Consider the following 144179-nt stretch of genomic DNA (forward strand, 5'->3'; position numbering starts at 1 on the left):
CGACTGTAAACTTCATGTGTACTGTCCAGGACAACGACTGTAAACAGCATGTGTACTGTCCAGGAACACCGACTGTAAACAGCATGTGTACTGTCCAGGAACACCGACTGTAAACAGCATGTGTACTGTCCAGGACAACGACTGTAAACTTCATGTGTACTGTACAGGACAACGACTGTAACCATCATGTGTACTGTCCAGGGACAACGACTTGTAAACATCATGTGTACTATCCCGGGACAACGACTGTAAACATCCATGTGTACTGTCCAGGAACACCGACTGTAAACAGCATGTGTACTGTCCATGGACAACGACTGTAAACTTCATGTGTACTGTCCAGGACAACGACTGTAAACTTCATGTGTACTGTCCAGGAACACCGACTGTAAACAGCATGTGTACTGTCCATGGACAACGACTGTAACCATCATGTGTACTGTACAGGGACAACGACTGTAACCATCATGTGTACTGTACGGGGACAACGACTGTAAACATCCATGTGTACTGTCCAGGAACACCGACTGTAAACAGCATGTGTACTGTCCAGGAACACCGACTGTAAACAGCATGTGTACTGTCCAGGAACACCGACTGTAAACAGCATGTGTACTGTCCATGGACAACGACTGTAAACAACATGTGTACTGTACAGGGACAACGACTGTAAACATCCATGTGTACTGTCCAGGAACACCGACTGTAAACAGCATGTGTACTGTCCATGGACAACGACTGTAAACAATCATGTGTACTGTACGGGGACAACGACTGTATACATCATGTGTACTGTTACGGGGACAACGACTGTAAACATTCATGTGTACTGTCCAGGTACAACGACTGTAAAAATCATGTGTACTGTCCAGGGACAACGACTGTATACATCATGTGTACTGTTACGGGGACAACGACAGTAAACATCATGTGTTACTGTACGGGGACAACGACTGCAAATATCTTGTATACTGTCCAGGGACAACGACTGTAAATATCATGTGTACTGTCAGGGACAACGACTGTTAAACATCATGTGTACTATCCCGGACAACGACTGTAAATATCATGTGTACTGTCCAGGTACAACGACTGTAAACACATGTGTACTGTCCAGGAACACCGACTGTAAACATCATGTTACTGTCCAGGGACAACGACTTGTAAACATCATGTGTTACTGTCCAGGACAACGACTGTAAACTCATGTGTACTGTACGGGGACAACGACTTGTAAACATCATGTGTACTATCCGGGACAACGACTGTAACATCATGTGTAACTGTCCAGGGACAACGAACTGTAAACATCATGTGTACTGTCCATGGACAACGACTGTAAATATCATGTGTACTGTCAGGGACAACGACTGTAAAAATCATGTGTACTGTACAGGGACAACGACTGTAAACATCATGTTGTACTGTACGGGGACAACGACTTGTAAACATCATGTGTTACTGTACAGGGACAACGACTGTAAACATTCATGTGTACTGTCCAGGTACAACGACTGTAAACAATCATGTGTACTGTCCATGGACAACGACTGTAAAACATCAATGTGTACTGTCCAGGTACAACGACTGTAAAAATCATGTGTACTGTCCAGGACAACGACTGTAACATCATGTGTACTGTACAGGGACAACGACTGTAAACCTCATGTGTACTGTACAGGACAACGACTGTAAACATTCATGTGTACTGTCCATGGACAACGACTGTAAAACATCATGTGTACTGTCCAGGACAACGACTGTAACATCATGTGTACTATCCCGGACAACGACTGTAAACTTCATGTGTACTGTCCAGGTACAACGACTGTAAACTTCATGTGTACTGTCCAGGACAACGACTGTAAACATCATGTAATTTACCTTAGGCTTCACAGATGAAAACTTCACTTTCAATATCCGACATGCCTCACACACAAACCAAATAGATACCATTTGAGAACTTCCCGAAGGGACCACGACTATAAACCTTGTATGCATTTCCAATAGATTTCGATCCACATATCATATGGACTTACCATGAGGACAGATGCAAACAACACGCAAGCGTACTTCCCAGGATGATATCTATACTTCTCCTGATTATCAGTATTACTTGAACATACATCAAGGACCGCTATTATTAAGAACGCATGGGCTTTTCCAGTTGACTGAGACTCCAAGCAGGTTGTGTATTCTTAGGGACAGTGCGTATAAACATCTTTTATATATATATATATATATATATATATATATATATATATATATATATATATATATATATATATATATATATATATATATATATATACTTTTTCTTTTCTTTCAAACTATTCGCCATTTCCCGCGTTAGCGAGGTAGCGTTAAGAACAGAGGACTGGGCCTTTAAGAGAAATCCTCACCTGGCCCCCTTCTCTGTTCCTTCTTTTTGGAAAAAAAAAAAACCGAGAGGGGAGGATTTCCAGCCCCCCCGCTCCCTCCCCTTTTAGTCGCTTTCTACGACACGCAGGGAATACGTAGGAAGTATTCTTTCTCCCCTATCCCCAGGGATAATATATATATATATATATATATATATATATATATATATATATATATATATATATATATATATATATATATATATATATATATATATATATATATTCTAGGTATTTAGAAAAGTACTTAGAAAAGCAAATGGATTTGTATGTAGCATTTATGGATCTGGAGAAGGCATATGATAGAGTTGATAGAGATGCTCTGTGGAAGGTATTAAGAATATATGGTGTGGGAGGAAAGTTGTTAGAAGCAATGAAAAGTTTTTATCGATGATGTAAGGCATGTGTACGTGTAGGAAGAGAGGAAAGTGATTGGTTCTCAGTGAATGTAGGTTTGCGGCAGGGGTGTGTGATGTCTCCATGGTTGTTTAATTTGTTTATGGATGAGGTTGTTAGGGAGGTGAATGCATGAGTTTTGGAAAGAGGGGCAAGTATGAAGTCTGTTGGGGATGAGAGAGCTTGGGAAGTGAGTCAGTTGTCGTTCGCTGATGATACAGCGCTGGTGGCTGATTCATGTGAGAAACTGCAGAAGCTGGTGACTGAGTTTGGTAAAGTGTGTGAAAGAAGAAAGTTAAGAGTAAATGTGAATAAGAGCAAGGTTATTAGGTACAGTAGGGTTGAGGGTCAAGTCAATAGGGAGGTAAGTTTGAATGGAGAAAAACTGGAGGAAGTAAAGTGTTTTAGATATCTGGGAGTGGATCTGGCAGCGGATGGAACCATGGAAGCGGAAGTGAATCATAGGGTGGGGGAGGGGGCGAAAATCCTGGGAGCCTTGAAGAATGTGTGGAAGTCGAGAACATTATCTCGGAAAGCAAAAATGGGTATGTTTGAGGGAATAGTGGTTCCAACAATGTTGTATGGTTGCGAGGCGTGGGCTATGGATAGAGTTGTGCGCAGGAGGGTGGATGTGCTGGAAATGAGATGTTTGAGGACAATGTGTGGTGTGAGGTGGTTTGATCGAGTAAGTAATGTAAGGGTAAGAGAGATGTGTGGAAATAAAAAGAGCGTGGTTGAGAGAGCAGAAGAGGGTGTTTTGAAATGGTTTGGGCACATGGAGGGAATGAGTGAGGAAAGATTGACCAAGAGGATATATGTGTCGGAGGTGGAGGGAACGAGGAGAAGTGGGAGACCAAATTGGAGATGGAAAGATGGAGTGAAAAAGATTTTGTGTGATCGGGGCCTGAACATGCAGGAGGGTGAAAGGAGGGCAAGGAATAGAGTGAATTGGATCGATGTGGTATACCGGGATTGACGTGCTGTCAGTGGATTTGAATCAGGGCATGTGAAGCGTCTGGGGTAAACTATGGAAAGTTGTGTGGGGCCTGGATGTGAAAAGGGAGCTGTGGTTTCGGGCATTATTGCATGACAGCTAGAGACTGAGTGTGAACGAATGGGGCCTTTGTTGTCTTTTCCTAGTGCTACCTCGCACACATGAGGGGGGAGGGGGATGGTATTCCATGTGTGGCGAGGTGGCGATGGGAATGAATAAAGGCAGACAGTGTGAATTGTGTGCATGGGTATATATGTATGTGTCTGTGTGTGTATATATATGTGTACATTGAGATGTATAGGTATGTATATTTGCTTGTGTGGATGTGTATGTATATACATTGTGTATGGGGTGGGTTGGGCCATTTCTTTCGTCTGTTTCCTTGCGCTACCTCGCAAACGCGGGAGACAGCGACAAAGCAAAATAAAAAAAAAGAAATAATATATATATATATATATATATATATATATATATATATATATATATATATATATATATATATATATATATATATATATATATATATATACAACTCAGGCAAATCAACTATAAACATATGCCACTCAGGCAAAACGACTGTAAACATATCAAATACAAATCGGAGAAAACGACTGTAAACATCATTTATACAAATCAGGGAAAACGACTGTAAACGATATATACAAATCAGGGAAAACGGCTGTAAACGATTTATAGAAATCAGGGAAAACGACTGTAAACGATATGTACAAATCAGGGAAAACGAATGCAAACATCATATCTACTCTCCAGGGACAAAGACTTTACTGTCAAGGCAAAACGACTGTAAATGTCAAATGTTCTCCCCGGAGGTAACGACTGTATTCCTATACGACAACGACTGTAAACATCTTATGTCCTCCTCAAGGACAACGACTATAAATGACGTAGATACTTTCCAGGGACAACTGCAAACATCATGTGTACTGTCCAGGGACAACGACTGTAAACATCATGTGTACTGCCCAGGAACACCGACTGTAAACATCATGTGTACTGTCCAGGTACAACGACTGTAAATATCATGTGTACTGTCCAAGGACAACGACTGTAAACATCATGTATACTGTCCAGGGACAAAGACTGTAAACATCATGTGTACTGTCCAGGGACAACGAGTGTAAACAGCATGTGTACTGTCCAGGGATAATGACTGTAAACATCATGTGTACTGTCCAGGGACAACGACTGTAAATATCATGTGTACTGTCCAAGGACAGCGACTGTAAACATCATGTGTACTGTCCAGGAACACCGACTGTAAACAGCATGTGTACTGTCCAGGAACACCGACTGTAAACATCATTTGTACTGTCCAGGGATAACGACTGTAAACATCATGTGTACTGTCCAGGTACAACGACTGTAAATATCATGTGTACTGTCCAGGGACAACGACTGCAAATATCTTGTATACTGTCCAGGGACAACGAGTGTGAGCATCATGTGTACTGTCCAGGGACAACGACTGTAAACATCATGTGAACTATCCCGGGACAACGACTGTAAACATCATGTGTACTGTCCAGGGACAACGACTGCAAATATCTTGTGTGCTGTACGGGGACAACGACTGTAAACATCATGTGTACTGTCCAGGGACAACGACTGTAAACATCATGTGAACTATCCCGGGACAACGACTGTAAACATCATGTGTACTGTCCAGGGACAACGACTGCAAATATCTTGTGTGCTGTACGGGGACAACGACTGTAAACATCATGAGTACTGTACAGGGACAACGACTGTAAACATCATGTGTACTGTGCAGGGACAACGACTGTAAACATCATGTGTACTGTCCAGGGACAACGACTGTAAACATCATGTGTACTGTCCAGGGACAACGACTGTAAATATCTTGTGTACTGTACGGGGACAACGACTGTAAACATCATGTGTACTATCCCGGGACAACGACTGTAAACATCATGTGTACTGTACAGGGACAACGACTGTAAACATCATGTGTACTGTACGGGGACAACGACTGTAAACATCATGTGTGCTGTGCTGGGACAACGACTGTAAACATCATGTGTACTGTACGGGGACAACGACTGTAAACATCATGTGTACTGTACGGGGACAAACGACTGTAAACATCATGTGTACTGTTCGGGGAACAACGGACTGTAAAACATCATGTGTACTGTACAGGGACAACGACTGTAAACATCATGTGTACTATTCCGGGACAACGCTGAATGTGTAATGTACCGGGACACGACTGTAAACCATCATGTGTACTGTTACCGGGGACAACGACTGTAAACTATCATGTGTACTGTCCCGAGGACAACGACTGTAAAAATCATGTGTACTATCCCGGGACAACGACTGTAAACATCATGTGTACTGTACGGGGACAACGACTGTAAACATCATGTGTACTGTACCGGTGACAACGACTGTAAACATCATGTGCACTAGTCCCGGGACAACGACTGTACATCATGTGCTACTAGTACCCGGACAACGACTCGTAAACATCAATGTGTACTGTACGGGACAACGACTGTAAACATCATGTGTACTGTCCCGGGACCAACGACTGTAAACATCATGTGTACTGTCCAGGGACAACGACTGTAAACTATCATGTGTACTGTCCAGGGGACAACGACTGTAAACATCATGTGTACTGTACGGGGACAACGACTGTAAAACATCATGTGTACTGTACGGGGACAACGACTGTAAACATCATGTGTACTATCCCGGGACAACGACTGTAAACATCATGTGTACTGTACGGGGACAACGACTGTAAACATCATGTGTACTATCCCGGGACAACGACTGTAAACATCATGTGTACTGTACGGGGACAACGACTGTAAACATCATGTGTACTGTACGGGGACAACGACTGTAAATATCATGTGTACTATCCCGGGACAACGACTGTAAACATCATGTGTACTGTACGGGGACAACGACTGCAAATATCTTGTGCACTATCCCGGGACAACGACTGTAAACATCATGTGTACTATCCCGGGACAACGACTGTAAACATCATGTGTACTGTACGGGGACAACGACTGTAAACATCATGTGTACTGTACGGGGACAACGACTGTAAATAATATGTGTACTATCCCGGGACAACGACTGTAAACATCATGTGTACTGTGCAGGGACAACGACTGTAAACATCATGTGTACTGTACAGGGACAACGACTGTAAACATCATGTGTACTGTACGGGGACAACGACTGCAAATATCTTGTGTACTGTACGGGGACAACGACTGTAAACATCATGTGTACTGTCCAGGGACAACGACTGTAAACATCATGTGTACTGTCCAGGGACAACGACTGTAAACATCATGTGTACTGTCCAGGGACAACGACTGTAAATATCTTGTGTACTGTACGGGGACAACGACTGTAAACATCATGTGTACTATCCCGGGACAACGACTGTAAACATCATGTGTACTGTACAGGGACAACGACTGTAAACATCATGTGTGCTGTGCTGGGACAACGACTGTAAACATCATGTGTATTGTACGGGGACAACGACTGTAAACATCATGTGTACTGTACGGGGACAACGACTGTAAACATCATGTGTACTGTACGAGGACAACGACTGTAAACATCATGTGTACTGTACGGGGACAACGACTGTAAAACATCATGTGTACTGTACAGGGACAACGACTGTAAACATCATGTGTACTGTACGGGGACAACGACTGTAAAACATCATGTGTACTGTACGGGGACAACGACTGTAAACATCATGTGTACTGTACAGGGACAACGACTATAAACATCATGTGTACTGTCCAGGGACAACGACTGTAAATAACTTGTGTACTGTACGGGGACAACGACTGTAAACATCGTGTGTACTGTACGGGGACAACGACTGTAAACATCATGTGTACTGTCCAGGGACAACGACTGTAAAACATCATGTGTACTGTACGGGGACAACGACTGTAAAACATCATGTGTACTGTACAGGGACAACGACTATAAACATCATGTGTACTGTCCAGGAACAACGGGTGTAAACATCATGTGTACTGTCCAAGGACATTTCCTTACATATCTATACAGGTTAAACTTGGTACAAAGTGGCACGTAAGGAGTGATCTATGAAACATTAGGTCACAGCCTAAGATATGGCACCCTGTACTGCTGATAGACAGGAGAAAACGTTACAGATGGAAACTTGCTACTGACTCCTCAAACCTTTCACTACGACAGTCTGGAGACTACATTCACCAAAGCAATGTCAAAATTTGCCGACAACGAGAAATCAGGAAATATAATTGACTGACTGACGATTGAAAGTGATCTAGACAATCTGGTCAGAGACATAATTAATGAATTTCACTGTCAACTAATGCAAAGTAAAGTTTTGCCATATAGATATCCATCATGATGTTCAGTGAGCTATTATTAGATGTCACAAAAGACAAAGACCTTAAGTTGGAGAGTCAGTCGTTACCTAAGATAACTGAATACGATAAAACTAATAACACGTCACGTTTTGCACTAAGGAATCTATATTACATAACGAAGAACTCAATATTTATTGTTTCTAATACCTTGAAATATGTTTTTTACCTATAATTACCATAATTGATCAAATATGAAGAAAACTAGAATGAATTCAAAACATTGGAAAAGTGATTCTATCACAGAGATGAACCGTCACAAGAAAGACTTAAAGACCTAAAATTGTTCTCTTTAAACAAGAACCAACTCCGAGGAGATGTAATACATATTTTCAAAATATCAAATGATTTCGAGAACATAAAATGTAAAATATTCTCATATTAGGGAGAGATTCAATAACCAAAAATAATGGTAAGACATTACAAGACAAAAAATATCAAGTTTTCTTAATTGAAGATGGAGACAGTCGCAAATTATCATAAATGATTTAATAGGTTGTTTCTACCTCAAAAGAGTATCAGGTCCCTTGTTATCTGTCCTTCCTATGTACTGTCCTCCAGCAAGTATACTCGTCATGAACCACCAGGTCTCGTGTTATCTGTCCTTCCCATGTACTGTCCTCCAGGAGATAGCCTCCTCATGAACCATAGGTCTTGTGTTTCTGTCCTTCCCATGTACTGTCCTCCAGGAGATAGCCTCCTCATGAACCATAGGTCTTGTGTTTCTGTCCTTCCATGTCCTGTCTTTCAGCAATGACCTCCTCATGAACTATAGGTCTTGTGTTTCTGTCCTTCCCATGTCCTGTCTCTCAGCAATGACCTCCTCATGAACCATAGGTCTTGTGTTTCTGTCCTTCCCATGTACTGTCTTACAGCAATGACCTCCTCATGAACTATAGGTCTTGTGTTTCTGTCCTTCCCATGTACTGTCCTGCAGCAGATAACCTCATCATGAACCATTAGGTCTCATGTTATCTGTTCTTGTCATTTACTGTCCTTCAGCCGATTTTTTTTCTTTTTTTTAATGTTGAAGGCTCCAGTCACGTTCAAGAGTCAACGTCAAGGCCGGGCCTTAATTAAGATATAGAGAATTATGAAATGAAAAGGGAATGAGTCTACTAATTTTTGAGAAAGAGAAAATCCTGTCTTTTGAAATGTGTGGCAGGTCATAGCTAATGGGAAAGACATGAGAAGGTAGAGAGTTCCAGAGCTTCAACGTGTAGGGAAAGACGAAGGTATCAAAACGGCCCACCCTTGAGTTGCCGATGGCCACATAATTATCATGTGACACAGCAGCTTCCCGAAAATTGCGTGGTCTAGCCGGTGGTGTGGGCACAGAAGCAGCCAGTTGCTATTCCTATAACATCAAGTATTTTCATTGAGTCAAAAGATGGAATTACAGAACCGTCAAAGGACAAACGAAAGTTGTAAGTAGTTTTCGATACAGAGATAGGTAGAAACTGGATCTTGGTAGCATTAAACTTGACAAGATTTTGTGTACCCTCTGAGATATCCTGTTCAACTCTGAGTTTATTGAGGAAGCTGTGTCATTATGAGATGCAGATCGAGTGAGAGAAGAGGGAGCAAAACTGAAGGATGTGGATGAATGCAGTATTGAGTCGTCAATGTACGAGTGCATTATCAAAGGCCATAATGGAGCACCTACCTCCCCCAGGGGACACTCCAGCTTCATCCAGTGTGCCGCTATACACGACACATACGTCATCACAGGTTCCAAAGACGCTACCATCAGGAAGTGGGACACATTGACCGCCAAGTGTGACTTTACTTACCAAGGTGAGTCCATCCCCAGTTTGACTTTGCTTGCCAAAGTGAGTCCAGCCCACAGTAAGACTTTACTTATCAAAGTGAGTCCATTTCAGTGCGATTTCACTTACTAAGATGAGTCCATCCCTAGTTTGACTTTACTTACAAAGGCAAGTCGATTCCCAGCGCGACTTTACTTACCAAGGTGAGTCAATCCCCAAGTGTGACTTTTCTTACCAAGGTGAGTCCATCCCCTGTGTTAATTTACTTACCAAGGTGAGTTTATCTCCTGTGTGACTTTACTTACCAAGATGAGTCCATCCCCCAAGTGTGACTTTACATACCAAGGCGAGTCCATCCCCCAGTGCGACTTTACTTACCAGGGTGAGTTCATCCCCCAGTGTGACTTTACTTACCAAGGTGAATCCATCCCCCAGTGTGACTTTACTTACCAAGGTGAATCCATCCCCCAGTGTGACTTTACTTACCAAGGTGAGTCCATCCCCTCTCCCGAGTGCAATTTTACCTACCAAAGTGAAAAAGTCCAGACCCTAAGTGTGACTGTACTTACTAAGGTGAGTGAATGCGTCTGCTAAGTATGACTGCACCTACCTAGGTTGGTGAGTCCGTCCTTACAGTGTGACTTTACTTTGCAAGGTGGCTTAGTCTACCCCCATTGTGACCACGGTGAATGAACCTTCTTAGTGTGAAATTACTTAGCCAGGTTGACATGATGGCAGGGGGTTGTAGATTAGCTAGGAGTGGTAAGATTGTGGGAGGTAGATTAGCTAGGGGGTTGTAGATTAGCTAGGAGTGGTAAGATTGTGGGAGGTAGATTAGCTAGGGGGTTGTAGATTAGCTAGGAGTGGTAAGATTGTGGAAGGTAGATTAGCTAGGGGGTTGTAGATTAGCTAGGAGTGGTAAGATTGTGGGAGGTAGATTAGCTAGGGGGTTGTAGATTAGCTAGGAGTGGTAAGATTGTGGAAGGTAGATTAGCTAGGGGGTTGTAGATTAGCTAGGAGTGGTAAGATTGTGGGAGGTAGATTAGCTAGGGGGTTGTAGATTAGCTAGGAGTGGTAAGATTGTGGAAGGTAGATTAGCTAGGGGGTTGTAGATTAGCTAGGAGTGGTAAGATTGTGGGAGGTAGATTAGCTAGGGGGTTGTAGATTAGCTAGGAGTGGTAAGATTGTGGAAGGTAGATTAGCTAGGGGGTTGTAGATTAGCTAGGAGTGGTAAGATTGTGGGAGGTAGATTAGCTAGGGGGTTGTAGATTAGCTAGGAGTGGTAAGATTGTGGAAGGTAGATTAGCTAGGGGGTTGTAGATTAGCTAGGAGTGGTAAGAATGTGGAAGGTAGATTAGCTAGGAGGTTGCAGATTAGGTAGGAGTGGTAAGATTGTGGAAGGTAGAATAGCTAGGGGGTTGTAGATTAGCTAGGAGTGGTAAGAATGTGAAGGTAGATTAGCTAGGGGGTTGTAGATTAGCTAGGAGTGGTAAGATTGTGGAAGGTAGATTAGCTAGGGGGTTGTAGATTAGCTAGGAGTGGTAAGATTGTGGAAGGTAGATTAGCTAGGGGGTTGTAGATTAGCTAGGAGTGGTAAGAATGTGGAAGGTAGATTAGCTAGGGGGTTGTAGATTAGCTAGGAGTGGTAAGAATGTGAAAGGTAGATTAGCTAGGGGGTTGTAGATTAGCTAGGCGTGATAAGATTGTGGGAGGTAGATTAGCTAGGGGGTTGTAGATTAGCTAGGAGTGGTAAGATTGTGGGAGGTAGATTAGCTAGGGGTTGTAGATTAGCTAGGAGTGGTAAGATTGTGGAAGGTAGATTAGCTAGGGGGTTGTAGATTAGCTAGGAGTGGTAAGAATGTGGAAGGTAGATTAGCTAGGAGGTTGCAGATTAGCTAGGAGTTGTAAGATTGTGGAAGGTAGATTAGCTAGGGGGTTGTAGATTAGCTAGGAGTGGTAAGAATGTGGAAGGTAGATTAGTTAGGGGGTTGTAGATTAGCTAGGAGTGGTAAGATTGTGGAAGGTAGATTAGCTAGGGGGTTGTAGATTAGCTAGGAGTGGTAAGAATGTGGAAGGTAGATTAGCTAGGGGGTTGTAGATTAGCTAGGAGTGGTAAGAATGTGGAAGGTAGATTAGCTAGGGTGTTGTAGATTAGCTAGGAGTGGTAAGAAAGTGGAAGGTAGATTAGCTAGGGGGTTGTAGATTAGCTAGGAGTGGTAAGATTGTGGAAGGTAGATTAGCTAGGGGGTTGTAGATTAGCTAGGAGTGGTAAGATTGTGGAAGGTAGATTAGCTAGGAGTGGTAAGAATGTGGAAGGTAGATTAGCTAGGGGGTTGTAGATTAGCTAGGAGTGGTAAGATTGTGGAAGGTAGATTAGCTAGGGGGTTGTAGATTAGCTAGGAGTGGTAAGATTGTGGGAGGTAGATTAGCTAGGGGGTTGTAGATTAGCTAGGAGTGGTAAGATTGTGGAAGGTAGATTAGCTAGGGGGTTGTAGATTAGCTAGGAGTGGTAAGATTGTGGAAGGTATTTTAGAAGAGCACTCTGGCTGCAGGTCACGAGGCGAGGATCAACTGTATCATCTGTACAGGAGAGTTTATCTTCAGCACATCCCACGACAGGACGGCCAAAGCCTGGCTCTTTGACATGCAGGATGTGCCACAGCGACCTGATGATGATGCAAGCATTCGTTCCTTCCAGGTACCTCTGCTCTCTCTCTCTCTCTCTCTCTCTCTCTCTCTCTCTCTCTCTCTCTCTCTCTCTCTCTCTCTCTCTCTCTCACACACATACACACACACACATATATACATATATATATATATATATATATATATATATATATATATATATATATATATATATATATATATATATATATATATATATATATATATATATATATATATATATATATATATATTATATATATATATATATATATATATATATATATATATATATATATATATATATATATATATATATATATATATATGTATATATATATATATATATATATATATATATATATATATATATATATATATATTTTTTTTTTTTTTTTTTGCTTTGTCGCCGTCTCCCACGTTTGCGAGGTAGCGCAAGGAAACAGACGAAAGAAATGGCCCAACCCACCCCCATACACATGTATATACATACGTCCACACACGCAAATATACATACCTACACAGCTTTCCATGGTTTACCCCAGACGCTTCACATGCCCCGATTCAATCCACTGACAGCACGTCAACCCCGGTATACCACATCGCTCCAATTCACTCTATTCCTTGCCCTCCTTTCACCCTCCTGCATGTTCAGGCCCCGATCACACAAAATCTTTTTCACTCCATCTTTCTACCTCCAATTTGGTCTCCCTCTTCTCCTCGTTCCCTCCACCTCTGACACATATATCCTCTTGGTCAATCTTTCCTTACTCATTCTCTCCATGTGCCCAAACCATTTCAAAACACCCTCTTCTGCTCTCTCAACCACGCTCTTTTTATTTCCACACATCTCTCTTACCCTTACGTTACTTACTCGATCAAACCACCTCACACCACACATTGTCCTCAAACATCTCATTTCCAGCACATCCATCTCCTGCGCACAACTCTATCCATAGCCCACGCCTCGCAACCATACAACATTGTTGGAACCACTATTCCTTCAAACATACCCATTTTTGCTTTCCGAGATAATGTTCTCGACTTCCACACATTCTTCAAGGCTCCCAGAATTTTCGCCCCCTCCCCCACCCTATGATCCACTTCCGCTTCCATGGTTCCATCCGCTGCCAGATCCACTCCCAGATATCTAAAACACTTCACTTCCTCCAGTTTTTCTCCATTCAAACTCACCTCCCAATTGACTTGACCCTCAACCCTACTGTACCTAATAACCTTGCTCTTATTCACATTTACTCTTAACTTTCTTCTTTCACACACTTTACCAAACTCAGTCACCAGCTTCTGCAGTTTCTCACATGAATCAGCCACCAGCGCTGTATCATCAGCGAACAACAACTGACTCACTTCCCAAGCTCTCTCATCCCCAACAGACTTCATACTTGCCCCTCTTTCCAAAACTCTTGCATTCACCTCCCTAACAACCCCATCCATAAACAAATTAAACAACCATGGAGACATCACACACCCCTGCCGCAAACCTACATTCACTGAGAACCAATCACTTTCCTCTCTTCCTACACGTACACATGCCTTACATCGTCGATAAAAACTTTTCACTGCTTCTAACAACTTGCCTCCCACACCATATATTCTTAATACCTTCCACAGAGCATCTCTATCAACTCTATCATATGCCTTCTCCAGATCCATAAATGCTACATACAAATCCATATGCTTTTCTAAGTATTTCTCACATACATTCTTCAAAGCAAACACCTGATCCACACACATCCTCTACCACTTCTGAAACCACACTGCTCTTCCCCATATATATATATATATATATATATATATATATATATATATATATATATATATATATATATATATATATTATATCTATTCATATTTATATTTTGTCGCTGTCTCCCGCGTTAGCGAGGTAGCGCAAGGAAACAGACGAAAGAATGGCCCAACCCCACCCACATACATGTGCATATACATACACTTCCACACACGCACATATACATACCTATACATCTCAACGTATACATATATATATATATATATATATATATATATATATATATATATATATATATATATATATATATTTTTATTTTGCTTTGTCGCTGTCTCCCGCGTTTGCGAGATAGCGCAAGGAAACAGACGAAAGAAATGGCCCAACCCACCCCCATACACATGTATATACATACACGTCCACACACGCAAATATACATACCTATACATCCCAAATGTACACATATATATACACTCACAGACACATGCATATATACCCATGCACACAATTCACACTGTCTGCCTTTATTCATTCCCATCGCCACCTCGCCACACATGGAATACCATCCCCCTCCCCCCTCATGTGTGAGAGGTAGCGCTAGGAAAAGACAACAAAGGCCCCATTCGTTCACACTGTCTCTAGCTGTCACGCAATAATGCCCGAAACTACAGCTCCCTTTCCACATCCAGGCCCCACACAACTTTCCATGTTTTACCCCAGACGCTTCACATGCCCTGATTCAATCCACTGACAGCACGTCAACCCCGGTATACCACATCGATCCAGTTCACTCTATTCCTTGCCCGCCTTTCACCCTCCTGCATGTTGAGGCCCCGATCACTCAAAATCTTTTTCACTCCATCCTTCCACCTCCAATTTGGTCTCTCACTTCTCCTCGTTCCCTCCACCTCCGACACATATATCCTCTCGGTCAATCTTTCCTCACTCATTCTCTCCATGTGCCCAAACCGTTTCAAAACACCCTCTTCTGCTCTCTCAACCACGCTCTTTTTATTTCCACACATCTCTCTTACCCTTACATTACTTACTCGATCAAACCACCTCACACCACACATTGTCCTCAAACATCTCATTTCCAGCACATCCACCCCCATGCGCACAACTCTATCCATAGCCCACGCCTCGCAACCATACAACATTGTTGGAACCACTATTCCTTCAAACATACCCATTTTTGCCTTCTGAGATAATGTTCTCGCCTTCCACACATTTTTCTACGCTTCCAGGACTTTTGCCCCCTCCACCCACCCTATGATTCACTTCCGCTTCTATGGCTCCATCCGCTGCCAGATCCACTCCCAGATATCTAAAACACTTCACTTCCTCCAGTTTTTCTCCATTTAAACGTATCTCACAATTGACTTGTCCCTCAACCCTACTGTACCTAATAACCTTGCTCTTATTCACATTTACTCTCAGCTTTCTTCTTTCACACACTTTACCAAACTCAGTCACCAGCTTCTGCAATTTCTCCCCCGAATCAGCCACCAGCGCTGTATCATCAGCGAACAACAACTGACTCACTTCCCAAGCTCTCTCATCCACAACAGACTGCATACTTGCCCCTTTCACCTCCCGAACAACCCAATCCATAAACAAATGAAACAACCATGGACACATCACGCACCCCTGCCGCAAACCGACATTCACTGGGAACCACTTACTTTCCTCTCTTCCTACACGTACACATGCTTTACATCATCGATAAAATCTTTTCACTGCTTCTAGCAACTTACCTCCCACACCATATACTCATAATACCTTCCACAGAGCATCTCTATCAATATCATATGCTTTCTCCAGATCCATAAATGCTAAGTACAGATCCATTTGTTTTCCTAATTATTTCTCACATACATTCTTCAAAGCAAACACCGAGTCCACACATCCTTTACCACTTCTGAAACCACACTGCTCTTCCCCAATCTGATGTTCTGTACATGCCTTCAACCTCTCACTCAATAGCCTCCCATATAATTTCCCAGGAATACTCAACAAGCTTATATATATGCGTGTGCACATACAGGTACAGTTGGCCATGTAGTGACGACATATTTTGCAGAATGTTTCGGACACGAAATGCGGTATCTGGCAACTACCTCCACCTCTTGCATCCCCAGGATGTCTTTGTCTTTGCAGAGTTTTTCTTATTAAAAAGCAATTCATAAGTCCATATTTCAAATTTTGTTTGATTTATAGGCATGAATGCATCTGGCTGTCCACCAATAAGTGTTAAGCAACTTGCTTCCTGTGGTCAATCGAGGTGGATGTGCTAACAGGCGCTGCTGCCTGTAATTGCCACATTGCCGAAACTTTTATAACCCTAGAGTTACAGAGTGTCCCGCTCATTTTAGATGCTTCAAAAAACACTAGCAAAATGTTACGTTATTCTGCAAAGAAGAAAAATATACACAGTTTACAAATTTGTTGTGACCGACCTCCAGGTTAGAGGAGTATGGAGTGAGGGGGTAGGCGGGAGGGAATGGCAAGCGATGCCATATCTGCCACAATAATTTCATATCAATTGGTCAACTGCAGATTGATTGTATGTTGTATAACCCTCTCTTTAAAACACATATGCACATTGTATAACCCTCTTTTTAAAACACATATGCACATTGTATAACCCTCTTTTTAAAACACCTATGTACATTGTATAACCCTCTCTTTAAAACACATATGCACATTGTATAACCCTCTTTTTAAAACACATATGTACATTGTATAACCCTCTTTTTAAAACACATATGTACATTGTATATCCCTCTTTTTAAAACACATATGTACATTGTATATCCCTCTTTTTAAAACACATATGTACATTGTATATCCCTCTTTTTAAAACACATATACACATTGTATAACCCTCTTTTTAAAACACATATACACATTGTATATCCCTCTTTTTAAAACACATATACACATTGTATATCCCTCTTTTTAAAACACATATGCACATTGTATATCCCTCTTTTTAAAACACATATGTACATTGTATAACCCTCTCTTTAAAACACATATGCACATTGTATATCCCTCTTTTTAAAACACATATGCACATTGTATATCCCTCTTTTTAAAACACATATGCACATTGTATATCCCTCTTTTTAAAACACATATGCACATTGTATATCCCTCTTTTTAAAACACATATGTACATTGTATAACCCTCTTTTTAAAACACATATGTACATTGTATAACCCTCTTTTTAAAACACATATGCACATTGTATATCCCTCTTTTTAAAACACATATAGCACATTGTATATCCCTCTTTTTAAAACACATATTACACTTGTATATCCCTCTTTTTAAAACACATATACACATTGTATATCCCTCTTTTTAAAACACATATGCACATTGTATATCCCTCTTTTTAAAACACATATACACATTGTATAACCCTCTTTTTAAAACACATATACACATTGTATATCCCTCTTTTTAAAACACATATACACATTGTATATCCCTCTTTTTAAAACACATATACACATTGTATTTCCCTCTTTTTAAAACACATATACACATGTATATCCCTCTTTTAAAACTCATATACACAGGCATATCCCTCTTTTTAAAACACATATACACATTGTATATCCCTCATTTTAAAACACATATCCACATTGTATATCCCTCTTTTTAAAACACTTATACACATTGTATATCCCTCTTTTTAAAACACATATACACATTGTATATCCCTCTTTTTAAAACACATATACACATTGTATATCCCTCTTTTTAAAACACATATACACATTGTATATCCTTCTTTTAAAACACATATACACATTGTATATCCTCTTTTCAAAAACACATAACACATTGTTATAACCCTCTTTTAAAACACATATACACATTGTATATCCCTCTTTTTAAAACACATATACACATTGTATATCCCTCTTTTTAAAACACATATACACATTGTATATCCCTCTTTTTAAAACACATATACACATTGTATATCCCTCTTTTTAAAACACATATACGCATTGTATATCCCTCTCTTTAAAACACATATACACATTGTATATCCCTCTTTTTGAAGCACATATGTACATTGTATATCCCTCTTTTTAAAACACATATACACATTGTATATCCCTCTTTTTAAAACACATATACACATTGTATATCCCTCTTTTTAAAACACATATGCACATTGTATATCCCTCTTTTTAAAACACATATGCACATTGTATATCCCTCTTTTTAAAACACATATGTACATTGTATATCCCTCTTTTTAAAACACATATACACATTGTATATCCCTCTTCTTAAAACACATATGCACATTGTATATCCCTCTTTTTAAAACACATATACACATTGTATATCCTTCTTTTTAAAACACATATGTACGTTGTATATCCCTCTTTTTAAAACAGTAAAAACGATTAAAGACACCACCATGCATAATATCAATTATATGTCTAGTGGTATACATAATATCAGTTATATGTCTAGTGGTATACATATTATATGTCTAGTGGTATACATATTACTTTAATGTCAAGTGATATACATCATCATTTAGCTCAGAGAATCTTTCTTCGTCAATGTCTCCTAACTGCTGATTTAAACAGGTTTTTTGAATTTGTACATTGTATTTTATATGGTCATGAATTTATACATTGTTTTCAAATGGTAATGAATTCATACATTGTATTTTATATGGTTATAAATTCATACATCGTATTTATATGGTAATGAATTTATACATTGTGCTTTATTCGGTAATAGATTTATACATTGTATTTTATATGGTAATGAATCTATACATTCTATTTTATATGGTAATGAATTCCATTCTTTACTAGCTGTGTGATTGACGGTATGAGCTGCAGTTTCCTTGGCTATTTTTACACAAATTCAATCCATCTGTTCCTTATTGATTGATTATTTACTACCTTATGAACATTTTCTGTAAGATATGCAGGCCCTTCTGTAGTATATGTTAAAGACATTATTCAATTTTAGCACTTAACCCTATTCTCTACACTTAACATGTTTACTTTCTCCCTCTCTGCTTGGCCAATGCGAGCTCTGGATTCTATTCCTAGAATGACTCTAATAATTTTGTCTCGACGAATGTGTAGCTGCTTTATGAATTTACTGCTTACTCCAGAATACCAAGAAGGACATGCATGATTAAAGCAGAACATAAGGTTTTCTTAACTTTCTGATTCAAGCCATTTGCTTGTCTGTATAGAAATTTTAATTCTCCATATATTCTCTTGATTATGAACTGACAGTTTAACTCTGAGGCACATTGGTCCAAATAAACTCCCAGGTACTTCACTGCCTTTACTTCTTTTATTACCTTACCATCATATATATATATATATATATATATATATATATATATATATATATATATATATATATATATATATATATATATATATTTTTTTTTTTTTTTGTCGCTGTCTCCCGCGTTTGCGAGGTAGCGCAAGGAAACAGACGAAAGAAATGGCCCAACCCACCTCCATACACATGTATATACATACGTCCACACACGCAAATATACATACCTACACAGCTTTCCATGGTTTACCCCAGACGCTTCACATGCCCCGATTCAATCCACTGACAGCACGTCAACCCCGGTATACCACATCGCTCCAATTCACTCTATTCCTTGCCCTCCTTTCACCCTCCTGCATGTTCAGGCCCCGATCACACAAAATCTTTTTCACTCCATCTTTCCACCTCCAATTTGGTCTCCCTCTTCTCCTTGTTCCCTCCACCTCCGACACATATATCCTCTTGGTCAATCTTTCCTCACTCATTCTCTCCATGTGCCCAAACCATTTCAAAACACCCTCTTCTGCTCTCTCAACCACGCTCTTTTTATTTCGACACATCTCTCTTACCCTTACGTTACTTACTCGATCAAACCACCTCACACCACAAATTGTCCTCAAACATCTCATTTCCAGCACATCCATCCTCCTGCGCACAAATCTATCCATAGCCCACGCCTCGCAACCATACAACATTGTTGGAACCACTATTCCTTCAAACATACCCATTTTTGCTTTCCGAGATAATGTTCTCGACTTCCACACATTCTTCAAGGCTCCCAGAATTTTCGCCCCCTCCCCCACCCTATGATCCACTTCCGCTTCCATGGTTCCATCCGCTGCCAGATCCACTCCCAGATATCTAAAACACTTCACTTCCTCCAGTTTTTCTCCATTCAAACTCACCTCCCAATTGACTTGACCCTCAACCCTACTGTACCTAATAACCTTGCTCTTATTCACATTTACTCTTAACTTTCTTCTTTCACACACTTTACCAAACTCAGTCACCAGCTTCTGCAGTTTCTCACATGAATCAGCCACCAGCGCTGTATCATCAGCGAACAACAACTGACTCACTTCCTAAGCTCTCTCATCCCCAACAGACTTCATACTTGCCCCTCTTTCCAAAACTCTTGCATTCACCTCCCTAACAACCCCATCCATAAACAAATTAAACAACCATGGAGACATCACACACCCCTGCCGCAAACTCCTGACATTCACTGAGAACCAATCACTTTCCCCTCTTCCTACACGTACACATGCCCTACATCCTCGATAAAAACTTATATATATATATATATATATATATATATATATATATATAATATATATATAATATATATATTTTTTTTTTTTTTTTTTTTTTTTTTATACTTTGTCGCTGTCTCCCGCGTTTGCGAGGTAGCGCAAGGAAACAGACGAAAGAAATGGCCCCCCCCCCCCATACACATGTACATACACACGTCCACACACGCAAATATACATACCACACAGCTTTCCATGGTTTACCCCAGACGCTTCACATGCCTTGCTTCAATCCACTGACAGCACGTCAACCCCTGTATACCACATGACTCCAATTCACTCTATTTCTTGCCCTCCTTTCACCCTCCTGCATGTTCAGGCCCCGATCACACAAAATCTTTTTCACTCCATCTTTCCACCTCCAATTTGGTCTCCCTCTTCTCCTCGTTCCCTCCACCTCCGACACATATATCCTCTTGGTCAATCTCTCCTCACTCATTCTCTCCATGTGCCCAAACCATTTCAAAACACCCTCTTCTGCTCTCTCAACCACGCTCTTTCTATTTCCACACATCTCTCTTACCCTTACGTTACTTACTCGCTCAAACCACCTCACACCACACATTGTCCTCAAACATCTCATTTCCAGCACATCCATCCTCCTGCGCACATCTCTATCCATAGCCCACGCCTCGCAACCATACAGCATTGTTGGTACCACTATTCCCTCAAACATACCCATTTTTGCTTTCCGAGATAATGTTCTCGACTTCCACACATTTTTCAAGGCTCCCAAAATTTTCGCCCCCTCCCCCACCCTATGATCCACTTCCGCTTCCATGGTTCCATCCGCTGACAGATCCACTCCCAGATATCTAAAACACTTCACTTCCTCCAGTTTTTCTCCATTCAAACTCACCTCCCAATTGACTTGACCCTCACCCCTACTGTACCTAATAACCTTGCTCTTATTCACATTTACTCTCAACTTTCTTCTTCCACACACTTTACCAAACTCAGTCACCAGCTTCTGCAGTTTCTCACATGAATCAGCCACCAGCGCTGTATCATCAGCGAACAACAATTGACTCACTTCCCAAGCTCTCTCATCCCCAACAGACTTCATACTTGCCCCTCTTTCCAGGACTTTCACCTCCCGAACAACCAATCCATAAACAAATGAAACAACCATGGACACATCACGCACCCCTGCCGCAAACCGACATTCACTGGGAACCACTTACTTTCCTCTCTTCCTACACGTACACATGCTTTACTCATCGATAAAATCTTTTCACTGCTTCTAGCAACTTACCTCCCACACCATATGCTCATAATACCTTCCACAGAGCATCTCTATCAATATCATATGCTTTCTCCAGATCCATAAATGCTAAGTACAGATCCATTATGTTTTCCTAATATTTCTCACATACATTCTTCAAAGCAAACACCGAGTCCACACATCCTTTACCACTTCTGAAACCACACTGCTCTTCCCCAATCTGATGTTCTGTACATGCCTTCAACCTCTCACTCAATAGCCTCCCATATAATTTCCCAGGAATACTCAACAAACTTATATATATCGTGTGCACATACACGTACAGTTGGCCATGTAGTGACGACATATTTTGCAGAATGTTCGGACACAAAATGCGGTATCTGGCAACTACCTCCACCTCTTGCATCCCAGGATGTCTTTTGCTTTGCAGAGTTTTTCTTTTTAAAAAGCAATTCATAAGTCCATATTTCAAATTTTGTTTGATTTATAGGCATGAATGCATCTGGGTGTCCACCAATAAGTGTTAAGCAACTTGCTTCCTGTGGTCAATCGAGGTGGATGTGCTAACAGGCGCTGCTGCCTGTAATTGCCACATTGCCGAAACTTTTATAACCCTAGAGTTACAGAGTGTCCCGCTCATTTTAGATGCTTCAAAAAACACTAGCAAAATGTACGTTATTCTGCAAAGAAGAAAAATATACACAGTTTAACAAATTTGTTGTGACCGACCTCCAGGTTAGAGGAGTATGGAGTAAGGGGGTAGGCGGGAGGGAATGGCAAGCGATGCCATATCTGCCACAATAATTTCATATCAATTGGTCAACTGCAGATTGATTGTATGTTGTATAACCCTCTCTTTAAAACACATATGCACATTGTATAACCCTCTTTTTAAAACACATATGCACATTGTATAACCCTCTTTTTAAAACACATATGTACATTGTATAACCCTCTCTTTAAAACACATATGCACATTGTATAACCCTCTTTTTAAAACACATATGCACATTGTATAACCCTCTTTTTAAAACACATATGTACATTGTATAACCCTCTCTTTAAAACACATATGCACATTGTATAACCCTCTTTTTAAAACACATATGTACATTGTATAACCCTCTTTTTAAAACACATATGCACATTGTATAACCCTCTTTTTAAAACACATATGTACATTGTATAACCCTCTTTTTAAAACACATATGCACATTGTATATCCCTCTTTTTAAAACACATATGCACATTGTATATCCCTCTTTTTAAAACACATATGTACATTGTATAACCCTCTCTTTAAAACACATATGCACATTGTATATCCCTCTTTTTAAAACACATATGCACATTGTATATCCCTCTTTTTAAAACACATATGCACATTGTATATCCCTCTTTTTAAAACACATATGCACATTGTATATCCCTCTTTTTAAAACACATATGTACATTGTATAACCCTCTTTTTAAAACACATATGTACATTGTATAACCCTCTTTTTAAAACACATATGCACATTGTATATCCCTCTTTTTAAAACACATATGCACATTGTATAACCCTCTTTTTAAAACACATATGTACATTGTATATCCCTCTTTTTAAAACACATATATACATTGTATATCCCTCTTTTTAAAACACATATGCACATTGTATATCCCTCTTTTTAAAACACATATGCACATTGTATAACCCTCTTTTTAAAACACATATGTACATTGTATAACCCTCTTTTTAAAATACATATGCACATTGTATATCCCTCTTTTTAAAACACATATGCACATTGTATATCCCTCTTTTTAAAACACATATGCACATTGTATATCCCTCTTTTTAAAACACATATGTACATTGTATATCCCTCTTTTTAAAACACATATGTACATTGTATATCCCTCTTTTTAAAACACATATGTACATTGTATATCCCTCTTTTTTAAAACACATATGTACATTGTATATCCCTCTTTTATAAAAACACATATACACATTGTATATCCCTCTTTTTAAAACACATATACACATTGTATATCCCTCTTTTTAAAACACATATACACATTGTATATCCCTCTTTTTAAAACACATATGCACATTGTATATCACTCTTTTTAAAACACATATACACATTGTATAACCCTCTTTTTAAAACACATATACACATTGTATATCCTTCTTTTTAAAACACATATACACATTGTATATCCCTCTTTTTAAAACACATATACACATTGTATAACCCTCTTTTTAAAACACATATACACAGTGTATATCCCTCTTTTTAAAACACATATACACATTGTATATCCCTCTTTTTAAAACACATATACACATTGTATTTCCCTCTTTTTAAAACACATATACACATGGTATATCCCTCTCTTTAAAACACGTATACACATTGTATATCCCTCTTTTTAAAACACATATACACATTGTATATCCCTCTTTTTAAAACACATATCCACATTGCATATCCCTCTTTTTAAAACACTTATACACATTGTATATCCCTCTTTTTAAAACACATATACACATTGTATATCCCTCTTTTTAAAACACATATACACATTGTATATCCCTCTTTTTAAAACACATATACACATTGTATATCCTTCTTTTTAAAACACATATACACATTGTATAACCCTCTTTTCAAAACACATATACACATTGTATATCCCTCTTTTTAGAACACATATACACATTGTATATCCCTCTTTTTAAAACACATATACACATTGTATATCCCTCTTTTTAAAACACATATACACATTGTATATCCCTCTTTTTAAAACACATATACGCATTGTATATCCCTCTCTTTAAAACACATATACACATTGTATATCCCTCTTTTTAAAGCACATATGTACATTGTATATCCCTCTTTTTAAAACACATATACACATTGTATATCCCTCTTTTTAAAACACATATACACATTGTATATCCCTCTTTTTAAAACACATATGCACATTGTATATCCCTCTTTTTAAAACACATATGCACATTGTATATCCCTCTTTTTAAAACACATATGTACATTGTATATCCCTCTTTTTAAAACACATATACACATTGTATATCCCTCTTTTTAAAACACATATGCACATTGTATATCCCTCTTTTTAAAACACATATACACATTGTATATCCTTCTTTTTAAAACACATATGTACATTGTATATCCCTCTTTTTAAAACAGTAAAAACGATTAAAGACACCACCATGCATAATATCAATTATATGTCTAGTGGTATACATAATATCAGTTATATGTCTAGTGGTATACATATTATATGTCTAGTGGTATACATATTACTTTAATGTCAAGTGATATACATCATCATTTAGCTCAGAGAATCTTTCTTCGTCAATGTCTCCTAACTGCTGATTTAAACAGGTTTTTTGAATTTGTACATTGTATTTTATATGGTCATGAATTTATACATTGTTTTCATATGGTAATGAATTCATACATTGTATTTTATATGGTTATAAATTCATACATCGTATTTTATATGGTAATGAATTTATACATTGTGCTTTATTCGGTAATAGATTTATACATTGTATTTTATATGGTAATGAATCTATACATTCTATTTTATATGGTAATGAATTCCATTCTTTACTAGCTGTGTGATTGACGGTATGAGCTGCAGTTTCCTTGGCTATTTTTACACAAATTCAATCCATCTGTTCCTTATTGATTGATTATTTACTACCTTATGAACATTTTCTGTAAGATATGCAGGCCCTTCTGTAGTATATGTTAAAGACATTATTCAATTTTAGCACTTAACCCTATTCTCTACACTTAACATGTTTACTTTCTCCCTCTCTGCTTGGCCAATGCGAGCTCTGGATTCTATTCCTAGAATGACTCTAATAATTTTGTCTCGACGAATGTGTAGCTGCTTTATGAATTTACTGCTTACTCCAGAATACCAAGAAGGACATGCATGATTAAAGCAGAACATAAGGTTTTCTTAACTTTCTGATTAAAGCCATTTGCTTGTCTGTATAGAAATTTTAATTCTCCATATATTCTCTTGATTATGAACTGACAGTTTAACTCTGAGGCACATTGGTCCAAATAAACTCCCAGGTACTTCACTGCCTTTACTTCTTTTATTACCTTACCATCATATATATATATATATATATATATATATATATATATATATATATATATATATATATATATATATATATATATATATATATATATATTTTTTTTTTTGTCGCTGTCTCCCGCGTTTGCGAGGTAGCGCAAGGAAACAGACGAAAGAAATGGCCCAACCCACCCCCATACACATGTATATACATACGTCCACACACGCAAATATACATACCTACACAGCTTTCCGTGGTTTACCCCAGACGCTTCACATGCCCTGATTCAATCCATTGACAGCACGTCAACCTCGGTATACCACATCGATCCAATTCACTCTACTCCTTGCCCTCCTTTCACCCTCCTGCATGTTCAGGCCCCGATCACACAAAATCTTTTTCACTCCATCTTTCCACCTCCAATTTGGTCTCCCACTTCTCGTTCCCTCCACCTCCGACACATATATCCTCTTGGTCAATCTTTCCTCACTCATTCTCTCCATGTGCCCAAACTATTTCAAAACACCCTCTTCTGCTCTCTCAACCACGCTCTTTTTATTTCCACACATCTCTCTTACCCTTACGTTACTTACTCGATCAAACCACCTCACACCACACATTGTCCTCAAACATCTCATTTCCAGCACATCCATCCTCCTGCGCACAACTCTATCCATAGCCCACGCCTCGCAACCATACAACATTGTTGGAACCACTATTCCTTCAAACATACCCATTTTTGCTTTCCGAGATAATGTTCTCGACTTCCACACATTTTTCAAGGCTCCCAGGATTTTCGCCCCCTCCCCCACCCTATGATCCAGTTCCGCTTCCATGGTTCCATCCGCTGCCAGATCCATTCCCAGATATCTAAAACACTTTACTTCCTCCAGTTTTTCTCCATTCAAACTTACCTCCCAATTGACTTGACCCTCAACCCTACTGTACCTAATAACCTTGCTCTTATTCACATTTACTCTTAACTTTCTTCTTTCACACACTTTACCAAACTCAGTCACCAGCTTCTGCAGTTTCTCACATGAATCATCCACCAGCGCTGTATCATCAGCGAACAACAACTGACTCACTTCCCAAGCTCTCTCATCCCCAACAGACTTCATACTTGCCCCTCTTTCCAAAACTCTTGCATTTACCTCCCTAACAACCCCAACCATAAACAAATTAAACAACCATGGAGACATCACACACCCCTGCCGCAAACCTACATTCACTGTTATATATATATATATATATATATATATATATATATATATATATATATATATATATATATATATATATATATATATATATATATATATATATATATGTATAACATCATAATCTCAAACACCCAGGATTCGAACCCAGGACCTTTTGCGTGTTAGCTGGGAACACTAACTTTTAGGCTATGATCGCTCCTAATAGGGAAATGACTATTCGATTTCAAGTAATCGAATACCCTTCGTCTCACATCCATGAACAACGTGGCCTACACCGGTCAAATTCCATTAGAGTCACATTACAGCAGCTAGCATTATAAAGAACCTTTAGGTACAAACGCGCAGGTGTATGAACACAAATATAGTGCAAATGAACACGGGCTTTCATAGAACACATAATAACTAGGTTCGAATCCTGGTTGTTGGAGGCTATTGTCTCCCCGAGATAACGTATTCTCTTTCCACACATTTTTCATTGTTCCCAGAACCTTCGCCCCCTCCCCCACCTCATGACTCACTTCCCCTTACATGGTTCCATTCATTGCCCAGTCCACTCCCAGATATCTAAAACACTTCACTTCCTCCAATTTTTCCCGTTTAGAGTAACATTCCAAGTAAATTTCTCTAAACCAAGTTGAACGTAATAATCTTGATTTTATTCATATTCACTCCCAACTTTCTCATTTCACCAATTCTTCCAAACTCAGTCACCAGCTTCTGCAGTTTCTCACCCGAATCAGCCACCAGCGCTGTATCATCAGCGAACAACAACTGACTCACTTCCCAAGCTCTCTCATACACAACAGACTGCATACTTGCCCCTCGCTCTACACTGGTGTCCACCCTGGCCTGTAGGATCATGTGGACTGGGAGAACTACCCCCCCCCCCCCCCCCAGGTCCCCACTGGTGTCCCCTGTGACCGGTTGCATGATCGATCATCGGAACTGTTCGTTCCATAGCTGTGTATGTTCGGGGTGGAACAAGTAAGTATATCCTGTATCCCGTGTCCATCATTATGATCATCCTAGAGGAAGAAATTGTTGGCCTGTCTCCCTCTTCCCGCTATAGTAACTTTGCAACTCTCCCCCAGGGCCACACTGGGGTGGTCTCCCCCATCATCTTCATCCCAGGGTTGGAGACAGCTCCTCCAGACAAGTTAGGCTTCAACATTAACCCAGCCGACCTGGTTGTCACCGGAAGCTTTGACAACACTGCACGTGTCTGGTCTCTTGACTCAGGCCGCTGTCTCAAGGTGGGTGGTAATGGTAATGTTTCTTATGGTAATGGTGATGATGGTGGTAATGGTGGTTATGGTGGTGGTGGTGGCAGTGCTGATAGTGATGGTTATGGTAGTGGTGGTGCTGGTGGTGGTAGTGATGGTTATGGTAGTGGTTTTGGTGGTAGTGTTAATGATGGTTATGGTAGTGGTGGTGGTAGTGGTAGTGATGGTTATGGTAGTGGTAGTGGCCCATGGTGGTACTGATGGTTTTGGTTATGGTTGTGGTGTAGTGTTAATGATGGTTATGGTAGTGGTGGTGATTGTGGTAGTGATAGTTATGGTAGTGGTAGTGGTGATAGTGATGCATATGTTAGTGATGGTGGTAGTGGTGGTGGTGGTGGTGGCGTTGGTATTATTATAGTGGTGGTGGCGTTGGTATTATTATAGTGGTGGTGGCGTTGGTATTATTATAGTGGTGGTGGCGTTGGTATTATTATAGTGGTGGTGGCGTTGGTATTATTATAGTGGTGGTGGCGTTGGTATTATTATAGTGGTGGTGGCGTTGGTATTATTATAGTGGTGGTGGTGATAGCAGTAATGATGGTTATGGTAGTGGTAGTGGTGGTAGTGATGGTTATGGTAGTGGTGGTGGTAATGATGGTTATGGTGGTGGTGGTAGTTATGGTTATGGTAATGGTGTTGGTAGTAGTGATGGTTGTGGTTGTGGTGGTAGTGGTAACGATGGTGGTGGTAGTGATGGTTATGGTAGTGGTAGTGGTGGTGTTGATGGTGGTGTTGGTGGTGGTTGTGATGATTATGAGGGTGGTGATGGTGATAATTGTAGTGATAGTAGTGGTGGTAGTGGTGGTGGTAATGATGGTTGTGGTAGTGATGGAGGTAGTGATGGCAATGGTAGTGGTGGTGTTGGTAGTGGTAGTGATTCTTATAGCAGTGGTGGAGATGGTGGTAATGATGATTATGATGGTGGTGATAGTGGTAGTAGTGATGTTTATGGTAGTGGTGGTATTGATTGTTATGGTATTGGTGGAATTGATGGTTTTGGTAATGGTGGTATTGATGGTTATGGTAGTAGAGGTGGTGGTAGTGGTGATATAAGTGGTGGCTACGTCCATATCGTCTTCATTTAGGAAATCATCCCAGGTTTGCTTGTCAAGATCATTGGTACTGGTGAGGTTGGTTATACCAGTGAGGTGATGGGTACTGGTGAGGTTGGTTATACCAGTGAGGTGATGGGTACTGGTGAAGCTGGTTGTGGTGTGCATAGTTCGTCATGGTGAGGTGGAATTTGTAGTGAGGAACCTTGCAGTAAAATGGTGGTGAGTACCATGGTATTTGTGGGATAGATATTGGCTGGTAGTGATGATAGTGGTAATGTGCTGAGGGTAGTGGCAAGGTTAGTAGTGAGATTAGTGATAGTGAGGTTGGTAGTGGTGATAGGAGTGTTAAGTGTACTGGTGAGGTTGGTAGTGGTGATGAGAGTGTTGAGTGTACTGGTGAGGTTGGTAGTGGTGATGAGAGTGTTGAGTGTACTGGTGAGGTTGGTAGTGGTGATGAGAGTGTTAAGTGTAGTGGTGAGGTTGGTAGTGGTGATGAGAGTGTTAAGTGTAGTGGTGAGGTTGGTAGTGGTGATGAGAGTGTTAAGTGTAGTGGTGAGGTTGGTAGTGGTGATGAGAGTGTTAAGTGTAGTGGTGAGGTTGGTAGTGGTGATGAGAGTGTTAAGTGTAGTGGTGAGGTTGGTAGTGGTGATGAGAGTGTTAAGTGTAGTGGTGAGGTTGGTAGTGGTGATGAGAGTGTTAAGTGTAGTGGTGAGGTTGGTAGTGGTGATGAGAGTGTTAAGTGTAGTGGTGAGGTTAAGTGTAGTGGTGAGGTTGGTAGTGGTGATAGGAGTGTTAAGTGTAGTGGTGAGGTTGGTAGTGGTGATGAGAGTGTTAAGTGTAGTGGTGAGGTTGGTAGTGGTGATGAGAGTGTTAAGTGTAGTGGTGAGGTTGGTAGTGGTGATGAGAGTGTTAAGTGTAGTGGTGAGGTTGGTAGTGGTGATGAGAGTGTCAAGTGTAGTGGTGAGGTTGGTAGTAGTGATGAGAGTGTTAAGTGTAGTGGTGAGGTTGGTAGTGGTGATGAGAGTGTTAAGTGTAGTGGTGAGGTTGGTAGTGGTGATGAGAGTGTTAAGTGTAGTGGTGAGGTTGGTAGTGGTGATGAGAGTGTTAAGTGTAGTGGTGAGGTTGGTAGTGGTGATGAGAGTGTTAAGTGTAGTGGTGAGGTTGGTAGTGGTGATGAGAGTGTTAAGTGTAGTGGTGAGGTTGGCAGTGGTGATGAGAGTGTTGAGTGTACTGGTGAGGTTGGTAGTGGTGACGGGAGTGTTAAGTGTAGTGGTGAGGTTGGTAGTGGTGATGAGAGTGTTAAGTGTAGTGGTGAGGTTGGTAATGGTGATGAGAGTGTTAAGTGTAGTGGTGAGGTTGGTAGTGGTGATGAGAGTGTTAAGTGTAGTGGTGAGGTTGGTAGTGGTGATGAGAGTGTTAAGTGTAGTGGTGAGGTTGGTAATGGTGATGAGAGTGTTAAGTGTAGTGGTGAGGTTGGTAGTGGTGATGAGAGTGTTAAGTGTAGTGGTGAGGTTGGTAGTGGTGATGAGAGTGTTAAGTGTAGTGGTGAGGTTGGTAGTGGTGATGAGAGTGTTAAGTGTAGTGGTGAGGTTGGTAGTAGTGATGAGAGTGTTAAGTGTAGTGGTGAGGTTGGTAGTGGTGATGAGAGTGTTAAGTGTAGTGGTGAGGTTGGTAGTGGTGATGAGAGTGTTAAGTGTAGTGGTGAGGTTGGTAGTAGTGAAGTTGGTCGTAGTGAAGTTGGTAGTGGTGAGGCTGATAGTAGAGACGTATTGACGAGAGTAGTGGTGATGGTAGAGTTAAGGGTAGTAGTGAGTCTGGTAGTATTAGTGAAGAGTATAATTGTGTAGAAGGTATCAGTGAAGAGTATTATGGTGAGGAAGGTATTAATGGCAAGTATGATGAGTAGGATATTTGTGAAGAGTATGATGGTAAGGAGGGTATTAGTTTGATGATGAGAAGGGAATTAGTGATGAGTATGTTGGTATGGAGGGTATCAGTGAAGAGTATAATGGAGAGATAGATAGTAGAGGGATAATATGTATTGTAAGTTGAGAGTGATGACTTAATTAATGATTAAGATGTGTTCACTCCAGCAGCTACAGGTAATGTCTCTGTCATCAAACTGTTGAGTGTCTATATGGAACTTTTTATCATCAAATATAAAACTTTGATAAAGTACGTTGGTGAAGGATGAGAGTGTAGTAACACTGATCGTGAAGGAAACATGTAAAACCTTCCAGTGATGATAATCATGATGAGTGGCAATGTACCTGTGGCTTTGTGAGTGTACTTGTTTGTGTGTCTCTTACACTTCCTTTTAGAAGGTTTCCTTGATATATTACGTCAAGTTTTTGGTATCATTAAAACAGAGTAAGACTGACCCTCGTTCCTCACATTATGTCACTAGTAAACTATGACTTATTAAACGTATAGAAAATAAGAATGTGAATAGCTTTAATGATTGTAATGTAATTTTCAATTTATAGATGAACTTAAACTCTTGTTTTGGGTGAAGACCCTTAAAGGTCACAAGAATCCTATCATCTGTATGGATACCGACCCTAAGGGCAACATCTTGTACACTGCTGGTGAAGACAAGACGATAATTGCCTGGGACATTACCATGGGACGGATCATAAAGGTAAACTTCTTACATGGGACGGATCATGAAGGCAAACTTCTTACATGGGACGGATCATGAAGGTAAACTTCTTACATGGGACGGATCATGAAGGTAAACTTCTTACATGGGACGGATCATGAAGGTAAACTTCTTACATGGGACGGATCATGAAGGTAATCGCTGAACACCGTTGCTAGAGAGAAAACGGGAAGTTGTCATTGTAAGATATTGATAAGATTGTGATAGCATTTCCTGGTAGGTATACGAAGAACAACATACCAGCCACTGAGCCACAGCAGTTCCCTCCTGCTGCTGGCAGTTCATGTGTGTCAGCTGTAGTAGTACATGAGAGAAATTAGTTTCTGGTCCAAAAGATTCTTGTAGATACTATAGTCTTCCTTGTTCTGTAAACCGTTAGCTTTCCCTCTCCAGTGCTTGGCCTTAACCAGGGGAATGTTTTCTTGTGCAGAAGGTTGAAGATGCACACAGAGGGGCGGTCTTATATCTTCGCGTGGTGAACCGTCTTATGTACACCACCAGTACTGACCATACAGCCAAATGTTGGGTCAGGGAAGGACTGGAGAGCACACGCACCTACAAACATCACACCGACAGCGTCGTCTGCGCCAAGTTCCATGACGGCATCTGTAAGTTATGTTGTACAGGTTATCATATGACTGTAGGTGGCCAGTGTTATACAGGTATTATGTGATTGTAGGTGACCAGTGTTATACAGGTATTATGTGATTGTAGGCGACCAGTGTTATACAGGTATTATATGACTGTAGGTGGCCAGTGTTATACAGGTATTATGTGATTGTAGGTGACCAGTGTTATACAGGTATTATGTGATTGTAGGCGACCAGTGTTATACAGGTATTATATGATTGTAGGTGACCAGTGTTATACAGGTATTATATGACTGTAGGTGGCCAGTGTTATACAGATATTATATGATTGTAGGTGACCAATATTATACAGGTATCATATGACTGTAGGTGACCAGTGTTATACAGGTATTAAATGATTGTAGGTGACCAGTGTTATACAGGTATTATATGATTGTAGGTGACCAGTGTTATACAGGTATTATATGATTGTAGGTGACCAGTGTTATACAGGTATTATATGATTGTAGGTGACCAGTGTTATACAGGTATTATATGACTGTAGGTGGCCAGTGTTATACAGGTATTATATGATTGTAGGTGGCCAGTGTTATACAGGTATTATATGATTGTAGGTAACCAGTGTTATACAGGTATTATATGATTGCAGGTGACCAGTGTTATACAGGTATTATATGACAGTAGGTGACCAGTGTTATACAGGTATTATATGATTGTAGGTGACCAGTGTTATACAGGTATCATATGACTGTAGGTGACCAGTGTTATACAGGTATTATATGACTGTAGGTGACCAGTGTTATACAGATATTATATGATTGTAGGTGACCAATATTATACAGGTATCATATGACTGTAGGTGGCCAGTGTTATACAGGTATCACATGACTGTAGGTGACCAGTGTTATACAGGTATTATATGATTGTAGGTGACCAATATTATGCAGGTATCATATGACTGTAGGTGGCCAGTGTTATACAGGTATTATATGATTGTAGGTGGCCAGTGTTATACAGGTATTATATGATTGTAGGTGACCAGTGTTATACAGGTATTATATGATTGTAGGTGACCAGTGTTATACAGGTATTATATGATTGTAGGCGACCAGTGTTATACAGGTATTATATGATTGTAGGTGACCAATATTATACAGGTATCATATGACTGTAGGTGACCAGCGTTATACAGGTATTATATGATTGTAGGTGACCAATATTATACAGGTATCATATGACTGTAGGTGGCCAGTGTTATACAGGTATTATATGATTGTAGTTGACCAGTGTTATACAGGTATTATATGATTGTAGGTGACCAATATTATACAGGTATCATATGACTGTAGGTGCCAGTGTTATACAGGTATCATATGACTGTAGGTGACCAGTGTTATACAGGTTTTATATGATTGTTGGTGACCAGTGTTATACAGGTATCATATGATTGTAGGTGGCCAGTGTTATACAGGTATTATATTATTGTAGGTGACCAGTGTTATACAGGTATCATATGATTGCAGGTGACCAGTGTTATACAGGTATTATATGATTGTTGGTGACCAGTGTTATACAGGTATTATATGATTGTTGGTGACCAGTGTTATACAGGTTTTATATGGTTCTATGTGACCATTGGTATACAAGTTATATATGACCAAGTGACCAATGTTAAACATGTCTTATATTCTGTAGATTACCAGTGCTATATGATATTTTTTGACAGTAGGTTACCAGTGTTATACAAATCTTATGTGACTGTAATTGATATGTATTATACAGGTCCTTTCCTATAGGATGTAACTGTAAGTGACCAGTGTCATAGTTTTTTTTTTTTTTTTGAGAATGTAGGTGGCCAGTGTTCCACATGTCTCCTATCATATGATATGATTAGGTGACAAGTGTTAACAAGTGTTGTACTGTATGATGTGTCTGTAAGAGACAAATGTTACACAAGTGTTCTAGTGTATAATGTGACTGTAGGTGACAAATGTTATATAAGTGCTCTAGTGTAGGATATGACTGTATGAGACATGTGTTATATGTGTTCTATTGTAAGACGTGACTAGGTGACAAGTGTTATATAGGTGTTGTACTGTAGGATGTGACTGTAGGTGACAAGTTATAAAAGTGTTCTGCTGCAGGATGTGAATGTATGACAAGAGTTATATAGGTGTTCTACAGTGGGGTGTGAATGTGGGTGACAGGTGATACATAATGTTGTACTGTAGGATATGATTGTGATAAGTGTTATATAAGTGCTGTACTGTAGGATGTGACTATAGGTGAGAAGTATTATACAAGTCTTGTACTTGTATAATAATTGTCACCTATGGTACTGTAGGATGTGACCGTAGGTGAAAAGTGTTATACAAGTCTTGTACTGTAGGATGTGACTGTAGGTGACAAGTGTTATACAAGTGTTTTATGTAGGATGTGATTGTAAGTGATAAGTGTTATATAGTGTTCTAGTGTAGGATATGACTATAGGTGATAAGCGATATGCATGTCTTGTACTGTATTATGTGACTGAAGGTGAAAAATGTTTTACAAGTGTTCCAGTGTAGGGTGACTGTAGGCGACAAGTGTTATATAAGTGTTCTAGTGTAGGATGAGTCTAGGTAACAAACGTTATAAAGTCTTCTGCTGTAGGATGTGACTGTAGGTGACAAATGCTATAAAAGTGTTCTGGTGTAGGATGTGAATGTATGTGACAAGTGCTATATAAGTGTTCTACTGTAGGAAGTGACTGTAAGAGATAAGTGTTATAGAAGTAGTCTGTGTTCTAGTGTAGGAGGTGACAAGTGTTATACAAGTTTTCTGTTCTAGTGTGGGATGTGAATGTAGGTGACAAGTGTTATTCAAGTGTTCTAGAATAGGGTGTGAGTCTAGGTGACAAGTGTTATACAAGCATTTTGCTATAGGATGTGCCTGTAGGTGACAAATATTATACAAGTGTTCTACTGTAGGATGTGACTGTAGGTGAGAAATGTTATACAAGTGTTCTACTGTAGGATGTGACTGTAGGTGACAAGTGTTATACAAGTGCTCTAGTATAGGATGTGACTGTAGGTGACAAGTGTTATACAAGTGCTCTAGTATAGGATGTGACTGTAGGTGACAAGTGTTATACAAGTGCTCTAGTATAGGATGTGACTGTAGGTGACAAGTGTTATACACGTGCTCTAGTGTAGGATGTGACTGTAAGTAAGAAGAGTTATACAAGTGTTGTATAGTAGCATGTGACTGTAGGTGACAATTGTTTTGCAACTTTTCTAGCGTTGGATGTGACTGTAGGTGACAAGTGACATACAAGTGTTCTATTATAGGATGTGAATGGAGGTGACAAGTGTTATACAAGTGTACTGTAGGATGTGACCGTAGATCACAAGTATTAGATATGTGATTTACTGTAGGATGTGACTGTAGGTGACAAGCTTTATACAAATGTTGTACTGTAGGATGTGACTGTAGGTGACAAATGTTATACAAGTGTTCTACTGTAGAATGTGAATGTACGTGACACATTTTATACAATTGTTGTACTCTAGGATGTGACCCTGGGTGACAAGTGTTATACAATTGTTGTACAGTAGGATGTGACTGAAGGTGACAAGTAACGTGAGGGGAGTGGGTGAGGAATGTGATGTATTTTGGGAAGCATTAATGGCATGTGCAAAAGATGGATGTGGCATGAAAAAGGTGGGAGGTGGGCAGATTAGAAAGGGTAGTGAGTGGTGGAATGAAGAAGTAAAATTGTTAATGAAAGAGGAAAGAGAGGCGTTTAGACGATACTTACAAAGTATTGGTGCAAATAAATAGGAGATATATGAAAGAACGCGGCAGGAGGTCAAGAGGAAGGTGCAAGGGTTGACAAAGAGAATAAATGAGAGTTGGGGGAGAGAGTATCATTAAACTTTAGGGCGAATAAGATGTTTTGGAAGGAGGTTGATAACGTCTGAAAGACGAGTAAAAATGGGAACATCGGTAAAGGGAGCAAGGGGGGAAGTGATAACAGGTATTGATGAAGTGAAAAGGAGAGGGAGTGAGTATTTTGACAGTTTGTTGAATGTGTTTGATGACAGAGTGGCAGATATAGGGTATTTTGGTCGGGGAGGTGTGGGAATCTAGAGCGTCAGGGAGAATGGTTTAGTTAAGAGAGACGAGGTGTCTAAAGCTTTGTGGAAGATGAAATCCGGCCAGGCGGTGGTTTTGGGCGGTATTGTGTGGGATCTATTAAGAAAGGGGATGACTGTGTTGTTGATTGGTTGGTAAGAATATTCAATGTATGTATGAATCATGGTGAAGTGCCTGAGGATTGGCGGAATGCATGTATAGTGACAGTGTACAAACGCAAAGGGGATAAAGGTGAGTGTTCAAACTACAGAGGCTTAAGTTTGTTCAGTATTCTTGGTAAATTGTAAGGAAAGGTATTAACAGTGGGTGAAGGCATGTACATAGCCTGTAGAATGCAAGAGTTTTGGAGAGAAGGGCGAGTATGCAGTCTGTTTGGGATGAGAGGGCTTGGGATTTGAGTCAGTTGCTATTTGCAGATGATACAGCACTGGTGGCTGATTCAAGTGAGAAGCTGCAGAAGTTGGTGACTGAGTTTGGAAAAGCGTGTGAAAGGAGAGAGTTGAGAGTAAATTTGAATAAGAGCAATGTTATTAGGTTCAGCAAGGTTTAAGAACAATTTGATTGGTATGTAAGTTTGAATGGAGAAAAGTTGGAGGAAATGAAGTGTTTTAGATAGCTGGGAGTGGACTTAGCACCGGATGGAACCATAGAAGCGGAAGTGAGGGGAGGGGGCGAAGATTCTAGCGATGAAGAATGTTTAGAGAGAGTACGTCATCTCATGGAGCAAAAAGGGATATGTTTGAAGGAATAGTAGTTCCAACAATATCATATGGTTGCGAGGCATGAGCTATAGATAGGGTTGTACGGAGGAGGGTGGATGTGTTCGAAATAAAATGATTGAGGACAATATGTGGTGTGAGGTTGTTTGATCGAGTAAGTAGTGAAAGTGTAAGAGAGATGTGTGGTAATAAAAAGAGTGTGTTGGAGAGAGTAGAAGAGAAGTGTGTTGAGATGGTTAGGAGGTATGGAGAAAATGAGTGAGGAAAGGTTGACAAAGAGGATATATGTGTCAGAGGTGGAGGGAACTAGAAGAGGGAGACTAAATTGGAGGTGGAAGGAATGGAGTGAAAAAGATTTTGAGCGATCGGGGCCTGAATATACAGGAGGGTGAGACGCGTGCAAGGAATAGAGTGAATTGGAACGATGTGGTATACCGGGGTCGACTTGCTGTCAATGGACTAAACCAGAGCATGTGAAACGTCTGGGGTAAACCATGGAAAGTTCTGTAAGTTCTGGACGTGGATAGGGAGCTGTGGTTTCGGTACATTACACATGACAGCTAGAGAATGAGTGTGAACGAATGTGGACTTTTTTGCCTGTGTTTCTGGCGCTACCTCGCTGAAGCAGGGGATAGCGATGCTTTTTTTTTTTTGTGGGGCGGGGTAGCGCCAGGAATAGGTGAAGTCAAGCAAGTAAGAATATGTACATGTGTATGTATGTAATGTCTGCGTATGTGCGTGTATATGTATGTGTATGTTGATATGTATACGTATGTATATTTGCGTATGTGGGCGTTTATGTACATGCATATGCGTGTATGTGAGTGGATGGGCCATTCTTCGTCTGTTTCCTAGCGCTATCTCGCTGACGCGGGAAACAGCGATTATGTATTATAAGAAGCTTAGATTAAATATATATATATATATATATATATATATATATATATATATATATATATATATATATATATATATATATATATATATATATATATATATATATATCAGTAAATACCTTTCTTGATGAAGCCTGTTTGTGGACAGTATATACCGTGTGTAATGATGGCATTGTCCGTGCCTTCGATGCTAAGAGCGGCTCTTTGAAGCGCAAGTTTAAGGGTCACGAGTACGCTGTTACATGTGTGAGTGTGTGCGCAACTCACGACCAGGGGCAAGTACATACAAAGCTCTTCACTGGCGGTAACGACTCTACCATCAGATTATGGAAGGTCAGTGACCTCAGGTAAGACATCTACTCTACCATATCAATACATATATGATGCAAACAGTGAATATCTTTATTTAGAGATAATATGTAGAGATGATTTACTAGTTACCATAAAGAGATAATTGACTTCATCAGTAGTGTGTTCTGGCAGTACAGGTATATAATGTAGTGTGAACGGCTTACACTACTACACTTCTTACTACATCTTAAGTTATCCAGATCGAGGGTTGAGAAGGCCAGAAAACAGCGGGTCTTGGCCAGGCAACTAGTGACATGGAATGTCCGCTTCTTGTTCGTCTAATTATTCTTAAAATCACAATTCCAATGTCATAAGTAGCAGCATCTCCTCCATGGTTCATTTATTTGCATATTCAATGTTGGTTGGGTAGTTCAGCTTTAAGCTTAACAACAACCAGGCTAGGTCATTAAGGCCGTCAACCTGAGGTACATCCAACAACCGAAAACTCACGAACACCTTCTTCACTGAGGTATGATCTTAATGTGATAGACACTCACTATGTATGTGGCCCATGCATGATGAAGGTGAACTTATCATGCATATGGCCCATGCATGATGAAGGTGAACTTATCATGCATATGGCCCATGCATGATGAAGGTGAACTTATCATGCATGTGGCCCATGCATGATGAAGGTGAACTTATCATGCATGTGGCCCATGCATGATGAAGGTGAACTTATCATGCATGTGGCCCATGCATGATGAAGGTGAACTTATCATGCATGTGGCCCATGCATGATGAAGGTGAACTTATCATGCATGTGGCCCATGCATGATGAAGGTGAACTTATCATGCATGTGGCCCATGCATGATGAAGGTGAACTTATCATGCATGTGGCCCATGCATGATGAAGGTGAACTTATCATGCATGTGGCCCATGCATGATGAAGGTGAACTTATCATGCATGTGGCCCATGCATGATGAAGTTCACCTTCTTCACCGACGTGTTGATCACTGTATCATAGACACTTACTATGTATGTGGCTTTTCATAGATCTGAAATGTGATGATGCTTTTTGCTTTGTTAATTGTAATGTTTAAAGTGTAACAAGAAGTATGCCATTCCTGTTGTCTTGAAAATAAAGGCTATTGTTATTCCAAAATGTGAAGTAGAAGTATACTTGAAAGATCTTTTCACATTTTGTGCTCAATTCTCTTGAGCTGTCAGATTATTCCCCAAAATCTCACGAGGTTAGCAAAGAATCTGTGTGTGTCTTGTTTACCTTGTGGTCCTGTGTGTGTCTTGTTTACCTTGTGGTCCTGTGTGTGTCTTGTTTACCTTGTGGTCCTGTGTGTGTCTTGTTTACCTTGTGGTCCTGTGTGTGTCTTGCTTACCTTGTGGTGGCCATGTTGTTTGCTTGGCTCTGGTATATGACAGAAACCAACACACATCTTAGAGAACAGCTCAGTAATATGTGTCACCAAAACGTCCCAGGTTTTTCTTTGGAAACTTTGCCAAACGTCTTATGTCACTTCATCCCACAGTGGCAGTTCTGTGTTGGTAATCGTTCATTGAAGGTTTCCCACCATTATTATTTATCATGATAATATAAAAACATTACAATACCTACAGTAATGGTGAGCAGCACCAGGTAATGATGTTAGATGTTGTTATGCAGGTCAAGATGATGAATGTTCTACACACACACACTGGCTGGTGTGTTTCATTAAAAGTTATATTGAAAAGTTAGTAGTGAAGATACGTCAGTCACAGGCGGCTGCACCTTCTAAAAGTGTGTGTGTGTGTGTGTGTGTGTGTGTGTGTGCACGGGGGGGGGGGGGGGGGGGGGGGGGGGGGGGCTCACTGGAGCCAAAGCCAGTGACCCGAAGGTGAGGTTAGAGTACTATACTGCACGTCTATACAATTAAGTCTAAACAGAATGGGGGGGGGGGGAGCCCTGCTTTTCCAAGTGAGGATCTTCAACCGCCGCTGTGCCGCTGCCAGTGTTAGTGAAGAACAGATGTTGTTAGTGAGGGTGAGACTATTTCTGATGTTACTGTATTTTCCACGTTATGTCTCATAACTTGGTCACGTCTTATTTACCGTCTGGGTGATCATGTTTATCTGTAAAAATAGAATATGAAGCTTACTGTATATGGTTGTTCTCTTGTAATGTAAAGTGGTATCATGAATCACAACAGATGTTCTCCATACCATTCTGTTAACCTCCTTTACATATATCTCCCACAGTGAGGAAATTGGGACAGTTGTACCAGCCAGAGACCATGATGACGATGACAGCCACAACCGGCGTCTGGACGAGTTACACAGACATTTGCAGGAGTACGTGGGTCATGATGACACAACCTCTAACTCTTCTGCAACATCAACTGAAGGTGGAAGCAAGTATACTGTTACGGCTGAGAACTAGTACAGAAACCATGATGGATGATAACTAGCACAGAAACCATGATGGATGATGACGAGCACAGATAAACCATGCTGGATGACGACTAATACAGAAACCATGCTGGATGATGAAATAGCAGAGAAACCATGCTGGATGATGACTGGTACAGAAACCATGCTTGATGAAGAAATAGCAGAGAAACCATGCTGGATGATGAATGGCACAGAAACCATACTGGCAGACGGCTAGCAGAGAAACCATGCTGGATGATGACAAGTACAGAAACCACAAATACGATTTATGATTATAGTATCATTATACTTTGTCGCTGTCTCCCGCGTTAGCGAGGTAGAGCAAGGAAACAATCGAAAGAATGGCCCAGCCCACACACATATAAATGTATATACATAAACCCCCACACACGCACATACACATACCTATATATTTCAACGCATACATACATATACATACACAGACCTATAGATATATACACATGCACATATTTATACATGCTGCCTTCATCCATTCTCGCCGCCACCCCACCACACATGAAATGACACCCCACTCCCCCCGCGTGCGCGAGAGTTAGCGCTAGGAGGAGACAACACAGGCCACATTCGTCCACACTCAAGTCTCTAGCTGTCATGTGTAATGCACCGAAACCACAGTGCCCTTTCCACATCCAGGCCCAACAAAACTCTCCATGGTTTACCCCAGACACTTCACATGCCCTGCTTCAATCCATTGACAGCACGTCGACCCCAGTATACCACATCGTTCCAATTCACTCTATTCCTTGCACGCCTTTCACCCTCCTATATGTTCAGACCCCGATCGCTCAGAATCTTTTACACTCCATCCTTTCACCTCCAATTTGGTATCCCACTTCTCCTCGTTCCCACCACCTCTGACACATATATCCTCGCTCTTTCTCTCCATGTGACCAAACCATTTCAGTACACCCTCTTCTGCTCTCTCAACCATACTCTTTTATTACCACACATCTCTCTTACCCTTTTATTACTTACTCGATCAAACCACCTCACACCACATCTCATTTCCAACACATCCACCCTCCTCCGCACAACCCTATATATCGCCCATGTCTCACAACCATATGATATTGTTGGAACCACTTTTCCTTCAAACATGCCCATTTTTGCTCTCCAAGATAACGTTCTCGCCTTCCACACTTTCTTCAACGCTCCCAGAACCTTCGCCCCCTCCCCCACCCTTTGACTCACTTCCACTTCCACGGTTCCATCCTCTGCCAAATCCACTCCCAGATATCTAAAACACTTCACTTCCTCCAGTTTTTCTCCATTCAAACTTACTTTCCAATTTACTTGCCCCTTAACCCTACTGAACCTTATAACCTTGCTCTTATTCACATTTACTCTCAGCTTTCTTCTTTCACACTCTTTACCAAACTCAGTCACCAATTTCTGCAGTTTCTCACCCGAATCAGCCACCAGCGCTGTATCATCAGCGAACAACAATTGACTCACTTTCCAAACCCTTCCATCCCCAATAGACAGCATACTTGCCCCTCTCTCCAAAACTTTTGCATTCACCTCCCTAACAACTCCATCCATTAAACATATCAAACAATCATGGAGACATCATGCACCCCATGCCGCAAACCGACATTCACTGGGAACCAATCACTTTCCTCTCTTCCTACTCGTACACATGCCTTACATCCTTGACAAAAGCTTTTCACTGCTTGTAGCAACTCCCACACCATATACTCTTAATACCTTCCACAGAGCATCTCTATCAACTCTATCATATGCTTTCTGCAGTCCATAAATGCTACATACAAATCCATCTGCTTTTCTAAGTATTTCTCACATACATTCTTCAAAGCAAACACCTGAGCCACACATCCTCTATCACTTCTGAAACCACACTGCTACTCCCCAGTCTGATGCTCTGTACATGCCCTGACCCTCTCAATCAATACCCTCCCATATAATTTCCCAGGAATGCTTAAAAACATATACCTCTGTTATTTGAACACTCACCTTTATCCCCTTTGTCTTTGTACAATGGCACTGTACATGAATTCCGCCAATCCTCAAGCACTTCAACATGAACCATACATATATTGAATATCCTCACCAACCAGTCAGCAACACAGTCACAACTTTTTTTAATAAATTCCATTGCAATACCATCCAAACCCGCCGCCTTGCCGGCTTTCATCTTCCGCAAAGCTTACACTACCTCTTCTCTGTTTACCAAATCATTCTCCCTGACCCTCTCACTTCGCACACCACCTCGACCAAAACACCCTATATCTACCACTCTTATCATCAAACACATTCAACAAACCTTCAAAATAATCACTCCATCTCCCTCTCACTTCACCACTACTTGTTATTACCTCCCCATTAGCCCCCTTCACCGATGTTCCCATTTGTTCTCGTGTCTTACGCGTTTTATTTACCTCCTTCCAAAATATCTTTTTACTCTCCCTAAGATCTAATGATACTCTCTCACCCCAACTCTCATTTGCCCTCTTTTTCACCTCTTGCACCTTTCTCTTGACCTCTTGCCTCTTTCTTTTATACATCTTCCAGTCATTTGCACTATTTCCCTGCAAAAATCGTCCAAACGCCGCTCTCTTCTCTCACTAACAATCTTACTTCTTCATCCCACCACTCACTACCCTTTCTAATCTGACCACCTCCCACCTTTCTCATGCCACAGGCATCTTTTGCACAAGCCATCACTGCTTCCCTAAATACATTCCATTCCTCCCCCTCTCCCCTTACGTCATTTGCTCTCACCTTTTTCCCTTCAGCACTCAATCTCCTGGTACTTCCTCACATAAGTCTCCTTTCCAAGCTCACTTACTCTCACGACTCTCTTCACCCAACATTCTCTCTTCTTTTCTGAAAACCTCTACATATCTTCACCTTCGCCTTCACAAGATAATGATCAAACATCCCTCCAGTTGCCCCTCTCAGCGCATTAACATCCAGAAGTCTCTCTTTCACGCGCCTATCAATTAACACGTTATCCAATAACGCTCTCTGGCCATCTCTCCTACTTACATACGTATACTTGTGTATATCTCTCTTTTTAAACCAGGTATTCCCAATCACCATTCTTTTTTCAGCACACAAATCTATAAGCTCTTCACCATTTCCATGTACAACACTGAACACCCCATGTACACCAATTATACCCTCAACTACCACATTACTCACCTTTGTACTCATATATATTTATATTTATTTTTTTTTTTTTATACTTTGTCGCTGTCTCCCGCGTTTGCGAGGTAGCGCAAGGAAACAGACGAAAGAAATGCCCCCCCCCCCATACACATGTATATACATACGTCCACACACGCAAATATACATACCTACACAGCTTTCCATGGTTTACCCCAGACGCTTCACATGCCCTGCTTCAATCCACTGACAGCACGTCAACCCCGGTATACCACATCGCTCCAATTCACTCTATTCCTTGCCCTCCTTTCACCCTCCTGCATGTTCAGGCCCCGATCACACAAAATCTTTTTCACTCCATCTTTCCACCTCCAATTTGGTCTCCCTCTTCTCCTTGTTCCCTCCACCTCCGACACATATATCCTCTTGGTCAATCTTTCCTCACTCATCCTCTCCATGTGCCCAAACCACTTCAAAACACCCTCTTCTGCCCTCTCAACCACGCTCTTTTTATTTCCACACATCTCTCTCACCCTTACGTTACTCACTCGATCAAACCACCTCACACCACACATTGTCCTCAAACATCTCATTTCCAGCACATCCATCCTCCTGTGCACAACTCTATCCATAGCCCACGCCTCGCAACCATACAACATTGTTGGAACCACTATTCCTTCAAACATACCCATTTTTGCTTTCCGAAATAATGTTCTCGACTTCCACACATTCTTCAAGGCCCCCAGGATTTTCGCCCCCTCCCCCACCCTATGATCCACTTCCGCTTCCATGGTTCCATCCGCTGCCAGATCCACTCCCAGATATCTAAAACACTTCACTTCCTCCAGTTTTTCTCCATTCAAACTCACCTCCCAATTGACTTGACCCTCAACCCTACTGTACCTAATAACCTTGCTCTTATTCACATTTACTCTTAACTTTCTTCTTCCACACACTTTTCCAAACTCAGTCACCAGCTTCTGCAGTTTCTCACATGAATCAGCCACCAGCGCTGTATCATCAGCGAACAACAACTGACTCACTTCCCAAGCTCTCTCATCCCCAACAGACTGCATACTTGCCCCTCTTTCCAAAACTCTTGCATTTACCTCCCTAACAACCCCATCCATAAATAAATCAAACAACCATGGAGACATCACACACCCCTGCCGCAAACTTACATTCACTGAGAGCCAATCACTTTCCTCTCTTCCTACACGTACACATGCCTTACATCCTCGATAAAAACTTTTCACTGCTTCTAACAACTTGCCTCCCACACCATATATTCTTAGTACCTTCCACAGAGCATCTCTATCAACTCTATCATATGCCTTCTCCAGATCCATAAATGCTACATACAAATCCATTTGCTTTTCTAAGTATTTCTCACATACATTCTTCAAAGCAAACACCTGATCCACACATCCTCTACCACTTCTGAAACCACACTGCTCTTCCCCAATCTGATGCTCTGTACATGCCTTCACCCTCTCAATCAATACCCTCCCATATGATTTACCAGGAATACTCAACAAACTTATACCTCTGTAATTTGAGCACTGACTCTTATCCCCTTTGCCTTTGTACAAAGTTAAGAGTAAATGTGAATAAGAGTAATGTTATTAGGTACAGTAGGGTTGAGGGTCAAGTCAACTGGGAGGCAAGTTTGAATGGAGAAAAACTGGAGGAAGTAAAGTGTTTTAGATATCCGGGAGTGGATCTGGCAACGGATGGAACCATGGAAGCGGAAGTGAATCATAGGGTGGGGGAGGGTGCGAAAATCCTGGGAGCCTTGAAGAATGTTTAGAAGTCGAGAACATTATCTCGGAAAGCAAAAATGGGTATGTTTGAGGGAATAGTGGTTCCAACAATGTTGTATGATTTCGAGGCGTGGGCTATGGATAGAGTTGTGCGCAGGAGGGTGGATGTGCTGGAAATGAGATGTCTGAGGACAATATGTGGTGTGAGGTGGTTTGATCGAGTAAGTAATGTAAGGGTAAGAGAGATGTGTGGAAATAAAAAGAGCGTGGTTGAGCGAGCAGAAGAGGGTGTTTTAAAATGGTTTGAGCACATGGAGAGAATGAGTGAGGAAAGATTGGCCAAGAGGATATATGTGTCGAAGGTGGAGGGAACGAGGAGAAGTGGGAGACCAAATTGTAGGTGGAAAGACGCAGTGAAAAAGATTTTGAGTGATCGGGGCCTGAACATGCAGAAGGGTGAAAGGCGGGCAAGGAATAGAGTGAATTGGATCGATGTGGTATACCGTGGTCGACGTGGTGTCAATGGATTAATCAGGGCATGTGAAGCGTCTGGGGTAAACCATGGAAAGTTCTGTGGGACCTGGATGTGGAAAGGGAGCTGTGGTTTCGGGCATTATTATTACATGACAGCTAGAGACTGAGTGTGAACGAATGGGGCCTTTGTTGTCTTTTCTTAGCGCTACATCGCACACATGAAGGGGGGAGGGGGATGTTATTCCATGTGTGGCGAGGTGGCGATAGGAATATATAAGGCAGACAGTATGAATTATGTACATGTGTATATTAGTATATGTCTGTGTGTGTGTATATATATATATATATATATATATATATATATATATATATATATATATATATATATATATATATATATATATATATATATATATATATATATATATATATATATATATATATATATATATATATGTGTGTGTGTGTGTACATTGAGATGTATAGGTATGTATATTTGCGTGTGTGGACGTGTATGTATATACATGTGTATGTGGGTGGGTTGGGCCATTCTTTCATCTGTTTCCTTGCGCTACCTCGCTAACGCGGGAGACAGCGACAAAGCAAAATAGATATATGTATATATATATATATATATTCCTTCCTTCATTCCTTCATACTATTCGCCATTTCCCGCATTAGCGAGGTAGCGTTAAGAACAGAGGACTGGGCCTTAGAGGGAATATCCTCACCTGGCCCCCTTCTCTGTTCCTTCTTTTGGAAAATTAAAAAAAAAACGAGAGGGGAGGATTTCCAGCCACCCGCTCCCTCCCCTTTTAGTCGCCTTCTACGACACGCAGGGAATACGTGGGAAGTATTCTTTCTCCCCTATCCCCAGGGATAATATATATATATATATATATATATATATATATATATATATATATATATATATATATATATATATATATATATATATATATATATATATATATATATATATATATATATATATATATATATATATATATATAAATATATATATATATATATATATATATATATATATATATATATATATATATATATATATATATATATATATATATATATATATATATATATATATATATATATATATATATATATATATATATATATATATATATATATATATATATATATATATATATATATATATATATATATATATATATATATATATATATATATATATATATATATATTGGAAAGAATCACAATTTTGCGCGTGATCAAGTATATTTCTATGAGTCAACGGGGAAAATGAAACACAGTAAGTTCCCAAGTGCACTTTCCTGTAATAATCACATCATCAGGGGAGATACAAGAAAGAAATATAACAGTCAGTTGATATACAACGAAGAGACGTAGCTAGGGCGCCATTTGTTAAACAAGTGATTGTCTAAGACAGACAACGATCGTATCATAAACTTATTATGTGGGCAAGAAGGGGAATTGGTTACAAATTTTATCAACAATAAAGCTATCCAATTTGTATAGACCTTCACTAATATTAAGGATATAATTCTTTGTGTATTCAATGATAGAAAATTCAATGATAATTCTCTTGGCACTGGAGTTAGAGTTAATAACTGAGATGGCATTACTCCAGTTAATACAATGATCATAGTTATTAACGTGATTAAACAAGACATTTGATTCTTGTCCCGTTCTTATATCTATGTTGCTTACGTCTAACAGAAAGATCCTTACTAGTCTGGAGAAAAACTGGGGAAGTGAAACGTTTTACATATCTGGGAGTGGACTTAGCAGCGGATGGAACCATGGAAGCAGAAGTGAGTCACAGGGTGGGGGAGGGGACGAAAGTTCTGGGAGCGTTGAATAATGTGTGGAAGGCGAGAACGTTATCTCGGAGAGCAAAAATGGGTATGTTTGAAGGAATAGTGGTTTCAACAATGTTATATGGTTGTGAGGCGTGGGCTATAGATGGGGTTGTGCGGAGGAGGATGGATGTATTGGAAATGAGATGTTTGAGGACAATATGTGGTGTGAGGTGGTTTGATCGAGTAAGTAATGAAAGGGTAAGAGAGCTGTTTGGTAACAAAAAGAGTGTGGTTGAGAGAGCAGAAGAGGATGTATTGAAATGGTTTGGTCACATGGGGAAAATGAGTGAGGAAAGACTGACAAAGAGAATATATGTGTCAGAGGTAGAGGAAACAAGGATAAGTGGCAGACCAAATTAGAGACGAAAGGATGGAGTGAAAAAGATTCTGAGCGATCTGGGCCTGAACATACAGGAGGGTGAGAGGTGTGCAAGAAATAGCGTGAATTGAAACGATGTGGTATACCGGGGTCGCCGCGCTGTCAATGGATTGAAGCAGGGCATTTGAAGCATCTAGGGTAAACCATGGAAAGTTTTGTGGGGCCTGGATGTGGAAAGGGAACTGTGGTTTTGGTGCATTACACATAACAGCTGTCATGTACAATGCACCGAAACAACAGCTTCCATTCCACATCCAGGCCCCACAAAACTTTCCATGGTTTACCCCAGACGCACTGCATGCCCTGCTTCAATCCACTGACTGCACGTCGACCCCGGTATACCGCATCGTTTCCATTTCACTCTATTCCTGCACGCCTTTCACCCTCCTGCATGTTCAGGCCCCGATCGCGCAGAATCTTTTTCACTCCATCCTTCCATCTCTAATTTGGTCTCCCACTTCTCCTTGTTCCCTCTACCTCTGACACACATATCCTCTTGGTCAATCTTTGCTCACTCATTCTCTCCATGTGACCAAACCATTTCAAAACACCCTGTTCTGCTCTCTCAACCACACTCTTTTTATTACCACACATACCATTATTTTCATTTTCTACGGTAAATTTGATGGAAGGTACTGAATTGTTAAGTGAGGTGAGAAATATCTGTAAATTTTCATTTGTTGGCCAAACACAAAGAACATCATCTACATACCTAAACCAAAGTGCATTAGAAGGTAAGATATCCTTTATTAATTCGTTTCAAAAAATTCCATATAAAGATTGCTTAGTACAGGTGAAAGGGGGTTACCCATTGCCATACCAAATTTTTGAGCATAATAATCTCCATTGAATTAAAATACCATGTTACCATGATACACAGTGATCAGAGAGTTGTTAAAATGATACACAATGATCAGAGAGTTGTTACCATGATACACAATGATCAGAGAGTTGTTACCATGATACACAATGATCAGAGAGTTGTTACCATGATACACAATGATCAGAGAGTTGTTACCATGATACATAATGATCAGAGAGTTGTTACCATGATATACAATGATCAGAGAGTTGTTACCATGACATACCATGATCAGAGAGTTGTTACCATGATACACAATGATCAGAGAGTTGTTACCATGATATACAATGATCAGAGAGCTGTTACCTGGATACACAATGATCAGAGAGTTGTTACCATGATACATAATGATCAGAGAGTTGTTACCATGATACACAATGATCAGAGAGTTGTTACCATGATACACAATGATCAGAGAGTTGTTACCATGATATACAATGATCAGAGAGCTGTTACCTGGATACACAATGATCAGAGAGTTGTTACCATGATACATAATGATCAGAGAGTTGTTACCATGATACACAATGATCAGAGAGTTGTTACCATGATACACAATGATCAGAGAGTTGTTACCATGATACACAATGATCAGAGAGTTGTTACCATGATATACAATGATCAGAGAGCTGTTACCTGGATACACAATGATCAGAGAGTTGTTACCATGATACACAATGATCAGAGAGTTGTTACCATGATACACAATGATCAGAGAGTTGTTACCATGATACACAATGATCAGAGAGTTGTTACCATAATACACAATGATCAGAGAGTTGTTACCATGATACACAATGATCAGAGAGCTGTTACCTGGATACATAATGATCAGAGAGTTGTTACCATGATATACCATGATCAGAGAGTTGTTACCATGATACACAATGATCAGAGAGTTGTTACCATGATACACAATGATCAGAGAGTTGTTACCATGATACACAATGATCAGAGAGTTGTTACCATGATATACAATGATCAGAGAGTTGTTACCATGATACACAATGATCAGAGAGTTGTTACCATGATACACAATGATCAGAGAGTTGTTACCATGATACACAATGATCAGAGAGTTGTTACCATGATACACAATGATCAGAGAGTTGTTACCATGATATACAATGATCAGAGAGTTGTTACCATGATACACAATGATCAGAGAGCTGTTACCTGGATACATAATGATCAGAGAGTTGTTACCATGATATACCATGATCAGAGAGTTGTTACCATGATACACAATGATCAGAGAGTTGTTACCATGATACACAATGATCAGAGAGTTGTTACCATGATACACAATGATCAGAGAGTTGTTACCTGATACATAATGATCAGAGAGTTGTTACCATGATACACAATGATCAGAGAGTTGTTACCATGATACACAATGATCAGAGAGTTGTTACCATGATACACAATGATCAGAGAGTTGTTACCATGATACACAATGATCAGAGAGTTGTTACCATGATACACAATGATCAGAGAGTTGTTACCTGGATACATAATGATCAGAGAGCTGTTACCATGATACACAATGATCAGAGAGTTGTTACCATGATACACAATGATCAGAGAGTTGTTACCATGATACACAATGATCAGAGAGCTGTTACCTGGATACACAATGATCAGAGAGTTGTTACCATGATACACAATGATCAGAGAGTTGTTACCATGATACACAATGATCAGAGAGTTGTTACCATGATACACAATGATCAGAGAGCTGTTACCTGGATACACAATGATCAGAGAGTTGTTACCATGATACACAATGATCAGAGAGTTGTTACCATGATACACAATGATCAGAGAGTTGTTACCATGATACACAATGATCAGAGAGTTGTTACCATGATACACAATGATCAGAGAGCTGTTACCTGGATACATAATGATCAGAGAGTTGTTACCATGATACACAATGATCAGAGAGTTGTTACCATGATACACAATGATCAGAGAGTTGTTACCATGATACACAATGATCAGAGAGCTGTTACCTGGATACATAATGATCAGAGAGTTGTTACCATGATATACCATGATCAGAGAGTTGCTGTCATGATACACAATGATCAGAGAGTTGTTACCATGATATACCATGATCAGAGAGTTGCTGTCATGATACACAATGATCAGAGAGTTGTTACCATGATACACAATGATCAGAGAGTTGTTACCATGATACACAATGATCAGAGAGCTGTTACCTGGATACATAATGATCAGAGAGTTGTTACCATGATATACCATGATCAGAGAGTTGCTGTCATGATACACAATGATCAGAGAGCTGGTACCATGTTACACAATGATTGGAGAGCTGGTACCATGATACTCAATGATCAAAGAATTGTTATCATGATACAGAATGATCAGAGTTGTTACCATGATACACACTGATCAAAGAGTTGTTACCATGATACACACTGATCAAAAAGTGGTAACCATGATGCACATTGATCAGGGAATTGCTACCATAATATACACTGATCAGAGTTGCTCCTATGATACACACTGTTTTGAGAGTTGTTGCCATGATACACACTGAATAGAGAGTGGCTACCACAATACACACTGATCAGGGACTTTCTATAAAGATAATCATTGATTGGAGAGTTGCTATCATAATACATAGTGATCAGAGAGCTGCTACTTTGATACATAGTAATCAGAGATTTCCTCCCATAATAAACAACGATCAAAGAGATACTAGCATGATATCCACTTATAAGAGTGTTGCTATTATGATAAGCAACGATCCACGAGTTGCTGTCATAATACACATCGATCAGAGAGTTTATACCATGATAATCACTGATTCCTGAGTTGCCACTATGATAATCACTGATCAGAGAGCTTCGGCCACGATAGACACTGACCAGAGAGTTCTACCATGATACTGAACAGAGTTCTTACCATGATAACCTCTGATCAAAGAGGTCTTACCATGATAACCTCTGATCAAAGAGGTCTTACCATGATAACCTCTGATCAAAGAGGTCTTACCATGATAACCTCTGATCAAAGAGGTCTTACCATGATAACCTCTGATCAAAGAGGTCTTACCATGATACACAATGATCAGAGAGTTGTTACCATGATACACAGTGGACCCTTTGTGAAGTTTGACCCTGAGCCACCATGATGGCTAGTAGCGTGCAACACTAGACTGCTCACTTGCCTGACCACTTGGCCGGTCTGGTGTCAGTCAGGTAGAAGGTGTTGGGCTGCAGAGACCGCCACACCCGCCCGCCTGCCTGCCCGCCCGTTGTGACTACAACAAACTCCATGAAGGTGTAAGTACCGCCCTCTGGTGGATGTGAGTACTACCATCCTGTGCATGAGGCTGTGAGAACCATCCTGTGCATGAGGCTGTGAGAACCATCCTGTGCATGAGGCTGTGAGAACCATCCTGTGCATGAGGCTGTGAGAACCATCCTGTGCATGAGGCTGTGAGAACCATCCTGTGCATGAGGCTGTGAGAACCATCCTGTGCATGAGGCTGTGAGAACCATCCTGTGCATGAGGCTGTGAGAACCATCCTGTGCATGAGGCTGTGAGAACCATCCTGTGCATGAGGCTGTGAGAACCATCCTGTGCATGAGGCTGTGAGAGAGGCCGCCTTCAGTGCCAGGTAATGTTCATAATGGGTCTGATTTACAAGACGTGGACAGTGAGGAACCCACCACGTTGAAGACGTGGACAGTGAGGAACCCACCACGTTGAAGACGTGGACAGTGAGGAACCCACCACGTTGAAGACGTGGACAGTGAGGAACCCACCACGTTGAAGACGTGGACAGTGAGTAACCCACCACGTTGAAGACGTGGACAGTGGAGAACCCACCACGTTGAAGACGTGGACAGTGAGGAACCCACCACGTTGAAGACGTGGACAGTGAGGAACCCACCACGTTGAAGACGTGGACAGTGAGGAACCCACCACGTTGAAGACGTGGACAGTGAGGAACCCACCACGTTGAAGACGTGGACAGTGAGGAACCCACCACGTTGAAGACGTGGACAGTGAGTAACCCACCACGTTGAAGACGTGGACAGTGAGGAACCCACCACGTTGAAGACGTGGACAGTGAGGAACCCACCACGTTGAAGACGTGGACAGTGAGGAACCCATCACGTTGAAGACGTGGACAGTGAGGAACCCACCACGTTGAAGACGTGGACAGTGAGGAACCCACCACGTTGAAGACGTGGACAGTGAGGAACCCACCACGTTGAAGACGTGGACAGTGAGGAACCCATCACGTTGAAGACGTGGACAGTGATGAACCCACCACGTTGAAGACGTGGACAGTGAGGAACCCACCACGTTGAAGACGTGGACAGTGAGTAACCCACCACGTTGAAGACGTGGACAGTGAGGAACCCACCACGTTGAAGACGTGGACAGTGATGAACCCACCACGTTGAAGACGTGGACAGTGAGGAACCCACCACGTTGAAGACGTGGACAGTGATGAACCCACCACGTTGAAGACGTGGACAGTGATGAAACCACCACGTTGAAGACGTGGACAGTGAGGAACCCACCACGTTGAAGACGTGGACAGTGAGGAACCCACCACGTTGAAGACGTGGACAGTGAGGAACCCACCACGTTGAAGACGTGGACAGTGAGGAACCCACCACGTTGAAGACGTGGACAGTGGGGAACCCACCACGTTGAAGACGTGGACAGTGGGGAACCCACCACGTAAGAAGACGTGGACAGTGAGGAACCCACCACGTTGAAGACGTGGACAGTGAGGAACCCACCACGTAAGAAGACGTGGACAGTGAGGAACCCACCACGTTGAAGACGTGGACAGTGGGGAACCCACCACGTAAGAAGACGTGGACAGTGAGGAACCCACCACGTTGAAGACGTGGACAGTGGGGAACCCACCACGTAAGAAGACGTGGACAGTGGGGAACCCACCACGTAAGAAGACGACTGTGGGAGAAGTCAGACAAATACGAGGAGTTCCCAGAGCTGTCCTATACTGGATAAGGCAAAGGGCAGAGGCAGTCGGTGTGGACATGAACTAATTAATCAAATTTTCCTTGAAACAATGAGAAGCGCAGGAATACAAAGAAATACAAAAAAAAACAAAGGAATTACAACAGCAATGTTTGGAAGGCACATAAGATAAATCTAAAAGAAAGACCTGTAGACTGAGTGAGGAGGTGCAGATGATTTGATTCTTGGACTTCATCATGCTTACCATCTGTTCTTATAATTATCTATGGTACAGCTTTCAACCACTCTCTCTGGTAAATCATTTCATACATTTACACTCCTGTTGAAGGAACTATACACTACCACATTTAAGATAATACATTTGCCCACGAGTCTGCAAAAATTTGCTATGATTAATATCAGAAGAATCGTCTTGAATAGATCATCAAATAAAGCTAATCAAGGTCTTAAGAGGGACATAGTCAATGTAAATGTTACTATTGTCGATGATGAGCGTGTTGTTGATACAACAACATTGTTGTGGATACAACAGATTGCTGCCACAACAACATTGTTGTGGATACAACAGATTGCTGCCACAACAACATTGTTGTGGATACAACAGATTGCTGCCACAACAATATTGTTGTGGATACAACAGATTGCTGCCACAACAACATTGTTGTGGATACAACAGATTGCTGCCACAACAACATTGTTGTGGATACAACAGATTGCTGCCACAACAACATTGTTGTGGATACAACAGATTGCTGCCACAACAACATTGATCGCTTGTACTCACGTTGCTTGGCCGCCCGCCTCATGCCACTGACCCCTGCCAGACATCTCTAGTTGTTTGATTTTACTGTTGTCAACAACCCCCTACCTTACGTTACAGCCCCTACCTCACGTTACAACCCCCTACCTTACGTTACAACCCCTACCTCACGTTACAACCCCCTACCTTACGTTACAACCCCTACCTCACGTTACAACCCCCTACCTTACGTTACAACCCCTACCTCACGTTACAACCCCCTACCTTACGCTACAACCCCCTACCTTACGTGACAGCCCCCTATCTTACGTTACAACCCCCTACCTTACGTTACAGCCCCTACCTCACGTTACAACCCCCTACCTTACGTTACAACCCCTACCTCACGTTACAGCCCCCTACCTTACGTTACAACCCCCTACCTTACGTTACAGCCCCTACCTCACGTTACAACCCCCTACCTTACGTTACAACCCCTACCTCACGTTACAACCCCCTACCTTACGCTACAACCCACTACCTTACGTGACAGCCCCCTACCTTACGTTACAACCCCCTACCTTACGTTACAGCCCCCTACCTCACGTTACAACCCCCTACCTTACGTTACAACCCCTACCTCACGTTACAACCCCCTACCTTACGCTACAACCCACTACCTTACGTGACAGCCCCCTATCTTACGTTACAACCCCCTACCTTACGTTACAGCCCCCTACCTTACGTTACAACCCCTACCTCACGTTACAGCCCCCTACCTTACGCTACATCCCCCTACCTTACGTTACAGCCCCCTATCTTACGTTACAACCCCCTACCTTACGTTACAGCCCCCTACCTTACGTTACAACCCCTACCTCACGTTACAACACCCTACCTTACGCTACAACCCCCTACCTTACGTTACAGCCCCCTATCTTACGTTACAACCCCCTACCTTACGTTACAACCCCCTACCTTACGTTACAACCCCTACCTCACGTTACAACCCCCTACCTTACGCTACAGCCCCCTACCTTACGTTGCAACCCCCTATCTTACGTTACAACCCCCTACCTTACGTTACAACCCCTACCTCACGTTACAACCCCCTACCTTACGCTACAACCCCCTACCTTACGTTACAGCCCCCTACCTTACGTTACAACCCCCTACCTTACGTTACAACCCCCTACCTTACGTTACAACCCCTACCTCACGTTACAACCCCCTACCTTACGCTACAACCCCCTACCTTACGTTACAGCCCCCTATCTTACGTTACGACCCCCTACCTTAAGTTACAACCCCCTACCTTACGTTACAACCCCCTACCTTACATTACAACCCCCTACCTTACGTTACAACCCCTTACCTTACGTTACAACCCCCTACCTTACATTACAACCCCCTACCTTACCTTACAACCAACCCCTACCTCACTTACAGCCCCCTACCTTACATTACAACCCCTTACCTTACGTTACAACCCCCTACCTTACATTACAACCAACCCCTACCTCACTTACAACCCCCTACCTTACATTACAACCCCTTACCTTACGTTACAACCCCCTACCTTACATTACAACCCCCTACCTTACGTTACAACCAACCCCTACCTCACGTTACAACCCCCTACCTTACATTACAACCCCCTACCTTACGTTACAACCCCCTACCTTACATTACAACCAACCCCTACCTCACGTTACAACCCCCTACCTTACATTACAACCCCTTACCTTACGTTACAACCCCCTACCTTACATTACAACCAACCCCTACCTCACGTTACAACCCCCTACCTTACATTACAACCCCTTACCTTACGTTACAACCCCCTACCTTACATTACAACAAACCCCTACCTCACGTTACAACCCCCTACCTTACATTACAACCCCTTACCTTACGTTACAACCCCCTACCTTACATTACAACCCCCTACCTTACGTTACATCTCAAGATTCATAAAGAAATGCAAGACATCGTGTGTTGAACATTATTTGTTATGCTCGCCCAGACATTACGCACAACTGAGGCACTAAGCAAGGCCGTCTCATTAACGATATATTTGCATATTTATATATTATGATTGATCACCGTTTCCCGCGCCAGCGAGGTAGCGCCAGGAAACAGAAGAAGAATAGCCCATCCACTCAAACACACACACACACACACACACACACACACACACATGTATACGTGTATATATATATATATATATATATATATATATATATATATATATATATATATATATATATATATATATATATATATATATGTATATATATGTATATATAGAAGAAGAATAGCCCATCCACTCAAACACACACACACACACACACACACACACACACACACATGTATACGTGTATATATATATATATATATATATATATATATATATATATATATATATATATATATATATATATATATATATATATATATATATATTTTTTTTTTTTTTTTTTTTTTTTTTTTTTTTTTTTTTTTACTTTGTCGCTGTCTCCCGCGTTTGCGAGGTAGCGTAAGAACAGAGGACTGGACCTTTGAGGGAATATCCCCACCTGGCCCCCTTCTCTGTTCCTTCTTTTGGAGAATCAAAAAAAAAAAAAAACAAGAGGGGGAGGATTTCCAACCCCCCGCTCCCTTCCCTTTTAGTCGCCTTCTACGACACGCAGGGAATACGTGGGAAGTATTCTTTCTCCCCTATCCCCAGGGATACTATATATATATATATATATATATATATATATATATATATATATATATATATATATATATATATATATATATATATATATATATATATATATATATATATATATGCATATATATGCATATATATATGCATATATATATATATATATATATATATATATATATATATATATATATATATATGTATATATATATATATATATATATATATATATATATATATATATATATTTATGTATACACACACATAAACGCCCACACACACACATATACATACCTATACATTTCAACGTATACATACATATAAATACACAAACATATACATATATATACATGTACATATTCATACATGCTGCCTTCATCCATTTCCGCCGCCACCCCGACACACATGAAATGGCACCCCCTCCCCTGCGTGCTCCCGAGGTAGCGCTAGGAAAAGACAACACAGGCCACATTCGTTCACACTCAGTCTCTAGCTTTCATGTGTAATGCACCGAAACCACAGCTCCCTTTCCACATCCAGGCCCAACAAAACTTTCCATGGTTTACCCCAGACGCTTCACATGCCCCGGTATACCACATCCTTCCAATTCACTCTATTCCTTGCACGCCTCTCACCCTCCTGTATGTTCAGGCCTCGATCACTCAAAATCTTTTTCACTCCATCCTTTCACCTCCAATTTGGTCTCCCACTTCTCCTTGTTCCCTCCACCTCTGACACATGTATCCTCTTTGTCAATCTTTCCTCACTCATTCTCTCCATGTGACCAAACCATTTCAAAACACCCTCTTCTGCTCTCAACCACACTCTTTTTATTACCACACATCTCTCTTACCCTTTCATTACTTACTCGATCAAACCACCTCACACCACATATTGTCCTTAAACTTTTCATTTTCAACACATTCACCCTCCTCCGTACAACGCTATCTATAACCCATGCCTCGGAGCTATATGATATTGTTTGAACTACTATTCCTTCAAACATGCCCATTTTTGCTCTCCGAGATAATATTCTCTCCTTCCTCACAGTCTTCATCGCTCCCAGAACCTTCGCCTCCTCCCCCACCTTGTGACTCACTTCTGCTTCCATGGTTCCATTCGCTGCTAAGTCCACTCCCAGTTATCTAAAATATTTCACTTCCTCAAATTTTTCTCCGTTCAAACTTACCTCCCAGTTGACTTGTCCCTCAACCCTACTGTACCTTATAACCTTGTTCTTATTCACATTTACTCTCAACTTTCCTCTTTCACACACTTTACCAAACTTAGTTACAAACTTCTGTAGTTTTTCCCACTATTCAGCCCCCCAGAACTATATCATCGGCGAACAAAACTGATTCATTTCCCAGGCCCTCTCATCCACAACAGACTGCATACTCGCCCTTCTGACCAAAACAATTCTATTTGTCTGTTTAATTTATAAACAAATTAAACAACCATGGGGAAATCACACACCCCTGTCACAGACCGACATTAACTGGGAACCAATCACTCTCCTCTCTTCCTACTCGTACACATGCCTTACATCCTCGATAGAAACTTTTCACTGCTTCTAACAACTTGCCTCCCACACCATATATTCTTAATACCGTCCACAGAGCATCTCTATCAGCTCTATCATATGCCTTCTCCAGATTCATAAATGCTACGTACAGATCCATCTGTTTTTCAAAGTATTTCTCACATACATTCTTCAACGCAAACACATGATACACACATCCTCTACCACTTCTGAAACCACACTGCTCTTCCCCAATCTGATGCTCTGTACATGCCTTCATCCTCTCAATCAATACCCTCCCATATAATTTCCCAGGAATACTCAACAAACTTATTCCTCTGTAGTTTGAACACTAACCTTTATCCCCTTTACCTTTGTACAATGGCACTATGCAAGGATTCCGCCAATCCTCAGGCATTTCACCATGCATACATACATTGAATATCCTTACCAACCAATCAACAATACAGTTACCCCTTTCTTAATATATTCAACCGAAGGACTATCCAAACCCGCCGCCTTGCCGGATTTTATCTTCCGCAAAGCTTTCACAACCTCTTTTAACCAAAACATTCTCCCTAACCCTTTCGCTTCGCATCCACCCCAACCAAAGTACCCAACATCTGCCACTCTATCATCCAACATATTAAAAAAAACCTTCAAAATACTCACTCCATCACCTTCTCACTTCATCACTGCCTGTTATCACTCCCTCCCTTGCCCCCTTTACCGATGATTCCACTCCCCTCACGTCATTTGCTCTCTTCTTTTTTCATTCTACACTCAATCTTTCTTTGTACCTCCTCACACAAGTCTCCTTACCAAGCTTACTTACATTTCTCTCTCAGCACATCAATATCCAAAAGTCTCACTTTTACACGCCTGTCAGTTAACACGTAATCCAATAGTGCCCTTTGACCATCTCTCCTACTTACATACGTATACTTATGTTTATTCATCTTTTTAAACAGGTATTCCCAATCACCAGTCTTTTTTCAGCATACAAATCCATAAGCTCTTCACCATTTTCATTCACAACACTGAATACTCCACGTATACCAATTATACCCTCAACTGCCACATTACTCACCTTCGCATTTAAATCACCCATCACTAATACCCATTTCATACATCAACGCTGCTGACACACTCACTCAAGTGCTCCCAAAACACTTGCCTCTCATAATCTTTCTTCTCATGACCAGGTGCATAAGCACCAATACCCACCCATCTCTCTCCATCCACTTTCAGTTATACCCACATAAATCTAGAATTTACTTTCAAACACTCTATCACACACTCCCACAACTCCTGCTTCAGGAGTAGTGCTACTCCTTAGCCTAAGCCAAGTACCCATTTTATCTACCATTCCTGAAGGGTGAATGAAAAGCTGGTTTGCCTGTGGGCTGACTGCCACAACCAGAATTCGAACCTGCGCCGCTTGGATTAATACAGCCCCTAAAATGGATCAATATAGTCACCAGGCCTAGGTCTACATATTCCCAGGCCTAGGTCAATATAGCCCCAAGCGTGGATCCGTATGAACCCCAAATCCAGAGCATTGTAGCCCCAAGACTGGATCAATAGACCCCAGGTATGGCTCATGACAACCCCCAGGCTTGGATCACTTGAACCCCTAAGCCTACATCATTATGGCCCCAAGCCTGGATCCCAACAGCCCTCAGTTCTTGATCATTATAGTTCTCATGCCTAGATCACTATTGCCCCACTCCTAGATCATTATAACCCTCAAAACTAAATCGTTATAACCCCCAAGCCTGAATCACTATAAATCTCAAGGCTGGATCCTTATAGCTCCCAAGCCTGGATCACTATAGCTATCAAGTCTGTATCACTATAGCCCCATGCTTGAATCACCATAACCCCCCAAGCCTGGATCACTATATCCCCGAAATCTGGATCTATAGGACCAAGCTTTGATCACTATAGTCTTCAGGCATGGATTATCATACCCCCCAAGTCTGGATCACTATAGCCTCCGAGCATGGATCACTACATTCTCCAAACCTGGATCAGTGTGGCTCCCAAACCTGAATAAGTATAGCCCTCAATCCTGGATCACTATTGTCCCAAAGCCCCGATCACCATAGCTCCTACGTCTGGATGATTATATCCCCAAGCCTGGAACACTATAGTCTCTAAGCCTGATAGCATTATAGACCAAAGTCTAAATCAATATAGCCCCTAATAATGAATCATCATAGCCCTCAGTTCTAGAACACTATAGCCTCTAGGCCTGGATCACTACCACCCAAAAGCTCGGATCACTGTAGCCCCTTAGCCTAGATCATCATAGCCCCCAAGTCTGGATCATTATAGCCCCCAAGTCTGAAACACTATAGACTCTAAACCTGGATCACTATAGCCCTTAAGTTTGGATAACTATAGCCCCTAAGATTGGATAACTATAGCCCCCAAACCTGGATTGTTATAGCCTCTAAACATGGATCACTAAAGCCCCAATTCTGCATCATCATAGCCTCTCCCACAGGCTTAGATCACTATAGCCCCTAAGCCTAAGTCAATTTAGCCCTAAAGTGCTGGATCACTATTACCCTCCGCCCCCCCCCCCCAAACTGGATGATTATATCACCTAATCCTGGATCATTATAGCCCCCAAGCCTGGATCACTATAGCCCCTAAGCCTGAATCACCATAGCACCTAAGCCTGTATCACTACATCCTCCAAACCTGGAATATATCTAACAAGCCTAGACCAACAGAGTACCTCAAACTGGATCGCTATAACTTCAAAGCCAGATTATTATAACCTAACTTAACCTTGGATCACTTTAGTGCCCAACTTTGGATAATTAAAGCACTCAAGCATGGATCACTTAGTCCCTAAGCCTTGATCACTAAAATTCCCAACCTGGATCACTATAAGCCCCCCAAATTGCATCATTATAGCCCCAAACCCAAAGTCTGGATCACTATACCCTCCAGGTCCCGATCACTATAACCTCACGTTTGGATCCTTATAGCCCCAAGCATGGACCAATGTAGACCCATGTTGGGATCATAACCGACCTCAGTCCTGTATCATTATATTTCCCAAGCCTTATTACTATACAACGAAGCCTAGATCATTATATCCCCAAGTCTAGATCACTATAGACCCCAAGCCCGGATTATTATCGCCCCCATGTCTTGTTCACTATAGCCCTAAGTCTGGATCACTATAGCTCCTAAGCATGGGCCATTATAGTCCCCAACCTCTGATCACTACAGCCCCCAAGCCTGGATCATTATAGCCCCCAAACCTCGATCACTACAGCCCTCAATGATGGATCACAATAGCCCTCAGTCCTTGATCCCTATAGCCCCAAACCATGGATCATTATAGCCAGTGAGCCTTGATCACTATAGCTCCTAAGCCTGGATCATTATAGCCCCAAGCCTTGCTCACTATTGCCTCCAAGCCTGAATCTCTATAGCACTCAAGCCTGGATCACTATAGCCCCACGCTTGGATCACTAAGTCCCCAAGCCTGGATCACAATAGCCATTAAGTCCCGATCATTATAACCTCAAATCTGGATCATATAGCCCTCGAGTTTGGTTTGGTATAGCCCCCAAGCCTGAGTCACTATAGCCCCCCAGACCCGGATCACTATAGCCTCCAAGCTTGGATCATTATAGTTCCAAAGCTTAGATCAATATATCTCTCGAGCCTGGATCGCATTAAACTCCCAAGCTTGTACTACCATAATCTCCGTGTCTGGATCACTATAGCCCTCAAGCCTGGATTATTATCATCCTTGATTCAAGGTAGGATATCAACAATGGCTCTTTCCGCAGGATGAAGTAAGTTTAGCAGCAGCACGTCGACAGCAGATAGTGAGTGGTAATAGACAGACAGCAGTAGCAGATGGGCAGTGGCAGCAGCAGGAACAAAGAGCAGCGCCTCTTGCTGGAGACGCTGCACGAACACAAGGGAAGCATCAACTGTATGACTGTGTCCGAGGATGGTTCACTCCTGGTGACGGGTTCAGATGATCGGACAGCAAGGTTATGGAGCGCCTTGAGTGACCCGACAGAATACCTGGGAGTCCTACAGTGAGTTACCATCTTTATTCTACCATTCCCCCTACAGTAAATTACCATCTCTACTCTACCCACCCCTCCTACAGTAAGTTACCATCTTTACTCTATCCACCTCTCCTACACTGCGTTACCATCTCTACTCTACCACTCCCTCTACAGTGAGTTACCATCTTTACTTTACCCTTCCCTCCTACAGGTAGTTACAGTCTCTCCTCTACCCTTCCCTCCAGCAGTGAGTTACTATCATTACTCTACCCTTTACTCCTACAGAGTTACCATCTTTACCCTTCGCCCTTACATGAATTACCATCTTTACTTTACCCTTCCCTCTTACAGTGAGTTACCATCTCTACTCGATCCTCCCCAATGACAGTGAGTTACCATGTCTAATCTGCTTTCCCTTAATTCATTGAGTTACCACTTGTACTCTACCCTTCCCTGCTACAGTGAGTTACATTCACTACTCTACTTTCTTCTCCTACAGTGAGTTACCATCTTTACTCTACCCTTTCCCCTTACGATGAGGGACCATCTCTTCTTTATCCTTCACTTCTACAGTGAAATTACATCTCTACTCTCCCCTTTCCTCCGACAGTGAGTAACCATCTCTATTCTACTTCCATTCCTACATTGAGTAACCGTCTCTACTCTACACTCTCTTCCTACACTGAGTTCCTATCTCTACTCTACCCTTTCCTTCTACGGAGAGTTCCTATCTTTATTTCATCCTCCCCTATTACAGTGAGTTACAATTTCTACTCAACCTTCCCTTCCTACAGAGATCTTCATTACCATCCCCTACAGTGTGTTCCTATCTCTACACTAGCCTTCCCTCCTACAGTAACTTATCTTTACTCTCTCCTCTCTCCTACAGTGAGTTACCATCTTTACTCTATCCTCCCCTTCCAGAGTGAGTTACTATCTCTACTCTAGCCTTCCTATCTACAATGAGTTCCAATCTCTACTCTACCATTCCCGGATTGAGGGAGTTACCATTTCTGCGGTACCCTCCTCCCTTACAGTGAGTTACCATCCCTACACGAACGCACCTCTCCTCAAGGGCCATAGTAACTAGAACGCACTTCTCCGCGGCGACGCATCAAAACCCACATCTCCCTGGGGGGCATAGTAACTAGCACGCCCCTCTCTCCAGGGGAGATAGTAACCAGAGAGTATCTCTTCCTCACACAGAGGTTATCACACAGGAAGGATCACCTGTGTGGCCGTCAGCGGTACCAACGTCTTCACAGGTTCAGAAGATGCCACCATCAACAAGTGGGATATGTATACCTCAGAATGCCTCTATACATACACAGGCAAGTTATACCCGACCCTCCTCCTCATGGTACATTGTACACACACACACACACACACACACATATATATATATATATATATATATATATATATATATATATATATATATATATATATATTTTTTTTTTTTTTTTCATACTATTCGCCATTTCCCGCGGTAGCGAGGTAGCTTTAGGAACAGAGGACTGAGCCTTTGAGGGAAATCCCCACTTGGCCCCCGTCTCTGTTCCTTCTTTTGGAAAATCAAAAATGAGAGGGGAGGATTTCCAGCCCCCCGCTCCCTTCCCTTTTAGTCGCCTTTTACGACACGCAGGGAATACGTGGGAAGTATTCTTTCTCCCCAATCCCCAGGGATATATATATATATATTTTTTTTTTTTTTTTTTTTTTTTTTATACCTCGTCGCTGTCTCCCGCGTTTGCGAGGTAGCGCAAGGAAACAGACGAAAGAAATGGCCCAACCCCCCCCCCATACACATGTACATACATACGTCCACACACGCAAATATACATACCTATACAGCTTTCCATGGTTTACCCCGGACGCTTCACATGCCTTGATTCAATCCACTGACAGCACGTCAACCCCTGTATACCACATCGCTCCAATTCACTCCATTCCCCGCCCTCCTCCCACCCTCCTGCATGTTCAGGCCCCGATCACACAAAATCCTTTTCACTCCATCTTTCCACCTCCAATACATATATATATATATATATATATATATATATATATATATATATATATATATATATATATATATATATATATAATATATATATATATATAAATACATATATATATATATATATATATATATATATATATATATATATATATATATATATATATAAAATATATATATATATTTTTTTTTTTTTTTTTTTTTTTTTTATACTTTGTCGCCGTCTCCCGCGTCTGCGAGGTAGCGCAAGGAAACAGACGAAAGAAATGGCCCAACCCCCCCCCCCATACACATGTACATACACATGTCCACACACGAGTATACATACCTACACAGCTTTCCATGGTCACCCCAGACGCCTCACATGCCTTGATTCACTCCACTGACAGCACGTCAACCCCTGTATACCACATCGCTCCAATTCACTCTATTCCTTGCCCTCCTTTCACCCTCCTGCATGTTCAGGCCCCGATCACACAAAATCTTTTTCACTCCATCTTTCCACCTCCAATTTGGTCTCCCTCTTCTCCTCGTTCCCTCCACCTCCGACACATATATCCTCTTGGTCAATCTTTCCTCACTCATTCTCTCCATGTGCCCAAACCATTTCAAAACACCCTCTTCTGCTCTCTCAACCACGCTCTTTTTATTTCCACACATCTCTCTTACCCTTACGTTACTTACTCGATCAAACCACCTCACACCACACATTGTCCTCAAACATCTCATTTCCAGCACATCCATCCTCCTGCGCACAACTCTATCCATAGCCCATGCCTCGCAACCATACAACATTGTTGGAACCACTATTCCTTCAAACATACCCATTTTTGCTTTCCGAGATAATGTTCTCGACTTCCACACATTTTTCAAGGCTCCCAAAATTTTCGCCCCCTCCCCCACCCTATGATCCACTTCCGCTTCCATGGTTCCATCCGCTGACAGATCCACTCCCAGATATCTAAAACACTTCACTTCCTCCAGTTTCTCTCCATTCAAACCCACCTCCCAATTGACTTGACCCTCAACCCTACTGCACCCAATAACCCCGCTCCCACTCACATTTACTCTCAACTCTCTTCTTCCACACACTTTACCAAACTCAGTCACCAGCTTCTGCAGTTTCTCACATGAATCAGCCACCAGCGCTGTATCATCAGCGAACAACAACTGACTCACTTCCCAGGCTCTCTCATCCCCAACAGACTTCATACTTGCCCCTCTTTCCAGGACTCTTGCATTCACCTCCCTAACAACCCCATCCATATATATATATATATATATATATATATATATATATATATATATATATATATATATATATATATATATTCATTTATTTATTATTCATTATACTTTGTCGCTGTCTCCCGCGTTAGCGAGGTAGCGCTAGGAAACAGACGAAAGAATGGCCCAACCCACCTACATACACATGTATATACATACACATCCACACACGCACATATTCATACCTATACATTTCAACGTATACATATATATGCATACGCATACAGACATATACATATATAAACATGTACATAATTCATACTGCATTCATTTTCGTCGCCACCCCGCCACACATGAAATGACAACCCCCTTCCACCACATGCGCGCGAGGTAGCACTAGTAAAAGACAACAAAGGCCACATTCGTTCACACTCACTCTCTAGCTGTCATGCATAATGCACCGAAACCACAGCTCCCTTTCCACATCCAGGCCCCACAAAACTTTCCATGGTTTACCCTAGACGCTTCAAATGCCTGGTTCAATCCATTGACAGCACGTCGACCCCGGTATACCACATCGTTCCAATTCACTCTATTCCTTGCACGCCGTTCACCCTTCTGTATGTTCAGACCCCGATCGCTCAAAATCTTTTGCACTCCATCCTTCCACCCCCAACTTGGTCTCCCACTTCTCGTTCCCTCCACCTCTGACACATATATCCTCTTTGTCAATCTTTCCTCACTCATTCTCTCCATGTGACCAAACCATTTCAATACACCCTCTTCTGCTCTCTCAACCACACTCTTTATATTTCCACACATCTCTCTTACCCTTTCATTACTTACTCGATCAAATCACCTCAACCACATATTGTCCTCAAACATCTCTTCCGCCACATCCACCCTCCTTCGCACAACCCTATCTATAATCCATGCCTCGCAACCATATAACATTGTTGGAACCACTATTCCTTCAGACATACCCATTTTTTCTTTCCGAGATAATGTTCTCGCCTTCCACTCATTTTTCAACGCTCCCAGAACTTTCGCCCCCTCTCCCACCCTGTGATTCACTTCCGCTTCCATGGTTCCTTTCGCTGCCAAATCCACTCCCAGATATCTAAAACACTTCCCTTCCTCCAGTTTTTCTCCATTCAAACTTATCTCCCATTTGACTTGTCCCTCAACCCTACTGTACCTGATAACCTTGCTCTTATTCACATCTACTCTCAGCTTTCTTCTTTCACACACTTTACCAAACTCAGTCACCAGCTTCTGCAGTTTCTCACCGGATCAGCCACCAGCGCTGTATCGTCAGCGCACAACAACTGACTCACTTCCCAAGCTCTCTCATCCACAACAGACTGCATACTTGCCCCTCTCTCCAAAACTCTTGCATTCACCTCCCTAACAACCCCATCCATAAACAAGTGAAACAACCATGGAGACATCACGCACCCCTGCCGCAAACCGACATTCACTGAGAACCAATCACTTTCCTCTCTTTCTACTCATACACATGCTTTACATCCTCGATAAAAAATTTTCACTGTTTATAGCAACTTGCCTCCCACACCATATATTTTGTATACCTTCCAAAGAGCATCTCTATCAACTCTATCATATGCCTTCTCCACATCCATAAATGCTACATACAAATCCATTTGTTTTTCTAAATATTTCTCACATACATTCTTCAAAGCAAACACCTGATCCACGCATCCGCTACCACTTCTGAAACCACACTGCGCTTCCCCAATCTGATGCTCTGTACATGCCTTCATTCTCTCAATCAATAACCTCCCATATAATTTCCCAGGAATACTCAACAAACTTGTACCTCTGTAATTTGAACACTCATCGTTATCCCCTTTACCTTTGTACAATGGTACTATGCATGCATTCTGCCGATCCTCAGGCACTTCACCATGAGCCATACATTCACTGAATAACCTTACCAACCAGCCAACAACACAGTCACCCCCGTTTTTAATAAAGTCCACAGCAATACCATCCAAACATGCCGCCTTGCAGACTTTCATCATCTGCAAAGCTTTCACTACCACTTCTCTGTTTACCAAATCATTCTCCCTAACCCTCTCACTTCGCACACCACCTCGACCAAAACACCCTATATCTGCCACTCTATCATCTAACCCGATCACTTCCCAAGTGCACTTTCGTGTAATAATCACATCATTAGGGGAGACACAAGAGAGAAATATAACAGTCATTTGATATACAACGAAGAGACGCAGCTTGGACGCCATTTGGTAAACAAGTGACCGTCCAAGACAGATGGCATTACTCCAGTCAAGACAATGATGCCATCTCAGTTATGAACTCTAACTCCAGTACTACAAGAAATATATCATTGAATCTTCTATTATTGAATACACAGAAAATTATAACTTGATATTAGTGAAGGTCTATAGAAACTGGATAGCTTTATTGTTGATAAAACTTGAAAACAATTCCCCTTCTTGTCTACAAAATAAGTTTATGATACGCTCGTTGAAATTCAAATGTATGTATATGTGGGTGTGTGGGCGTTTATGTAAATATGTGGGTGTGTGGGCGTTTATGTAAATATGTGGGTGTGTGGGCGTTTATGTAAATATGTGGGTGTGTGGGCGTTTATGTAAATATGTGGGTGTGTGGGCGTTTATGTAAATATGTGGGTGTGTGGGCGTTTATGTAAATATGTGGGTGTGTGGGCGTTTATGTAAATATGTGGGTGTGTGGGCGTTTATGTAAATATGTGGGTGTGTGGGCGTTTATGTAAATATGTGGGTGTGTGGGCGTTTATGTAAATATGTGGGTGTGTGGGCGTTTATGTAAATATGTGGGTGTGTGGGCGTTTATGTAAATATGTGGGTGTGTGGGCGTTTATGTAAATATGTGGGTGTGTGGGCGTTTATGTAAATATGTGGGTGTGTGGGCGTTTATGTAAATATGTGGGTGTGTGGGCGTTTATGTAAATATGTGGGTGTGTGGGCGTTTATGTAAATATGTGGGTGTGTGGGCGTTTATGTAAATATGTGGGTGTGTGGGCGTTTATGTAAATATGTGGGTGTGTGGGCGTTTATGTAAATATGTGGGTGTGTGGGCGTTTATGTAAATATGTGGGTGTGTGGGCGTTTATGTAAATATGTGGGTGTGTGGGCGTTTATGTAAATATGTGGGTGTGTGGGCGTTTATGTAAATATGTGGGTGTGTGGGCGTTTATGTAATATGTGGGTGTGTGGGCGTTTATGTAAATATGTGGGTGTGTGGGCGTTTATGTAAATATGTGGGTGTGTGGGCGTTTATGTAAATATGTGGGTGTGTGGGCGTTTATGTAAATATGTGGGTGTGTGGGCGTTTATGTAAATATGTGGGTGTGTGGGCGTTTATGTAAATATGTGGGTGTGTGGGCGTTTATGTAAATATGTGGGTGTGTGGGCGTTTATGTAAATATGTGGGTGTGTGGGCGTTTATGTAAATATGTGGGTGTGTGGGCGTTTATGTAAATATGTGGGTGTGTGGGCGTTTATGTAAATATGTGGGTGTGTGGGCGTTTATGTAAATATGTGGGTGTGTGGGCGTTTATGTAAATATGTGGGTGTGTGGGCGTTTATGTAAATATGTGGGTGTGTGGGCGTTTATGTAAATATGTGGGTGTGTGGGCGTTTATGTAAATATGTGGGTGTGTGGGCGTTTATGTAAATATGTGGGTGTGTGGGCGTTTATGTAAATATGTGGGTGTGTGGGCGTTTATGTAAATATGTGGGTGTGTGGGCGTTTATGTAAATATGTGGGTGTGTGGGCGTTTATGTAAATATGTGGGTGTGTGGGCGTTTATGTAAATATGTGGGTGTGTGGGCGTTTATGTAAATACATTTGTATGTGGTAGGGTTGGGACATTCCTCGTCTGTTTCCTCGCTAACGCTTGAGACTGCGGTTAAGTATAATGAAGAAATATGAATATGTATATTATTATGGTAATGAATAGCTTGCTATATGAATGTAATATTGACTATATGCTGGAGGAATAGCCCATAACATAGGACAATTGTAGAAGGAAATTCTTACTTTAGATGAGTAATGTTTGCCAACGTTTCCCTGGCCAGGACACATGCAACAGATTCATAACATTATCTGTACTGATGACTTACTCTTGAGTACCTCGTACGACAAGACGGTCAAGGTCTGGCGGGTCGACGCTGATGCTGCAATGGACCAGGAGGAAGCGTGCGTACGAACTTTCCAGGTGAGAACATTACTGATCATAACACTTCCAGGTGAGAACATTACTGATCATAACACTTCCAGGTGAGAACATTACTGATCATGACACTTCCAAGTGAGAACATTACTGATCATAACACTTCCAGGTGAGAACATTACTGATCATGACACTTCCAAGTGAGAACATTACTGATCATAACACTTCCAGGTGAGAACATTACTGATCATGACACTTCCAGGTGAGAACATTACTGATCATAACACTTCCAGGTGAGAACATTACTGATCATAACACATCTAGGTGAGAACATTACTGATCATAACACTTCCAGGTGAGAACATTACTGATCATGACACTTCCAAGTGAGAACATTACTGATCATAACACTTCCAGGTGAGAACATTACTGATCATAACACTTCCAAGTGAGAACATTACTGATCATAACACTTCCAGGTGAGAACATTACTGATCATGACACTTCCAGGTGAGAACATTACTGATCATAACACTTCCAGGTGAGAACATTACTGATCATGACACTTCCAGGTGAGAACATTACTGATCATAACACTTCCAGGTGAGAACATTACTGATCATGACACTTCCAAGTGAGAACATTACTGATCATAACACTTCCAAGTGAGAACATTACTGATCATAACACTTCCAAGTGAGAACATTACTGATCATAACACTTCCAAGTGAGAACATTACTGATCATAACACTTCCAAGTGAGAACATTACTGATCATAACACTTCCAGGTGAGAACATTACTGATCATGACACTTCCAAGTGAGAACATTACTGATCATAACACTTCCAAGTGAGAACATTACTGATCATAACACTTCCAGGTGAGAACATTACTGATCATAACACTTCCAAGTGAGAACATTACTGATCATAACACTTCCAGGTGAGAACATTACTGATCATAACACATCTAGGTGAGAACATTACTGATCATAACACATCTAGGTGAGAACATTACTGATCATAACACATCTAGGTGAGAACATTACTGATCATAACACATCTAGGTGAGAACATTACTGATCATAACACATCTAGGTGAGAACATTACTGATCATAACACTTCCAGGTGAGAACATTACTGATCATGACACTTCCAGGTGAGAACATTACTGATCATAACACTTCCAGGTGAGAACATTACTGATCATGACACTTCCAGGTGAGAACATTACTGATCATGACACTTCCAAGTGAGAACATTACTGATCATAACACTTCCAAGTGAGAACATTACTGATCATAACACTTCCAGGTGAGAACATTACTGATCATGACACTTCCAGGTGAGAACATTACTGATCATAACACTTCCAAGTGAGAACATTACTGATCATAACACTTCCAAGTGAGAACATTACTGATCATAACACTTCCAAGTGAGAACATTACTGATCATAACACTTCCAGGTGAGAACATTACTGATCATAACACTTCCAGGTGAGAACATTACTGATCATGACACTTCCAGGTGAGAACATTACTGATCATGACACTTCCAAGTGAGAACATTACTGATCATAACACTTCCAAGTGAGAACATTACTGATGATAACACATCTAGGTGAGAACATTACTGATCATAACACATCCAGGTGAGAACATTACTGATCATAACACATCTAGGTGAGAACATTACTGATCATAACACATCCAGGTGAGAACATTACTGATCATGACACTTCTAGGTGAGAACATTACTGATCATAACACTTCCAGGTGAGAACATTACTGATCATAACACTTCCAAGTGAGAACATTACTGATCATAACACTTCCAGGTGAGAACATTACTGATCATGACACTTCCAAGTGAGAACATTACTGATCATAACACTTCCAAGTGAGAACATTACTGATCATAACACATCTAGGTGAGAACATTACTGATCATAACACATCCAGGTGAGAACATTACTGATCATGACACTTCTAGGTGAGAACATTACTGATAATGACACTTCTAGGTGAAAACATTATTGATCATAAAACTTTTCGTACCAAAACATTATTGATTTCAGTAACCTTTGTACTTTTTCTCTCAACGATTGTTCATTGAAGCGACCCGTTACGTTAAGAATTGTTAGGATAAACGAGGCTACCTTCCTGACGCACTCTCTTACACTGGGCTACCTTCCTGACGCACTCTCTTACACTGGGCTACCTTCCTGACGCACTCTCTTACACTGGGCTACCTTCTTGACGCACTCTCTTACACTGGGCTACCTTCCTGACGCACTCTCTTACACTGGGCTACCTTCCTCATACACTTTCCTACACTGAGCTACCTTCCTCATGGAGTACAGGAGGGAGTAATGCCAGTATGACTCAGGGTAATACCAGCATACCTCATATCATCGGACGAAGTAATGCCAGTATACCTCAGAGTACATGTTGGAGTAATGTCAGTATACCTCAGAGTACATGTTGGAGTAATGTCAGTATACCTCAGAGTACATGTTGGAGTAATGTCAGTATACATCATCACACAAGAGGGAGTAATACCACTATACTGAGAGTACACGAGGGAGGGAGTAATACCACTATACTGAGAGTACACGGGGGAGGGAGTAATACCACTATACTGAGAGTACACGGGGGAGAGAGTAATACCACTATACTGAGAGTACACCGGGGGAGGGAGTAATACCACTATACTGAGAGTACACCGGGGGAGGGAGTAATACCACTATACTGAGAGTACACGGGGGAGAGAGTAATACCACTATACTGAGAGTACACCGGGGGAGGGAGTAATACCACTATACTGAGAGTACACCGGGGGAGGGAGTAATACCACTATACTGAGAGTACACCGGGGGAGGGAGTAATACCACTATACTGAGAGTACACGGGGGAGAGAGTAATACCACTATACTGAGAGTACACCGGGGGAGGGAGTAATACCACTATACTGAGAGTACACGGGGGAGGGAGTAATACCACTATACTGAGAGTACACGGGGGAGGGAGTAATACCACTATACTGAGAGTACACCGGGGGAGGGAGTAATACCACTATACTGAGAGTACACGGGGGAGAGAGTAATACCACTATACTGAGAGTACACCGGGGGAGGGAGTAATACCACTATACTGAGAGTACACCGGGGGAGGGAGTAATACCACTATACTGAGAGTACACGGGGGAGAGAGTAATACCACTATACTGAGAGTACACCGGGGGAGGGAGTAATACCACTATACTGAGAGTACACGGGGGAGGGAGTAATACCACTATACTGAGAGTACACCGGGGGAGAGAGTAATACCACTATACTGAGAGTACACCGGGGGAGGGAGTAATACCACTATACTGAGAGTACACGGGGGAGAGAGTAATACCACTATACTGAGAGTACACCGGGGGAGGGAGTAATACCACTATACTGAGAGTACACGGGGGTAATATTTCCATTAAGTCTCTCTTGTACAGTATTCCTGGTGATGTGCATCAGACTACATACATCATAAGGTTCCAACTTAGATGTTTACCAGCAGGAGAAAATGATAAGTGGGGAACTCCTCCTTTACGCACCTTTCACTGTTTCCAGTAAATGACGACTCCTATATAGTATAATGTCCTGGTAACAGATGATTGATGTATAAACCAATCTGTTACTTGTCCTTCCCATGTACCGTCCTCCAGCAGATAACCTCGTCAGGTCTCCTGTTATCCGTCCTTCACATGTACGAAGTCATCTCTGCTGACGTGTGCACGGATTCCTTCCCTACAGGGTCATCATAAGGCCGTCTACCCTGTGATCTTCCTCGGAGGTCACAACACTGGGGACATGAAGGAAAAACGTCTGAACATCAATCCTGGTGACCTGGTCATCACGGGCAGCACAGACACCACCGCTCGCTCCTGGTCCCTGCACACAGGATGTTGTCTCCAGGTAGGTGAGTCAACACCACCCTCTCCTGATCACTAGATATGACCTGCTGTCTCCACGCTACACTATCACTGTGTTGTGACACACCTAGTGTTCCAAGGTACATCATCACTGTGTTGTGACACACATAGTGTTCCAAGGTACATCATCACTGTGTTGTGACACACCTAGTGTTCCAGGCTACATCATCACTGTGTTGTGACACACCTAGTGTTCCAAGGTACATCATCACTGTGTTGTGACACACCTAGTGTTCCAGGCTACATCATCACTGTGTTGTGACACACCTAGTGTTCCAGGCTACATCATCACTGTGTTGTGACACACCTAGTGTTCCAAGCTACATCATCACTGTGTTGTGACACACCTAGTGTTCCAAGGTACATCATCACTGTGTTGTGACACACCTAGTGTTCCAAGGTACATCATCACTGTGTTGTAACACACATAGTGTTCCAAGGTACATCATCACTGTGTTGTGACACACCTAGTGTTCCAGGCTACATCATCACTGTGTTGTGACACACCTAGTGTTCCAAGTGTTCCAGGCTAATTCACTGGTTGTCTGTTGACACACCTAGTGTTCCAGGCTACATCATCACTGGTGTCGTGACACACCTAGTGTTCCAGGCTACATCATCACTGTGTTGTGACACACATAGGTGTTCCAATGTACATCATCACTGTGTCGTTACACACCTAGTGTTCCAGCTACATCATCACTGTGTTTGTGACACACCTAGTGTTCCAAGGTACATCATCACTGTGTTGTGACACACCTAGTGTTCCAAGGTACATCATCACTGTGTTGGTGACACACCTAGTGTTCCAGGCTACATCATCACTGTGTTGTGACACACCTAGTGTTCCAAGGTACATCATCACTGTGTTGTGATAGACCTAGTGTTCCAAGCTACATCATCACTGTGTTGTGACACACCTAGTGTTCCAGGCTACATCATCACTGTGTCGTGACACACCTAGTGTTCCAAGGTACATCATCACTGTGTTGTGACACACCTAGTGTTCCAGGCTACATCATCACTGTGTTGTGATACACCTAGTGTTCCAGGCTACATCATCACTGTGTTGTGACACACCTAGTGTTCCAAGGTACATCATCACTGTGTTGTGACACACCTAGTGTTCCAGGCTACATCATCACTGTGTCGTGACACACCTAGTGTTCCAGGCTACATCATCACTGTGTCGTGACACACATAGTGTTCCAGGCTACATCATCACTGTGTCGTGACACACATAGTGTTCCAGGCTACATCATCACTGTGTCGTGACACACATAGTGTTCCAGGCTACATCATCACTGTGTCGTGACACACATAGTGTTCCAGGCTACATCATCACTGTGTTGTGACACACCTAGTGTTCCAAGGTACATCATCACTGTGTCGTGACACACCTAGTGTTCCAGGCTACATCATCACTGTGTCGTGACACACATAGTGTTCCAGGCTACATCATCACTGTGTCGTGACACACCTAGTGTTCCAGGCTACATCATCACTGTGTTGTGACACACATAGTGTTCCAAGGTACATCATCACTGTGTTGTGACACACATAGTGTTCCAAGCTACATCATCACAGTGTTGTGACACACCTAGTGTTCCAGGCTACACTATCACTGTGTTGTGACACACCTAGTGTTCCAAGGTACATCATCACTGTGTTGTGACACACCTAGTGTTCCAGGCTACATCATCACTGTGTTGTGATAGACCTAGTGTTCCAAAGTACACTATCACTGTGTTGTGACACACCTAGTGTTCCAGGCTACATCATCACTGTGTTGTGACACACCTAGTGTTCCAAGCTACATCATCACTGTGTTGTGACACACCTAGTGTTCCAAGCTACATCATCACTGTGTTGTGACACACCTAGTGTTCCAAGGTACATCATCACTGTGTTGTGACACACCTAGTGTTCCAAGCTACACTATCACTGTGTTGTGACACACCTAGTGTTCCAGGCTACATCATCACTGTGTTGTGATAGACCTAGTGTTCCAGGCTACATCATCACTGTGTTGTGATAGACCTAGTGTTCCAGGCTACATCATCACTGTGTTGTGATAGACCTAGTGTTCCAAGCTACACTATCACTGTGTTGTGACACACCTAGTGTTCCAGGCTACATCATCACTGTGTTGTGATAGACCTAGTGTTCCAGGCTACACTATCACTGTGTTGTGACACACCTAGTGTTCCAGGCTACATCATCACTGTGTTGTGATAGACCTAGTGTTCCAAGGTACATCATCACTGTGTTGTGACACACCTAGTGTTCCAAGCTACATCATCACTGTGTTGTGATAGACCTAGTGTTCCAAGCTACACTATCACTGTGTTGTGACACACCTAGTGTTCCAAGCTACATCATCACTGTGTTGTGACACACCTAGTGTTCCAGGCTACATCATCACTGTGTTGTGATAGACCTAGTGTTCCAAGGTACATCATCACTGCGTTGTGACACACCTAGTGTTCCAAGGTACATCATCACTGTGTTGTGACACACCTAGTGCTCCAGGCTACATCATCACTGTGTTGTGACACACCTAGTGTTCCAAGGTACATCATCACTGTGTTGTGACACACCTAGTGTTCCAGGCTACATCATCACTGTGTTGTGACACACCTAGTGTTCCAAGGTACATCATCACTGTGTTGTGACACACCTAGTGTTCCAAGCTACATCATCACTGTGTTGTGACACACCTAGTGTTCCAGGCTACATCATCACTGTGTTGTGACACACCTAGTGTTCCAAGGTACATCATCACTGTGTTGTGACACACCTAGTGTTCCAGGCTACATCATCACTGTGTTGTGACACACCTAGTGTTCCAGGCTACATCATCACTGTGTTGTGACACACCTAGTGTTCCAGGCTACATCATCACTGTGTTGTGACACACCTAGTGTTCCAGGCTACATCATTACTGTGTTGTGATAGACCTAGTGTTCCAGGCTACATCATCACTGTGTTGTGACACACCTAGTGTTCCAAGTTACATCATCACTGTGTTGTGACACACCTAGTGTTCCAAGGTACATCATCACTGTGTTGTGACACACCTAGTGTTCCAAGCTACATCATCACTGTGTTGTGACACACCTAGTGTTCCAGGCTACATCATCACTGTGTTGTGACACACCTAGTGTTCCAAGCTACATCATCACTGTGTTGTGACACACCTAGTGTTCCAAGCTACATCATTACTGCGTTATGACGGGTTAAAGTATTGGGAGGTTAGTGTTGGAGTTTGGAGTAGTGAAGTTGTGTTTCTCTGCAGATATTCAAGCAACACTCTGGGTCAGTCACGAGCCTGGAGGCAGATAATGAGCGAGTACTGCTGTATACAGGTAGCGCTGATGGTGTCATTAAGGTGTGGAGTATCAGCGGTGGTCGTTGTCTCAAGGTAAGCCTCCAACCCTCATCTTACCCCTGCCTGTTGACACATACCCTGTTGACACATACCCTGTTGACACATACCCTTTTGACACATACCCTGTTGACACATACCGTGTTGACACATACCCTGTTGACACATACCCTGTTGACACATACCCTTTTGACACATACCCTGTTGACACATACCGTGTTGACACATACCATGTTGACACAAACCGTGTTGACTCATACCCTGTTGACACATACCCTGTTGACACATACCATGTTGACACATACCGTGTTGACACATACCGTGTTGACACATACCCTGTTGACACATACCCTGTTGACACATACCGTGTTGACACATACCGTGTTGACTCATACCGTGTTGACACATACCGTGTTGACTCATACCGTGTTGACACATACCGTGTTGACACATACCGTGTTGACACATACCGTGTTGACTCATACCGTGTTGACACATACCTTGTTGACACATGCCGTGTTGACACATGCCGTGTTGACTCATACCGTGTTGACACATACCGTGTTGACACATACCGTGTTGACTCATGCCGTGTTGACACATACCGTGTTGACTCATACCGTGTTGACACATACCGTGTTGGTTCATACCGTGTTGACTCATACCGTGTTGACTCATACCGTGTTGACACAAACCGTCTTGACACGTACCGTGTTGATTCATACCGTGTTGACACATACCGTGTTGACTCATACCGTGTTGACACATACCGTCTTGACACATACCGTGTTGATTCATACAGTGTTGACACATACCGTGTTGACTCATGCCGTGTTGACACATACCGTGTTGACTCATGCCGTGTTGACACATACCGTGTTGACACATACCGTGTTGACTCATGCCGTGTTGACTCATGCCGTGTTGACACATACCGTGTTGACACATACCGTGTTGACTCATGCCGTGTTGACTCATGCCGTGTTGACACATACCGTGTTGACACATACCGTGTTGACTCATGCCGTGTTGACTCATGCCGTGTTGACTCTTACCGTGTTAACACATACCGTGTTGATTCATGCCGTGTTGACACATACCGTGTTGACTCTTACCATGTTGACACATACCGTGTTGACTCATGCCGTGTTGACACATATCGTGTTGACACATACCGTGTTGACACATACCGTGTTGACACATACCGTGTTGACACATACCGTGTTGACTCATGCCGTGTTGACACATATCGTGTTGACACATACCGTGTTGACACATACCGTGTTGACACATACCGTGTTGACACATACCGTGTTGACTCATGCCGTGTTGACACATATCGTGTTGACACATACCGTGTTGACTCATGCCGTGTTGACTCATACCGTGTTGACACATACCGTGTTGACACATACCGTGTTGACACATACCGTGCTTAACATTACTTGAGGATGTAACTAGTGACCTATTCTCTCAGACCCTGGAAGGTCACCAGGGCTCCATAACGTGCCTGAAGGTGGTCAAGAGACTTGTTTACAGTGGCAGTAACGATACCTCCGTCAAGTGTTGGGTACGACACTTTGGCGAGTGTACCCGCACTTACACACCCACCAACAGCCAAGGAAGCGTAATATGTCTTACTTTACATCATGGTATTTGTAAGTGTATACTGGTGCTACATAAAGTGCATGTAAGTGTACCCTGGGACAGTATAAAGTGCATGTAAGTGTACCCTAGGACAATATAAAGTGCATGTAAGTGTACCCTAGGACAGTATAAAGTGCATGTAAGTGTACCCTAGGACAATATAAAGTGCATGTAAGTGTACCCTGGGACAGTATAAAGTGCATGTAAGTGTACCCTAGGACAATATAAAGTGCATGTAAGTGTACCCTAGGACAGTATAAAGTGTATGTAAGTGTACCCTAGGACAGCATAAAGTGCATGTAAGTGTACCCTAGAACAGTATAAAGTGCATGTAAATGTACTCTAGGACAGTATAAAGTGCATGTAAGTGTACCCTAGGACAGTATAAAGTGCATGTAAGTGTACCCTAGGACAATATAAAGTGCATGTAAGTGTACCCTAGGACAGTATAAAGTGCATGTAAGTGTACCCTAGGACAGTATAAAGTGCATGTAAGTGTACCCTAGGAGAGTATAAAGTGCATGTAAGTGTACCCTAGGAGAGTATAAAGTGCATGTAAGTGTACCCTAGGACAGTATAAAGTGAATATAAGTGTACCCTAGGACAATATAAAGTGCATGTAAGTGTACCCTAGGACAGTATAAAGTGCATGTAAGTGTACCCTAGGACAGTATAAAGTGCATGTAAGTGTACCCTAGGACAGTATAAAGTGCGTGTAAGTGTACCCTAGGACAGCATAAAGTGCATGTAAGTGTACCCTAGAACAGTATAAAGTGCATGTAAGTGTACCCTAGGACAGTATAAAGTGCATGTAAGTGTACCCTAGGACAGTATAAAGTGCATGTAAGTGTACCCTAGGACAGTATAAAGTGCATGTAAGTGTACCCTAGGACAATATAACGTGCATATAAGTGTACCCTAGGACAGTATAAAGTGCATGTAAGTGTACCCTAGGACAGTATAAAGTGCATGTAAGTGTACTCTAGTGCTGTATGAAGTGCATGGAAGTGTATCCTGCTACTGTATAAAAAGCGTGTGTATAATGGTACTGTATAAAGAACATGTCTCCTGGTACTGTATAAAGAACATGTGTCTCCTGGTACTGTATAAAGTGCATATTAGTCCGGATACTGTATAAAGTGTATGTGTATCTTGGCAATGTACTGGTATTCTATAAGGTGTATGTGTGCTCTGCTTTGTAAAGTATATATGTATGAATGTGTGTTTCAGTACTGTATGCATGTGTGTTGGGACTGCATTTAAGTGCATGTGTGTTGGGACTGTATAAAGTGCATGTATGTTTCAGTACTGTATAAAGTGCATGTATGTTTCAGTACTGTATAAAGTGCATGTATGTTTCAGTACTGTATAAAGTGCATGTGTGTTGTTGTAATGTGTATATGCCATATGTGTTGTTGTATTGTGTATAGGCCATATGTGTTGTTGTAATGTGTATAGGCCATATGTGTTGTTGTACTACGTAAAAGATATGTGTGTCTTATCAGTATATAAGATTTAGATCAATTCGGTTTCAAAATCTCGAGAATACATAAGCGTATATGTAGAACGGTATATGTAATCTCTACTGGTGTAACTGGACTTTGCCTGCATAAGACAACAACATGAGTGCAGAGCAAACTTTGATGAGGCTCTTCACTTAGTATAGTCTCACCAAAGAATTGTTCACTCCAAAGTATTCTATATTTCGCTGGTATTGGAGCCTTGGGTTGCAGGAGGTTTTGGGTAACACTGGAATTCTTCTAGAAGTTCACCCTAGAGTAATTATGAATAGTTACATGTACTCCCTACATAACAAATTTCATATTTATGCCATTTCATCGACTTCCTCAGACATTCATCATAATTATATCATATCTTGTTGAAAATCAACATATAGATATATAATCTTGAATATAACTCAAATGCTCTATTATTATCAATTTTTTTTGTTATATCTTTAATAATTTTCGCAGATCATTATAAATTCTAATCCACTTTTTTTTTTTACTTGATCGCCGTTCCTGCGCTAACGAAGTAGCGTCAGGAACAGAGGAAAAAATGCCACATCCGCTCACACTCAGTCTCTAGCTGCCAATTTAATGCATCGAAACCACAGCTCCCTATCCTCATCCATGTCCTACAGACCTTTCCATAGTTTACCCCAGACGTTTCACATGCCCTGGTTCAATCCATTGACACCACGTCGACCCCGGTATACCACATCGTTCCTATTCACTCTATTCCTTGCACGCCTTTCACCCTCCTGTATGTTCAAGCCCCGATCGCTCGAAATCTTTTTTACTCCATCCTTCCACGTCTTCCCTCCACCTCTGACACATATATTCTCTTTGTCAATCTTTCCTCACTCATTCTCTCCATGTGACCAAAGCATTTCAACACGCCCTCTGCTCACTCAACCACATTCTTTTTATTACCACACATCTCTCTTACCCTTTCATTACTTACTCGATCAAACCACCTCACACCACATATTGTCCTCAAAAACTTCATTTCCAACACATCCACCCACCTCCGCGCAACCCGATCTATAGCCCACGCCTCGCAACCATATAACATTGTTGGAACCACTATTCCTTCAAACATACGCATTTTTGCTCTCCAAGATAACGTTCTCGCCTTCCACACATTCTTCATCGCTCCCACAACCTTCATCCCTTCCCCACCTCACTTCCGCTTCCATGGTTCTATTCGCTGCCAAATCCACTCCCAGATATCTAAAACACTTCACTTCCTCCAGGTTTTTCTCCTTTTAAACTCATACCTCAACTGATGTGTCCTTTAATCCCACTGAACCTAATAACCTTGCTTTTATTGACAATTTCTTTCAACTTCCTCCTTTCATGTGCTCTTCCAAACTCAGTCACCAGCTTCTGCAGTTTCTTACCCGAATCAGCAACCAGCGCTGTATCATCAGCGAACAACAGCTGACTCACTTCCCAGGCTCTCTCATCTCCCACGCATTGCATAGTCATCCTTCTCCCCAAGACTCTCGCATTCACCTTCCTCACCGCCATGGGTCGAAGTTTCGATCATTTTGGCTGGACCATTGTACGTACGTGGTCCACACAAAGATTTCTTACATGATATAACCCCTAGCTCCGGCACGGCCTTCCCACCCCTCACGGCCCTACCCTTGCATGGCCTTCCCCAGCCTCACCCCAAGACCCTGCATGGCCTTCCCTTTCTCGATCCCTGTCTCCTGCAATTCCCTCCCCTCTCACACCCTAGCATGACCACTTCCCACAAGAACGTCAACCCTTTCATGATCCTCCCTCCGTCGATCCTCGTCCCCTGGTTTGCTCTCCAGATCTCCACTCCTGCATGATCCTCTCTTTCTTCCTCAGTGTTTGTGGGCTACACCGATCATGTGGTGCGAGCCTTCGAGGTTAAGAGTGGTAGTATGAAACAGACTTACAGAGGTCATGCAGAGAGCGTTAACTGTCTGGCCATCTGTGGTAACCATCTCCACACCGCTAGTTCAGACGGTACTCTCAGAGTGTGGGATGTTTCCAGATTGAGGTAAGCCGAAGATTTCTTAGTTCTTGTTAGATCATGTGATGTGACACAGTCAGACCAACTCAGCTCAAGACTACCCATCCAGCTGGTGTGCATTAAGCAAGTACTTCAACAGTTGATATATGTCTTAATTCATTTGTAAGACTTTTATTTCATCCCATATGATATTAGTGATAGTGTTTCAATATGCAGATTATATTCAAGAGAAAAATAGTGACATAAGAAGCAGTTGCAAGTGAAGAATGAATGAAAAAAATGATGGAGCGAGCACATCATCCAGGTTGGTAAAGTGTAACAATTTTTTAGGTTAGGTTGATGTAGAGTGATGATATAATTGACCCCAGCCAGACCTATGTGCTACTTCTGACGTCATATCACCTGTGTGCTACTTCTGACGTCATACCATCTGTGTGCTACTTCTGACGTCATACCATCTGTGTGCTACTTCTGACGTCTTAGGTGAAAGTTTGTCCCCGCCAGACGTGTTATGACAACTGCCCCTCACTTCTCACGTGTATGGACAAACACATGATACCAACCTGGACACTCTCCTGTGCCATACTTTACCGTGTTGTTTGTGTGGGAAATATGGTTCATGTAACTGAGAGAAGTATACAAGAACAACAACAACAACACAATATTGGGTAAGGTATTGTAGGTGATGTAGACGATGAAGACTAAAGAGGGTAATAAAGTAAAATCTTATGGTAAGAACGAGAGGTCCAGTGAGTTAGAATTAGAATCTAGTCCTGTGATGCTGGTGAAGTTGCATGAGGTGAAGCTGTTACGTACATACTGGGCAGATAAGCAGACGCCAGCCCTTCATAGAAATCCTCTAAATTGATCTTTCCCAGCCGTAACAGACCTCCTCCAGTTCTGAGAGGACCTCTTCAGGTGTGACAGACCCTTTCCTAGCAGTGGCCGACCTCTCTCAGCTGCGGTGGTCCCTCTTCTGGCTGCGGCATGCCTCTCCCATCTGTGGTAAACACTTCTCCCAGCTGTGGCAGACCCTTTCCCAGCTGAGGTAGACCCTCTCCCAGCCGTGTTAGACCGTCTCTCATCTGTGGCAAACCCTCTCCTAGCAGTAGTAGACCCTTTCCCAGCTGTTGTTGATCCTCCCAGCTGTGGTAGATCCTCTCCCAGCTGTAGCAGACCTTCCTAGCTGTGGAAGACCTTCCCCATCCGTGACAGACTCTTCTTAGCTGTGCAGACCTTTTCCCATCAATGGCAAACCCTCTCCCAGTTGTAGTAGGCCTATTTTCCAGCAGTGGCAGACCTCTCTCAGCCGAGAAAGAACCTCTCCCAGCTGCAGCACACCCTCTTCCAGTTGTGGTAAACCCTCTCCTAGATGCGTAGACCTTCTCCAGTTGTGGAAGAGCCTCTCCCAGCTCTGGCAAATCTTCTTCTTGCTGTAATAGACCTTTTCCAGCTGTGGCAAACCCTCTTGCTGTTGTGGTTGACTGACTATAGCTATGGTAGACTCTTCCCGGTTGTAGAAGAAGACCCTCTCCCAGAATGGTAAGTCCGCTTCTGGCTGCTGTAGATTCTCTCCCAGCTGTAGTAGACATGTTCCCAGCTGTAGTAGACATGTTCCCAGCTGTAGTGGACATGTTCCCAGCTGTAGTGGACATGTTCCCAGCTGTAGTAGACATGTTCCCAGCTGTAGTAGACATGTTCCCAGCTGTAGTAGACATGTTCCCAGCTGTAGTAGACATGTTCCCAGCTGTAGTGGACATGTTCCCAGCTGTAGTAGACATGTTCCCAGCTGTAGTGGACATGTTCCCAACTGTAGTAGACATGTTCCCAGCTGTAGTAGACATGTTCCCAGCTGTAGTAGACATGTTCCCAGCTGTAGTAGACATGTTCCCAGCTGTAGTAGACATGTTCCCAGCTGTAGTAGACATGTTCCCAGCCGCAGTAGACCCTTTCCTTGCTGTGGTTACCCTCTACCAGCAGTGACAAACCTTTCCTCACTTGTGACAGACTCTCTCCCAGTTGCAGCAGACCTCTACCAGCTGTGTTAAACCCTCTTCCAGCTGTTGCAGACCCTCCTTCATTTCTTGCAAACCCTTTTTGACGTGCGGCAGATCCTCTTTAGTGTGGCCAGAATATATCGTACCAGTGTGGCTAGTATAGGTCGTGCCAGTGTAGCCAGTATAGGTCGTACTAGTGTGGCCAACAAATATCATCCCAATGTGGCCAGTATAGGTCATGCCAGTGTCGTCAGTATAGGTCGTACCAGTGTGGCCAGTAAATATAGTGCCAGTATGGACAGTTTAAGTCGTGCCAGTGTGGCCAGCATATATCGTGCCAGTGTGGCCAGTATATGTCACGCCAGTGTGGCCAGCATAGATGGTACCACTTTGTTAGCATAATTCACTGTGTGATTGGGTTGTTGGTCAGGCAAGATACATGTGTGAGTGGGTTCTTGATCAGGCAAGGTACATGGGAAGTCTTGTTGCTAGTGCTGTGGGTTAGCTACATAGTTCTAACTGCTATGATGATATGTATATATCAATCATCATATCTTCAATACCTTTGATTATAAGAGAAAATTGATTGTTCTTCCTTGATAGTATGTACGTCTTTAGTTTGCAGACAAATATGGCAGAGTGTAGAGTTGCGGAAGACCAAATGTATGAGTGTATTACACGCATCTTGTATGTTACAGTGGTGAAGTTGCGCATGACATCCACGATCCTGAGGTCAGGCAAACACCTGTTGACCTGGATCAGTATCTGGACGTGTACCTCGGCGATGACGTAGATCCAGCTAGCACACCTGAAGACACAACAGTAGATGAAATGACTTGTTTATCTCGACCAGTACCTGGACAGATAACGTAAACCCGGCAAGGGCAATATTCAGGACAATACTCCATGGTTCGTATGCTTCACAATACTGCAGCGCATAGGAAAAAAGTCAAGCTATCTGGCATATAGAGAATGACTGATCCAGAAGTACAGTTCTAAAACCTGTGAAAACTGGCAAGAGCCGAACACCTAATTTCATGCAAACTGAACCAAACGGAAGCAAAGAAACACAACTACAGCGGTTAAACACTCATAGGCGATATGCACAGGTATACGTAGGTAAGTAGGAAAGATGGTCAACGAGCAATATTAGATTATGTATTAACTGATAGGCGTGTAAAAGAGAGACTCTTGGATGTTAATGTGTTGAGATGGGCAGGTGGTGAGATGTCTGATCACTATCTTGTGGAGACGAAGGTGAAAATTTGTTGAGGTTTTCAAGAATGAAGAGAGAATGTTGGGGAGAAGAGAGTGGTGAGAGTAATTAAGCTTGAAAAGGAGACTTGTGTGAGGAAAAATCAGGAGAGATTGAGTGTAGAGTGGCTTAAGGTAAGAGCAAATGAAATGAGCGGAATGGGTGAGGAATGGGTGAGGATCTTTCTGTTAGACTTAAGCAACATAAATATAGTATAAGAACAGGACAAGAATCAAATGCCTTGTTTAATCACGTTAAAAACTATGATCATTGTATTTACTGAAGTAATGCCATTTTAGTTATCAACTCTAACTCCAGTACCACGAGAAATATCAGTGAATCTTCTATTATCAAATACACAGAGAATTGTAATCTTAATATTAGTGATGGTCTATACAAATTGGATAAATCTATTGTTGATAGAATTTGTAAACAATTCCCCTTCTTGTCCACATAAGTGTATGATACGCTCGTTGTCTGTCTTGAACAATCACATGTTTACCAAATGGCGTCCTAGCTACGTCTCTTCGTTGTATATCATCTGACTGTTATATTCTTCTCTGGTGTTGCCCCTGATGATGTGATTATTACACGGAAGTGCACTTGGGAACTCAGCGTGTTTCATTTTCCCCGTGCACTCATATGAATATACGTGATCACGCGCAAAATTGTGATCCTTTCCAATATATATATATATATATATATATATATATATATATATATATATATATATATATATATATATATATATATATTTCTTTTTTTTTTTTTATACTTTGTCGCTGTCTCCCGCGTTAGCGAGGTAGCGCAAGGAAACAGACGAAAGAAATGGCCCCCCCCCCCCCCCATACACATGTACATACACACGTCCACACACGCAAATATACATACCTACACAGCTTTCCATGGTTTACCCCAGACGCTTCACATGCCTTGATTCACTCCACTGACAGCACGTCAACCCCGGTATACCACATCGCTCCAATTCACTCTATTCCTTGCCCTCCTTTCACCCTCCTGCATGTTCAGGCCCCGATCACACAAAATCTTTTTCACTCCATCTTTCCACCTCCAATTTGGTCTCCCTCTTCTCCTCGTTCCCTCCACCTCCAACACATATATCCTCTTGGTCAATCTTTCCTCACTCATTCTCTCCATGTGCCCAAACCATTTCAAAACACCCTCTTCTGCTCTCTCAACCACGCTCTTTTTATTTCCACACATCTCTCTTACCCTTCCGTTACTTACTCGATCAAACCACCTCACACCACACATTGTCCTCAAACATCTCATTTCCAGCACATCCATCCTCCTGCGCACAACTCTATCCATAGCCCACGCCTCGCAACCATACAACATTGTTGGAACCACTATTCCTTCAAACATACCCATTTTTGCTTTCCGAGATAATGTTCTCGACTTCCACACATTTTTCAAGGCTCCCAAAATTTTCGCCCCCTCCCCCACCCTATGATCCACTTCCGCTTCCATGGTTCCATCCGCTGACAGATCCACTCCCAGATATCTAAAACACTTCACTTCCTCCAGTTTTTCTCCATTCAAACTCACCTCCCAATTGACTTGACCCTCAACCCTACTGTACCTAATAACCTTGCTCTTATTCACATTTACTCTTAACTTTCTTCTTCCACACACTTTACCAAACTCAGTCACCAGCTTCTGCAGTTTCTCACATGAATCAGCCACCAGCGCTGTATCATCAGCGAACAACAACTGACTCACTTCCCAAGCTCTCTCATCCCCAACAGACTTCATACTTGCCCCTCTTTCCAGGACTCTTGCATTTACCTCCCTAACAACCCCATCCATAAACAAATTAAACAACCATGGAGACATCACACACCCCTGCCGCAAACCTACATTCACTGAGAACCAATCACTTTCCTCTCTTCCTACACGTACACATGCCTTACATCCTCGATAAAAACTTTTCACTGCTTCTAACAACTTGCCTCCCACACCATATATTCTTAATACCTTCCACAGAGCATCTCTATCAACTCTATCATATGCCTTCTCCAGATCCATAAATGCTACATACAAATCCATTTGCTTTTCTAAGTATTTCTCACATACATTCTTCAAAGCAAACACCTGATCCACACATCCTCTACCACTCCTGAAACCGCACTGCTCTTCCCCAATCTGATGCTCTGTACATGTCTTCACCCTCTCAATCAATACCCTCCCATATAATTTACCAGGAATACTCAACAAACTTATACCTCTGTAATTTGAGCACTCACTCTTATCCCCTTTGCCTTTGTACAATGGCACTATGCACGCATTCCGCCAATCCTCAGGCACCTCACCATGAGTCATACATACATTAAATAACCTTACCAACCAGTCAACAATACAGTCACCCCCTTTTTTTTATAAATTCCACTGCAATACCATCCAAACCTGCTGCCTTGCCGGCTTTCATCCTCCGCAAAGCTTTTACTACCTCTTCTCTGTTTACCAAATCATTTTCCCTAACCCTCTCACTTTGCACACCACCTCGACCAAAACACCCTATATCTGCCACTCTGTCATCAGACACATTCAACAAACCTTCAAAATACTCATTCCATCTCCTTCTCACATCACCACTACTTGTTATCACCTCCCCATTTACGCCCTTCACTGAAGTTCCCATTTGCTCCCTTGTCTTACGCACCCTATTTACCTCCTTCCAGAACATCTTTTTATTCTCCCTAAAATTTACTGATAGTCTCTCACCCCAACTCTCATTTGCCCTTTTTTTCACCTCTTGCACCTTTCTCTTGACCTCCTGTCTCTTTCTTTTATACTTCTCCCACTCAATTGCATTTCTTCCCTGCAAAAATCGTCCAAATGCCTCTCTCTTCTCTTTCACTAATACTCTTACTTCTTCATCCCACCACTCACTACCCTTTCTAAACGGCCCACCTCCCACTCTTCTCATGCCACAAGCATCTTTTGCGCAATCCATCACTGATTCCCTAAATACATCCCATTCCTCCCCCACTCCCCTTACTTCCATTGTTCTCACCTTTTTCCATTCTGTACACAGTCTCTCCTGGTACTTCCCCACACAGGTCTCCTTCCCAAGCTCACTTACTCTCACCACCTTCTTCACCCCAACATTCACTCCTCTTTTCTGAAAACCCATACTAATCTTCACCTTAGCCTCCACAAGATAATGATCAGACATCCCTCCAGTTGCACCTCTCAGCACATTAACATCCAAAAGTCTCTCTTTCGCACGCCTGTCAATTAACACGTAATCCAATAACGCTCTCTGGCCATCTCTCCTACTTACATAAGTATACTTATGTATATATATATATATATATATATATATATATATATATATATATATATATATATATATATATATATATATATATATATATATATATATATATATATATATATATATATATATATATATATTACTATTCACTTATTATACATAATCACTGTTTCCTGTGTTAAGCGAGGTAACGCCAGGAAACAGATGAAGAATAACCCATCCACTCTTATACACATATATTTACATAAACGTCCATAAACGCACATATACATACATACACATATACATATCAACATACACACATAGACATACATAAACATACACATACACGTTCATATTCATGCCTGCCTGTCTTCATCCATTTCTGGCGCTACCCCACCCCAGAGAAAACAGCATCGCTACCCTCTGCTTCAGCGAGGTACTGCCAGGAAAACAGGCAAAAAAGGCCACATTCGTTCACAGTCTTTAGCTGTCATGTGTAATGTACCGAAACCACAGCTCCCTACCCACATCCAAGCCCCACAGACCCTTCCATGTCTTACCCCAGACGTTTCACACACCCTGATTCAGTCCATTGAGAGCACGTCGACCCCGTTATACCTCATTGTTCCAAGTCACTCTATTCCTTGCATGCTTCTCACCTTCCTGTTCAGGCCCCGATCCACCAGTGTTATGGTAACCGGCCTGAGCCACCAGTGTTATGGTAACCGGCCTGAGCCTCCAGTGTTATGGTAACCGGCCTGAGCCACCAGTGTTACGGTAACCGGCCTGAGCCACCAGTGTTATGGTAACCGGCCTGAGCCTCCAGTGTTATGGTAACCTGCTTAAACTGTCACAGCTACATTGATCGCACCGAGGTTAGCGACACACACACACACACACACACACACACACACACACACACACTACAGTTGTCTGTACCAGAAAGTATCATGTGGTGTGAGGGAGTGTTAACCACCCGCTGCTTCAACCAGGGAGATTGATGACAGTAGTTCCTTACTGCTACACTGGCGTCCGCACAGTGACTACCCTAGCCACAACACTGCTCTCCACTTGATCTCCACAACCACCAGACTGGTGACCACTTGATCTCCACAACCACCAGACTGGTGACCACTTGATCTCCACAACCACCAGACTGGTGACCACTTGATCTCCACAACCACTAGACTGGTGACCACTTGATCTCCACAACATAACGTTGGCAGGCACCAGCAACACATAGGTACTGACTGTGTGTGTTGTTGACCGGTGGTTCCTACTGTAGTGAAGCGGCCACACCGAACTGCAAGCTGATATTGCTCACCAGGTAAAGTTAACAATTATCTGCACCAAACAATGTTAACTTTAACTTCCACCAAGCTGATATTGCTCACCAGGTAAAGTTAACAATTATCTGCACCAAACAATGTTAACTTTAACTTCCACCAAGCTGATATTGCTCACCAGGTAAAGTTAACAATTATCTGCACCAAACAATGTTAACTTTAACTTCCACCAAGCTGATATTGCTCACCAGGTAAAGTTAACAATTATCTGCACCAAACAATGTTAACTTTAACTTCCACCAAGCTGATATTGCTCATCAGGTAAAGTTAACAATTATCTGCACCAAACAATGTTAACTTTAACTTCCACCAAGCTGATATTGCTCACCAGGTAAAGTTAACAATTATCTGCACCAAACAATGTTAACTTTAACTTCCACCAAGCTGATATTGCTCACCAGGTAAAGTTAACAATTATCTGCACCAAACAATGTTAACTTTAACTTCCACCAAGCTGATATTGCTCACCAGGTAAAGTTAACAATTATCTGCACCAAACAATGTTAACTTTAACTTCCACCAAGCTGATATTGCTCACCAGGTAAAGTTAACAATTATCTGCACCAAACAATGTTAACTTTAACTTCCACCAAGCTGATATTGCTCACCAGGTAAAGTTAACAATTATCTGCACCAAACAATGTTAACTTTAACTTCCACCAAGCTGATATTGCTCACCAGGTAAAGTTAACAATTATCTGCACCAAACAATGTTAACTTTAACTTCCACCAAGCTGATATTGCTCACCAGGTAAAGTTAACAATTATCTGCACCAAACAATGTTAACTTTAACTTCCACCAAGCTAATATTGCTCACCAGGTAAAGTTAACAATTATCTGCACCAAACAATGTTAACTTTAACTTCCACCAAGCTGATATTGCTCACCAGGTAAAGTTAACAATTATCTGCACCAAACAATGTTAACTTTAACTTCCACCAAGCTGATATTGCTCACCAGGTAAAGTTAACAATTATCTGCACCAAACAATGTTAACTTTAACTTCCACCAAGCTGATATTGCTCACCAGGTAAAGTTAACAATTATCTGCACCAAACAATGTTAACTTTAACTTCCACCAAGCTGATATTGCTCACCAGGTAAAGTTAACAATTATCTGCACCAAACAATGTTAACTTTAACTTCCACCAAGCTGATATTGCTCACCAGGTAAAGTTAACAATTATCTGCACCAAACAATGTTAACTTTAACTTCCACCAAGCTAATATTGCTCACCAGGTAAAGTTAACAATTATCTGCACCAAACAATGTTAACTTTAACTTCCACCAAGCTAATATTGCTCACCAGGTAAAGTTAACAATTATCTGCACCAAACAATGTTAACTTTAACTTCCACCAAGCTGATATTGCTCACCAGGTAAAGTTAACAATTATCTGCACCAAACAATGTTAACTTTAACTTCCACCAAGCTGATATTGCTCACCAGGTAAAGTTAACAATTATCTGCACCAAACAATGTTAACTTTAACTTCCACCAAGCTGATATTGCTCACCAGGTAAAGTTAACAATTATCTGCACCAAACAATGTTAACTTTAACTTCCACCAAGCTGATATTGCTCACCAGGTAAAGTTAACAATTATCTGCACCAAACAATGTTAACTTTAACTTCCACCAAGCTGATATTGCTCACCAGGTAAAGTTAACAATTATCTGCACCAAACAATGTTAACTTTAACTTCCACCAAGCTGATATTGCTCACCAGGTAAAGTTAACAATTATCTGCACCAAACAATGTTAACTTTAACTTCCACCAAGCTGATATTGCTCACCAGGTAAAGTTAACAATTATCTGCACCAAACAATGTTAACTTTAACTTCCACCAAGCTGATATTGCTCACCAGGTAAAGTTAACAATTATCTGCACCAAACAATGTTAACTTTAACTTCCACCAAGCTGATATTGCTCACCAGGTAAAGTTAACAATTATCTGCACCAAACAATGTTAACTTTAACTTCCACCAAGCTAATATTGCTCACCAGGTAAAGTTAACAATTATCTGCACCAAACAATGTTAACTTTAACTTCCACCAAGCTAATATTGCTCACCAGGTAAAGTTAACAATTATCTGCACCAAACAATGTTAACTTTAACTTCCACCAAGCTAATATTGCTCACCAGGTAAAGTTAACAATTATCTGCACCAAACAATGTTAACTTTAAACTTCCACCAAGCTGATATTGCTCACCAGGTAAAGTTAACAATTATCTGCACCAAACAATGTTAACTTTAACTTCCACCAAGCTGATATTGCTCACCAGGTAAAGTTAACAATTATCTGCACCAAACAATGTTAACTTTAACTTCCACCAAGCTGATATTGCTCACCAGGTAAAGTTAACAATTATCTGCACCAAACAATGTTAACTTTAACTTCCACCAAGCTGATATTGCTCACCAGGTAAAGTTAACAATTATCTGCACCAAACAATGTTAACTTTAACTTCCACCAAGCTGATATTGCTCACCAGGTAAAGTTAACAATTGTTTGCACTGATGATTTTAACTTTATCTTCCACTAAGATTTATTGATAGTTGAATGCACCATGTAGTGTTAATTCTGTCTTCCACTCAGATCTGTTAACACTTACCCGTACCATGTAGTGTTAACTTTGTTTTCCACTCAGATCTGTTAACATTTGACTGCACCATGTAGTGTTGAATTTGTCTTCCATCAAGACGTGTCGTCACCAGGTAACTATACATGCAGTTTGAACCCAAACATTCTTGAATGATATTATGTAAGACACCTTTCAACACGTCGTGTTAACCCCGTAGTCTTCATTGTTGCCTACGTTAGCTTATGTTTAATGTTGCTTCCGTTGGGCAATGTTAATCGTCCCCTCCGTTAAGTACTGTTACATGCTTGCATTAGGTACAGTTAACTGTTGCTCCGTTCCGCAATGTTCACCGTTGTCTCTATTAAGTGGTGTTTACTGTTGCCTTCATTATGTAGTTGTAATTGTGCTTGCATTAGGTTCAGTCATTTGTTAACTTCGCTAGGTAGTGCTAATCATTGCTTGTGTTAGGTTAGGTTAACTGTTACCTCCTGTTTGGTGGTGTTAACTGTTACCTCCTTTTTGGTGGTGTTAACTGTTATCTTCGTTTGGTGGTGTTAACTGTTACCTCCTGTTTGGTGGTGTTAACTGTTACCTCCTGTTTGGTGGTGTTAACTGTTATCTTCGTTTGGTGGTGTTAACTGTTACCTCCTGTTTGGTGGTGTTAACTGTTATCTTCGTTTGGTGGTGTTAACTGTTACCTCCTGTTTGGTGGTGTTAACTGATATCAAAGTAGCCATAGTCCACAAAATATTGAGACGTGATACAGAAGGTTGAAATGATGCAAACATAGATGACTACGTTCAGACTAATTATCATTATCATTATTATTATTATTATTATTATTATTATTATTATTATTATCATTATTATTATTATTATTATTATTATTATTATTATCATTATTATTATTATTATCATCATTGTTATTATCATTATTATCATTATTATTATTACATCAGTAAAATATCTTGATACATAATGCATGTCGTTACATAACTGATATCCTTCAACATAAAGCTCTTCCTGTCCCATACTTTTGTCTTCATACACGCACGCCCAGCTGTGTCCACATACACGCACGCCCAGCTGTGTCCACATACACGCACGCCCAGCTGTGTCCACATACACGCACGCCCAGCTGTGTCCACATACACGCACGCCCAGCTGTGTCCACATACACACACGCCCAGTTGTGTCCACATACACGCACGCCCAGTTGTGTCCACATACACACACGCCCAGCTGTGTCCACATACACGCACGCCCAGCTGTGTCCACATACACGCACGCCCAGTTGTGTCCACATACACACACGCCCAGTTGTGTCCACATACACGCACGCCCAGCTGTGTCCACATACACGCACGCCCAGTATTGTCCACATACACGCACGCCCAGCGGTGTCCACATACACACACGCCCAGCTGTGTCCACATACACGCACGCCCAGCTGTGTCCACATACACGCACGCCCAGCTGTCCACATACACGCACGCCCAGCTGTGTCCACATACACGCACGCCCAGCTGTGTCCACATACACGCACGCCCAGCTGTGTCCACATACACGCACGCCCAGCTGTGTCCACATACACACACGCCCAGCTGTGTCCACATACACGCACGCCCAGCTGTGTCCACATACACGGAATCTAGTGGAAGTGGACTTGCTTAACAGTGTTTGGTCTTGTATATGTGGCTCGTGTACTGAAAAGTTAGGGTTAATATCCTCATATACGAGACACATTGATGAACCTAAGCTAACTGTCAAGTTATGAACATGTATTAATAATATTTGTAATGGTAAGTGACAGTGGGGGTCGTCATGCATCTATCAGACCAAATTCTATGACAAAACTTGTGTTGATTGTATTTAACCCACTCTTGAGTTGTCTGGCTCAGTGTAACGTAAAGCCAATCTTGAGTTGTCTGTCTCAGTGTAACATAAACACAATCTTGAGTTGTCTGTCTCAGTGTAACATAAACACAATCTTGAGTTGTCTGTCTCAGTGTAACATAAACACAATCTTGAGTTGTCTGGCTCAGTGTAACGTAAAGCCAATCTTGAGTTGTCTGTCTCAGTGTAACATAAACACATAACATAAACACAATCTTGAGTTGTCTGTCTCAGTGTAACATAAACACAATCTTGAGTTGCCTGGCTCAGTGTAACATAAACACAATCTTGAGTTGTCTGGCTCAGTGTAACGTAAAGCCAATCTTGAGTTGTCTGTCTCAGTGTAACATAAACACAATCTTGAGTTGTCTGTCTCAGTGTAACATAAACACAATCTTGAGTTGTCTGTCTCAGTGTAACATAAACACAATCTTGAGTTGTCTGGCTCAGTGTAACGTAAAGCCAATCTTGAGTTGTCTGTCTCAGTGTAACATAAACACATAACATAAACACAATCTTGAGTTGTCTGTCTCAGTGTAGCATAAACACAATCTTGAGTTGTCTGTCTCAGTGTAACATAAACACAATCTTGAGTTGTCTGTCTCAGTGTAGCATAAACACAATCTTGAGTTGTCTGTCTCAGTGTAACGTAAAGGCAATCCTCCACGTGCATCCTGTGACCAGCAACAGTTGGTGTAACTGTGAGTTAACCCCCCCCCCCCCCGCCCCGCCCCCCCATCATCATCATCATACATGAAGCACCACGTCAACACTTCATCAAGCACTCTCCACCTCATAATGACTAGCACATCATTGTTGTTGTTGTTCACGAAAGATACAAACATGTAAACGTGATCTAGATTATTGTTGTGAACCTTGATGCCAGACACACACATAACCACTACATCATCAAGTCGCTCGCTTGCATCGGCTAGTAACTGGAAAGGTGAATTTAGTGTAGACAACCCTCGTGAAAACTTTTCCTAATGACGAAGAATTTAAAGATAATTTTGAGGCTTTACTGAACCATGAGTGGTCACAACCTAACCCTGCTCACCCTCACCACGAGCACCACTCATACTTCACCAACATGGAAAGCTAAAGCTTGGTGAAGTGTGTGGCCTTCCAGCAGGTGTGTCATCTTGGTCATAACAAGTGTGTGGCCTTCCTGCAGGTGTGTCATCTTGGTCATAACAAGTGTGTGGCCTTCCAGCAGGTGTGTCATCTTGGTCATAACAAGTGTGTGGCCTTCCTGCAGGTGTGTCATCTTGGTCATAACAAGTGTGTGGCCTTCCAGCAGGTGTGTCATCTTGGTCATAACAAGTGTGTGGCCTTCCTGCAGGTGTGTCATCTTGGTCATAACAAGTGAGGGGTCTCTGGTATACAACCTCATTCATGGATGAAGGAAAAGTCTTTAAAAAAGTGTTTACAATTTCTAATAATGGAGATAGACGAAACCCTAATGATTATAGAGGAATTAATGTAATTATAGAGAAATTTACGTAATTATAGAGGAATTAACGTAATTAACTGCATTGCGGAAGTGTACGATATGTGCACCATTAAGTGACTGGCTTAATGCGTCGGCCAGGAGAGAGGCCGGGGCACAGAAGAAGCATGGCTACATAGTGCTCCTCCTCCTCCTCCTCCTCCTCCTGACACAGCCGGGGGCACAGAAGAAGCATGGCTACATAGTGCTCCTCCTCCTCCTCCTCCACCTCCTCCTCCTGACACAGCCGGACGACAACGTGGGTGGAAACTATTGGTGAGTTTTCAGTTGTACAGAAGTTGTCATGTGGAGTGGTAACGATAACAGTCATAGTTGTGATGACCCTGGCCACGATGTGAGACAAGCCTCTCTACTGTTTGTTGTTGATCATAAAAGAAACATGTCAACAAGAAAAATGTTGACAATAGTTACATATCTTGATGGTTAATACTGTACTGGTCTCGATGAGCAGGAACAACATAGAAATAACTTATCAAGATTATGGTATGGTAATGATGTTTGTGATCAATAGTGAAGATGGGGACACAACCAATCAAACAGTGTTGATCCTACACCACATAGAGTTGACCATCACCTGTATCAGACAATGTTGACTGTCACCTACATTAGACAGTGTTGACCGTCACCTACACCAGATCGGATTGACCATCACCTACACCAGACAGTGTTGGCCGTCACTTACATCAAAGAATGTTGACCGTCACTTACACCAGTGTTGCTCTTCACCTACATGAGACAGTGTTGATCGTCACCTACACCAGACACTGTTGACCGTCACCTACATCGGACAGTGTTGGCCGTCACGTACGTCAATGTTGACTGTCATGTACATCAGACAGTGTTGACCGTCACTTACATTAGACATTGTTGATCGTCACGTTCATCAGAGTGTTGACCGTCACGTACATCACACAGTGCTGATCGTCACCTACACCAGGCAGTGTTGATCGTCACCTACATCAGACAGTGTTGACCGTCACGTTTATCAGTGTTGACTCATGTGCATCAGACAGTGTTGACCGTCACTTACATCAGACATTGTTGATCGTCACGTTCATCACACAGTGTTGATCGTCACCTACACCAGGCAGTGTTGATCGTCACCTACATCTGACAATGTTGACCTTCACGTTCATCAGTGTTGACCGTCACGTACATCAGACAGTGTTGACCGTCACCTACATCAGACAGTGTTGACCGTCACGTTCATCAGTGTTGACCATCACACACATCAACAGTGTTGATCGTCACCTACACCAGACAGTGTTGACCATCACGTACATCAGACAGCGTTGACCGTCATGTTCATCAGTGTTGACCGTCACGTACATCAGTGTTGACCGTTAAGTATGTCAGACAGTGTTGACCATCACGTTCATGAGAGAGTGTTGACCGTCAAGTACATCAGACAGTGTTGATCGTCACCTACACCAGACATTGTTGACCGTCACCTACACCAGACAGTTTTGATCGTCACCTACATCAGACAGTGTTGACCGTCACGTTCATCAGCGCTGACCGGCACGTACATCAGAAAATGTTGACCGTCACCTACATCAGTGTTGATCGTCACATACGACAGTGTTGACCATCACATACATCAGACAATGCTGACCGTCACCTACACCAGATAGTGTTGATCGTCACCTACATCAGACAGTGTTGACCGTCACGTTCATCAGTGTTGACGGTCACGTATATCAGACAGTGCTGACCGTCACCTACAAAAGTGTTGATCGTCACCTAAACCAAAGAGTGTTGACCATCGCATACATCAGAAAGTGTTGATCGTCACCTACACCAGTGTTGACCATCACATACATCAGACAGTGGTGATCGTCACCTGCATCACACATTGTTGACCATTACGTACATCAGACAGTGTTGATCGTCACCCACAGCAGTGTTGATCGTCACCTACTTCAGACAGTGTTGACCGTCACGTCCATCAGTGTTGACGGTCATGTATATCAGACAGTGCTGACCGTCACCTACAAAAGTGTTGATCGTCACCTAAACCAGACAGTGTTGACCATCACATACATCAGACAGTGGTGATCGCCACCTGCATCACACATTGTTGACCATTACGTACATCAGACAGTGTTGATCGTCACTCACAGCAGTGTTGATCGTCACCTACACCAGACAGTGATGAACCATCATATACATCAGACAGTGTTGATCGTCACCTACACCAGACAGTGTTGAACCATCACATACACCAGACAGTGTTGATCGTCACCTAAACCGGACATTGTTAACCATCACATACATCACACAGTGTCGATCGCCACCTACACCAGACAGTGTTGACCGTCAACCACATCAGACAGTGTTGACCGTCACCTACACCAGTGTTGATCGTCACCTACACCGGACAGTGATGAACCATCAAATAAATCAGACAGTGTAGATCGTCACCTACATTAGAGAGTGTTGACCGTCATCTACACCAGTGTTGATCGTCACTTACACTAGACAGTGTTGAACCATTACATCAGACAATGTTGATCGTCACCTACACCAGACAGTGTTGAACCATCAAATACATCAGTGTTGATCGTCACCTACACTAGACAGTGTTGACCGTCACGTACATCAGACAGTGTTGACCGTCACCTACACCAGTGTTGATCGTCACCTACATCAGACAGTGTTGAACCATCACATACATCAGACAGTGTTGATCGTCACCTACATCAGACAGTGTTGAACCATCACATACATCAGACAGTGTTGATCGTCACCTACATCAGTGTTGAACGTCACCTACACCAGACAGTGTTGAACACTCACCTACACCAGACAGTGTTGACCGTCACGTACATCAGACAGTGTTGACTGTCACCTACACCAGTGTTGATCGTCACCTACACCAGACAGCATTGAACCATCGCATACATCAGACAGTGTTGATCGTCACCTACACCAGACAGTGTAGGCCGTCACGTACATCAGACAGTGTTGACCGTCACCTACACCAGTGTTGATCATCACCTACACCAGACAGTGTTGAACCATTACATCCACCAGACAGTGTTGATCGTCAACTACACCAGACAGTGTTGACCATCACATACATCACACAGTGTCGATCGCCACCTACACTAGACAGTGTTAACCGTCAAGTACATCAGACAGTGTTGACCGTCACCTACACCAGTGTTGATCGTCACCTACACCAGACAGTGATGAACCATCAAGTAAATCAGACAGTATAGATCGTCACCTACATCAGAGAGTGTTGACTGTTACCTACACCAGTGTTGATCGTCACTCACACTTGACAGTATTGAACTATCACATACATCAGACAGTGTTGATCGGCACCTACACCAGACAATGCTGATCGTCACCTACACCAGACAGTGTTGAACCATCAAATACATCAGACACTGTTGATCGTCACCTGCACCAGACAGTGTTGACCATCTCGTACATCAGACGGTAATGACCGTCACCGACACCAGTGTTGATCGCCACCTACACCAGACAGTGTTGAACCATCACATACATCAGACAGTGTTGATCGTCACCTACACCAGATAGTGTTGACCGTCACGTACATCAGACAGTGTTGACCGTCACCTATACCAGTGTTGATCGTCACCTACGCCAGACAGTGTTGAACCATCACATATATCAGACACTGTTGATCGTCACCTACACCAGACAGTGTTGACCGTCACGCACATCAGACAGTGTTGACCGTCACCTACACCAGTGTTGATCGTCACCTACACCAGACAGCATTGAACCATCACATACATCAAACACTTGATCGTCACCTACACCAGACAGTGTTGACCGTCACGTACATCAGACTGTGTTGACCATCACATACATCAGACAGTGTTGACCGTCACCTACACCAGTGCTGATCGTCACCTACGCCAGTGTTGAACCATCACATACATCAGACAGTTTTGATCGTCACCTGCATCAGGCAGTGTTGATTGTCACCTACACCAGACAGTGTTGATCGTTACCTCCATCACACTGTTAACTTTCATTGTTCCAGGTAGTGTCTGCGTGATGGGTAGTGGTGGCAGCAGGGACGTGAGAAGGTTCCCACAGGAGACATTATGTGATCATGATGGCAGCATCAACTGTGTGGCCGCCTCAGACGACCAGTCCCTCCTGGTGACTGGTTCAGACGACCGTACCGTCAGGGTCTGGGATATCGTCAGCCCAGACGCGGAGTGTATCGGTATCCTGCGGTAAGGCGCCTCGCCCACTACCTCTCCTCTACCTGCTTTCCTCTGTCCTCCAGCTGCCTCTGTCCTCCAGCTGCCTCTGTCCTCCAGCTGCCTCTGTCCTCCAGCTGTCTGTGTCGTCCAGGTGCCAACGTCCTCCAGGTGTCTGTGTCCTTCAGGTGCCTGCGCCCCTGAGCTGTCTGTGTCCTCCAGGTGCCAGTGTCCTTCAGCTCTCTGTGTCCTCCAAGTGTCTCTGTCCTCCAGCTGTCTGTGTCCTCCAAGTGCCTTTGCCATCCAAGTGTCTGTGTCCAGTTGCATGTGTCCCACAGATGACTGTGTCCTCCAAATGACTGTGTCCTCCAGCTGTCTGTGTCCTCCAACTGTCTGTGTTCTCCAGCTGTCTGTGTCCTACAACTGTCTGTGTTCTCCAGCTGTCTGTGTTCTCCAGCTGTCTGTGTTCTCCAGCTGTCTGTGTTCTCCAGCTGTCTGTGTCCTCCAGCTGTCTGTGTTCTCCAGCTGTCTTTGTCCTCCAAGTGTCTGTCTCTTACAGATGACTGTGTCCTCCAGGTGTCGTATGTCCTTCAGTTGCCTGTGTTTTACAAGTGCCAGTATCTTCCAGGAACCCGTGTCTTCCAGATACCAGTATCTTCCAGGTACCCGTGTCTTCCAGATACCAGTATCTTCCAGGAACCAGTGTCTTCCAGATACCAGTATCTTCCAGGAACCCGTGTCCTCCAGATACCAGTATCTTCCAGGAACCCGTGTCTTCCAGATACCAGTATCTTCCAGGTACCCGTGTCTTCCAGATACCAGTATCTTCCAGGAACCCGTGTCTTCCAGATACCAGTATCTTCCAGGTACCCGTGTCTTCCAGATACCAGTATCTTCCAGGTACCTGGGTCTTCCAGATGCCAGTATCTTCCAGGTACCTGGGTCTTCCAGGTACCTGTTTCTTCCAGGTGCCAGTATCTTCCAGGTACCTGGGTCTTCCAGGTGCCAGTATCTTCCAGGTACCTGTTTCTTCCAGGTGCCAGTATCTTCCAGGTACCTGGGTCTTCCTGATACCTGTCTCCCTCTGGTGTGTGTGTGTCTTCGACATGATTATGTCTTGCAGGTACACATCAGTTACTTCACCTGTGTCTTCCCCCAGGGGCCACGTAAGCTAAATCACCTGTGTCTTCCCCCAGGGGTCACACCAGCTACATCACCTGTGTCTTCCCCCAGGGGCCACATCAGCTACATCACCTGTGTCTTCCCCCAGGGGTCACACCAGCTACATCACCTGTGTCTTCCCCCAGGGGTCACACCAGCTACATCACCTGTGTCTCGGTGGTCGACATCTATGTGCTCAGTGGGTCGGCGGACAACACAATCAGGAAGTGGGACATCACCTCATGTGACTGTGTCTATACATACAACGGTACAGTACAGTCTGCTTCTCCTCCTCCTCCTCCTGCCCACCATCCTTCCTCTCCCCTCCTTACCTCATGTATCACTCACCAGGCACGTCTTCCTTCCCCTCCTTACCTCATGTATCACTCACTAGGCACGTCTTCCTTCCCCTCCATACCTCATGTATCACTCACCAGGCACGTCTTCCTTCCCCTCCGTACATCATGTATCACTCACCAGGCACGTCTTCCTTCCCCTCCTTACCTCATGTATCACTCACCAGGCACGTCTTCCTTCCCCTCCATACCTCATGTATCACTCACCAGGCACGTCTTCCTTCCCCTCCGTACACCATGTATCACTCACCAGGCACGTCTTCCTTCCCCTCCGTACATCATGTATCACTCACCAGGCACGTCTTCCTTCCCCTCCGTAGGCTATATATCACTCACCAGGCACGTCTTTAAGTCCCTCTGTACCTCATGTATCACTCACCAGGCAGGTCTTCCTTCCTCTCCGTAGGCCATGTATCACGCATCAGCCGTGTCCTGTGCACCGGCGAGTATGTCTTGAGCACTTCTCATGACCACACGGCCAAGGCTTGGTATTTTCATGAGGAAGACTTGCCATGCAATGATGAAGATTCCAGCTGTATCTGCACCTTTGAGGTAATGACATTCCCACATAATTTTTTTCTAGCGTAAAACCCTAACACATTTCAGTCTATAGACAGATATTCTACAAAGATAAAAAAGAACTATGATAATAAAACTCACAAAACCTAACTTGGGGATTAAATTACAATGGTCTGCAAACACGTCAGTCACTACGAATAAGTATTGACCAACAGAAATCTATCAAAATTTAGAGTATTTGACATACTATATGTATCCTAAAATCAAATAATCATACTAAATGTACCACAAACAAGACTAGTGTTCATACTAAATGTCCCACAAACAAGACTAGTGTTCATACTAAATGTCCCACAAACAAGACTAGTGGTCATACTAAATGTCCCACAAACAAGACTAGTGGTCATACTAAATGTCCCACAAACAAGACTAGTGGTCATACTAAATGTCCCACAAACAAGACTAGTGGTCATACTAAATGTCCCACAAACAAGACTAGTGGTCATACTAAATGTCCCACAAACAAGACTAGTGGTCATACTAAATGTACCACAAACAAGACTAGTGGTCTTAATAAATGTACCACAAACAAGACTAGTGGTCATACTAAATGTACCAGAAAGAGATAGTCTAAAGTCATACCATTTTTGTGAATCTCATGACCTCAGTGTGGGTGTCAGGATCTCAGTGTGGGCGTCAGGACCTCAATGTGGGCGTCAGGATCTCAATGTCGGTGTCAGGACTTTGGTGTGGGTGTCAGGACCTCATGTGGATGTCAGGACCACAGTGTGGATGTCAGGACACAGTGTGGACGTCAGGACCCCAGTGTGGGTGTCAAAACCTCAGTGTGGGTGTCAGGACCTCAGTGTGGGTGTCAGGACCTCAGTGTGAGTGTCACGACCACAGTGTGGGTGTCAGAACCTCAGTGTGGGAGTCAGGACCTCAGTGTGGGTGTCAGAAACTCAGTGTGGACGTCAGGACCTCAGTGTGGGTGTCACGACCTCAGTGTGCATGTCAGGACCTCAATGTGGACGTCAGGACCTCAGTGTGGGTGTCAGAACCTCAGTGTGGGTGTCAGAACCTCAGTGTGGGTGTCAGTACTTCAGTGTCGGTGTCAGGACCACAGTGTGGGTGTCAGAACCTCAGTGTGGATGTCACGACCTCAGTGTGGGTGTCAGGACCTCAGTGTGGATGTCAGGACCTCAGTGTGGGTGTCAGGACCTTAGTGTCGGTGTCAGGACCACAGTCTGGGTAACAGGACCTCAGTGTGGGTGTTAGGACTTCAGTGTGGATGTCAGGACCACAGTGTGGGTGTTAGGATCTCATTGTGGGTGTCAGGACCTCAGTGTGGGTGTCGGAGCCTCAGTGTGGACGTCAGGACCTCAGTGTGGGTGTCAGGACCTCAGTGTGGATGTCAGGACCTCAATGTGGACGTCATGACCTCAGTGTGGGTGTCAGAACCTCAGTGTGGGTGTCAGTACTTCAGTGTGGGTGTCAGTACTTCAGTGTGGGTGTCAGGACCACAATGTGGGTGTCAGGACCTCAGTGTGGATGCCAGGACCTCAGTATGGGTGTCAGGACCTCAGTTTGGATGTCAGGACCACAGTGTGGGTGTTAGGATCTCATTGTGGGTGTCAGGACATCAGTGTGGGTGTCAGGACCTCAGTGTGAGTGTCACGACCTCAGTGTGGGTGTCAGAACCTCAGTGTGGGTGTCAGGACCTAAGTGTGGGTGTCAGGACTTCAGTGAGGGTATCAGGACCTCAGTGTGGGTGTCAGAAACTCAGTGTGGGTGTCAGGACCTCAGTGTCGGTGTCAGGACCTCAGTGTGGGTGTTAGACCTTCAGTGTGGTGTGTCAGAACCTCAGTGTGGGTGTCAGGACTTTAGTGTGGGATGTCAAGACCTCAGTGTTGGTGTCAGGACCTCATTGTGGATGTCAGGACCTCAGTGTGGGTGGCAGGACCTCAGTGTGGATGTCAGAACTTCAGTGTGGGTGTCAGGACCTGAGTGTCGGTGTAAGGACCACAGTCTAGGTATCAGGACCTCAGTGTGGGTGTCAGGACCTCAGTGTTGATGTCAGGACCACAGTGTGGGTGTTAAGATCTCATTGTGGGTGTCAGGACCTCAGTGACGGTGTCGGAGCCTCAGTGTGGACGTCAGGATCTCAGTGTGGGTGTCAGAACCTCAGTGTGGATGTCAGGACCTCAATGTAGACGTCAGGACCTCAGTGTAGGTGTCAGAACCTCAGTGTGGGTGTCAGGACCTCAGTGTTGGTGTCAGAACTTCAGTGTGGGTGTCAGGACCACAATGTGGGTGTCAGGACCTCAGTGTGGATGCCAGGACCTCAGTGTGGGTGTCAGGACCTCAGTTTGGATGTCAGGACCACAGTGTGGGTGTTAGGATCTCACTGTGGGTGTCAGGACCTCAGTGTGGGTGTCAGGACCTCAGTGTGAGTGTCAGGACCTCAGTGTGGGTGTCAGGACCTCAGTGTGGATGTCAGGACTTCAGTGAGGGTATCAGGAAGTCAGTGTGGGTGTCAGAACCTCAGTGTGGGTGTCAGGACCTCAGTGTGGGTGTCAGGACCTCAGTGTGGGTGTTAGACCTTCAGTGTGGGGTGTCAGAACCTCAGTGTATGTGTCAGGACTTTAGTGTAGGATGTCAAGTCCTCATTGTGGGTGTCAGGACCTCAGTGTAGGTTGTCAGGACCTCAGTGTGGGCGTCAGGACCTCAATGTGGGTGTCAGGACCTCAGTGTCGGTGTCAGGACCTCAGTGTCGGTGTCAGGACCTCAGTCTGGGTATCAGGACCTCAGTGTGGGTGTCAGGACCTCAGTGTGGATGTCGGGACTACAGTGTGGGTGTTAGGATCTCATTGTGGGTGTCAGGACCTCAGTGTGGGTGTCGGAACCTCAGTGTGGACGTCAGGACCTCAGTGTAGGTGTCAGGACCTCAGTGTGGATGTCAGGACCTCAATGTGGACGTCAGGACCTCGGTGTGGGTGTCAGAACCTCAGTGTGGATGTCAGGATCTCAGTGTGGGTGTCAGGACCTCAGTGTGGGTGTCAGGACCACAATGTGGGTGTCAGGACGTCAGTGTGGATGTCAGGACATCAGTGTGGGTGTCAGGACGTCAGTGTGGATGTCAGGACCACAGTGTGGGTGTTAGGATCTCATTGTGGGTGTCAGGACCTCAGTGTGGGTGTCAGGACCTCAGTGTGGGTTTCAGGACCTCAGTGTGGGTGTCAGGACCTCCGTGTTGGTGTCAGGACCTCAGTGAGGGTATCAGGACCTCAGTGTGGGTGTCAGAACCTCAGTGTGGGTGTCAGGACCTCAGTGTGGGGTGTCAGGACCTCAGTGGGGGTGTCAGGACTTCAGTGTGGGTGTCAGAACCTCAGTGTGGGTGTCAGGACTTCAGTGTGGGATGTCAAGACCTCATTGTGGGTGTCAGGACCTCAGTGTAGGTTGTCAGGACCCCAGTGTGGATGTCAGGACCTCCGTGTGGGTGTCAGGACCTCAGTGTGGGTATCAGGACATCTGTGTGGGTATCAGGACCTCAGTGTGGGTATCAGGACCTTAGTGTGGGTGTCAGACCTCAGTGCGGTTGTCAGGTGCTACGTGTGGGCGTCAGGACCTCTGTGTGGGCGTTGGGACCTGAGTGTGGAGTGTCAGGACCTGAGTGTGGGTGTCAGGACTTCAGTGTGGGTGTCAGGACCACAATGTGGATGTCAGGACCTCAGTGTCGGTGTCAGGACCTCAGTGTGGATGTCAGGACCACAGTGTGGGTGTTAGGATCTCATTGTGGGTATCAGGACCTCAGTGTGGATGTCAGGACCTCAGTGTGGGTGTCAGGACCTCAGTGTGGGTGTCAGGACTTCAGTGAGGGTATCAGAACCTCAGTGTGGGTGTCAGAACCTCAGTGTGGGTGTCAGGACCTCTGTGTGGGTGTCAGGACCTCAGTGTGGGGTGTCAGAACCTCATTGTGGGTGTCAGGACCTCAGTGTGGGATGTCAAGACCTCAGTGTGGGTGTCAGGACCTCAGTGTAGGTTGTCAGGCCCTGAGTGTGGGCGTCAGGACCTCAGTGTGGGTGTCAGGACCTCATTGTGGGTATCTGGACCTCAGTGTGGGTATCAGGACCTCAGTGTGGGTGTCAGACCTCAGTGCGGTTGTCAGGTGCTCAGTGTGGGCGTCAGGACCTCTGTGTGGGTGTTAGGACCTTAGTGTGTGGTCAGGACCTCAGTGTGGGTGTCAGGACCTCAGTGTGGGTGTCAGGACCTCAGTGTGGAGTGTCAGGACCTCAGTGTGGGTGTCAGGACCTCAGTGTGGGTGTCAGGATCTCAGTGTGGGTATCAGGACCTGAGTGTGGGTGTCAGGACCTGAGTGTGGGTGTCAGGACCTCAGTGTGGAGTGTCAGGACCTCAGTGTGGGTGCCAGGACCTCAGTGTGGGTGTCAGGATCTCAGTGTGGGTATCGGGACCTCATTGCGGGGTGTCAGAACCTCAGTGTTGGTGGTAGGACCTCAGTGTGGGTGTCATGTGCTCAGTGTAGGCGTCAGGACCTCAGTCTGGGTGTCAGGACCTCAGTGTGGGATCAGGACCTCAATATGTGTGTCAGGACCTCATTGTGGGGTGTCAGGACCTCAGTGTGGGTGTCAGAACATCAATGTGGGGTGTCAGGACTTCAGTGTGGGCGGCAGGACCACAGTGTGAGTGTCAGGACCTCAGTGTGGGGTGTCAGAACTTCAGTGTGGGCGTCAGGACCTGTGTGTGGGGTATCAGAACCTCAGTGTGGGTGTCAGGACCACAGTGTGGGGTGTCAGGACTTCAGTGTGGGCGTCAGGACCTCAGTGTGGGTGTCAGGACTTCATTGTGGGTGTCAGAACCACAGTGTGGGGTGTCAGGTACTCCGTGTGGGCGACAGGACTTCAGTGTGGGTGTCAGGACCTGTGTGTGGGCGTCCGGACCTCAGTGTGTGTGTGTGTTAGGACCTCATTGTGGGGTGTCAGGACCTCAATGTGGACGTCAGGACCACAGTGTGGGGTGTCAGAACTTCAGTGTGGGGTGTCAGAACCTCAGTGTGGGCGTCAGAACCTCAGTGTGGGGTGTCAGAAATTAATTGTGGGCGTCAGGACCTCAGTGTGGGTTGTCAGGATCTCAGTGTAGGCGTCAGGACCTCAGTGTGGGTGTCAGGCCCTCAGTGTGTGTGTCACGACCTCATTGTGGGGTGTCAGGACCTCAGTATGGGCGTCAGGACCTCAATATGGGCGTCAGACCTCAGTGTGGGGTGTCAGGACCTCAGTGTGGGCGGCAGGACCTCAGCGTGGGTGTCAGAACCTCAGTGTGGGGTGTCAGGTATTCAGTGTGGACGACAGGATCTCAGTATGGGTGTCAGGACCTCAGTGTGGACGTCAGGACCTCGGTGTGTGTACATCAGGACCTCATTGTGGGGTGTCAGGATCTCAATGTGGACGTCAGGACCTCATTGTGGGGTGTCAGGACCTCAGTGTGGAGTGTCAGGACCTCAGTGTGGGTGTCAGGAACTCAGTGCGGGCGTCAGGACCTCAGTGTGGGTGTCAGGACCTCAGTGTGGGGTGTCAGGACCTCAGTGTGGTTGTCAGGACTTCAGTAAGGGTATCAGGACCTCAGTGCGGTTGTCAGAACCTTAGTGTGGGTGTCAGGACCTCAGTGTCGGTGTCAGGACCTCAGTGTGGGTGTCAGGACCTCAGTGTGGGTGTCAGAACCTCAGTGTGAGTGTCAGGACTAAAGTGTGGATGTCAAGACCTCAGTGTGGGTGTCAGGACCTCAGTGTAGGTTGTCAGGTGCTCAGTGTGGGCGTCAGGACCTGAGTGTAGGTGTCAGGACCTCAGTCTGGGTATCAGGACCTCAGTGTGGGGTGTCAGAACCTCAGTGTGGGTTTCAGACCTCAGTGCGGTTGTCAGGTGCTCAGTGTGGGCGTCAGAACCTCAGTATGGTGTTAGGACCTCAGTGTGTGGTCAGGACCTGAGTGTGGGTGTCAGGACATCAGTGTGGGTGTCAGGACTTCAGTGTGGAGTGTCAGGACCTCAGTGTGGGTGTCAGGACTTCAGTGTAGATATCAGGACCTCAGTGTGGGTGTCAGGACCTCAGTGTGGATGTCAGGACCTCAGTGTGGGTATCAGGACCTCATTGTGGGGTGTCAGAACCTCAGTGTGGGTGTTAAGACCTCAGTGTGGGTGTCAGGTGCTCAGTGTGGGCGTCAGGACCTCATTTTGGGTGTCAGAACCTCAGTGTGGGGTCAGGATCTCAGTGTGTGTGTCAGGACCTCATTGTGGGGTGTCAGGACCTCAGTGTGTGTGTCAGAACATCAGTGTGGGGTGTCAGGACTTCAGTGTGGGCGGCAGGACCACAGTGTGAGTGTCAGGACCTCAGTGTGGGGTGTCAGAACCTCAGTGTGGGCGTCAGGACCTGTGTGTGGGGTATCAGAACCACGGTGTGGGCGTCAGGACCACAGTATGGGGTGTCAGGACTTCAGTGTGGGCGTCAGGACCTCAGTGTGGGTGTCAGGACTTCAGTGTGGGTGTCAGAACCTTAGTGTGGGGTGTCAGGTGCTCAGTGTGAGCGACAGAACCTCAGTGTTGGTGTCAGGACCTCAGCGTGGGCGTCAGGACCTCAGTGTGTGTGTGTGTCAGGACCTCATTGTGGGGTGACAGGACCTCAATGTGGACGTCAGGACCACAGTGTGGGGTGTCAGGACTTCAGTGTGGGGTGTCAGAACCTCAGTGTGGGTTTCAGAACCTCAGTGTGGGGTGTCAGAAATTAATTGTGGGCGTCAGGACATCAGTGTGGGGTGTCAGGATCTCAGTGGAGGCGTCAGGACCTCAGTATGGGCGTCAGGACCTCTGTGTGGGGTGTCAGGACTTCAGTGTTGGCGGCAGGACCTCAGCGTGGGTGTCAGGATCTCAGTGTGGGGTGCCCAGTGTGGGCGACAGGACCTCAGTGTGGGTGTCAGGACCTCAGTGTGGGCGTCAGGACCTCAGTGTGAGTATGTCAGGACCTCATTGTGGGGTGTCAGGATTTCAGTGTGGGGTGTCAGAACCTCAGTGTGGGTGTCAGGCCTCAGTGTGGGGTGTCAGAAATTCATGGTGGGCGTCAGGACCTCAGTGTGGGGTGTCAGGATCTCATTGTGGGTGTCAGAACCTCATTGTGGGTGTCAGAACCTCAGTGTGTGTGTCAGGACCCCATTTTGGGATGTCAGGACTTCAGTGTGGGCGGCAGGACCTCAGTGTGGGGTGTCAGGACCACAGTGTGGGGTGTCAGAACCTCAACGTGGGCGTCAGGACCTCAGCGTGGGGTGTCAGGATCTCAGTGTGGGTGTCAGGTGCTCATTGTGGGTGTCAGGACCTCAGTGTGGGTGTCTGGACCTCTGTGCGGGCGTCAGGACCTGAGTGTGGGGTGTCATAACCTCAGTGTGGGCGTCAGGACCTCAGTGTGGGTGTCAGGACCTCAGTGTGGATGTCAGGACCTCAGTGTGGGGTGTCACGACCTTAGTGTGGGTGTCAGGACCTGAGTGTGGGGTGTCAGAACCTCAGTGTGGGCGTCAGGACCTCAGTGTGGGTGTCAGGACTTCAGTGTTGGCGTCAGGACCTCAGTCTGGGTGTCAGGACCTCAGTGTGGGTGTCAGGACCTCAGTCTGGGTGTCAGGATCTCACTGTGGGCGTCAGGACTTCAGTGTGGGTGTCAGGACCACAGTGTGGGTGTCAGGACCTCAGTGTGGGCGTCAGGACCTCAGTGTGGGTGTCAGGACTTCAGTGTTGGCGTCAGGACCTCAGTGTGGATGTCAGGACCTCAGTGTGGGTGTCAGGACCTCAGTCTGGGTGTCAGGATCTCACTGTGGGCGTCAGGACTTCAGTGTGGGTGTCAGGACCACAGTTTGGGTGTCAGGACCTCAGTGTGGGTGTCAGGACCTGGACCTCAGTGTGGGTGTCAGGACCTCAGTGTGGGGTGTCAGGACTTCAGCATGGGGTGTCAGGACCTCAGTGTGGAGTGTCAGGACCTCAGTGTGGGCGTCAGGACCTCATTGTGGGTGTCAGGACTTCAGTGTGGGGTTTCAGGACCTCAGTGTGGGCGTCAGGACCTCAGTGTGGGGTGTTAGGACTTCAGTGTGGGCGTCAGGACCTCAGTGTGGGGTGTCAGGACTTCAGTGTGGGGTGTCAGGACCTTAGTGTGAGGTGTCAGGACCTCAGTGTGGGGTGTCAGGACCTCAGTGTGGGGTGTCAGGACTTCAGTGTGTGCGTCAGGACCTCAGTGTGGGCGTCAGGACCTCAGTGTGGGGTGTCAGGACGTCAGTGTGAGGTGTCAGGACCTCAGTGTGGGGTGTCAGGACCTCAGTGTGGGGTGTCAGGTATTCAGTGTGGGTGTCAGGACCTCAGTGTGGGGTGTCAGGACCTCAGTGTGGGGTGTCAGGACCTCAGTGTGGGCGTCAGGAGGAGCAGGAGTTATAGTTCCTGTTTGATGTTTACTGGGCAGGATGCTTAAAAGAACAAAGTCAATTTAGCTACACAAATTTTCGTCTAATCCAAGTTTACAGTTTTATTAAAGAATGTGTCGTATGAAACACCAGGAAATGTACACACCTAAACTATTTTATCATAAGTGAAAATGTTTGACATACATCATTGTGTGAGTGTTGGCAATTATACTTCTCCCATTCATTGATGATGGAAATCATTTAGTTAAGAACAAATTGACAAATGTTCTTCGAAAATTTGTTTTTAAGTTTCTGGTAAAATGAAGTATATAATAGCAGTGTATATCAAGATACATTAAAGTCCATTATATTTCTTTTAACAATCCTAATTCGGTCTTAATGATCGATCATCTTTATATTGGTTGTGGTAATATTCTATGATTATAAGCAATCATGACTTTATCTGTAAGGTCTATTGATCCTCTCTTTATTGTTAATGACAATTTGTGAAGGCCATGGAAAGGAATTTTAGTACATAGATCAGTTGATGATGTTCTACAGTCAGGTGCTGCACAATCAGGTGTTCTACAGTCAGGTGCTGCACAATTAGGTGTTCTACAGTCAGGTGCTGCACAATTAGGTGTTCTACAGTCAGGTGCTGCACAATTAGGTGTTCTACAGTCAGGTGCTGCACAATCAGGTGTTCTACAGTCAGGTGCTGCACAATCAGGTGTTCTACAGTCAGGTGCTGCACAATCAGGTGTTCTACAGTCAGGTGCTGCACAATTAGGTGTTCTACAGTCAGGTGCTGCACAATCAGGTGTTCTACAGTCAGGTGCTCCACAGGGTCACACGGGCGGCATCGTGTGTCAAGTGGTCATCCCAGGTCAGGAGGCTACAGATGTCCTAGGTGCTGGTGACCTGCTCATCACAGGCAGTCTAGACTATACTGCCCGGATCTGGTCCTTCACCTCACACACCTGTCTTAAGGTCAGCTGTTTTTCCACACTGTAGATAAGGTCAGGTCAGGTCAGCAGCTTCTCCAAATCAAACACTGTGGCACAATTGCAGTCCAAACACTTACAGATATCATCAACCACTCTTGGCTACCCAACAAATTTCTCAACATCTGGAACCTTTCCAACATAATAATGGCGAAACCCGTCTTCCAAGCCAGCCAACCTCTCTGTCTTCTTATCACACTACATCATTACCGTTGTCAGTGTCCAGACTCCTTGACACCTGTTGTGCAACAAAATCAGTGAGAGTATTCCCTTCCGTCTAAGACATAGGAACGTCGGTCGGTTCTCTGTATCACTACTAGACTATCTAAATATCCGAACTACACCATAACCAACTCCCAGCAGAAATAAAAAACTTGACTCACATTCCAAAAACTTTTATTGTAAATCTTACTAGCCCTAACAAACATAACAATGTCAAAACATATACACGCTAAATGACCAAATACAACACAACCTAACATAAACACCAACCCACTAGACATGCATTTACCTAAAACTTCGATCTTCACACATGTAAGAATCATCCTTTTTCTTCTACATTCTTCATACCACTAACTCTCCAACACTGCACTATTCAAGCACATGACAAGACCCATCATGTCTATACTACAAATTTCACTCTCTTAGTATGTACCTAACCCATAGATATATAGCTATCGGTGAAGGGGGCTAATGGGGAGGTGATAACAAGTAGTGGTGAAGTGAGGAGTTGAAGTGAGTATTTTGAAGGTTTGTTGAATGTATTTGATGATAGAGTGGCAGATATAGGGTGTTTTGGTCGAGGTGGTGTGCGAAGTGAGAGGGTTAGGGAGGATGATTCAGTAAACAGAGAAGAGGTAGTAAAAGCTTTGTGGAAGATTAAAGCCGGCAAGGTAGCGGGTTTGGATGGTATTGCAGTGGAATTTATTAAAAAAGGGGTGACTGTATTGTTGGCTGAGCGGTAAGGATATCTAATGTATATATGACTCATGGTGAGGTGCCTGAGGATTGGTGGAGTGCATGCATAGTGCCATTGTACAAAGGCAAAGGGGATAAAGGTGAGTGGTAGAGGATGTGTGAATCAGGTGTTTGCTTTGAAGAATGTATGTGAGAAATACTCAGAAAAGCAAATGGATTTGTATGTAGCATTTATGGATCTGGAGAAGGCATATGATAGAGCTGATAGAGATGCTCTGTGGAAGATATTAAGAATATATGGTGTGGGAGGCAAGTTGTTAGAATCAGTAAAAGATTAAAAATATGTGGTGTGGGAGGCAAGTTGTAAGAATCAGTAAAAAGTTTCTATCGAGGATGTAAGCATTTTTACGAATAGGAAGAGAGGAAAGTGATTGGTTTTCAGTGAATGTTGGTATACGCCAGGGGTGCGTGATGTCTCCATGGTTGTTTAATTTGTTTATGGATTGGGTTGTTAGGGAGGTGAATGCAAGAGTTTTGGAAAGAGGGGCAAGTATGCAGTCTGTTGTGGATGAGAGAGCTTGGGAAGTGAGTCAGTTGTTGTTCGCTGATGATACATCGCTGGTGGCTGATTCGGGTGAGAAATTGCAGGAGCTGGTGACTGAATTTGGTAAAGTGTGTGAAAGAAGAAAGCTGAGAGTAAATGTGAATAAGAGCAAGGTTATTAGGCACAGTAGGGTTGAGGGACAAGTCAACTGGGAGGTAAGTTTGAATGGAGAAAAAACTGGAGGAAGTGAAGTGTTTTAGATATCTTGGAGTGTATTTGGCAGCGGATGGAACCATGGAAGCGGAAGTGTCATAGGGTGGGGGAGGGGACGAAAGTTCTGGGAGCGTTGAACAATGTGTGGAAGGCAAGAACATTATCTCGGAAAGCAAAAATAGGTATGTTTAAAGGAGTAGTGGTTTCAACAATGCTATATGGTTGCGAGGCATGAGCTATAGATAGAGTTGTGCGGAGGAGGGTGGATGTGTTGGAAATAAGGTGTTTGAGGACAATAGTGGTGTGAGGTGGTTTGATCGAGTAATGAAAAGGTGAGAGAGATGTGTGGTAATTAAAAAGAGCGTGGTTGAGAGAGCAGAAGAGGGTGTTTTGAAATGGTTTGGTAACATGAAGAAAATGAGTGAGGAAAGATTGACAAAGAGGATATATGTGTCAGAGGTGGAGGGAACGAGAAGTGGGAGACCAAATTGGAGGTGGAAAGATGAAGTGAAAAAGATTTTGAGCGATCGGGGCCTGAACATGCAGGAGGGTGAAAGGCGTGCAAGGAATAGAGTGATTTAGAAGGATATGGTATACCGGGGTCGACTTGCTGTCAATGGATTGAACCAGGGTATGTGAAGCGTCTGGGGTAAACCAAGGAAAGTTTTGTGGGGCCTGGATGTGGAAAGGGAACTGTGGTTTTCTGTGTATTATACATGACAGCTAGAGACTTAGTGTGAACGAATGTGGCCTTTGTTGTCTTTTCCTAGGGTTACCTCGCGGGGGGAGGGGGTTGTCATTTCATGTGTGGAGGGGTGGCGACAGAAATGAATAAAGGCAGCAAGTATGAATTATGTACATGTATATATATATGTATATATACATATATATACGAGGAGAAGAGGGAGACCAAATTGGAGGTGGAAAGCTGGAGTGAAAAAGATTTTGTGTGATCGGGGCCTGAACATGCAGGAGGGTGAAAGGAGGGCAAGGAATAGAGTGAATTGGAGCGATGTGGTATACCGGGGTTGACGTGCTGTCAGTGGATTGAATCAAGGCATGTGAAGCGTCTGGGGTAAACCATGGAAAGCTGTGTAGGTATGTATATTTGCGTGTGTGGACGTATGTATATACATGTGTATGGGGGCGGGGGGGTTGGGCCATTTCTTTCGTCTGTTTCCTTGCGCTACCTCGCAAACGCGGGAGACAGCGGCAAAAAAAAAAAAAAAAAAAAAAAAATATATATATATATATATATATATATATATATATATATATATATATATATATATATATATATATATCTGGGGATATAAGTGAGCTTGGGAAGGAGACCTGTGTGAGGAAGTACCAGGAGAGACTGAGTACAGAATGGAAAAAGGTGAGAACAATGGAAGTAAGGGGAGTGGGGGAGGAATGGGATGTATTTAGGGAATCAGTGATGGATTGCGCAAAAGATGCTTGTGGCATGAGAAGAGTGGGAGGTGGGTTGATTAGAAAGGGTAGTGAGTGGTGGGATGAAGAAGTAAGAGTATTAGTGAAAGAGAAGAGAGAGGCATTTGGACGATTTTTGCAGGGAAAAAATGCAATTGAGTGGGAGATGTATAAAAGAAAGAGACAGGAGGTCAAGTGAAAGGTGCAAGAGGTGAAAAAAAGGGCAAATGAGAGTTGGGGTGAGAGAGTATCATTAAATTTTAGGGAGAATAAAAAGATGTTCTGGAAGGAGGTAAATAAAGTGCGTAAGACAAGGGAGCAAATGGGAACTTCAGTGAAGGGCGCAAATGGGGAGGTGATAACAAGTAGTGGTGATGTGAGAAGGAGATGGAGTGAGTATTTTGAAGGTTTGTTGAATGTGTTTGATGATAGAGTGGCAGATATAGGGTGTTTTGGTCGAGGTGGTGTGCAAAGTGGGAGGGTTAGGGAAAATGATTTGGTAAACAGAGAAGAGGTAGTGAAAGTTTTGCGGAAGATGAAAGCCGGCAAGGCAGCAGGTTTGGATGGTATTGCAGTGGAATTTATTAAAAAAGGTGGTGGCTGTATTGTTGACTGGTTGGTAAGGTTATTTAATGTATGTATGACTCATGGTGAGGTGCCTGAGGATTGGCGGAATGCGTGCATAGTGCCATTGTACAAAGGCAAAGGGGATAAGAGTGAGTGCTCAAATTACAGAGGTATAAGTTTGTTGAGTATTCCTGGTAAATTATATGGGAGGGTATTGATTGAGAGGGTGAAGGCATGTACAGAGCATCAGATTGGGGAAGAGCAGTGTGGTTTCAGAAGTGGTAGAGGATGTGTGGATCAGGTGTTTGCTTTGAAGAATGTACGTGAGAAATACTTAGAAAAGCAAATGGATTTGTATGTAGCATTTATGGATCTGGAGAAGGCATATGATAGAGTTGATAGAGATGCTCTGTGGAAGGTATTAAGAATATATGGTGTGGGAGGAAAGTTGTTAGACGCAGTGAAAAGTTTTTATCGAGGATGTAAGGCATGTGTACGTGTAGGAAGAGAGGAAAGTGATTGGTTCTCAGTGAATGTAGGTTTGCGGCAGGGGTGAGTGATGTCTCCATGGTTGTTTAATTTGTTTATGGATGGGGTTGTTAGGGAGGTAAATGCAAGAGTTTTGGAAAGAGGGGCAAGTATGAAGTCTGTTGGGGATGAGAGAGCTTGGGAAGTGAGTCAGTTGTTGTTCGCTGATGATACAGCGCTGGTGGCTGATTCATGTGAGAAACTGCAGAAGCTGGTGACTGAGTTTGGTAAAGTGTGTGGAAGAAGAAAGTTAAGAGTAAATGTGAATAAGAGCAAGGTTATTAGGTACAGTAGGGTTGAGGGTCAAGTCAATTGGGAGGTGAGTTTGAATGGAGAAAAACTGGAGGAAGTGAAGTGTTTTAGATATCTGGGAGTGGATCTGGCAGCGGATGGAGCCATGGAAGCGGAAGTGGATCATAGGGTGGGGGAGGGGGCGAAAATTCTGGGGGCCTTGAAGAATGTGTGGAAGTCGAGAACATTATCTCGGAAAGCAAAAATGGGTATGTTTGAAGGAATAATGGTTCCAACAATGTTGTATGGTTGCGAGGCGTGGGCTATGGATAGAGTTGTGCGCAGGAGGATGGATGTGCTGGAAATGAGATGTTTGAGGACAATGTGTGGTGTGAGGTGGTTTGATCGAGTGAGTAACGTAAGGGTAAGAGAGATGTGTGGAAATAAAAAGAGCGTGGTTGAGAGAGCAGAAGAGGGTGTTTTGAAGTGGTTTGGGCACATGGAGAGAATGAGTGAGGAAAGATTGACCAAGAGGATATATGTGTCGGAGGTGGAGGGAACGAGGAGAAGAGGGAGACCAAATTGGAGGTGGAAAGATGGAGTGAAAAGATTTTGTGTGATCGGGGCCTGAACATGCAGGAGGGTGAAAGGAGGGCAAGGAATAGAGTGAATTGGAGCGATGTGGTATACCGGGGTTGACGTGCTGTCAGTGGATTGAATCAAGGCATGTGAAGCGTCTGGGGTAAACCATGGAAAGCTGTGTAGGTATGTATATTTGCGTGTGTGGACGTATGTATATACATGTGTATGGGGGGGGGGGGGTTTGGGCCATTTCTTTCGTCTGTTTCTTTGCGCTACCTCGCAAACGCGGGAGACAGCGACAAAGTATAATGAAAAAATAATAATAATAAAATAAAAAAAGAAAAAAAAAAAAAAATATATATATATATATATATATATATATATATATATATATATATATATATATATATATATATATATATATATATATATATATGCGTGTGTGGACGTGTATGTACATACATATGTATATTGATGGGCTGGGCCATTCTTTCGTCTGTTTCCTTGCGCTACCTCGCTACCTCGCTATCAGTAATAAAGTTATCCAATTTGTATACACCTTCAATAATATTAAGATTATAATACTTTGTGTATTTAATGATAGAAGATTCAATGATATTTCTCGTTGTACTGGAGTTAGAGTTTATAACTAAGATGGCACTACCTCAGTCAGTACAATGAGCGTAGTTTTTAACGTGTTTGATTCTTGTCCTGTTCTTATACTATATTTATGTTGCTTAAGTCTAACAGAAAGATCCTTACAAGTCTGCCCAACATAAAACTTATCAATTTCTACATGGCACTTTATAGATGCATCCAGAAAAATTTTCTGGTGAGTTCCTGATTAAGATATGCTTTATTGTATTATTGTTACTGAAGATAGCATTTACATTAAAGGATTTAAGCAACATGGGAATTAAAGCAAAATCATCATTTAAAGGGAGAACTAAAAGATTCTTGGTGTCAGTGGGAGGTTTGGGTTCAACTCTATAGAATGATTTCTTTGCTAACTTAAGGGATTTACCAATGAAAGATCCAGGGTTCTTTAACTTAGATCTAATAGAATATATCGTTTCAAATTCAACATCAATAAACTCTGGACTACAAATACGTAATGCCCTAAGGAGCATAGATTGAAATGATGATAGTTTTATTCTGTCATGTTGAGATGAGTAATAATGGATATATGAACATGCACTGGTACGTTTTCTGTACATGCTAAATATAAACTTTTTTCCTTGCTTGTGGATCATGCAATCTAAAGATGGTAACATACCATTATTTTCATTTTCTACAATAAATTTGATGGAAGGTACTAAATTGTTAAGTAAGGGGGGAAATGTTTGTGAATTTTCATTTATTGGCCAAACACAAAGAACATCATCTACATACCTAAACCAAAGTGCATTAGAAGGTAAGATATCCTTTAGTAATTTCGTTTCAAAAAATTCCATATAAAGATTACTTAGTAGAGGTACATTGGTATGGCAATGGGAAAACCTCTTTCAACTGTACTAAGTAATCTTATGAGATTATTTAAAAGATCATTCATTTTAGATAAATAATTACTTTAGTCCATAATCACAAGTGTTAGCCTTATCTGCTTTAGTAATATAAATATCATTGTCTTTTTTTAAAGTGTTAATAGCTCTTATAAATCTTTTAGGGCAATAAGGTTCCACTGGTTTTGACAAACTGGCATACACTAAACCCTTACAGATATTAATTTCATCATTTGATAATTTACTATAATACTCTAAATTGCAAGAAGACTTTATGACATCAACGCAGCTGGCTTCCCTGTTAGAGCATACAAAACTTAATCCATAGCCTAAAGCGCACAAGGAATCCTTATCTAGTTTTTTTAATGGACAGGTTTACTTAACAATTTAGTACCTTCCATCAAATGTACTGTAGAAAATGAAAATTATGGTTATTTACTCATTTTCATTTATTTTGCTTTGTCGCTGTCTCCCGCGTTTGTGAGGTAGCGCAAGGAAACAAACGAAAGAATGGCCCAACCCACCCAGATACACATGTATATACATACACGTCCACACACGCAAATATACATACCTATATATCTCAACGTATACATATATATACACACACAGACATATACATATATACACATGTACATAATTCATACTGTCTGCCTTTATTTATTCCCATCGCCACCCCGCCACACATGAAATAGCGCTAGGAAAAGACACAAAGGCCACATTCGTTCACACTCAGTCTCTAGCTGTCATGTATAATGCACTGAAACCACAGCTCCCTTTCCACATCCAGGCCCCACAGAACTTTCCATGGTTTACCCCAGACGCTTCACACGCCCTGGTTCAATCCATTGACAGCACGTCGACCCCGGTATACCACATCGATCCAATTCACTCTATTCCTTGCACGCCTCTCACCCTCCTGTATGTTCAGGCCCCGATCACTCAAAATCTTTTTCACTCCATCTTTCCACCTCCAATTTGGTCTCCCACTTCTCCTCGTTCCCTCCATCTCTGACACATATATCCTTTTGGTCAATCTTTCTTCACTCATTCTCTCCATGTGACCAAACCATTTCAAAACACCCTTTTCTGCTCTCCCAGCCACACTCTTCATTACCACACATCTCTCTTACCCTATTATTACTTACTCGATCAAACCACCTCACACCACATATTGTCCTCAAACCTCATTTCCAGCACATCCACCATTTTAGATTGCATGATCCATATGCAAGGAAACAACTTTAAGTTTGGCGTATACAGAAAACCTACCAATGTATACTCATATATCCATTATTACTCATCTTGACAGTTAAATCATCATTTCAATCTATGTTCCTTAGGGCATTACGTATTTGCAGCCCAGAGTTTATTGATAATGAATTTGAGGAGATATATTCTATTGGATCTAAGTTAAAGTACCCTAGATCTATTACTGTTAAATCCCTTAAGTTAGCAAAGAAATCATTTTATAGAGTTGAACCCAAACCTCCCATTGACACCAAGAATCTATTAGTTCTCTCTTTTGATAATGAGTTTACTTTACTTCCCATGTTGCTTAAATCCTTTAATGTAAATGTTGTCTTCAGCAACAATAATACTATAAAAAATATCTTAATCAGGAACTCACCAGAAAATTCTCCTGAATGCATCTATAAAGTGCCATGTAGAAATTGTGATAAGTTTTATGTTGGGCAGACTGGTAAAGATCTTTCTGTTAGACTTAAGCAACATAAATATAGTATAAGAACAGGACAAGAATCAAATGCCTTGTTTAATCGCGTTAAAAACTACGCTCATTGTATTGACTGGAATAATGCCATATCAGTTATTAACTCTAACTCTATTACCACGAGAAATATCATTGAATCTTCTATTATCAAATACACAAAGAATTATAATCTTAATATTAGTAAAGGTCTGTACAAATTGGATAGCTTTATTGTTGATAAAATTTGTAAACAATTTCCCTTCTTGTTCACATAATAAGTTTATGATACGATCGTTGTCTTCCTTGGACAATCACGTGTTTACCAAATGGCGTCCTAGCTACGTTTCTTCGTTGTATATCAAGTGACTGTTATATTTCTCACTTGTGTCTCCCCTGATGATGTGATTATTACAAGAAAGTGCACTTGGGAACTTATTGTTTCATTTACCCGTTTGACTCATAGGAATATATATATATATATATATATATATATATATATATATATATATATATATATATATATATATATATATATATATATATATATATATATATATAGTGCATAGTGCCATTGTACAAAGGCAAAGGGGATAAGAGTGAGTGCTCAAATTACAGAGGTATAAGTTTGTTGAGTATTCCTGGTAAATTATATGGGAGGGTATTGATTGAGAGGGTGAAGGCATGTACAGAGCATCAGATTGGGGAAGAGCAGTGTGGTTTCAGAAGTGGTAGAGGATGTGTGGATCAGGTGTTTGCTTTGAAGAATGTATGTGAGAAATACTTAGAAAAGCAAATGGATTTGTATGTAGCATTTATGGATCTGGAGAAGGCATATGATAGAGTTGATAGAGATGCTCTGTGGAAGGTATTAAGAATATATGGTGTGGGAGGAAAGTTGTTAGAAGCAGTGAAAAGTTTTTATCGAGGATGTAAGGCATGTGTACGTGTAGGAAGAGAGGAAAGTGATTGGTTCTCAGTGAATGTAGGTTTGCGGCAGGGGTGTGTGATGTCTCCATGGTTGTTTAATTTGTTTATGGATGGGGTTGTTAGGGAGGTAAATGCAAGAGTTTTGGAAAGAGGGTCAAGTATGAAGTCTGCTGGGGATGAGAAAGCTTGGGAAGTGAGTCAGTTGTTGTTCGCTGATGATACAGCGCTGGTGGCTGATTCATGTGAGAAACTGCAGAAGCTGGTGACTGAGTTTGGAAAAGTGTGTGGAAGAAGAAAGTTAAGAGTAAATGTGAATAAGAGCAAGGTTATTAGGTACAGTAGGGTTGAGGGTCAAGTCAATTGGGAGGTGAGTTTGAATGGAGAAAAACTGGAGGAAGTGAAGTGTTTTAGATATCTGGGAGTGGATCTGGCAGCGGATGGAACCATGGAAGCGGAAGTGGATCATAGGGTGGGGGAGGGGGCGAAAATTCTGGGGGCCTTGAAGAATGTGTGGAAGTCGAGAACATTATCTCGGAAAGCAAAAATGGGTATGTTTGAAGGAATAGTGGTTCCAACAATGTTGTATGGTTGCGAGGCGTGGGCTATGGATAGAGTTGTGCGCAGGAGGATGGATGTGCTGGAAATGAGATGTTTGAGGACAATGTGTGGTGTGAGGTGGTTTGATCGAGTGAGTAACGTAAGGGTAAGAGAGATGTGTGGAAATAAAAAGAGCGTGGTTGAGAGAGCAGAAGAGGGTGTTTTGAAGTGGTTTGGGCACATGGAGAGGATGAGTGAGGAAAGATTGACCAAGAAGATATATGTGTCGGAGGTGGAGGGAACAAGGAGAAGAGGGAGACCAAATTGGAGGTGGAAAGATGGAGTGAAAAAGATTTTGTGTGATCGGGGCCTGAACATGCAGGAGGGTGAAAGGAGGGCAAGGAATAGAGTGAATTGGAGCGATGTGGTATACCGGGGTTGACGTGCTGTCAGTGGATTGAATCAAGGCATGTGAAGCGTCTGGAGTAAACCATGGAAAGCTGTGTAGGTATGTATATTTGCGTGTGTGGACGTATGTATATACATGTGTATGGGGGGGGGGCCATTTCTTTCGTCTGTTTCCTTGCGCTACCTCGCAAACGCGGGAGACAGCGACAAAGTATAAAAAAAAAGAAAAAAAAAAATATATATATATATATATATATATATATATATATATATATATATATATATATATATATATATATATATATATATATATGTATATATATATATATATATATATATATATATATATATATATATATATATATATATATATATATATATATATATATATATATTATAATTTATTAAAAAAGGGGGTGACTGTATTATTGACTGGTTGGTAAGGTTATTTAATGTATGTATGACTCATGGTGAGGTGCCTGAGGATTGGCGGAATGCGTGCATAGTGCCATTGTACAAAGGCAAAGGGGATAAGAGTGAGTGCTCAAATTACAGAGGTATAAGTTTGTTGAGTATTCCTGGTAAATTATATGGGAGGGTATTGATTGAGAGGGTGAAGGCATGTACAAAACATCAGATTGGGGAAGAGCAGTGTGGTTTCAGAAGTGGTAGAGGATGTGTGGATCAGGTGTTTGCTTTGAAGAATGTACGTGAGAAATACTTAGAAAAGCAAATGGATTTGTATGTAGCATTTATGGATCTGGAGAAGGCATATGATAGAGTTGATAGAGATGCTCTGTGGAAGGTATTAAGAATATATGGTGTGGGAGGCAAGTTGTTAGAAGCAGTGAAAAGTTTTCATCGAGGATGTAAGGCATGTGTACGTGTAGGAAGAGAGGAAAGTGATTGGTTCTCAGTGAATGTAGGTTTGCGGCAGGAGTGTGTGATGTCTCCATGGTTGTTTAATTTGTTTATGGATGGGGTTGTTAGGGAGGTGAATGCAAGAGTTTTGGAAAGAGGGGCAAGTATGAAGTCTGTTGGGGATGAGAGAGTTTGGAAAATGAGTCAGTTGTTGTTCGCTGATGATACAGCGCTGGTGGCTGATTCATGTGAGAAACTGCAGAGCTGGTGACTGGGTTTGGTAAAGTGTGTGAAAGAAGAAAGTTAAGAGTAAATGTGAATAAGAGCAAGGTAATTAGGTACAGTAGGGTTGAGGGTCAAGTCAATTGGGAGGTAAGTTTGAATGGAGAAAAACTGGAGGAAGTAAAGTGTTTTAGATATCTGGGATTGGATCTGGCAGCGGATGGAACCATGGAAGCGGAAGTGGATCATAGGGTGGGGGAGGGGGCGAAAATCCTGAGAGCCTTGAAGAATGTGTGGAAGTCGAGAACATTATCTCGGAAAGCAAAAATGGGTATGTTTGAAGGAATAGTGGTTCCAACAATGTTGTATGGTTGCGAGGCGTGGGCTATGGATAGAGTTGTGCGCAGGAGGATGGATGTGCTGGAAATGAGATGTTTGAGGACAATGTGTGGTGTGAGGTGGTTTGATCGAGTAAGTAACGTAAGGGTAAGAGAGATGTGTGGAAATAAAAAGAGCGTGGTTTAGAGAGCAGAAGAGGGTGTTTTGAAATAGTTTGGGCACATGGAGAGAATGAGTGAGGAAAGATTGACCAAGAGGTTATATGTGTCGGAGGTGGAGGGAACGAGGAGAAGTGGGAGACCAAATTGGAGGTGGAAAGATGGAGTGAAAAATATTTTGTGTGATCGGGGCCTGAACATGCAGGAGGGTGAAAGGAGGGCAAGGAATAGAGTGAATTGGATCGATGTGGTATACCTGGGTTGACGTGCTGTCAGTGGATTGAATCAAGGCATGTGAAGCGTCTTGGGTAAACCATGGAAAGCTGTGTAGGTATGTATATTTGCGTGTGTGGACGTATGTATATGCATGTGTATGGGGGTGGGTTGGGCCATTTCTTTCGTCTGTTTCCTTGCGCCACCTCGCAAACGCGGGAGACAGCGACAAAGCAAAAAAGAAAAAAAAAAAAAAGAAATATATATATATATATATATATATATATATATATATATATATATATATATATATATATATGTATATAAAAATATATATGTATATATATATATATATACATATATATATATATATATATATATATATATATATATATATATATATAAATATATATATATATATACCAATATATATATATGTATATATATATATATATATATATATATATATATATATATATATATATATATATATATATATATATATTTTTTTTTTTTTTTGTCGCTGTCTCCCGCGTTCGCGAGGTAGCGCAAGGAAACAGACGAAAGAAATGGCCCAACCCACCCCCATACACATGTATATACATACGTCCACACACGCAAATATACATACCTACACAGCTTTCCATGGTTTACCCCAGACGCTTCACATGCCTTGATTCAATCCACTGACAGCACGTCAACCCCAGTATACCACATCGATCCAATTCACTCTATTCCTTGCCCTCCTTTCACCCTCCTGCATGTTCAGGCCCCGATCACACAAAATATTTTTCACTCCATCTTTCCACCTCCAATTTGGTCTCCAACTTCTCGTTCCCTCCACCTCCGACACATATATCCTCTTGGTCAATCTTTCCTCACTCATTCTCTCCATGTGCCCAAAACCATTTCAAAACACCCTCTTCTGCTCTCTCAACCACGCTCTTTTTATTTCCACACATCTCTCTTACCCTTACGTTACTTACTCGATCAAACCACCTCACACCACACATTGTCCTCAAACATCTCATTTCCAGCACATCCATCCTCCTGCGCACAACTCTATCCATAGCCCACGCCTCGCAACCATACAACATTGTTGGAACCACTATTCCTTCAAACATACCCATTCTTGCTTTCCGAGATAATGTTCTCGACTTCCACACATTCTTCAAGGCTCTCAGGATTTTCGCCCTCTCCCCCACCCTATGATCCACTTCCGCTTCCATGGTTCCATCCGCTGCCAGATCCACTCCCAGATATCAAAAACACTTTACTTCCTCCAGTTTTTCTCCATTCAAACTTACCTCCCAATTGACTTGACCCTCAACCCTACTGTACCTAATAACCTTGCTCTTATTCACATTTACTCTTAACTTTCTTCTTTCACACACTTTACCAAACTCAGTCACCAGCTTCTGCAGTTTCTCACATGAATCAGCCACCAGCGCTGTATCATCAGCGAACAACAACTGACTCACTTCCCAAGCTCTCTCATCCCCAACAGACTTCATACTTGCCCCTCTTTCCAAAACTCTTGCATTCACCTCCCTAACAACCCCATCCATAAACAAATTAAACAACCATGGAGACATCACACACCCCTGCTGCAAACCTACATTCACTGAGAACCAATCACTTTCCTCTCTTCCTACACGTACACATGCCTTACATCCTCGATAAAAACTTTTCACTGCTTCTAACAACTTTCCTCCCACACCATATATTCTTAATACCTTCCACAGAGCATCTCTATCAACTCTATCATATGCCTTCTCCAGATCCACAAGTGCTACATACAAATTCATTTGCTTTTCTAAGTATTTCTCACATACATTCTTGAAAGCAAACACCTGATCCACACATCCTCTACCACTTCTGAAACCACACTGCTCTTCCCCAATCTGATGCTCTGTACATGCCTTCACCCTCCCAATCAACACCCTCCCATATAATTTACCAGGAATACTCAACAAACTTATACCTCTGTAATTTGAGCACTCACTCTTATCCCCTTTGCCTTTGTACAATGGCACTATGCACGCATTCCGCCAATCCTCAGGCACCTCACCATGAGTCATACATACATTAAATAACCTTACCAACCAGTCAATAATACAGTCACCCCCTTTTTTGATATATATATATATATATATATATATATATATATATATATATATATATATATATATATATATATATATATATATATATATATATATATATATATGGGAGCACACATGAGGGGGGAGGGGGATGGTATTCCATTTGTGGCGAGGTGGCGATGGAAATGAATAAAGGCAGACAGTGTGAATTGTGTGCATGGGTATATATGTATGTGTCTGTGTGTGTACATATATGTGTACATTGAGATGTATAGGTATGTATATTTGCGTGTGTGGACGTGTATGTATATACGTTGTGTATGGGGGGGGGGGGGGGTTGAGCCATTTCTTTCGTCTGTTTCCTTGCGCTACCTCGGAAACGCGGGAGGCAGCGACAAAGGAAAATGAATAAATAGATAATATATATATATATATATATATATATATATATATATATATATATATATATATATATATATATATATATATATATATATATATGTTGCAGCAGAAGCTGGAGGGCCACAGTGGTTGTGTCAGCTCGATGGCCACGGACCTGGAAGGGAAGGTTGTGTACACCGCCAGCGTTGACAAGACTCTCCGCAGCTGGGACATTGACACTGGCACCTGCCTCAGGGTAGGTGACTGTGCCTTCGCCTGCCCCACCGTAGGTGGCCATTCCTTCACCTACTCCATGATAGGTGACTATACCTTCACCTTCATCAGGGTAGGTGACCATATCTTCTGCATCAGGGTAAGTGACGATGCATTCACCAACTTTGTGATAGGTGACTATACCTTCACCTGCATCAGGGTAGGTGACTATACCTTCACTTGCATCTGGGTAGGTGACTATACCTTCACCTGCATCAGGGTAGGTGACTTTACCTTCACTTTCATTAGGGTAGGTAACCATACCTTCACCTGCATCAGGGTAGGTGAACATACCTTCCCCTGCATCAGGGTAGATGGCCATACCTTCACCTGCATCAGGGTAGGTGACTATACCTTCACTTACATCAGGGTAGGTGACCATACCTTCACCTGCATCAGGGTAGGTGACCGTACCTTCACCTGCATCAGGGTAGGTGACCATACCTTCACCTGCATCAGGGTAGGTGACTATACCTTCACTTACATCAGGGTAGGTGACCATACCTTCACCTGCATCAGGGTAGGTGACCATACCTTCACCTGCATCAGGGTAGGTGACCATACCTCCACTTCCCTCAGGGTAGGTGACCATTTCTTCACTTGCCCCAGGGTAGGTGACCATACCTTTTCCTGATACTTAAGGTTCCTAACATCATACCTTCAAGTTCTGTTTCTTGACATGTTTTACTTCATACCTTGTAGTTCCACTACCTGACATACATACCTGACCCTTGACAACATCAGGTTCTGCCCCACGTTAGCTTCGAGACCTGACCCTTAACAACACTGGGTTCTGCCCTATAGTAGCTGTTGGACCTGACCCTAGACAATACTGAGGTCTGTCCTACAGTAGCTGTGGAACCCGACCCTTGACAACACCAGGTTCTACCCTACAGTAGCTGTGGGACATGACCCTTGACATCAGTATTTTATGCACTACAGTAGCTGCGTACCTGACCCTTGACATCACTGGGTACTTCCCTACAGCATCTGTGGCACTGACCTTTAACATCACCAGGTTGTGCCCTACAGTAGCTGTGGGACGTTACCTTTGACAACTCTAGGTTCTGCACTACAGCAACTGTGGTACTTGACCCTTGACACAATTGTGTCTTCCCTACAGTAGCTGTGGGACGTTACCTTTGACAACTCTAGGTTCTGCACTACAGCAACTGTGGTACTTGACCCTTGACACAATTGTGTCTTCCCTAAAGTAGCTGTGTATCTGAACTTGGCATCACCAGGTTTTCCCCTTCAACGGCTGTGGTAACTGACCTTTGACATCACCAAGTTGTGCCCTACCGTAACTATGGTACCTGACCCTCGATATCACCAGGTTCTGTCCTACAGTAGCTGTGGGACCTAACCCATGATATCAACAAGTTTGCCATAGAGTAGCTGTGGGACCTGACCATTGACAACACTAGGTTGTGCTCATAGAGAACAGCCAGTCCTGCCCCCTGATAATATGGTTGTGCACCTAGACAACAGCCAGCCCTGCCCCCTGGCAATATGGTTGTGCACCTAGACAACAGCCAGCCCTGCCCCCTGGCAATATGGTTGTGCACCTAGACAACAGCCAGCCCTGCCCCCTGGCAATATGGTTGTGCACCTAGACAACAGCCAGCCCTGCCCCCTGGCAATATGGTTGTGCACCTAGACAACAGCCAGCCCTGCCCCCTGGCAATATGGTTGTGCACCTAGACAACAGCCAGCCCTGCCCCCTGGCAATATGGTTGTGCACCTAGACAACAGCCAGCCCTGCCCCCTGGCAATATGGTTGTGCACCTAGACAACAGCCAGCCCTGCCCCCTGATAATATGGTTGTGCACCTAGACAACAGCCAGCCCTGCCCCCTGGCAATATGGTTGTGCACCTAGACAACAGCCAGCCCTGCCCCCTGGCAATATGGTTGTGCACCTAGACAACAGCCAGCCCTGCCCCCTGGCAATATGGTTGTGCACCTAGACAACAGCCAGCCCTGCCCCCTGATAATATGGTTGTGCACCTAGACAACAGCCAGTCCTGCCCCCTGATAATATGGTTGTGCACCTAGACAACAGCCAGCCCTGCCCCCTGGCAATATGGTTGTGCACCTAGACAACAGCCAGCCCTGCCCCCTGATAATATGGTTGTGCACCTAGACAACAGCCAGCCCTGCCCCCTGATAATATGGTTGTGCACCTAGACAACAGCCAGCCCTGCCCCCTGATAATATGGTTGTGCACCTAGACAACAGCCAGCCCTGCCCCCTGGCAATATGGTTGTGCACCTAGACAACAGCCAGCCCTGCCCCCTGATAATATGGTTGTGCACCTAGACAACAGCCAGCCCTGCCCCCTGATAATATGGTTGTGCACCTAGACAACAGCCAGCCCTGCCCCCTGATAATATGGTTGTGCACCTAGACAACAGCCAGCCCTGCCCCCTGATAATATGGTTGTGCACCTAGACAACAGCCAGCCCTGCCCCCTGATAATCCCAGGTTTTGCTTCAGGTTTTTGTTGGACATAAAAGTCACGTGGTATGCCTGCTGGTGTTGAAGACTCTGCTCTATAGTGGGGATGGGAGTGGAGGAGTGAGGGGTTGGGATGTGTCCATGACTGACGCCATCACCACCACGAGCCAAAAGCCTCTCACACACTCTCCCCTCACCTCCTACACCGGCAACACTAACACCGTCAATCGCATCAAGTTCCATCAAGGCCTGTGTAAGTGTTCGACTTGTGTAGCTAGTTGTAGTGTGTAGCTGGGAGTAGTGTGTTGCTGGGTTTAGTGTGTAGCTGGCTGTAGTGTGTAGCTGGATGTAGTGTGTAGCTGGATGTAGTGTGTTGCTGGGTGTAGTGTGTACCTGGATATAATATATAACGTGAAGTGTGTAGCTGGATGTAGTGTGTTGCTGGGTTGTGTTGCTGGGTGTAAAGTGTAGCTGGGTGTAGTGTGTAGCTGGATTTAGTATGTTGCTCAGTGTAGTGTGTTGCTAGGTGTAGTGTGTAGCTGGGTGTAGCGTGTTGCTTGGTGTAGTGTGTCGTTGGGTGTAGTATGTAGCTGGGTGTAGTGTGTATATGGATGTAGTGTGTAGCTGGGTGTAGTATTTAGCTGGGTGTAGTGTGTAGCTGGATGTAGTGTGTAGCTGGATGTAGTGTTTAGCTGAGTGTAGTATGTTGCTGGGTGTAGTGTGTAGTTGGATGCAGTGTGTTAATGGATGCAATGCATAGCTCTTCGTAGTATGTTTCTGGGTGTAGTGTGTAGCTGGATGTGTTGTCGAGGTGGGTAAAGCAGATGGCTAGATGCAGTGTGTAGCTGGGTGCAGTGTGTTGCTCGGTTTAATGTGTAGCTCGCTGTAGTGTGTAGGTGGATGTAGTGTGTAGCTGGGTGTGGTATGTTGCTGGATGTAAAGTGTAGCTGGGCGTAGTGTGGCGCTGGGTATAGTGTGTAGTTAGGTGTATAGCTGGTTCTAGTGTGCAGCTGGGTGTAGTGTGTAACTGGATGTAATGTGTATCTGGGTGTAGTGTGTACCTGGATGTGAGTTGTAGCTGAGTGTGTTTGGAGATGTGTAAAGTAGATAGTTGGGTGTAATAGTGTAGCTGGATGAAGTGTTAAACTGGGTGTAGTGTGTACCTGGGAGTAGTGTGCAGCTAGGTGTAGTGTGTAGTTGGGTGTAGTGTGCAGCTGGTTATAGAATGTACTTGGGTGTAGTGTGAAGGTGTGTGTAGTATGTAGCTGGGTGCAATGTGTAACTGGATGTAGTGTGTTGCTTGGAGTAGTGTGTAGCTGGGTGTAGTGTGTAGCTGGGTGTAATGTGTTGCTGTGTGTTATGAGTAGCTGGAAGTACAGTGTGTTTCAGGGTGTAGTTTGTAGTTGGGTGTAGTGTGTTGCTGAGCGTAGTATGTAGCTGGATGCTCTGTGTAGTTGGGTGTGGTGTGTTGCTGAATATAGTTTGTAACTGGGTGTAGTTTGTTGATGGGTGTAGTGTGTAGGCGGGTGTAGTGTATTGCTGAGTATAGTTTGTAGCTTTGTGTAGTGTGTTGCTGGGTGTTGTGTGTAGCTGGGTGTATTGGTTAGCTGGGCGTAGCGTTTTGCTGGGCGTAGGTTGTAGCTACGTGTAGTGTGTTGCTTGGTGAAGTATGTAGCTGAGTGTGGTGTGTTGCTGGGTATTTTCTGTAGCTGGATGTAGTGTGTAGCTGGGTGTATTGGTTAGCTGGGTGTAGCATTTTGCAGGGTGTAGGTTTAGACAGGTGTAGTGTGTTGCTGGGTGTAGTGTATAGCTAGGTGTAGTTTGTTACTGGGTGTAGTGTGCAGCTGGTAATAGTGTGTAGCTTGGTGTGGTTTATTGATGGGTGTAGTGTGTAGGCGGGTGTAGTGTATTGCTGAGTATAGTTTGTAGCTTTGTGTAGTATGTTGCTGGGTGTTGTGTGTAGCTGGGTGTATTGGTTAGCTGGGCGTAGCGTTTTGCTGGGCGTAGGTTGTAGCTACGTGTAGTGTGTTGCTTGGTGAAGCATGTAGCTGAGTGTGGTGTGTTGCTGGGTATTTTCTGTTGCTGGATGTAGTGTGTAGCTGGGTGTATTGGTTAGCTAGGTGTAGCATTTTGCTGGGTGTAGGTTGTAGACAAGTGTAGTGTGTTGCTGGGTGTAGTGTATAGCTAGGTGTAGTTTGTTACTGGGTGTAGTGTACAGCTGGTAATAGTGTGTTGCTGGGTGTAGTGTGTAGCTGGGTGTAGTGTGTTGCTGGTTGTAGTGTGTAGTTAGGTGTGGAACGTAGCTGGTTGTAGCGTGTAGCTGGGTGTAGTGTGTAGCTGGATGTAATGCGTATCTGGGTGTAGGTTGTAACTGGGTGTGTTTTGGAGGTGAGTAAAGCAGATGTTTGGGTGCAATATTTGGCTGGATGAAGTGTTAAGCTGGGTGTAGTGTGTAGCTGGATTAAGTGCGTACATGGGTTCAGTGTGTAGCTGGGTGCAGTGTGCAGCTGGGTGTAGTATGTGCTTGGGTGTATTGTGACTGTGTGTGTAGTGTGTAGGTAATTGTACTGTGCAGCTGGATGAAGTGTGCAGCTGGGTGTAGTGTGTAGCTGGATGTAATGTGTTGCTGGGAGTAGTTTGTAGATGGGTGTAGTGTGTGGCTAGGTGTAGTGTGTTGCTGCGTGTAGTGAGTAACTAGATGTAGTGTGTTGCCCGATGTTAGTGAGTAGCTGGGTGTAAAGTGTAGGTGGATGTGGTGTGCAGCTGGGCTTAATGTGTTTCCAGGTGTAGAATGCAGTTGGGTGTAGTGTGTTGCTAGGTGTAGTCTGTAGCTGGATGCACTGTGTTGTTGACTATAGTTTGTAGCTGGGTGTAGTGTGCTGCTGGGTGTAGTGTGTAGTTGGGTGTATTGGCGAGCTGGGTGTAGCGTTTTGCTGGACGTATGTTGTAGCTGCGTGTAGTGTGTTGCAGGTTGTAGTGTATTTCGTGGTGTAGTATGTAGTTGGGTGTAGTATGTTCCTGGGTATTTTTTTGTTGCTGGGTGTAGTGTTTAGCTGCGTGTAGTGTGTTGCTGGGTATTTTTTGTAGCTGGGTGTTGTGTGTAGTTGGGCGTTGTGTGTTCCTGGGTGTGGTGTATAGCTGGGTTCAAAGTGTAGCTGGGTGTCGTGTGCAGCTAAGCGTAATTAGTTGCTGGGAGCAGTTTGTAGCTGGGTGTAGTTTGTTGTTGGTTGTGGTGTGTTGCTGGGTGTAGTGTGTTGCTGGGTTTAATATGTAACTGGGCGTAGTGCGTTGCTGGGTGCAATGTGTTGCTTGGTGTAGTGTGTACTTGGGTTTAATGTGTAGTTGGGTTTAGTGTGCTGCTGGGTGTAGTGTGTAGCTGGGTGTAGTGTGTAGCTTGACGTATTGCGTATTGTGGTGTGTAAATGAATGTAGTGTGTTGCTGGGAGAAGTTTGTAGATGGGTGTGGTGTGTAGCTAGGTGTAGTGTGTTTTCTGCAATAGTGTGTAACTATATGTAGTGTGTTACTTGGTGTTAGTGAGTAGCTGGGAGTAAAGTGTAGGTGGATGTAGTGTGCATCTGGGCATGGTGTGTTTCTAGGTGTATAGAGTAGCTGGGTGTAGTGTATTGCTGGGTGTAGTGTGTGGCTGGGTGTATTGGTTAGCTGGGTGTAGCGTTTTGCTGAGCGTATGTTGTAGCTGCGTGTAGTGTGTTGCTGGTTGTAGTGTGTTGTGCGGTGTAATGTGTAGCTGGGTGTAGTGTGTTCCTGGGTATTTTTTGTAGCTGGGTATAGTGTGTAGCTGAGTGTAGTGTGTTGCTGGGTATCTTTTGTAGCTGGGTGTAGTGTGTAGCTGGGCGTTGTGTGTTCCTGGGTGCAGCGTATAGCTGGGTTCAAAGCGCAGCTAGGCGTAATGTGTCGCTGGGTGTAGTTTGTTGTTGGCTGTAGTGTGTTGCTGGGTTTAGTATGTTACTGGGTGTAGTGTGGTGCTGGATGTAGTGTGTTGCTGGTTGTAGTGTGTACCTGGGTGTAGTGTGTAGTTGGGTTTGGTGTGCTGCTGTTTGTAGTGAGTGGCTGGGTGTAGTGTACAGCTGGATGTAGCGTGCAGCTGGGCGTAATGTGTAGCTTGACGTATTGCGTTGCTGGGTGTAGTGTGTAGCTAGGTGTAGTGTGTAGCTGGGTGTGGTGTGTTTCTGGATGCAGTGTATTGCTCAGTGTAGTGTGTTTCTGGGTGCAGTGTGTTGCTAAATGTAGTGTGTAGTTGGGTGTAGTGTTTTCCTAGGTGTAGTGTGTAGCTGGATGTGTTGTGGAGGTGGGTAAAGCAGATGGCTAGGTATAGTGTGTAGCTGGGTGTGTTTTGTAGATTTGTGTAGTGTATAGCTGAATGAACTGTGTAGCTGGGTGTGTTGTGAAGGTGGTACAGCAGATGGCTGGGTGTAGTGCGTAGCTCGGTGTAATGTGTGGCTCGTTGTAGAGTGTTTCTTGATGTGTGTAGCTGGATGTAATGTGTTGCTGGGTGTTGTATAGAACTTGGTGTAGTGTGTAGCTGGGTGTATTGCGTTGCTGGTTATAGTGTGTAGTTGGATTTAGTGTTGTTAGTGTAGTGTATAGCTGGGTGTAGTGTGTTGCTGGATATAGTGTGTAGCTGGATGTAGTATGTTGCTGGATATAGTGTGTAGCTGGGTGTAGCGTGTTGATGGATGCATTGTGTAGCTGTTTGCTGTGTGTTGTTGGGTGTAATGTGTAGTTGGGTGTAGTGTGTAGCTGGATGTAGTGTGTAACTGGATGTAGCGTGTAGCTGGGTGTAGTGTGTAGCTGGATGCAGTGTGTAGCTGAGCTTGTTTTGGAGGTGGGTAAAGCAGATGACTGAGTGTAATGTGTAGCTGGATGTAGCGTGTAGCTGGTTGTAGTTTTATCTAGGTGAAGTGTGAAGCTGGGTGTAGAGTGTAGCTGGATTAGGTGTGTAGCTGGGTGCAGTATGTAGGTAAGTGTAGTGAGTAGATGGGTGTAGGGTGTCGCTGGGTGTAGTGTGTTGCTTGGTGTAGTGTGCAGCTGGGTGTTGTGTATTGCTGGGTGCAATGTGTAGCTGGGCGTCGTATGTTGCTGGATGTAGTGTGTAACTGGATGTAGTGTGTTGCTGGGTGTAGTGTGTAGCTGAGTGTAGTCTGTTCCCAGGTGTTGTGTGTAGCTGAGAGTAGTGTGTAGCTGGGTGTAGTGTGTAGCTGAGTGTAGTGTGTAGCTGGGTTTATTGGTTAGCTGGGTGTACCGTTTTGTTGGGCGTGGGTTAAAGCTAGATGTAGTGTGTTGCTGGGTGTCTTATGTTGCTGGGTGTAGAGTGCAGCTTGGTGTAGTGTTTAGCTAGGTGTTTTGGTCAGTTGGGTGTAGCGTTTTGCTGGGCTTAGTTTGGAGCTGGATGTTGTTTGTTGCCGAGTGTATTGTGCTGCTGCGTGTAATGCGCAGCTGGATGTAGTGCGTTGCTGGGCATAGTTTGTAGCTGAGTGTACTGTTGCTGGGTGTAGTGTGTAGCTGAGTGTATTGGTTAGCTAGGTGTAGCATTTTGCTGAATGTAGTTTGTAGCTAGGTATAGTGTGTTTGTAGCTGTAGTGTGTTGCTGGGTGTAGTGTGTAGCTAGGTGTAGTGTGTTGCTGAGTGTAGTATGTTGCCGGGTGTAGGGTGTAGCTGGATGTCGTGTTTAGCTGGATGTAGTATGTAGCTGGGTATAGTATGTAGCTCGGTGTAATGTGTAGCTGGGTGTAGTGTGCAGCTGGGTGTAGAGCGTGCCTGGATTTAGTGTGTAGCTGGGTGTAGTGTGTAGCTGAGTGTAGTGTGTAGCTGGGTTCATTTGTTAGCTGGGTGTAGCGTTTTGTTGGGCGTGGGTTGTAGCTAGGTGTAGTGTGTTGCTGGGTGTAGCGTTTATCAAAGAGTAATGTGTTCCTGGGTGTAGTGTGCAGTTCGGCGTAGTGTGATGCTGGGTGTACATTTGTTGCTGCTTGTAGTGTGTTGTTGGGTGTATTGTATTGCTGGGTGTATTGTGCAGCTGTGTGTAGTGTGTTGCTGTGTGTAGTGTGTTGCGTTGCTGGGTGTAATTTGTGGTTGGGTGTCTTGTTTAGCTGAATGTATTGTGTAGCTGGGTCCAGCGTGTTGCTGGATGTATTGTGTAGCTGGGTGTAGTGTGTTTCTGGGTGTAAGCGTGTAGTTGGTAGTAGTGTGTAGTTGGGTCTGTTGTATGGCTGGGTGTAGTGTGTAGCTGGATATGTTGTGCAGCTGGGTGTTGTGTGCTTCTGGGTGTAGTGTGTAGTTGGTCGTAGTGTGTAGTTGGGTCTATTGTATGGTTGGGTGTAGTGTGTAGCTGGATTTAGTGTGTTGCTGGATGTGTTGTGTAGCTGGGTGTAGTGTGTAGCTGAGTGTAGTGTGTCGCTGGGTGTATTGTAAGCTGGATGTAGCGTTTTGTTGGGTGTGGGTATGTTGCTGGGTGTAGTGTTTAGTTAGGTGTAGTGTGTTGCTGGATGTAGTGTGTAGCTGGACGTAGTGTGTTACTAGGTGTATTTTGTAGCTGGGTGTAAAGTGTAGCTGGGTGTAATGTGCAGCTGGATATAGTGTGTTGCTGGGTGTAGTGTGTAGCTGGGTGTAGTGTGTAGCTGGGTGTAGTTTGTTGCTGGTTGTAGCATGTTGCTGGGTCTATTGTGTTGCTGGATGCATTGTGCAACTGGGTATATTGTGTTGCTGGGTGTAGTGTGTAACTGGATGTAGTGTGCAGCTGGGTTCGTGTTTAACTGGCCATGTTTGTCTCTGTCCTGTACAACATGGCCATGCTTGTCTCTGTACTGTGCAACATAGGTATGTTTGTCTCTGTACTGCACAATATGGCTATGTTTGTCTCTGTACTGTACAACATGGCCATGTTTGTCTCTATAATGTACATTATGGCCATTTTGTCTCTGTTCTGTACAGCGTGGATTGCTTGTCTCTGTACTGTACAACATGGCCATGTTTGTGGAAGTATTGTACAACATGACCATGTTTGTTTGTCTGTACTGTACAACATGGCCTGTCGTATGTGTACTACAACCATATATGTTGTCCTGCCGTGTGTGTAAAACATTTGCTTAAACAGTGTACTGTATACTCAGATTTGCCTGAACAGTATACATTTTATCTACACTTTCCTCAACAGTGTACAATACATTTACATTTTCGTCAAGTATGTATATTATGTCCACAGTTGCCTCACCAGTGTACAGTAGGACCACATATGCCTCGACAGTGTACACTATAACCACAATTGCCTCGACAGTGTATAGTATAACCACATTTGCCTCAAAAGTGTACGGTATTAGCACAGCTGCCTCAACAATGTACAACCTAACCACATTTGCCTCAACAGTGTACAGTATAACCACAGTTGTCTTACAGTGTATACTGCCTGTAGTGACAACATGATTCGGGCATTTGACGCTACAACCAAGGAGTTGAGGTGTGTGTATGTTGGTCACAAGAACAGTGTAAATTGTCTCATCATGTGTGGTTCACGCCTCTATACCGGCTCCACCGACACTACACTCATGGTCTGGCATCTGGCTAAACGCAAGTAAGTCTCGTACATGTTGCCCTTGATGTATGTTGACTGGTCAACCCTGTTGTCCTTGATGTATGCTGACTGGTCCACCCTGTTGCCCTTGATGTATGTTGACTGGTCCACCCTGTTGCCCTTGATGTATGCTGACTGGTCCACCCTGTTGCCCTTGATGTATGCTGACTGGTCCACCCTGTTGCCCTTGATGTATGCTGACTGGACCACCCTGTTGCCCTTGATGTATACTGACTGGTCTATCCTGTTGCTCTTAATGTATGCTGACTGGTCCACCCTGTTGCCCTTGATGTATGCTGACTGGTCCACCCTGTTGCCCGTGATGTATACTGACTGGTCCACCCTGTTGCCCTTGATGTATACTGACTGGTCCACCCTGTTGCCCTTGATGTATGCTGACTGGTCCACCCTGTTGCCCTTGATGTATGCTGACTGGCCCAACAAGGTGATTGGTACCGTGAGAGACAGATCAGATAAGAGTGTCATATGTGGTACCACCCGTGGCATAACGTGTCATATGTGGTACCACCCGTGGCGTAACATGTCATATGTGGTACCACCCGTGGCATAACGTGTCATATGTGGTACCACCCGTGGCATAACGTGTCATATGTGGTACCACCCGTGGCATAACGTGTCATATGTGGTACCACCCGTGGCATAACGTGTCATATGTGGTACCACCCGTGGCGTAACATGTCATATGTGGTACCACCCGTGGCATAACGTGACATATGTGGTACCACCCGTGGCATAACGTGTCATATGTGGTACCACCCGTGGCATAACGTGTCATATGTGATACCACCCGTGGCATAACGTAGATAAGTATAGCGGAAGTGAGTAGAGTGTACCGGGTGTGCACTTGATCTCACACTGGCTTGGTAGAGTGTACCGGGTGTGCACCTGATCTCACACTGGCTTGGTAGAGTGTACCGGGTGTGCACCTGATCTCACACTGGCTTGGTAGAGTGTACCGGGTGTGCACCTGATCTCACACTGGCTTGGTAGAGACATGTTAGGAGGTGAGGGGAACCCTGCGTCAGGGAGGGCAAGCAACGGGGTTCGTTCCGTCTTGGTACTTGATCAAATCACACCAGCCACTGCCAGCCTCCTCCAGACATTACTCCAACATACTAACATGACCATAACAGCCATCCCAAACAAAATAGCTGATTTGCATTGTTTGGTAAACAATAAACACGTTAATAACATTGGTTTAACAGAAACATTTCTCAACGCAAAAGACAACGGTCTGGAGCAACAGCGTTAATATCTTCAAAATCAGTCTTGATCATCACTTGTCTCCGGTACTGAATAATTCATTTAATCAGTCATCATAACGTAGTGGTATATGAAGCTAGATTCTCAACCACTGATCTCTCCCTAGCCATGTTGCATTGATCAACCAATGGCACCAGCTTTAAGAGAATAAGATTTGTCCTAATCATTCTTCATCCTAGGAATAATATAGACATGGTAGGTGGCTGAAGTTCAAGTTTATCCTTATTATTGTCTTTATAACATAACATGAAGGAATGCATGTCGTTGGTGATGGCAGGATGCATGACATATTCATCTTCAGTCTGCCTAATGACTTTCCTATGAGAATTCCCTTCAGGCTGATTAATCCTGCAAGGTATTTCTTCTACATGTTTTCCTATGAGAATTCCCTTCAGGCTGATTAATCCTGCAAGGTATTTCTTCTACCTGTTTTCCTGCTGGCGCCTGGGGGGTGGGGTGAAGTTTGCTTTGCTATCTTATCTTCTGCTGCAGTTAAGGGGAAGCATATTCAAGGAGAAGCATATTCAAGGGGAAGCATATTTAAGGGGAAGCATATTTAAGGGGAAGCATATTTTTCAATCTTTTATTGGGGCCAGTGTGGTTTGTGTGCAGCTATGTCACTATGTAACTCCTCTCTCTCTCTCTCTCTCTCTCTCTCTCTCTCTCTCTCTCTATATATATATATATATATATATATATATATATATATATATATATATATATATATATATATATATATATATATATATATATATATATATATATATATATATATATATATATATATATATAAATATATATATATATATATATATATATATATATATATATATATATATATATATATATATATATATATATATATGTATGTATATTTATCATTATTATGCTTTGTCGCTGTTTCCCGCGTTAGCGAGGTAGCGCCAGGAAACAGACTAAAGAATGGCCCAGTCCACCAACATACACATGTATATACATACACGTCCACATACGCACATATACATACCTATACATTTCAACGTATATATATATATATATATATATATATATATATATATATATATATATATATATATATATATATATATATAGGAAAGGATCACAATTTTGCGCGTGATCAAGATATTCCTATGAGTCCACGGGGAAAATGAAACACGAAAAGTTCCCAAGTGCACTTTCGTGTAATAATCACATCATCAGGGGAGACACAAGAGAGGAATATAACAGTCAGTTGATATACATCGAAGAGATGAAGCTAGGACGCCATTTGGTAAACATGTTTATCAAATGGCGTCCTAGCTTCATCTCTTCGATGTATATCAACTGACTGTTATATTCCTCTCTTGTGTCTCCCCTGATGATGTGATTATTACACGAAAGTGCACTTGGGAACTTTTCGTGTTTCATTTTCCCCGTGGACTCATAGGAATATATATATATATATATATATATATATATATATATATATATATATATATATATATATATATATATATATATATATATATATATATATATATATATATATATATATATATTCTTTTCTTTCAAACTATTCGCCATTTCCCGCATTAGCGAGGTAGCGTTAAGAACAGAGGACTGGGCCTTGAGGGAATACCCTCACCTGGCCCAATTCTCTGTTCCTTCTTTTGGAAAATTAAAAAAAAAACGAGAGGGGAGGATTTCCAGCCCCCCGCTCCCTCCCCTTTTAGTCGCCTTCTACGACACGCAGGGAATACGTGGGAAGTATTCTTTCTCCCCTATCCCCAGGGATAAAATACATCTATATAAAAAAAAAAGGTAAACCAATTAATTCCAGGATCTGAAACATTTAGTGATAGCTTCCCTAGCACCTTATTTTCAACCTGGTAGAATAATACTGATAATTTTGGAGCATTTAAGTCAGCTCCCATCCTCATGTGTCCAAATGCCTGTTTACAGTGCACTGAGTACACACCAACATTACTCATTAATAAATGGAGGCACTTCTATCAAATGAAATAGACTAGGTAAAATAGAATATAAATCTCCAAATTGTGTCAGAAAGAAGCAAATCTATTGTAAAGCAAACCAGAATTTTCATACCAGTCAATGAATGATTCAAGATTCTGTGGACCTAATAATAAAATTTCAATATTTCTAAAGAACAAATACTGCAATTAATTTTTTTTACTGAATTTATTTTATTTATTTTGCTTTATCGCTGTCTCCCGTGTTAGCGAGGTAGCGCAAAGAAACAGGCGAAAGAATGGCCCAACCCACCAACATACACGTATATACATACACGTCCACACACGCAAATATACATACTTATACATCTCAATGTATACACATATATACACACAGATATATACATATATACACACGTACATTATTCATACTGTTTGCCTTTATTCATTCCCATCGCTACCCTGCCACACATGAAATAACAACCCCCTTCCCCCTCATGTGCATGAGGTAGTGCTAGGAAAAGACAACAAAGGCCACATTCTTTCACACTCAGTCTCTAGCTGTCATGTAATAATGCACTATATATATATATATATATATATATATATATATATATATATTTTTTTTTTTTTTTTGCTTTGTCGCTGTCTCCCGCGTTTGCGAGGTAGCGCAAGGAAACAGACGAAAGAAATGGCCCAACCCACCCCCATACACATGTATATACATACGTCCACACACGCAAATATACATACCTACACAGCTTTCCATGCTTTACCCCAGACGCTTCACATGCCTTGATTCAATCCACTGACAGCACCTCAACCCCGGTATAACACATCGCTCCAATTCACTCTATTCCTTGCCCTCCTTTCACCCTACTGCATGTTCAGGCCCCGATCACACAAAATCTTTTTCACTCCATCTTTCCACCTCCAATTTGGTCTCCCTTTTCTCCTCGTTCCCTCCACCTCCGACACATATATCCTCCTGGTCAATCACATGATACAGCACCAGCGCTGTATCATCAGCGAACAACAACTGACTCACTTCCCAAGCTCTCTCATCCCCAACAGACTTCATACTTGCCCCTCTTTCCAAAACTCTTGCATTCACCTCCCTAACAACCCCATCCATAAACAAATTAAACAACCATGGAGACATCACACACCCCTGCCGCAAACCTACATTCACTGAGAACCAATCACTTTCCTCTCTTCCTACACGTACACATGCCTTACATCCTCGATAAAAACTTTTCACTGCTTCTAACAACTTGCCTCACACACCATATATTCTTAATACCTTCCACAGAGCATCTCTATCAACTCTATCGTATGCCTTCTCCAGATCCATAAATGCTACATACAAATCCATTTGCTTTTCTAAGTATTTCTCACATACATTCTTCAAAGCAAACACCTGATCCACACATCCTCTACCACTTCTGAAACCACACTGCTCTTCCCCAATCTGATGCTCTGTACATGCCTTCACCCTCTCAATCAATACTCTCCCGTATAATTTACCAGGAATACTCAACAAACTTATACCTCTGTAATTTGTCGCTGTCTCCCGTGTTAGCGAGGTAGCGCAAGGAAACAGACGAAAGAATGGCCCAACCCACCCACATACACATGTATATACATACACGTCCACACATGCAAATATACATACCTATACATCTCAATGTACACATGTATATACACACAGACATATACATATATACACATGTATATACACACAGACATATACATATATACACATGTATATACACACAGACATATACATATATACACATGTACATAATTCATACTGTCTGCCTTTATTTATTGCCACCGCCATCCCGCCACACATGGAATAACAACCCCCTCCCCCCTCATGTGTGCGGGATAGCGCTAGGAAAAGACAACAAAGACCCCATTCGCTCACACTCAGTCTCTAGCTGTCATGTAATAATGTACCGAAACCACAGCTCCCTTTCCACATCCAGGCCCCACAGAACTTTCCATGGTTTACCCCAGACGCTTCACATGCCCGGGTTCAATCCATTGACAGCACGTCAACCCCGGTATACCACATCGTTCCAATTCACTCTATTCCTTGCACGCCTTTCACCCTCCTGCATGTTTAGGCCCCGATCACTCAAAATCTTTTTCACTCCATCTTTCCACCTCCAATTTGGTCTCCAACTTCTCCTCGTTCCCTCCACCTCTGACACATATATCCTCTTTGTCAATCTTTCCTCACTCATTCTCTCCATGTGACCAAACCATTTCAAAACACCCTCTTCTGCTCTCTCAACCACACTCCTTTTATTTCCACACATCTCTCTTACCCTATCATTACTTACTCGATCAAACCACATCACACCACATATTGTCTTCAAACATCTCATTTCCAGCACATCCACCCTCCTGCGCACAACCCTAACCA

General features: G+C 43.0%; 3 protein-coding genes across 4 annotated transcripts in view; all 3 read left to right on the forward strand.

Moving 5' to 3' along the window:
- Window positions 1-9425: 9425 nt before the first annotated feature.
- LOC139752234 (uncharacterized) lies at window positions 9426-48052 on the forward strand. 2 transcript variants are annotated; one of them, XM_071668267.1, is made up of 7 exons: window positions 9426-10055; window positions 12580-12725; window positions 28782-28943; window positions 32544-32669; window positions 33121-33298; window positions 39181-39379; window positions 41580-48052. In XM_071668267.1, the coding sequence occupies exons 1-7, from the start codon at window positions 9884-9886 to the stop codon at window positions 41758-41760; spliced, it is 1164 nt and encodes a 387-aa protein (XP_071524368.1). In that variant the 5' UTR covers window positions 9426-9883; the 3' UTR covers window positions 41761-48052. The 2 variants fall into 2 exon arrangements, with proteins under 2 accessions (XP_071524368.1, XP_071524369.1); XM_071668268.1 differs by having other exon boundaries at window positions 39181-39365; window positions 41580-41709.
- Window positions 48053-53432: 5380 nt separating this feature from the next.
- On the forward strand, window positions 53433-88124 carry LOC139751765 (uncharacterized). Its single transcript, XM_071667309.1, has 9 exons — window positions 53433-53578; window positions 64061-64318; window positions 65498-65622; window positions 71648-71787; window positions 75542-75703; window positions 79019-79144; window positions 80586-80766; window positions 84121-84295; window positions 86964-88124. Exons 2-9 carry the CDS (start codon window positions 64131-64133, stop codon window positions 87136-87138), a joined length of 1272 nt encoding a protein of 423 aa, XP_071523410.1. The 5' UTR covers window positions 53433-53578; window positions 64061-64130; the 3' UTR covers window positions 87139-88124.
- A 10117-nt stretch (window positions 88125-98241) lies between these two features.
- The window catches only part of LOC139752269 (uncharacterized), a 65277-nt gene continuing 19339 nt past the window's right edge, over window positions 98242-144179 (forward strand). The window contains exons 1-8 of the mRNA XM_071668301.1: window positions 98242-98402; window positions 102172-102370; window positions 103645-103766; window positions 104261-104406; window positions 113660-113803; window positions 128326-128454; window positions 130969-131182; window positions 138338-138512. Coding sequence (XP_071524402.1) covers window positions 102186-102370; window positions 103645-103766; window positions 104261-104406; window positions 113660-113803; window positions 128326-128454; window positions 130969-131182; window positions 138338-138512 — 1115 coding nt within the window. The 5' untranslated portion in view covers window positions 98242-98402; window positions 102172-102185. The remainder of the gene's footprint in view (window positions 98403-102171; window positions 102371-103644; window positions 103767-104260; window positions 104407-113659; window positions 113804-128325; window positions 128455-130968; window positions 131183-138337; window positions 138513-144179) is intronic.

The sequence above is a fragment of the Panulirus ornatus genome, chromosome 12, assembly GCF_036320965.1.
Source record: "Panulirus ornatus isolate Po-2019 chromosome 12, ASM3632096v1, whole genome shotgun sequence".
NCBI lineage: Eukaryota > Metazoa > Arthropoda > Malacostraca > Decapoda > Palinuridae > Panulirus > Panulirus ornatus.

Excerpts from the sequence above, each read along its gene's own strand:
- LOC139752234 (XM_071668267.1), top strand. The coding sequence starts at position 9,884 with ATGTACGAGTGCATTATCAAAGGCCATAATGGAGCACCTACCTCCCCC. Across the intron at positions 28,944-32,543 it reads ACTCAGGCCGCTGTCTCAAG|ACCCTTAAAGGTCACAAGAA; the intron begins GTGGGTGGTAAT and ends TTTTGGGTGAAG. Across the intron at positions 33,299-39,180 it reads CAAGTTCCATGACGGCATCT|TATATACCGTGTGTAATGAT; the intron begins GTAAGTTATGTT and ends GTTTGTGGACAG.
- LOC139751765 (XM_071667309.1), top strand. The coding sequence starts at position 64,131 with ATGGGCAGTGGCAGCAGCAGGAACAAAGAGCAGCGCCTCTTGCTGGAG. Across the intron at positions 65,623-71,647 it reads ATGCCTCTATACATACACAG|GACACATGCAACAGATTCAT; the intron begins GCAAGTTATACC and ends TTCCCTGGCCAG. Across the intron at positions 71,788-75,541 it reads CGTGCGTACGAACTTTCCAG|GGTCATCATAAGGCCGTCTA; the intron begins GTGAGAACATTA and ends CCTTCCCTACAG.